Source organism: Oncorhynchus gorbuscha, linkage group LG04 (genome assembly GCF_021184085.1).
Source record: "Oncorhynchus gorbuscha isolate QuinsamMale2020 ecotype Even-year linkage group LG04, OgorEven_v1.0, whole genome shotgun sequence".
Classification (NCBI taxonomy): Eukaryota; Metazoa; Chordata; class Actinopteri; order Salmoniformes; family Salmonidae; genus Oncorhynchus; species Oncorhynchus gorbuscha.
Genome location: NC_060176.1, coordinates 18,950,008 through 19,094,186, shown reverse-complemented (window position 1 = coordinate 19,094,186; position 144,179 = coordinate 18,950,008). Strand labels below are relative to the sequence as shown.

Below are 144,179 nucleotides of genomic sequence, written 5' to 3'. Positions count from 1 at the left end.
GTATACAGATTTATATATTTCCATAGGACCTATTTATATTTCTGTATTTATTTTAGATTCTTAAGTGACGTCATCATCACCATGATAAAGATAAGCAATGTTCACCAAACTGTGTGTGTGTACAGATTCATATCATCATTGTGGTTTTTAAAAGAAACACATTGTTTGCATTGTATAATCTCTTTGACTTTGGTAATGTGCAGGAGTGGGACATGACGCTCTACGGTACATCACTCTCTATCAGATGGCTTTGTTCTGTTTTGTAACCGCAGTGACAGTCCCACAGCTCTCACACAGACACATCTCTGCGGAGGACAGTATTTTTGACCTCGTTGCTATTGATCAATGGATATCAATATATATTTGCTGTGTTTAAAATGGGAACCATGGGATATAGCAATAAGGGAGATGTACAGGTATGTTGTGACTGGCTGTGTTTACCAGGCACTGTGCTATCAGCACGACCAGCGCTGTCCAGTAACAATGTGGATGATGAGGGGGGAACAAAGCATAAATGGGGTTGTTGATAAGCACACATACTGGATAATATTACAAAAGGTATCGAATAAAATATACGGAACAACTGCTTTGAGTGTTTTCTCCATTCATTAATCTTATTCAGTGTTTGCTGTAGATTGTGCCACACACATGCCCTAACCAATACATTCACTAGTACATGTAGCCACACACATGCCCTAACCAATACATTCACTAGTACATGTAGCCACACACATGCCCTAACCAATACATTCACTAGTACATGTAGCCACACACATGCCCTAACCAATACATTCACTAGTACATGTAGCCACACACATGCCCTAACCAATACATTCACTAGTACATGTAGCCACACACATGCCCTAACCAATACATTCACTAGTACATGTAGCCACACACATGCCCTAACCAATACATTCACTAGTACATGTAGCCACACACATGCCCTAACCAATACATTCACTAGTACATGTAGCCACACACATGCCCTAACCAATACATTCACTAGTACATGTAGCCACACACATGCCCTAACCAATACATTCACTAGTACATGTAGCCACACACATGCCCTAACCAATACATTCACTAGTACATGTAGCCACACACATGCCCTAACCAATACATTCACTAGTACATGTAGCCACACACATGCCCTAACCAATACATTCACTAGTACATGTAGCCACACACATGCCCTAACCAATACATTCACTAGTACATGTAGCCACAGTTCAGTACACACTCCTGCCTTTCACAGGTTCTCATCACCACTCAGCACCTCTCTCTCACTTTTCCCCCTCTCTCTTTTACTTTCTCTCTCTCTCTCACACACATGCACACAGGCAGGCAGTGAGAAGAAGTGAGGCTCCTCAGAGTGCTATGCTGCATGGCAGACCGTAAAAGGGGGACTGTCTAACTCTGCCCCTGTGAGCACTCAGCCATCTGTTTCATTAGAATTCCCCCTTGAGGTAACCTTCCCTGGGAGGAGGGGAGAGGAGGGAGAGGGACTCATTGAAAGTGAAGGCCTTTTGTTTTAGATGGTCTCTTTTAATTATACAGAATTCTCCTCTCGTGATATACGCCTGCTGTGAGGAGTGTGCAGAGATTGGCATACTCATGCCTACTCACCCCATGTTCAGAAATGAGACAAAACTCTGCATAGCAAGCAAGCCAGCAAGTGAGTAGCACTTCTCCGATGTGAGACTCTCATATCCTCCGACTGTGGATATATGTGAGCCTCCACAGTGACTTCCATCGCACTGCCCGTCATCTGGATTTCTCCTGCCATGGTGGGATGGACAGCTAGTGCTAATGCCTTTTTGTGAAGCATCTGGGATAATCTGTTCTGGGCCTCCTTGGTTCAAACTCAACAGTAATTAATCCCACTCATTGCCCTGTGAGGCCGAGGCTGGGGTAGAGCGGCTGTGTGTGTGTGTGTGTGTGTGTGTGTGTGTGTGTGTGTGTGTGTGTGTGTGTGTGTGTGTGTGTGTGTGTGTGTGTGTGTGTGTGTGTGTGTGTGTGTGTGTGTGTGTGTGTGTGTGTGTGTGTGTGTGTGTGTGTGTGTGTGTGTGTGTGTGTGTGTGTGTGTGTGTGTGTGTGTGTGTGTGTGTGTGTGTGTGTGTGTGTGTGTCTGTTTCTCTCAAGTCTTCCCTCCTTTCCAGATGACCATTTAGACTCTCTCTCTCTCTCTCTCTATGCCGGAGCATTCTGTGGTTATGGAGGGGGCGGTAAGCAGGCCTTGACTTTTACATAAATTAAAATGTTTTCATAGTGGCATTTCAGGGGACATGGGGATTAGAGTGGATTTCAACAAACCAGAGGGATGAAATTTAAGTATGCTAAAAGTCTAAGAGCTATGCTACAGTTCTGCTCTGGATCAAAAGGAATAACCTATCATTATAGAAATTCACATGAGCACAACAAAGATTCATCATTATACGGTACCCCTTGTAAAAGGAGAAGACTGGCTTTGGGTCGACTACTCATTCCCTTTCTGCAGATCTTCTCACACTCGTCCTGAAGCATGCTGGCCTGCCCCGTTGTTTTTTGGCAGTCCCAGACATGGAACACTCAGTAACACACACAGAAACTACAGCACATCCGTATTAGTGTTTTTTTACCCCTATAAAATCCTACCGTCAAAGCCTTTTGACATCTGCCAGCATGTTCACAAATATTGTCAAAAGGCCAACTTAGCAAGGCTCCAGCCTTTGATGCGCACGGCTGACAGTTTTTCATTTTTTTGTGTCGATGTGTTTATTTTGTGGGGTAGCTCCTTGGGTTATTAGGGTTCAGGGAAGTGTATGCATGATAAACCTTGAGATTAAGATGGCCACAGGCCATCCAACCTGATCCCCAGTTTCACACAAAAATGGTAATTTGTCCCTATAAAACTTGTCAATGGTCATGGATGGATACATGCCTGCCCTATTTAGAATTAGGAGAAAGAGACAAGTGACATAACTGTACTGTGAGTTGGTCCACTTTAGGGAAAAGGTCTTTACTGTTATGACGTGTGCCGCTCTGGGAATTGTGTGACATTTCACATGAGCATTAGCTCAACATAGGAGCTGTGCCATAACTCATAAGCTTTATTGTAGGTTAGGGTGTATTTTACTGTTGTACAGGTCATGGGTCAGTATTAGAATCATTGGAGATAGTATCTCTTTGAATGTGCTTGTGCTCAATTCATCCGAGGTCCCAGCAGCTACTGTATAGCACTGTCTCATGGACCATTTCAGAAATGATGTTCTGTCTTGAGCTGCATTCCCCTGAGAGATGGCAACACGAGGACAAACTGCTCAAATCATTACCCTCGCGTCTGCTAACAGTCCTCACTGTCTGTTTATGAGAGCCTGCCTGCCTCACTCAGGCAGCACACAATACTACTGTAGCTATCTAGCTCACTAATGCTAACCCCACAGAATCAATTTTTTGTGGGGGTGGGGTTACATGTAAATTATCTATTTCAAATTATAAGTTTATAAAACATGTACCCATAGGCTGCCACTCAAAAGAAGAAAACACATTAAGAAATACATACAGAGATTAAGTAATAAGAAATTCAGTATAGCATGAGCTAATTCTGATATATTATGCTAAGCTCACATATTCATGCCTTTCAACCCATGTTCACTACTAAACCTTACACCCTACTAATCTACACAGTGACCTGTCTGTTAATGCTCGCCTTACATAGCCTGTCTGCCTTTTTTCTAGGAATGCTTCTATATAAAATCATACCTGGTACTGTAATGCTAAAACCCTGGTTCTGACTGCCTGTCTGTTTTTTATAACTCATATTGGCCACAGTTCATTTGTTTGAATATTTTCTTGGGCTCTGGATAATTTCCGTATAATTCAGTCAACTTCTAAAATTGGCGACTTTGGAGTAAAAAATGAAACAGACAAAATTGGTTTGAGAAATATTTTCTTATTTAGTTTCACTTCACTAACAATAATCCTTTGTGGCTGGTGATCCCAGCTCAGTGTCCTCCTCCTCCTCCTCCTCCTCCTCCTCCTCCTCCTCCTCCTCCTCCTCCTCCTCCTCCTCCTCCTCCTCCTCCCACCTTACTGAGCTAAGACCTGGACATGGTGAGGAAGGAGTTCCCATCTCAATAGCCTTTCTTCTCCCCCATGGCTCTGCTCTGGAAAGATTCCTCTCTTCTGACCCTCCTCTCTCACTCTGTGGCGGAAGGTAAATGCTACTCAACAGACGTCTCCACTGTCCCCTGCTCCCAGTTCCCTGCTTATCACACTAGCCCAAGCTCTTGAGCTTTTCTGTAACAGGGTCTTCCTTGAACTGAGCGGGAGAAAATAGACCTGGGTGGCTAGATGGCCATACCATAAATCACGTAGACTCAAATCATTTGAAGAAAGCGTAAATGGCCTTGTCTTGTACACCAATAGCACCTACTGTAGCAGAGCTTCTGGAACACCTGTAAAGGAGGCAGGCTTGTGTCCCTGAAATGGTGCCTTTACCCTTCTGCTATTTCCACTATTCAGGGGGAGAAAACGGCCTCTTTCTCTATCTCAACATCTGAGCCCCAGAAGAAGCAGTTTAGAGCATCTGAGGAGAGGATTACCAATCGCTTCTGATACACAGAGCCCACAATTTCCATCGGTCTCTCTTTCACCGCTTATCAGTGAGAAGTGGGGGCACTGAAAACAGCGCACATTCATCACCATCACCACAGACACACATTTAAGGGCATCAGACGTTCTAAGAGAAACCGAAAGTGACAGACATGCGCAAGTGTCATCACACAAGTGGGGTGAAGAGAGCTTTGAATAATCCCATTGTGTGTTCTTATACAGTCACCTCAAATTAGTGTCAGCCTTGATAAAAAAAAATGTATGTTCGGTTTTATAAGTTCATCTCTTCATAAGAAACTGTATTGTGGACTTCCATGGCTTCAATGCGCCGAATACCACAGGTGTCGAATACCTTACAGTGAAATGCTTATTTACAAGGTCTTTCCCTTGTAAAATGATGAGGAAAAAAACATGAACAAAAAAAAGCTATATACAAGGACTACCAATACCACATCAATGTGCAGGAATACGTGGTAATTGAGGTAGATATGTACACGTAGGCAGGGGTAACGGGACTAAGCATCGTCTAGATATTCACAAGAGTGAAAGTAGCAGCAGTGTACAGTATATGTGTATGTATACTGTACATGTGTGATCATTTGTGTGTGTATGTGGCACCAATATGTGTGTATGTGTGAGTGCCTGTGCCACTGGGGTATAAAAATCAGGTAACACACATGTAAATGTAACGGATGTGAAACGGCTAGCTTAGTTAGCGGTGTGCGCCAAATAGCGTTTCAATCGGTTACGTCACTTGCTCTGAGACCTTGAAGTAGTGTTTCCCCTCGCTCTGCAAGGGCCGCGGCTTTTGTGGAGCGATGGGTTACGATGCTTCGAGGGTGACTGTTGTCGTTGTGTGCAGAAGGTCCCTGGTTCGCACCCGGGTATGGGCGAGAGGACGGTTTAAAATTATACTGTTACATTGATGCTGTTGACCCGGATTACTGGTTGCTGCGGAAAAAGGAGGAAGGTCAAAAGGGGGGTGAGTGTAACGGATGTGAAACGGCTAGCTTAGTTAGCGGTGTGCGCTAAATAGCGTTTCAATCGGTTACGTCACTTGCTCTGAGACCTTGAAGTAGTGTTTCCCCTTGCTCTGCAAGGGCCGCGGCTTTTGTGGAGCGATGGGTAACGATGCTTCGAGGGTGACTGTTGTCGTTGTGTGCAGAAGGTCCCTGGTTCGCGCCCGGGTATGGGCGAGGAGAGGTTTAAAATTATACTGTTACATAAAATCCATTTGTCATCCATCCCCATGGGAAATGACACAGAATACACAAACGAAAAGAGACAATGCTTTTTGACCTTAGTATTTTATTAGGATCAAAACAACAACAACTATAGATATAATAAAACTGCTATTTTAGCAGTTTGTGTACAAAACAATATCTAAAAACTAAATATACCACTTACTACTATTTTATTTTTATTTTTTTCTCCCTTTTTCATGGTATCCAATTGTTGTAGTAGTTACTATCTTATCTCATCGCTACAACTCCCGTACGGGCTCAAGAGAGATGAAGGTTGAAAGTCATGCGTCCTCCGATACACAACCCAACCATCCGCACTGCTTCTTAACACAGCGCACATCCAACCCGGAAGCCAGCCGCACCAATGTGCCGGAGGAAACACTGTGTACCTGGCAACCTTGGTTAGCACGCACTGCATCCGTCCTGCCACAGGAGTCACTGGTGCGCGATGAGACAAGGACATCCCTAACGACCAAGCCCTCCCTAACCCGGACGACACTAGGCCAATTGTGCGTCGCCCCACAGACCTCCCAGTCGCGGCCGGTTACGACAGAGCCTGGGCGCGAACCCAGAGTCTCTGATGGCACAGCTGGCGCTGCAGTACAGCGCCCTTAACCACTGTGCCACCCGGGAGGCCCACTTACTACTATTAAGGCAATTAAAGGTCAAAGGTCAAAATCCATTTTTTCATGAAGTCACATGATATTTGATGGAAACCAGATCAAAGTATGATGACAAATGTATGATAAATGGCTGTTGCTTCTACGTTGATAAAGTTTGAACATAAAGTAACTGGTCCCCTCCCCCATGCCAAACACTTGGATTAATTATTAAGGGGACAAGGTGACATCACATTACCTCATTTTAATACAGCAATGGTAACATGATATTCTCTTACCTAATTTAAATAAGTACCGCCTTGTAACCAACATCGGAGAAGGTGTGTTTGAAGAGGGGTGTAGTTTATATAGCTCGATAGCTACTCTACTGGTGCCAACATTTTACTGTAGGCTTTCAGCAAATGTAATTAAAAGTTTACCCTTTTAATCTATGGAAAATATACTTATAGGTTTCCCCTTTCATCTGTGTCTGGTGTTCGCTAGTTACTGGCTAGCTAGGTCTTCAGCTAGCATGAACAACAGGGGTGGACAGGTCGTTCAAAACTCACAATGCAGTTGTCAACTCAACACATCCATCAGTGCTGCTGTGAACCACATCACAAGAGACATGCCAAACGGGAGATCTATAAAAAATATACTGTATATCATTGATGCCATTTCAACGTTGTTAGAGTTGCTTTGTATATCACCAAATTTGCTTGAGATTAGTTTACTGCAACACTGCATCCAAGTTGCTTGATATAGGCATTTCAAAGAGCTGTCATTCAAGGTGACCTCATGAATATAAGTTCCTGCCCACTCATCCTGTCTTTAATTAAAAAATGTTTCACCTTTTTCTCCTCAATTGGTAGTTACAGTCTTGTCTCATCGCTGCAACTTCGTACAGACTCAAGAGAGGCAAAGGTCAAGAGCCATTCGTCCTCCGAAACACAACCCTGCCAAGCCGTACTGCTTCTTGACACACTGCTCACTTAACCCAGAAGCACCAATGTGTCAGAGGAACAGGAGGCACTAGAGCACGATGGGACAAGGACATCCCGGCTGGACAAACCTTCCCCTAACCTTGACCAATTGTGCACTGTCTCATGGGTCTACCAGTTGCGGTCCGGCCGCGACACAGCCCAGGATCAAACCCATGTCTGTAGCGACACCTCAAGCACTCAAGACATGCCTTAGACCACTGCTCCACTTAGGAGGCCAGCCTGTTTTTAAAAACTTTTCAAGACCTATAAGTCTTTTTAAAACCACTGGAACAGAGGTAAACTTGCTTGGTAGAGGATGCATGTGTATCTTGTGAGGAAGATGGTTCTGTAGGCAAAGAAAAGTCCAAGTGCCACAGCTGGAGAATTACAGAACTTCAAGTCGCATCTTGGGGTCACCAAGTCTCTTAATCTGCTATTAGAGGCCACCTCCATGCCAATATGCTCTTTAGAGGGGTTGCTAGAAAAAAAAGCCTTTATTGAGAGTAACCAACAAATGTAAACACCTGGAACTTGCTAAATGGTATTGGCACTTGGATTGGAACCAGGTGCTATGGTGATATGAGACAAAAATAGAGTTCTTAGCGGTGGGTATGGTGTCAAAAGATGGATGCATGTGGATGCATGTGCAGAAATGAACCTCAAAACCTACTGTAAAATATGGCGGATATTTGATGTTATGGGGCTGTTTTGCTTCCACTGGCCCGAGGGCACTTGTTAAGGTCAACGGCATCATGAACTCCACTAAGTAATAGGACATTTTTAGCCAAAGACCTGGTTGCCTCTGTCAGAAGGCTGAAACTTGGCCATAAGTGAATCTTCCAGCAAGACAATGACCCCAAGCGCACATAAAAATGGTTAGTTAAATTGATCACAAAATCAATATTTTGCAAGGGCCATCTCAGCCTCCGGACCCCGTTGAAAACTGAAAAACTGTGATTTGAATTTGAAGAGGGCCGTCCATAAGCGCAGACCGAAGGACATGAAGGATCTGGAAAGATTCTGTATGGAGAAAAGATTCATCCCAGTGTGTTCTCCAATCTCATTAAACATTACAGAAAAAGGCTAAGTGCAGTTAACCTCGCAAGGGGATGGTGCACAAAGTATAGAAAGCAGGGAGGCCAAGAATTTTGATACCCTGTCTTTTTGAGAAAACAATATTACTTGTAAAACAAAATATATTTATCTGAGAAATTATATGACTATAAAAGAAGGTATAAAGACAAATTTGGAGCATACAATACAATAATAATAATATTGTTTGCTTGAATTTGTCTTTAGGCATTTTGTTAATACTAATACACCCTCCCCTCGCGAGGATACCTGCACTTAGCCTTTTTCTGTCATGTTTAATGAGATTGGAGAACACACTGGGATGGATCGAGCTCAGTATTTGTCTGCTTTATTTCATGCAGTCTTTTTTTGCTCATCTTTATCAAGGGTGCCAATCATTTTGGAGGTGACTGCATGTATGTGAACACCTTTCTGTGTGTGATCATCTGCCGCCTCACATGCTGTGACAGAGTGGGGGGGAATTGTATGATATGCAATGTTGTCTCTTTTTCTCTCGTGAGACTTGCTATAGAATATATGTGCAATAGAGAATATGTTATTATGAACACACTTATATAACATAATGGATCAGGTTCCATCTCCCATCAATATTTTTGAATATCAATCTCATGATAAATGCATGTGGATAATGTAGCAGTAAAAGGATTGTGTTCATCTTCATTTATAATTTAGTGTTATTTGCTCATCCATTGTTGGCCTTAATTAAGAAATATAGAAATCTAATTTCATTTGGGCCAAGCTAGGGAAGGATAGCAGGAGCTATCCGGGTAATCAAATAATTATCGTCAGTGTGCATCTAGAGGGGCTTAATTACATGTGCAGGGCTATCCGCTCATTGTGCAGAACAATTAAGGTTGTTTGAAGTGCCATCAATGACTCCCATAATTAGTTTGGCAGAAGTACCACACTCCACTGAGCAAAGCAGAGCAGAGCAGCAGTTTCTCTTGGAAAGGAGAAGGAGGGGAACCATTTTGTTGTCAGCCAGAGCCAGCGTCATGGATGTCACTGTAGTCTAATTTGAAGATGACAAAGGTTAAGACAACAGGATTCTAATACATTTACATTTACATTTAAGTCATTTAGCAGACGCTATCCCATAACTCTTTGCAACAATGGGACCAGCTATGCTAGTTAGCAACAGTGCTGGTCCCAGATTTATGATGATGTTGTCTTAACCTGTATATTTCTGACCTAGACTGTAATGCACCTCTTGACCCTGTTGCTCAAATTAATAACCCAGCCAGCCATCAGGATAGAGAAGAAAAACATGCTATTTATGTTGTGAAATCAAATTCCATAGAGAATTTGATGGATATGAAAAAAACAGAAAGCAAACCTAAAGGCCTCATTAACTTAATTCACATGGGTCAGAGACCAATTTATTCTGCTCCACTCATCCTATAAACAAACAAACATCATCCATCCATCCGAGAGGAGGTGAACCGACCGACCGTGACATTGATGTTGGAAATCTTTCCCCATTTTGATGTGCTCTGAAATGTGTAGCCATGATGTACTTCGTTAACCCAGAGTCCCACAACATGAACAGACACAGACGCCAGAGTGGACGTGATGCGGTGCATGTGAATATATGTAGCCTGAGGGAAAGTTTCTGTTCAACGTCATCTCATGTTATATGTCATGTTATATTATGTCAGACAGCCTAGAAGGGCTGAAATCAAATTAGTTTGAATTGTCTGAGATGTTGTTAGGAGTGACTGAAGCCCCAGAAACACTTACCGAGAGATGGGGGAGAGAAGAGAGGTGAAGGAGGTGAAGGACGGTGGTCACAGAAGAGACAAAAGATGTCTTTACTGACACGGCATACATTCTCCCCCAATAGTGACTGGCGATATTCATAGGAGTCCAAAATAGAATAGAAAATAGACAGGGAAGTTAAACAGGGGACCTTTCAATATGAGCAGGCTGTGGAGGAGAAAAGACAGAGGGATGATGAAAGATACAAAAGGGATAGGACAAGAAGAGAAAGAGAGAGGAGAGAAGGTTGAGCGAGAGGGGAAAGACCTTGAGCTACAGAGTAACAAGGCAACAGCCAACATGTCGTCCCCCACGAAGGATGCAGCGCCCCCTCTTGGGCCAATTGAGATGTTGCATTTGACGAACAAATTTCAGTTCATCACTGTAACTCCTGCATAAGACCAATCAATCCGTTTCATTTTGTATATGCCGGATCTCTACGGCAAGACGCATCATTCACCCAAGTTTTATTCCCCCATCATTCACCCAAGTCAAAATCGACTCAGTGCTGTCGAAGATATTGCGTTGTTCAAACGTATGAACAAATGTACAGAGACAGATACACAGTCCCATCCCCGATTTCATTATGGGGGACAATTAAGTGCAAGGTAATGACTATACAAGGTCTAAAGGATGGTATACTAGCTACTGATTGACATTCATTTTATTGACCTAGCCTGGGCCTCTGGCCTCTGTTGTAAAGGGCATTTTGAAATGGGCTAATATGCAATAACCAAACAGTAGTAACTACAGTGCCTTGCAAAAAGTATTAGGCCCGCCTGAGATTTGCGACCTTTTGCCACATTTCAGGCTTCAAACATAAAGATATAAAACTGTATTTTTTTGTGAAAAATCAACAACAAGTGGGACACAATCATAAAGTGGAACGACATTTATTGGATATTTCAAACTTTTTTAACAAATCAAAAACTGAAAAATTGGGCGTGCAAAATTATTCAGCCCCTTTACTTTCAGTGCAGCAAACTCTCTCCAGAAGTTCAGTGAGGATCTCTGAATGATCCAATGTTGACCTAAATGACTAATGATGATAAATACAATCCACCTGTGTGTAATCAAGTCTCCGTATAAATGCACCTGCACTGTGATAGTCTCAGAGGTCCGTTAAAAGCGCAGAGAGCATCATGAAGAACAAGGAACACACCAGGCAGGTCCGAGATACTGTTGGGAAGAAGTTTAAAGCCGGATTTGGATACAAAAAGATTTCCCATGCTTTAAACATCCCAAGGAGCACTGTGCAAGCGATAATATTGAAATGGAAGGAGTATCAGACCACTGCAAATCTACCAAGACCTGGCCGTCCCTCTAAACTTTCAGCACATACAAGGAGAAGACTGATCAGAGATGCAGCCAAGAGGCCCATGATCACTCTGGATGAACTGCAGAGATCTACAGCTGGGGTGGGAGATTCTGTCCATAGGACAACAATCAGCCGTATATTGCACAAATCTGGCCTTTATGGAAGAGTGGCAAGAAGAAAGCCATTTCTTAAAGATATCCATAAAAAGTGTTGTTTAAAGTTTGCCACAAGCCACCTGGGAGACACACCAAACATGTGGAAGAAGGTGCTCTGGTCAGATGAAATCAAAATTGAACTTTTTAGCAACAATGCAAAACGTTATGTTTGGCGTAAAAGCAACACAGCTCATCACCCTGAACACACCATCCCCACTGTCAAACATGGTGGTGGCAGCATCATGGTTTGGGCCTGATTTTCTTCAGCAGGGACAGGGAAGATGGTTAAAATTGATGGGAAGATGGATGGAGCCAAATACAGGACCATTCTGGAAGAAAACCTGCTGGAGTCTGCAAAAGACCTGAGACTGGGACGGAGATTTGTCTTCCAACAAGACAATGATCCAAAACATAAAGCAAAATCTACAATGGAATGGTTCAAAAATAAACATATCCAGGTGTTAGAATGGCCAAGTCAAAGTCCAGACCTGAATCCAATCGAGAATCTGTGGAAATAACTAAAAACTGCTGTTCACAAATGCTCACAAATGCTCCAACCTCACTGAGCTCGAGCTGTTTTGCAAGGAGGAATGGGAAAAAATGTCAGTCTCTCGATGTGCAAAACTGATAGAGACATACCCCAAGCGACTTACAGCTGTAATCGCAGCAAAAGGTGGCGCTACAAAGTATTAACTTAAGGGGGGCTGAATAATTTTGCACGCCCAATTTTTCAGTTTTTGATTTGTTAAAAAAGTTTGAAATATCCAATAAATGTCGTTCCCTTCATGATTGTGTCCCACTTGTTGTTGATTCTTCACAAAAAAATACAGTTTTATATCTTTATGTTTGAAGCCTGAAATGTGGCAAAAGGTCGCAAAGTTCAAGGGGGCAGAATACTTTCGCAAGGCACTGTATATAGGGCGTTATCAATAAAACGTCACAAGAAGGTGCAGACCGGGCCTCCCGAGTGATGCAGCTGTCTAATGCTCTGCATCACAGTGCTAGAGGCATCACTACAGATCCGGGTTCGATCCCGGGCCTATGTCGCAGCCGACCAATACCGAGAGAACCATGAGGCAGTGCACAATTGACCCAGCGTCGTTCGGGTTAGGGCAGAGTTTGGCCGGCTGGGATGTCCTTGTCCCATCGCGCTCTAGCGACTCCTTGTGTCGGCCGGGCGCATGCACGCTTGCTGTATGGTGTTTCCTCCGACACGTTGGTGCGGCTGGCTTCCGGGTTAAGCGAGCAGTGCGGCTTGGCAGGGTCGTGTTTCGGAGGACGCTTGGCTCTCGACCATCACCTCTCTCAAGTCCTTACCGGAGTTGCAGCGATGTGACAAGACTGTAACTTCCAATTGGGGAGAAAAAATGGAGAGAAAAAAGTGTGTTCGATTTACCATTGGCAACTACGTACCGTTTTCAAGGGAGTGTTAAATAAATGTTAGAACTATTTGTTTTTAATATCGTCACATCTTGAAGAGCATAGTCAGAAGAACACTTTTCCACATTTAGCTATATCATTAGAGTTATACAGCAAGTAACGGGAGGCTTTACATGATCAGATACGTGAGGTTAATCCTATCCATTTGGCATAAAGCTAGCTAGCTAAGTAAAGTAAAGTTGTCGGACTACTGTCATCACAACTATAGATGGCAAGCAAATCAAACAATATTTGGATATACAGCCATATAGTTTATCCCCTGAAAGTTAGCTTGGGTCCTGAGATCCTTAAAAGGTTCTACAGCTGCAACATCGAGAGCATCCTGACTGGTTGCATCACTGCCTGGTACGGCAATTGCTCTACCTCTGAGCGCAAGGCACTACAGAGGGTAGTGCGTATGGCCCAGTACATCACAGGGGCTAAGCTGCCTGCCATCCAGAACCTCTAAACCAGGCGATGTCAGAGGAAGGCCAAAATAATTGTCGAAGACCCAAGCCACCCCAGTCGTAGACTGTTTTCATGGCAAGCGGTACCGGAGTGCCAAGTTTAGGACAAAAAGGCTTCTCAACAGTTTTTACTCCCAAGCCATAAGACTCCTGAACAGGTAATCAAATGGCTACTATTTGCATTGTGTGCCCCCAACCCCTCTTTTTACGCTGCTGCTACTCTCTGTTTATCATATATGCATAGTCACTTTAACTATACATTAATGTACATATTACCTCAATTGGGCCGACCAACCAGTGCTCCCGCACATTGGCTAATATGCGTAGTCACAATCAGCCTGACTAACCGGTGTCTGTATGTAACCTCGTTACTTTTATAGCCTGTCTTTTTACTGTTGTTTTATTTCTTTACTGACCTATTTGTTCACCTAATACCTTTTTTGCACTATTTGTTGGAGCCTGTAAGTAAGCATTTCACTGTAAGGTGTTGTATTCGGCGCACATGATAAATAAACTTTGATTTGATTTGTTAACTAGCCATATTAACGTGATCTGTTATTAACCTGCTAGCCAATTTGACATGGTCCATCAATCAGTGTAGCCTATCATGTCTGTCAGCAGCAATCGTGATTAAGCACTCTTCAAAACAATGTTGAAAAGGGGATGATGTTAGATCATTTCGCTAAGTTGGCCTAAACAATATCAGCTAGCCATCAAGTACATTGACAAATACACTCTTCTGCTGCTTGACAACCAGAGCCCACAAAGGATGAGAAACCAATCATACTTGTCAGGTATAGTTCACTTTTATTTTATACCACTCAAATATCCAATTAATGGTGGACAATAATCAGAGATATCGTGAGGCTAGCTCTCAAAAACTAGAGGCCTCATTCCACCTCCCTACAGTTCTCAGCCATTAGCTTTGCCCATGACTGTCTCATGTAAACTAAAATCCAGAAGCTGTGTTTTAACATTTAGAATCGTCAATAATTATCGCATGCAATAGGGCTTTCAAAACATATGACCAATATCTTTCATCAGCAATAGAGAATCCTTAAAACCTCTAAAGGGTCGGACCCTTTTTTTCAATTTCGCCTAAAAAGACATACCCAAATATAACTGCCTGTAGCTCAGGACCTGAAGCAAGGATATGCATATTCTTGATACAATTTGAAAGAAAACACTTTGAAGTTTGGGGAAATGTTAAATTAATGTAGGAGAATATAACAGATTAGATCTGGTACCATCATCTTTAAAATGCAAGAGAAAGGCCATCATGTATTTTCCAGCCCAGGTGCAATTTAGATTTTGGCCAATAGATTGCAGCAGTGTAAGTGCAAAGTTTTAGACTGATCCAATGAACCATTGCATTTCTGTTCAGAATGCTGTATCAAAACTGCCCAAATGTGCATAATTGGTTTATTAATTCATATTCAAGTTCAGAACTGTGCACTTTCCTCAAACAATAGCATGGTATTATTTCACTGTAATAGCTACTGTAAATTGGACAGTACAGTTAGATTAACAAGAATTTAAGCTTTCTGCCCATATCAGATATGTCTATGTCCTGGGAAATGTTCTTGTTACTTACATCCTCATGGTAATCACATTAGTCTACGTTAGCTCAACCGTCCCGCGGGGGTGACACAGATCCTGTAGAGGTTAACCCTATCAAGTTGTGTATCAATTTAACCTTTTTTTAGGGGGGAAAACATTTTTTGCTGATATGAAAGATAAGGTGCTTCCAAAACAAGCAATGCATGTTAATGTTCAAACCGATCATCGGTGTCTGTGAGCGCATGGGCAGCTCCATTGCGACATTTCCATTTTGAAGTAGTTAATTTTCTTCTTCTAATACTTCTATGAGTTGGTAAACAAACTGAAAAGGTGCATACTGCCACCTGGAGTGTGTTGTTTGAACAGCTACAATGTCAAGGTTGGCGATTTACTGCCATCTGCAGTTATGAAATGTTTGCTAATTAATTGGATGATCCCTCTTGATGACCTGGATTCAATTATGTGACCTTTCCTTAACCCATAGGAAGTCTCACCCAGATGGTGAGAGGCCCTAATGATGTTGCCCATGCTAAAACTGGCATTTGGGCAAGAGTCCTCTGTCTATGGAGAGAGCCACCCCTGGTTTAAGTAGACTAGAACTGTGACCATTTTTTTCAATGGTAAATGGCCTTGATGGGATATCTTTATTCAGGCTGGCTTCACGTGCTCATGGCAAATAGGAAACTGGGAATTGCTAGCATGATAAGCTTGCTAACATTGTTAGTAATAAAGTTAGCTTGCTTGCTTAACATTAACACTATAGTCAAACTAGCTACATTATCCACATTGATAAGGCTGTAGTTGTCAATAACAAATGTGTTATCTTTTGGTTGAAAAGGTAAAAGGTCAGTGGTGATTGGTCACTCGCGCCACGATATTGCAGACGATTTGCATGAAGTACAGCTTTCCCTAACTCTAGTCCCACCCTGTTCAGCTCCCTCGCCCATGCTCGCATCGCTAATCAGTCCCCTGCCCACTCAGTCTCTGCTTCTTCCTCCCTGGTTGATTGACTGTATGATCCCCCTGAAATGAGCTGGCCAGACCCAGGGATGAACCATTAACATTACAGCATGTATTGCATTGAAATATGAAGATCCTCATTTGCATAAAATAGTTAGCTTCAACTATTCTTAGAACTAATATATTCCAAGCGTCCTTTGATGTTACTACTGCTGGTGTTTCTGGTGGGCTTCAGGGGTTGTCTTTGCTTGCATTACTCATTCAGTAGCATTTATGTTAAACCACACATCTCACAGTATGATGTCTTACTATACCAAGACCCCAGAACAATATGAACTGGGTGAGAGGGAGGAGTGGATAGAAATGGGGGGGGTGTTAAGGTGGGTGAGAGGGCAGGGAGAGTATCAGAACAAAATGAGAGAGAGAGAGAGAGAGACACTGAGAGAGAGAGAGAGAGAGAGAGAGAGAGAGAGAGAGAGAGAGAGAGAGAGAGAGAGAGAGAGAGAGAGAGAGAGAGAGAGAGAGAGAGAGAGAGAGAGAGAGAGAGAGAGAGAGAGAGAGAGAGAGAGAGAGAGAGAGAGAGAGAGAGAGAGAGAGAGAGAGAGAGAGAGAGAGAGAGAGAGAGAGAGAGAGAGAGAGAGAGAGAGAGACATCCAGTTCTGGTTGTTATTATCCTGCCCCAGCCGTTGGGATTAAAAGGGAAACTGTTAATCTCTAAATATTTCATGATTGTTATGAGTCAACCACACAGGGATTCAGATAATGAATGCACATCCTATTTGTTTCATTTTCTAGAAAGAGAAGGCAATGTTTCTGGGTCTGTTGAGGAATCTGGGTTCCATGTCTGTTTCCCCATTCATGTGGTTGTTTCTTTTTTTGATGTATATATTCAAGGGACCTCTTTTTTTGATTTACATATTCAAGGGACCTCTTTTTTTGATTTACATATCCAAGGTACCTCTTTTTTTGAAGTGTGATATGCTTCTGGTACTTTTGTGACTGGATTGAAAGAGTTTACACTGCATATTCGTACAGTATAAGAAACATACATGTCTTAATGCTTAAATCAACAAGTTGAGAAGACCTTTCCACTCATAGCCCCTGTCATCCCGTATACCGGTTGAAAATGGCAGATTTAGTCATTAATAAGTTGGAACACTTATAAATAAATTGGAACACAGTGACTGTACAGTAACATGCTACACATGATGTCAGAGTTCAGGTTCTCCATTTAACAGTGCTGTATGGGTTTAGACTGACAGCCATTATAAACTTAAGCAATACGCACAACAAGATGCCCATATCCCTCCAGCTAATTGGGCTACTTTTGCACATTTGTTCTTGTGTGAGTGGAACATGCTGTTAAATGAGAGGAATCGATAGGTTCTAAAAGATGAGACGTTGAGAATTACAATAAATACAGATTTGATGTCATACAAGCAAACCACACACCCATGAGTCCAAATGTGCACTTCACATTTCCAGATTTGAAAGCTCATGTAATTTACAGTATCAACATTTATGATCTCTATGTTTGATCCACAGTCACAATGCCTTATACCCTGGGTTGTCCTGAACAGAGTTTTTTAATTGATCCATTATTTTACCAGGTAAGTTGACTGAGAACACATTCTCATTTGCAGCAACAACCTGGGGGGAATAGTTACAGGGGAGAGGAAGGGGATTAATGAGCCAATTGTAAACTGGGGATTGTTAGGTTACCGTGACGGTTTGAGGGACAGATTGGGAATTTAGCCAGGACACAGGGGTTAACACCCCTACGATAAATGCCATGGGATCTTTAATGACCTCAGAGAGTCAGGACCCCCGTTTAATGTCCCATCTGAAAGACGGCACCCTATACAGGGCAGTGTCCCCAATCACTGCCCTGGGGCATTGGGACATTTTTTTTGACCCGAGGAAAGAGTGCCTCCTACTGGCCCTCTAACACCACTTCCAGCATCTGGTATCCCATCCAGGAACTGACCAGGACCAACCCTGCTTAGCTTCAGAAGCAAGCCAGCAGTGGTATGCAGAGTGGTATGCTGCTAGCAAGAATGAGTCTATGTTTGTGGTGAAGAAAGTTAACCACAGAACACACACGTGAATGCACTCAGGACTCCATTCTATGCTCACCAAAATGACAATCTGTCTGAAGTGCCCTTTGAAAGCTTTAGACTGTCAGATCGCATTTTATAACTTAGCTATTCATGTTGGCAATAGAATAAACGTTCAAATTATGCCCACCTAACCCAGATGGCGATTTTATAATGGAACCTTTTTGGATTGCGTTAACAACAACAGTAATTGTGTGATGGGCTGTGTTCCAAACAAAAACCACAAACATTTACATATGGCCCGATCCACATAGGCCAATTTCCACGACTGTAATGGGTTAAGATCCCAAACAAATGGAAAGCACCTACGGAAAGTACCTGAATGTGCGTATGTTCTTCAGCTTTTGTTCAGATCCCAAACACACATTTCTAGCCAAGATGTTATAATGACACATGGGGGATATGTTTTGGTGCATTTGTTCCATTGATGAGCTTCAGTCATGAATTCCACTGATTGACTTTTATTATTTCTGTTTGGCACATTTTGCATGATATCTCTCTGGCTTGGCCCACTTTGTTGAGGGACGGTAGCTTTGTAAGACGGCGTGACTAACTTACTATGTCCAATCAGAGTGTTAACGTCATCAAATTACCCAGGCCGCCACTGAGTGAGACGACGAACGATTTCAATAATTCCCACATAAAACACAGCTCACATTTCTGGGGAGATACACTGGAAGCAGACTCCAGTTTCTAATCCCTGCCGCAGCTCAGTTGGCAAAAGGAGAGAATAGGTTTTTCCTGTTTTTATCTTGGTCCACAGTTAGTGGGCTCAGGCATTCCATTACAGGCTCCTCTGTGTCCTCTCCCTCCCTCCATCCCTCCCCTTCTCTCTCTCTCTCTTTCTCTTCTATCGCTGGTGCTCTCAGCGATACCTCTTCCTCCACCAGCCTCGAAAGCCTAAACTGACTATGAGTGTGTGTGTGTGTGTGTGTGTGTGTGTGTGTGTGTGTGTGTGTGTGTGTGTGTGTGTGTGTGTGTGTGTGTGTGTGTGTGTGTGTGTGTGTGTGTGTGTGTGTGTGTGTGTGTGTGTGTGTGTGTGTGTGTGTGTGTGTGTGTGTGCGCGCGTGTGCCAAACCCTGAGGCAGATGCAGTCTCTTCCATGTCAATAGAACATGTACAGTAAACATCCTTCCATCACAACAATCAATCATTAGAACTGTGCAAGTAAATAACCCACAATGAGCTCTGAAAGGATGATTATAGAGCTCTATAAAGCATAGGCTTATTTTGAGTATGGATGTTCTGTGATGTGCCACAGGTGAGGTGCTGGGTCAGTGTTTCACTTTACAGGTGCATGAAGAGCAGGTAGAGAGGCAGGCAGCTCCCTCTTTGCTGTCAGGGGTGTATCGAGGCATGACACACACGCTGGGCCTCACTCTTCCTCCCATGGCACCCCTGCGCCACAGGACGGCTGATAAAAACATTACAGGCCATATCAGGCAATTAAACACTAAAACACAGCTAAGTGTGGGGACTATTTGATGGTTCTCACTCCCACAGAAGGGTTCAGATGAGTGGGCAGAGCAAGAGGGCTCCAGAAAGGCTGCAGGAAGAGTACTGACATGCCCAATACAACACCTCTATACACCACTCTGGACCTTCAAGAGGTTATGGACATTTCCCAAGCACTGGAGGACATTACTATCAACTGGTTGATAGAGATTGACATTAGTCTTGTTTCTTGGCACATTATCAGCTGGTTGGTAGATTACTGTTTGATATGTTCACATCAACTGGTTGATAGGTCGACATAATGGAAGCTCCCGAAGCTGAAGAGGACATTGCTATCAACTGGTTGATAGGAGTTGGTATTTGCTCTGTGTCTTCTTGGCTCTCCTCATGTCTGACACTCCCTCCCCAGTGGGAGCCTAGTGATGGACTCTGTATATACAGTTGAAGTCGGAGGTTTACATACACCTTAGCCAAATACATTTAAACTCAGTTTTTCACAATTCCTGACATTTAATCCTAGTAAACATTCTCTGTTTTAGGTCAGTTAGGATCACCACTTATTTTAAGAATGTGAAATATCAGAATAATAGTAGAGAGAATGATTTCTTTCAGCTTTTATTTCTTTCATCATTCTCAGTGGGTCAGAAGTTTACATACACTCAATTAATATTTGGTAGCATTGCCTTTAAATTGTTTTACTTGGGTCAAACGTTTGGGGTAGCCTTCCCACAATAAGCTTCCCACAATAAGTTGGTGAAATTTTGGCCCATTTTGGTGGTTTGTAGGCCTCCTTGCTCGCACAAGCTTTTTGAGTTCTGCCCCAAAAAATTATATGGAATTGAGGACAGGGCTTTGTGATGGCCACTCCAATACCTTGGCTTTGTTGTCCTTAAGCCATTTTTCCACAACTTTGGAAGTATGCTCGGGGTCAATGTCCATTTGGAAGACCCATTTGCGACCAAGCTTTAACTTCCTGACTGATGTCTTGAGATGTTGCTTCAATACATCCATATAATTTTGCTCACTCATGATGCCATCTATTTTGTGAAGTGCACCAGTCCCTCCTGCAGCAAAGCACCTGCAGAACATGCTGCTGCCACCCCGTGCTTCACGGTTGGGATGGTGTTCCTCGGCTTGCAAGCCTCCCCCTTTTTCCTCCAAACACAACATTATGGCCAAACAGTTCATTTTTTGTTTCATCAGACCAGAGGACATTTTTCCAAAAAGTACTATCTTTGTCCTCATGTGTAGTAGCACACCGTAGTCTGGCTTTTTTTGGGCGGTTTTGGAGCAGTGGCTTCTTCCTTGCGGAGCAGCCTTTCCGGCTGTGGTTATAGGACTCGTTTTACTGTGGATATACATACTTTTGTACCTGTTTCCTCCAGCATCTTCACAAGGTCCTTTGCTGTTGTTCTGGGATTGATTTGCACTTTTCGCACCAAAGTACGTTCATCTCTAGGAGACAGAACGCGTCTCCTTCCTGAGCGGTATGATGCCTGCATGGTCCCATGGTGTTTATACTTGCGTACTATTGTTTGTACAGGTTTACTTCAGGCATTTGGAAATTGCTCCCAAGTATGAACCAGACTTGTGGAGGTCTACACATTTTTTCTGGGGTCTTGGCTGATTTCTTTTGATTTTCCCATGATGTCAAGCAAAGAGGCACTGAGTTTGAAAGTAGGCCTTGAAATACATCTACTGGTAAACCTCCAATTGACTCAAATGATGCTAATCGGCCTATTAGAAGCTTCTAAAGCCATGACATAATTTTCTGCAATTTTCCAAGCTGTTTAAAGGCACAGTCAACTTAGTGTATGTAAACCTCTGACCCACTGGAATTGTGATATAGTGAGTTAGAAGTGAAATAATCTGTCTGTAAACAATTGTTGGAAAAATGACATGTGTCATGCACAAAGTACATGTCCTAACCGACTTGCCAAAACTATAGTTTGTTAACAAGACATTTGTGGAGTGGTTGAAAAACTAGTTTTAATTACTCCAACTTAAGTGTATGTAAACTTCCGACTTCAACTGCATCTCCTTACACAATATGTACTCAGTCAGTCTGCAGATACTAGTGTCTCCACTGTACACTGGGATAGTAGTGACAGCTGTTTGTATGGAAGGGCTCATATTGTGTACTGTGTGTGTTTCAGTGTGTGTCTACTTTCAGTGTCACTGTCACGGGTAACTTGGTGCGTGAGGGAAGAATCAGGCGCAGAGAGCATATAGTTCCACAGGAAGACGTGCACTTTTAATATCGCACAGAAAATAATGCCCAACAAAACAGGGCGCGGAAAATGTGGACCAACCCAACACAACAGGGTACCAGGTCCAGAGCACGAACACCAAAAACACATACACACGTAACATACGAGTAATCCCGCACGAAACAAGGGCGGGTAAACGGACTATAAAAAGGGAAGCCAATCAAGCACACAAATAGACAGGTGCAACTAATAAGACAAAACAAACAGATAACGAAAAATGGATCGGTGGCGGCTAGTAGGCCGGTGACGACGACCGCTGAGCACCGCCCGAACAGGCAGGGGAGACAACTTCGGTGCAAGTCGTGACAGTCACAGACAAGAGTTTCTGTAGGACAGGCTCCATTTAATGACACAGACAGATACGAGTTGCATCTGTGCTTAGTTAACATTTACTACAGGCTGGAACACAAGATAATAAACCACAGTATCACATTTCCACGTCTCTGAGGGAGATGAGAAAAGAGAAGCGCCTCTATCCTCAACTCAGGAAACCTCTAGCACCTATCACTACTGCGGAGTCCGGAATATTTATTCCTGTCTCCTGCTATGATGTGAGTTCTGTTATCAGCCTCTGCTGGTGGAAGGACATCCACATCCTACATCCGAAGAGTGACACCTGACATGACTCTTCCTGGCCTGCCGTGGATAATGTGCATTTGGGTGAAAACCATATAGGAGTGTTTGCACAGGCGAGTGGCCACAGGTAGTAGCATAAGAGGCTGGTGGGAGGAGCTATAGGAGGACGGGCTCATTGTAATGGCTCATTGTAATGGCTCATTGTAATGGCTCATTGTAATGGCTCATTGTAATGGCTCATTGTAATGGCTCATTGTAATGGCTGAAATGGAATGATGTCAAACACATCAAACCTATGGAAACCGCACGTTATCCACGGCAGGCCAGGAAATGTCATATCTATATATGTGGATGTCTTTCCACCAGCAGCAGCTGATAACAGCACTCACATCATCTATCCCCCACCCACCCACTCACCCAACCCTCTCTCTCTCTCTCTCTCTCAATTCAATTCAATGGACTTTATTGGCATGGGAAACATATGTTTACATTGCCAAAGCAAGTGAAATAGAGAAGAAACAAAAGTGAAATAATCAATCAAAAATTAACAGTAAACATTACAAACATTACAAAGTTTCAAAGGAATATACACATTTCAAATGTCATATTATGGCTATGTGCAGTGTTATAATGATGTGCAAATAGTTACAAAAGGGAAAATAAATCAACACAAATACGGGTTGTATTTACAATAGTGTTTGTTCTACATTGGTTGCCCTTTTCTTGTGGCAACAGGTCACAAACCTTGCTGCTGTGATTGCACACTGTGGTATTTTTGTCATGTTTTGTCTTAGATTGTCTTGTCATTTTGCTTTTCCCTCTTCGTTTTCCCCCTGCTGGTCTTTTTAGGTTCGTTCTCCTCTTTTTCTCTCTCCCTTCCTCTCTCTCTTCTCTCTATCGTTCCGTTCCTGCTCCCAGCTGTTCCTATTCCCCTAATCAATCATTTAGTCTTCCCACACCTGTTCCTTATCTTTTCCCCTGATTAGAGTCCCTATTTCTTCCCTTGTTTTCCGTTCCTGTCCTGTCGGATCCTTGTCTATTGTTCACCGTGCTGTGTCTGTGTTTCGCCCTGTCGTGTCGTGTTTCCCTCAGATGCTGCGTGGAGAGCAGGTGTCTGAGTCTGCTAGGTTCAAGTGCCTTCCCGAGGCAACCTGCAGTTCTTGATCGAGTCTCCAGTCTGTTCTCGTCATTACGAGTGGAATTATGTCTTATGTTTGTAGAATTACTTTACTGGATTAAAGACTCTGTTTTCGCCAAGTCGCTTTTGGGTCCTCATTCACCTGCATGACAGAAGGATCCGACCAAAGAATGGACCCAGCGACTACAGACGTTCGTAACACTGCCGTCGAGATCCAAGGAGCCATGCTCGGCAGACACGAGCAGGAATTGTCTGCTGCTCGCCATGCCGTGGAGAACCTGGCCGCTCAGGTTTCCGACCTCTCTGGACAGTTCCAGAGTCTTCGTCTCGTGCCACCTGTTACTTCCTGGCCTGCCGAGCCTCCGGAACCTAGGGTTAATAACCCACCTTGCTACTCCGGGCAGCCCACGGAGTGCCGCTCCTTTCTCACCCAGTGTGATATTGTGTTCTCTCTCCAACCCAACACATACTCTAGCGAGAGAGCTCGGGTTGCTTACGTCATTTCACTCCTTACTGGCCGGGCTCGAGAGTGGGGCACAGCTATCTGGGAGGCAAGGGCTGATTGTTCAAACAATTACCAGAACTTTAAAGAGGAGATGATTCGGGTTTTTGACCGTTCAGTTTTTGGTAGGGAGGCTTCTAGGGCCCTGGCTTCCCTATGCCAAGGTGATCGATCCATAGCGGATTACTCTATAGAGTTTCGCACTCTTGCTGCCTCTAGTGACTGGAACGAGCCGGCGCTGCTCGCTCGTTTTCTGGAGGGACTCCACGCAGTGGTCAAAGATGAGATTCTCTCTCGGGAGGTTCCTTCCAGTGTGGACTCTTTGATTGCTCTCGCCATCCGCATAGAACGACGGGTAGATCTTCGTCACCAAGCTCGTGGAAGAGAGCTCGCGTCAACGGTGTTTCCCTGCTCCGCATCGCAACCATCTCCCTCCTCTGGCTCAGAGACTGAGCCCATGCAGCTGGGAGGTATTCGCATCTCGACTAAGGAGAGGGAACGGAGGATCACCAACCGCCTGTGCCTCTATTGCGGATTTGATGGACATTTTGTCAATTCATGTCCAGTAAAAGGCCAGAGCTCATCAGTAAGCGGAGGGCTACTGGTGAGCGCTACTACTCAGGTCTCTTCATCTAGATCCTGTACTACTATGTCGGTCCATCTACGCTGGACCGGTTCGGGTGCTACATGCAGTGCCTTGATTGACTCGGGGGCTGAGGGTTGTTTCATGGACGAAGCATGGGCTCGGAAACATGACATTCCTTTCAGACAGTTAGACAAGCCTACGCCCATGTTTGCCTTAGATGGTAGTCATCTTCCCAGTATCAGATTTGAGACACTACCTTTAACTCTCACAGTATCTGGTAACCACAGTGAGACTATTTCTTTTTGATTTTTCGTTCACCTTTTACACCTGTTGTTTTGGGTCATCCCTGGCTAGTATGTCATAATCCTTCTATTAATTGGTCTAGTAATTCTATCCTATCCTGGAACGTTTCTTGTCATGTGAAGTGTTTAATGTCTGCCATCCCTCCCATTTCTTCTGTCCCCACTTCTCAGGAGGAACCTGGCGATTTGACAGGAGTGCCGGAGGAATATCATGATCTGCGCACGGTCTTCAGTCGGTCCCGAGCCAACTCCCTTCCTCCTCACCGGTCGTATGATTGTAGTATTGATCTCCTTCCGGGGACCACTCCTCCTCGGGGTAGACTATACTCTCTGTCGGCTCCCGAACGTAAGGCTCTCGAGGATTATTTATCTGTGTCTCTTGACGCCGGTACCATAGTGCCTTCTTCCTCTCCGGCCGGGGCGGGGTTCTTTTTGTTAAGAAAAGGACGGTACTCTGCGCCCCTGCGTGGATTATCGAGGGCTGAATGACATAACGGTTAAGAATCGTTATCCGCTTCCCCTTATGTCATCAGCCTTCGAGATTCTGCAGGGAGCCAGGTGCTTTACTAAGTTGGACCTTCGTAACGCTTACCATCTCGTGCGCATCAGAGAGGGGACGAGTGGAAAACGGCGTTTAACACTCCGTTAGGGCATTTTGAGTACCGGGTTCTGCCGTTTGGTCTCGCCAATGCGCCAGCTGTTTTTCAGGCATTAGTTAATGATGTTCTGAGAGACATGCTGAACATCTTTGTTTTTGTCTATCTTGACGATATCCTGATTTTTTCACCGTCACTCGAGATTCATGTTCAGCACGTTCGACGTGTTCTACAGCGCCTTTTAGAGAATTGTCTCTACGTGAAGGCTGAGAAGTGCTCTTTTCATGTCTCCTCCGTTACTTTTCTCGGTTCCGTTATTTCCGCTGAAGGCATTCAGATGGATACCGCTAAGGTCCAAGCTGTCAGTGATTGGCCCGTTCCAAGGTCACGTGTCGAGTTGCAGCGCTTTTTAGGTTTCGCTAATTTCTATCGGCGTTTCATTCGTAATTTCGGTCAAGTTGCTGCCCCTCTCACAGCTCTTACTTCTGTCAAGACGTGTTTTAAGTGGTCCGGTTCCGCCCAGGGAGCTTTTGATCTTCTAAAAGAACGTTTTACGTCCGCTCCTATCCTCGTTACTCCTGACGTCACTAGACAATTCATTGTCGAGGTTGGCGCTTCAGAGGTAGGCGTGGGAGCCATTCTATCCCAGCGCTTCCAGTCTGACGATAAGGTTCATCCTTGCGCTTATTTTTCTCATCGCCTGTCGCCATCTGAACGCAACTATGATGTGGGTAACCGCGAACTGCTCGCCATCCGCTTAGCCCTAGGCGAATGGCGACAGTGGTTGGAGGGGGCGACCGTTCCTTTTGTCGTTTGGACAGACCATAAGAACCTTGAGTACATCCGTTCTGCCAAACGACTTAATGCCCGTCAAGCTCGTTGGGCGTTGTTTTTCGCTCGTTTCGAGTTTGTGATTTCTTACCGTCCGGGTAGCAAAAACACCAAGCCTGATGCCTTATCCCGTCTGTTTAGTTCTTCTGTGGCTTCTACTGATCCCGAGGGGATTCTTCCTTATGGGCGTGTTGTCGGGTTGACAGTCTGGGGAATTGAAAGACAGGTTAAGCAAGCACTCACGCACACTGCGTCGCCGCGCGCTTGTCCTAGTAACCTCCTTTTCGTTCCTGTTTCCACTCGTCTGGCTGTTCTTCAGTGGGCTCACTCTGCCAAGTTAGCTGGTCATCCCGGTGTTCGAGGCACTCTTGCGTCTATTCGCCAGCGCTTTTGGTGGCCGACTCAGGAGCGTGACACGCGCCGTTTCGTGGCCGCTTGTTCGGACTGCGCGCAGACTAAGTCGGGTAACTCTCCTCCTGCCGGTCGTCTCAGACCGCTCCCCATTCCTTCTCGACCATGGTCTCACATCGCCCTAGACTTCATTACCGGTCTGCCTTTGTCTGCGGGGAAGACTGTGATTCTTACGGTTGTCGATAGGTTCTCTAAGGCGGCACATTTCATTCCCCTCGCTAAACTTCCTTCCGCTAAGGAGACGGCACAAATCATCATCGAGAATGTGTTCAGAATTCATGGCCTCCCGTTAGACGCCGTTTCAGACAGAGGCCCGCAATTCACGTCACAGTTTTGGAGGGAGTTCTGTCGTTTGATTGGTGCGTCCGTCAGTCTCTCTTCCGGGTTTCATCCCCAGTCTAACGGTCAAGCAGAGAGGGCCAATCAGACGATTGGTCGCATACTACGCAGCCTTTCTTTCAGAAACCCTGCGTCTTGGGCAGAACAGCTCCCCTGGGCAGAATACGCTCACAACTCGCTTCCTTCGTCTGCTACCGGGTTATCTCCGTTTCAGAGTAGTCTGGGTTACCAGCCTCCTCTGTTCTCTTCCCAGCTTGCCGAGTCCAGCGTTCCCTCCGCTCAGCGTTTGTCCAACGTTGTGAGCGCACCTGGAGGAGGGTGAGGTCTGCACTTTGCCGTTACAGGGCACAGACTGTGAGAGCCGCCAATAAACGCAGGATTAAGAGTCCAAGGTATTGTTGCGGCCAGAGAGTGTGGCTTTCCACTCGCAACCTTCCTCTTACGACAGCTTCTCGTAAGTTGACTCCGCGGTTCATTGGTCCGTTCCGTGTCTCCCAGGTCGTCAATCCTGTCGCTGTGCGACTGCTTCTTCCGCGACATCTTCGTCGCGTCCATCCTGTCTTCCATGTCTCCTGTATCAAGCCCTTTCTTCGCACCCCCGTTCGTCTTCCCTCCCCCCCTCCCGTCCTTGTCGAGAGCGCACCTATTTACAAGGTACGTAGGATCATGGACATGCGTTCTCGGGGACGGGGTCACCAATACTTAGTGGATTGGGAGGGTTACGGTCCTGAGGAGAGGAGTTGGGTTCCGTCTCGGGACGTGCTGGACCGTTCACTCATTGATGATTTCCTCCGTTGCCGCCAGGATTCCTCCTCGAGTGCGCCAGGAGGCGCTCGGTGAGTGGGGGGGTACTGTCATGTTTTGTCTTAGATTGTCGTGTCATTTTGCTTTTCCCTCTTCGTTTTCCCCCTGCTGGTCTTTTTAGGTTCGTTCTCCTCTTTTTCTCTCTCCCTTCCTCTCTCTCTTCTCTCTATCGTTCCGTTCCTGCTCCCAGCTGTTCCTATTCCCCTAATCAATCATTTAGTCTTCCCACACCTGTTCCTTATCTTTTCCCCTGATTAGAGTCCCTATTTCTTCCCTTGTTTTCCGTTCCTGTCCTGTCGGATCCTTGTCTATTGTTCACCGTGCTGTGTCTGTGTTTCGCCCTGTCGTGTCGTGTTTCCCTCAGATGCTGCGTGGAGAGCAGGTGTCTGAGTCTGCTAGGTTCAAGTGCCTTCCCGAGGCAACCTGCAGTTCTTGATCGAGTCTCCAGTCTGTTCTCGTCATTACGAGTGGAATTATGTCTTATGTTTGTAGAATTACTTTACTGGATTAAAGACTCTGTTTTCGCCAAGTCGCTTTTGGGTCCTCATTCACCTGCATGACAATTTTACCCAATAGATATGGGTGTTTATCAAAATGTTATTTGTGGGTCTGTGTAATCTGAAGGAAATTTATGTCTCTAATATGGTCATACATTTGGCAGGAGGTTGGGAAGTGCAGCTCAGTTTCCACCTAATTTTGTGGGCAGTGTGCACATAGCCTGTTTTCTCTTGAGAGCAAGGTCTGCCTACGGTGACCTTTCTCAATAGCAAGGCCATGCTCACTGAATCTGTACATAGTCAAAGCTTTCCTTAATTTAGGGTCAGTCACAGTGGTCAGGTTTACTGACCAACCCTTTGGGAAGGTATACTGTGTGTACTCTCTGTTCAGGAGCAAAACGCATTCCAGTTTGTTCTGTTTTTTTTGGTAAATTCTTTCCAATGTGTCAAGTAATTATCTTTTAGTTTTCTCATGAATTGTTTGGGTCTAATTGTGTTGCTATTGCTGTCCTGGGGCTCTGTGGGGTCTGTTTGTGTTTATGAACAGAGCTCCAGGATCAGCTTGCTTAGGGGACCCTTCTTGAGGTTAATTTCTCTTTAGGTGATGGCTTTGTTATGGAAGGTTTGGGAATCTCTTCCTCTTAGGTGGTGACAGAATTTAACGTATCTTTTCTGGGTTTGGATCATTAGCGGGTATCGGCCTCATTCTGCTCTGCATTATTTGGTGTTTTACGTTGTACGCTGAGGATATTTTAGCAGAATTCTGCAAGCCGAGTCTCAATTTGGTGTTTGTCCCATTTTGTGAGTTATTGGTTGATGAGTGGACCACAGACCTCACAACCATGAAGGGAAGTGGGTTCTATAACTGATTGGGGTGAGCATCCCTGTCTCACCCCACGGCCCTGTGGAATGTGTGTGTTTTTTCCTTTTTTTCTTTTCTCCCCAATTTCAATCTTGTCTCATCGCTGTAACTCCCTAACGGGCTCGGGAATGGAAGGTCAAGTCATGCGTCCTCCGAAACAGGACCCGATAAACAGCTCTTCTTAACACCTGCCCGTTTAACCCCGGAAGCCAGCCGCACCAATGTGTCTGAGGAAACACCATTCACCTGACGCCCGGCCCGCCACATGGACTCTCTAGAGCACGATGAGCCAAGTAAAGCCCTAACCCGGACGTCGCTGAGCCAATTGTGCGCCGCCCTATGGGACTCCCGATCACGGCCGGTTGTGATACGGCCCGGGATCGAACCTGGGTCTGTAGTGACACCTCAAGCACTGTGATGCAGTGCCTTAGACCGCTGTGCCACTCAGGAGGACAAAAGTTTTTTTTATTTTGCCAATTTTAACTGTATACTTGTTGTTTGTGTACATTAATTTTATAATGTTGTATATTTTTCCCCCAACACCGCTTAACATCCATTTATATAGCAGACCCTCATGCCAAATTGAGTCAAAAGCTATTTTGAAATCAACAAAGCATGAGAACACTTTGCCTTTGTTTTTGTTTGTTTGTTTTTATTTGTCAATTCTGGTGTGCAGGGTGAATACATTGTCTCTCTCTCTTTCTCTCTCTCTCTCTATAGCTGGCTGTACGTTCTCTTTCCCTGCTGACTGAAGGGCTGCTCAGTGAGCTGAGGTATAGTCTCATCCAATGGGAATGTGCTGCAGACACAGATATGATTCCGATAGGGTTGGCACAGTGCAGAAGCTCAAAGACTGCCATTACAGCCTTCTAGCTCGTCTCGTCTCTTCCTCATCTCTATCCTTCTGCTCTATCACACTTTTTATAGTGGAAAGGAAAAACTGCAGCCCCAAACGTCAGTACATCCTGTTCCATTGACAAAATGACTTATTGGTCCCCTGCACACTTTGCTCTCCCCCCACATTCATCAAGCTCTCCTCCACCTCAAACTCCCCTGCCCTCGGCACATCCTCTCCTCACCAGCCCGGCGCTCGCCTCCCTCTCCTCACCAGCCCGGCGCTCGCCTCACCCCTCCTCCCTCTGCAGTGACCTTGAGTTACAGATGGAGAGATGGTAGCTCCTTTAGTACAGCGATACTAGTCCCACCAAATTCACCTAGCTCTAGATATACAGTATATCTAGAGCTAGGTGTTTGCACACTTAAGTATTTGCACACTTATGGGCAGCTGTGTCTAAGAGGAAATAGAAACCCTTTAAATCAACAGTCTCTCCCTGCATGGACATTTTTATTTCCCATTAAGCTCAAGTCAGAGATGAAATGTTGTTTTGTAGGATGAAGTCTATAGCTGCACAGCTACTGCAGCTCCATAAGAAGGGCACTTCTACTGACAGCTGAAAGCTAAGATGAAGTGATGTGACGGAGTGCAAAGACGAAAGTGTCTTTTGTGATCAGCCACCTTCACACAACAACAACAACAACAACAACATGGCTCCATGGAAACCAACCACGGTGACATCTTTGATAGCCACCCAGCCCCCAACACTCCCCCAGCCTTGTCAGTGACAAAGCCAGGGACACAGTCAGACAGAGATGATGCATGAAATTTTAATCAAATAAGCACTCAGTGAGAAGTGATGGGAATGGAAGGCAATCGTCCTGGCCGTGGTGAATTAATGAAGCCCCCGCCTGGCTTCCTGCATGCCAACGTCCTGACTCGGCTCATCTCATCAGCAGTCTCTGTTCCTGGAGCCAACTCCATCTTTACTGTATGACGTCTCGTCTTCCAATCTCAAGCACAATCCCCACAGGGCCCCTGGTCCCACCCCACACCATGCCAACCCTCCTGTCCTTCAGCCCAGCTCTGTCAGATCTGTGAGCCTGCCTGATTCGTCTTCAGTTCAGAGGCACGCATGCCCTCTTCTTGACCTAGAGAGCCATGCTGGAAACAGAGAAAGATGTCTTGACGAGTCTCAGCAAAGAAAGTTTGACTTTTCATTCCCTCTTATGGCTGGCAGTGTCACAGCTTGCAGGGAGGAAGTTAGGTCCCAGTACCTGGCTTCTTCTCTGCACCAGCCCTGTCCAGAATGTCCATAGCAGACCACCTGAGACTCTAGGTTATTTCTTTTCTCTTGCCCTCCATCATCTGCCACTGCCACATTGCCACCAGGCCCTGTCCTCCCCTCCATACCTCCAACACCCAGATGGACCAGTCCTCTCAGGTACGGCCCTGACTGACACTCACTCCTCCTGCTACCCACCAGGCCCTGTCCTCCCCTCCATACCTCCAACACCCAGATGGACCAGTCCTCTCAGGTACGGCCCTGACTGACACTCACTCCTCCTGCTTCTCTCCCTCTCTCTCTTTCTCTCCCTACCCGCCAGGCAGTAACATCACTATGTCCACCTTTCCTGCTGCACACAACGTTTACACAAAGAAAGTGTAACATTTCACCCAAGGCGGAGATGGGCATTCCCATGGCAACCAGGTCCTGTGGTATAGGCAGGGAGATTAGGCCAAGCCTGACGCCATTTGCATACAAATTGCCCAGCTGGTACCTTGTCGTTATGACAACGGCACACAGCTCCCAGAATGCATTTGGAAGTGAGACACAAAGGCAAAGCAGCCGACCAGCAGAGTCAGAGTCATTGATAAATTTTTTATTTTTTTTCCACAATGAGAATTGTTTCCGACAATGTTCTCATTTGAATCCAATCTCTATGTATCTGATAAGAGCGTCTGCTAAATGACTTAAATGTAAATGTAAATGTAAATGTTTGAAATTTAATTAAGATAGAGGAAGAAAGTACACTGTGTAATAAATATGTGGAAAAAAATAAATAGATATATATTTATTTTTTGGCTTATTGGGACATATTATTATCATATAAAATGTGATAATAGTCATAAATACATCAGCCTGAAATACAATAATGGTACAAGTTGCACAACAATTAGAAAACAAAATAAATGTATTTTTTTCTCTAATCAGATGCTATGGCCATTTCCAGAAATGTAAACAATTGTATTTTCGGGTTGACACTTGTTTGATACCTGATGATGCTTTTATAATGTAACACACAACAATAATCCATTTGAAATTCTCAGAGCTTTGCAGGATCCCTGAACTACACTTATAACATGTTGCCATCTAGTGGTCCGTTCTGGTAATCCATCTGTTTATCCGTTCTGGTAATGAATCTGTCATAACTGTTTGATGTTTAGCCCAGGGGCAACTGAGCTCTCTCATTTCCATAGTCATCCTAGCTCAGTGTATTGACCAGCAGCTAAACAACTGTGCTTGGCTGTACTGTGTGTTCCTATGGGATCTTGTGAACACTGCACAGCCTACTTGTTCACCCCAGTGGTCCCTGTGGGGCTCCAGTTTAACCATTGGCCTGTGTGCTGCTGTCAAGCCCTTGCAGGCTAATCAATGCCTAATCACAGCCCCCTACCTCCTTCCTAATAGTCCCAGCTTCCCCGGGTTGACCTGCAGCGTTCTGGGACAGTGATCATGTCCCAGATTAAACCGTCCAGTTCCCCATGATGCTAATGTTGCTGGAGAATTCCATTGAACTGTCCTGTTACAGATTGTCAGAGACAACCGGTACAAACCACTTTGGCCTGGTTGTAAGAGACTTGTATCAGCAGCAGCATTACATGACTGTATGAACCTGTGGTGGTGCTCCGAGGTTTGTGTGTGTGTGTGTGCGTATGTGTGTGTGTGCGCTCGTGTGTGTGTGTGTGTGTGTGTGTGTGTGTGTGTGTGTGTGTGTGTGTGTGTGTGTGTGTGTGTGTGTGTGTGTGTGTGTGTGTGTGTGTGTGTGTGTGTGTGTGTGTGTGCTTACGCATATGTATGAGTGTGTGTGTGTGATACTCCTGCCTCTCGAGGGGCAGCAGAGTGGAGAGCTGGTATTCCCAGCCTCTCCAGCATATAAATGCAGCAGCAGCTCTCCAGGGTGAAGCTACCAGCTCTGTGGAGCTCCACTACATCTGACGATCCGGCACTCCACAAGGTCACAACCGCTCTCCTCAGCTCTGACCCGAGGCCCAGGCACAGCCCCTCTTACCTGCCAACTACCATCTGTTCAATATGGCGACCCGGTGGGGACTCTGCGGTGCGGGGAAGATCAGCCACGACTTTAGTGTGGCCATGAAAACCCTCCCTCCTGGAGACCACCAGGTACCCCACTCCACCCACCCACCCAAAACAAACACATTCTATTGTGATTCACATGCTGGATGTCTCTCTTCCTCCTGCCTCTCTCTCTCTCTCTCTCTCTCTCTCTCTCTCTCTCTCTCTCTCTCTCTCTCTCTCTCTCTCTCTCTCTCTCTCTCTCTCTCTCTCTCTCTCTCTCTTTCTCTCTCTCTCTCTCTCTCTATCTCTCTCTCTCTCTCTCTCTCTCTCTCTCTCTCTCTCTCTCTCTCTCTCTCTCTTGCTCTCTCACTCCCCCCTCCCACCTCCCGTCGGCACTGACAGCTTGCCTAGAAGTGATGAATGTCTGTGTGTTTTCCCCTCTCATTCCAGATAGTGGCGGTGGCTGCGAGGAGTCTGGAGCGTGCCCGGGAGTTTGCCAAGAAGCACAGCATCCCCAAGGCCTATGGGAGCTATGAAGAGCTGGCCAGCGACCCAGAGATTGGTGGGTTAACAGCCTCGGAGGGCCTGTCTGTGCAGCCACAGATAATGGCTTAATGACGTAACTGTTTGAAAATCAGCCTCCAGTCTGTGTACTGTGTGACTGTCCCTGCAGACATGGTGTACCTGGGCGTGCTGCCCACGGAGCACTGGCGCCTGGGCCTGCTGGTACTCCACGCAGGGAAGAACATGCTGTGTGAGAAGCCCTTCGCCATGAAATCCAAGGAGGTGGGGGACCTCATTGCTGCCTCCAAGAAGTCCAACGTCTTTCTCATGGAGGTGTGGGAAAGGCTCCATGAGAGTTGGGGTTTCCATAAACGTGGCTCAGTCTGTTAACATGATTTATTGCTTGAGTCTCACCATTTGTACTGTTGTCACATTGTTGTAGCAAATATCAGACCTGGGCTCAAATACTATTTAAAATATCTAAAGTAAGTATTCAGATATCTTTTATTTGAAAAGACAAGTAACTAAGTATTTGGAAATACACTTGCAAAGTATTTGAAAATACTCAAATACACTCCCGTACGTTTAACCCAGGTATTTGAATATAATATTTGAAAAGGTATTTGAAAATACTATCAAATACAATTTGGTAGACTATTTGGTGTTTACAAATAACCACTGACATATTCAAATAAAAGTACTTGTTTTGGGCTGTGTATTTGAAAATACTCAAATACAGAAAAAAAGTATTTTAAATACCAGATCCTCAAATACACATATATTTGAACAAAGGTCTGGCAAATATATGGCCGGATTTTGTTGATCAGTCTGTCCACTCTGTGAGGTGATGGGCTCTCTCTGTCCTCTCCCAGGCCATCTGGTCCCATTTCCCACTGCACAGGGAGGTTCGCAGGCTGCTGGCTGAGGACGCCAACGGCGACGTAAAGCTGGTGAAGGCCTCTTTTGGCTCCCCTCAGCTTCACATCCCCCGCTCGGTGGAGAAGAAGCTGGGAGGAGGCACTGCTGGACATTGGGGTCTACACCTTGCAGTTTGTGCTGATGGCGTTCAACGGGGAGAGGCCAGAGTCCATCCATGCCACTGGAGTTCTTCTCAACTCAGGTATTAATCTTGGCACCTACATGTAGTACCAAATATCCTGTGCGTGCTGGCCAGCTAACAATCTATCACAAGATACTACTCACTGGTCATGTAAACCAAGTACCGATCAAGTAAACCAGAGAGGGTGGGACGGGGACAATGAGTTTGGAATTGGGCACAACCAAAGGATCAGATTAACATTGGGGTCAGTATTAACTAGGCCTACGACAATAATTCATTACTTATTGAAGTGTAAAGGGCGAACTTTCCGTTTGACCTGTTGATGGTTGCCAGGAGTGGATGAGTCCATGGTGGTGGTGATGAAGTTTCCCAGGAACAGGCTGGCTTTCTGTTTCTTCTCCATCGCTGTTTCACTGCCTAACGACGCCACCATCAGCGGAACAACGGCACCATCAGGGTATGTTGCTACTGAATCAACCTTTAAACGTCCCAGTCTGTTTTATCTTCATTTAGGGGAAATGTAGTATGCTGATGAGAGCCGACAAATGCTAAACAATGTCTGATCTGCAGTATGTCCCTGATTGAGATTTCATTGAGACATATTATTTATACATGCATAAACTGATAAGTATACACATAAAACATAATGGCTGTTTCATGTCCTCTCAGGTTCTAGGTCCCATGCATTGTCCCACCACACTGGAGGTGAATGGGAAGACGACACAGTACCCCCTGCCGGAGCCCTCCTTACCTCTGAACTTCACAAACAGCACTGGGCTGCGCTACGAAGCTGAGGAAGTCAGGCAGTGCCTGCTCAAAGGTATGGTGGCTCGCAAGGTCTTACCGGAGAAAAACACAATTTCTCTGTTCTAAGATGAGTGTTTGTTTGAACAGATATAAAACAACAATTCAATTGCACTGCCGTTGGTTGATCCTAGAAAATAAACCGTAAAACAGTAAAATAAACAATAACATTGTTGTTATACATGCCGCTTCCAACCTGAACCTTTGCTTACAATACAGTCAGTCGATTTCTGCTTACAATAGTCAGTCAATTTCTCCTTCTCTTCCGCAGGACTGAAGGAGAGCCCCAGAATGCCCCTGTCTGAGTCGGCCCTGCTCACTGAGGTTATGAATCAGTGCAGGAAACAAGTGGGAGTGGTCTTCAACCAGGACCGCCAATAACCACCCCTCACTTGCCACTCGACCATGGTCCATCTGACCTGTGCCACAGGACCTGGACATGGACAGAGCTGTTTGAGGCAGGAGAGAGAGATCAAGCCCTGAGTGTATATGATCCCCTCACGACTCAGCCCTATACAGCTTGCACCTGATGTGAGACAAATTTGAACACGATGACGATAAAGACAAGGAAGCCTGAGTTGATTAGTAGGCTACTGTGAGCTGCTAAGACTGACAGGTTAAATTAAGAGTACCAAATTCTGTCACAGTGAAGTGTATGATTAATGGGTTCAATAAAGGACACTGATTGTCATGGTGAGGTTTATTTCATGAGGTGACAAGATCATCCAAAGAGGGTGATCATCAGTCAGAATACATTCGAAATTGGAGAAAAAACAAATTGTCATAGACACTTTGTCGGACCCCCATATTGAAAACTATTGTCTGAGTAAACAACGACCAATGACTTTGCTACCCAAGGTCATAGGTGGAAAAAAGGCCTGATGATTCAGCAAGTTTAGATATGGCACATTTGACAACATAGGCTACCTTGGCCAGCTTTTAGGTTTCAGTACACCAAGCAACACATGGGGAAATAATGTAATCTAAAAGTAATTAAAATGTTTTATATTAAAGATTTGAAGTGTTGTAGGCCTAATGCAAAATATGAACATCATTTATTCATTAGACACAATAAAAATCACCACCAAACCTCGGTCTTTTATGGGTGTAAAATGGCACGTTGATGCCATCTGTTGGTAAATGTACGTTACTGCAACACTGGTGTTATATAACGTGTATGCCTCATATACCCGGATGTATTTGTAATATTCCGAACACGGCTGGTTGGTTACTCGCGTCAATGACGCTGTCTCGTCATTTCATCAAAACAGAGTCTGTCTCCACCTGCCTGTGAATAGTTACATGTTTTCTACGCCAATATGGCAACCAGGTGGGGAATCTGTAGCGCCGGGAAAATCAGCCATGATTTCACAGTGGCACTGAAAACCCTCCCTCCCGGAGACCATCAGGTACTTGTACCCGTTTACAGTAGACAGTGACACCCACCACCACAGACTTTATTGTAGCCGTGTTCAAGCCTCAGTTGGCTATCGTCGGCGTGGAGTTTCAAATGGACGTGAATGATCTGAACTGTTGTATGCGTTGTTTGTTGGCAACCTTGTACTTTACGAAGTTTCCGATTCCTGTTGGAACGTTCAACAAATTATACCCATCCGTTTTATGATCAGAAAACAGAAGGTTGCGCTGCACCCATGTAGTTAAATTTAAGTAGATTGTAAACAGTTACAATGTGGCCCATTGTAATGAAAATTTTCGAGTTGCTGACATTACATTCTCGTTTACTGCCACACGGTACACTCTGCACAAATGAATGATTTACCGTAAAACTCGAACTAAATGAGCATGTGGGGAAATGTAATATCGAAATGTGAAAGTGGCTTATTTAAAAGTGCCACATGCCACAAACATGTTGCAAATGTAAAGTGATGAATGAATGAAAAAGCCCACCTTTTGGTCTTCCCTAGATTGTTGCTGTGGCAGCACGGAAACTACAGGATGCTGAGGCGTTTGCAAAGAAGCACAGCATCCCTCAAGCCTACGGCAGCTATGAGGAACTGGCCAGAGATCCAGAGATTGGTCAGTGTCTTGTCTCAAACATAATCTAGCCGTCACCTCAGGTGCTTAATGTCCCTCTCGGCGTGTGTAATATGCGTCAGAACAGTGTTTATTAGTGCCTTTCTATTATGCCATTTTTCGAAACGGCCTCATGTCCAGTAATACAATGTATTCCTCTTCTAATTCTTTAAAATGTATCCTTAATCCTGTCTCCTCATTGTCACTGTGTGTGGGTAGAGGTGGTATATGTGGGCACCATCCACCCATACCACCTGCCAGTTGGCATGCTCTTCATGAAGGCCCAGAAGAATGTGCTGTGTGAGAAGCCTATGGCCATGAACCTCAGAGAGGTACAAGAGCTGGTGGCCTCTGCTAAGATGAACAAAGTCTTTCTGATGGAGGTAAAACGGACAGTTACACCTGTGTCATTATGACCACGTCACATACCCAGCCAGTGTTTCAACAGCACTCAGGTGAAGGCAGCTCCGTGTGTGTTAAAAATAATACTTCATTCATCTTTGTTCATGTATTTGTGTTTAACCATAGTGCTCTCCCTCCTCCTCCCTTGATGCTCCAGGCAGTGTGGACCCGCTTCTTCCCAGCTTCTCTGGAGATCGAGCGCCTGCTGTCTCGGGGGGAGGTGGGTGAGGTGAAGATGGTAAAGGCAGACTTTGGGGTGCCCCTCATGCACGTGCCCAGAGCGGTGGAGAAGGAGCTGGGAGGAGGGGCGCTGCTGGACATCGGCATCTACTGCCTGCAGTTTATATGCATGGTGTACAAAGGAGAGAAGCCTGAGTGCATCCAAGCCACCGGTGTCTGTCTGGAAACAGGTAGTGAGACAGCGATGGGACACTTAGAAACGAATACTAGTTGTAGATATTGGGGGTACTAGTGATCTACCTATTGGGGATATATTACTAGTGATCTAGCTATTGGGGATAAATTACTAGTGCTTTACCTATTGGGGATATATTACTAGTGCTTTACCTATTGGGGATATATTACTAGTGATCTACCTATTGGGGATATATTACTAGTGCTTTACCTATTGGGGATAAATTACTAGTGCTTTACCTATTGGGGATAAATTACTAGTGCTTTACCTATTGGGGATATATTACTAGTGCTTTACCTATTGGGGATATATTACTAGTGTTTTACCTATTGGGGATATATTACTAGTGCTTTACCTATTGGGGATATATTACTAGTGCTTTACCTATTGGGGATATATTACTAGTGCTTTACCTATTGGGGATATATTACTAGTGCTTTACCTATTGGGGATATATTACTAGTGCTTTACCTATTGGGGATATATTATTACTAGTGCTTTACCTATTGGGGATATATTACTAGTGCTTTACCTATTGGGGATATATTACTAGTGCTTTACCTATTGGGGATATATTACTAGTGCTTTACCTATTGGGGATATATTACTAGTGCTTTACCTATTGGGGATATATTACTAGTGCTTTATATATTACCTTTACCTTGGGGATATATTACTAGTGCTTTACCTATTGGGGATATATTACTAGTGATCTACCTATTGGGGATATATTACTAGTGCTTTACCTATTGGGGATATATTACTAGTGCTTTACCTATTGGGGATATATTACTAGTGCTTTACCTATTGGGGATATATTACTAGTGCTTTACCTATTGGGGATATATTACTAGTGCTTTACCTATTGGGGATATATTACTAGTGCTTTACCTATTGGGGATATATTACTAGTGCTTTACCTATTGGGGATATATTACTAGTGCTTTACCTATTGGGGATATATTACTAGTGCTTTACCTATTGGGGATATATTACTAGTGCTTTACCTATTGGGGATATATTACTAGTGCTTTACCTATTGGGGATATATTACTAGTGATCTACCTATTGGGGATATATTACTAGTGCTTTACCTATTGGGGATATATTACTAGTGCTTTACCTATTGGGGATATATTACTAGTGATCTACCTATTGGGGATATATTACTAGTGCTTTACCTATTGGGGATATATTACTAGTGCTTTACCTATTGGGGATATATTACTAGTGCTTTACCTATTGGGGATATATTACTAGTGCTTTAGTTATTGGGGATATCCTATAGTCTTTAGTTATTGCTATTACTAGTCTTTATTATTGGGGATATATTACTAGTGCTTTACCTATTTTAGGGGATATCCTACTAGTGCTTTAGTTATTGGGGATATCCTACTAGGCTTTAGTTATTGGGGATATCCTACTAGTGCTTTAGTTATTGGGGATATCCTACTAGTCTTTAGTTATTGGGGATATATTACCAGTGCTTTAGTTATTGGGGATATCCTACTAGTCTTTAGTTATTGGGGATATCCTACTAGTCTTTAGTTATTGGGGATATCCTACTAGTCTTTAGTTATTGGGGATATCCTACTAGTCTTTAGTTATTGGGGATATCCTACTAGTCTTTAGTTATTGGGGATATCCTACTAGTCTTTAGTTATTGGGGATATCCTACTAGTCTTTAGTTATTGGGGATATATTACCAGTGCTTTAGTTATTGGGGATATCCTACTAGTCTTTAGTTATTGGGGATATCCTACTAGTCTTTAGTTATTGGGGATATCCTACTAGTCTTTAGTTATTGGGGATATCCTACTAGTCTTTACCTATTGGGGATATCCTACTAGTCTTTATATTACTAGTCTTTAGTATTGGGGATATCCTACTAGTCTTTAGTTATTGGGGATATCCTACTAGTCTTTAGTTATTGGGGATATCCTACTAGTGCTTTACCTATTGGGTATATATTACTAGTGATCTACCTATTGGGGATATATTACCAGTGCTTTACCTATTGGGGATATATTACTAGTGCTTTACCTATTGGGGATATATTACTAGTGCTTTACCTATTGGGGATATATTACTAGTGCTTTACCTATTGGGGATATATTACTAGTGATCTACCTATTGGGGATATATTACTAGTGCTTTACCTATTGGGGATATATTACTAGTGCTTTACCTATTGGGGATATATTACTAGTGCTTTACCTATTGGGGATATATTACTAGTGCTTTACCTATTGGGGATATATTACTAGTGCTTTACCTATTGGGGATATATTACTAGTGCTTTACCTATTGGGGATATATTACTAGTGATTTACCTATTGGGGATATATTACTAGTGCTTTAGCTATTGGGGATATCCTATTAGTCTTTAGTTATTGGGGATATCCTACTAGTGCTTTACCTATTGGGGATATATTACTAGTGCTTTACCTATTGGGGATATATTACTAGTGATCTACCTATTGGGGATATATTACTAGTGCTTTACCTATTGGGGATATATTACTAGTGCTTTACCTATTGGGGATATATTACTAGTATATTACTAGTGCTTTACCTATTGGGGATATATTACTAGTGCTTTACCTATTGGGGATATATTACTAGTGCTTTACCTATTGGGGATATATTACTAGTGCTTTACCTATTGGGGATATATTACTAGTGCTTTACCTATTGGGGATATATTACTAGTGCTTTACCTATTGGGGATATATTACTAGTGCTTTACCTATTGGGGATATATTACTAGTGCTTTACCTATTGGGGATATATTACTAGTGCTTTACCTATTGGGGATATATTACTAGTGCTTTACCTATTGGGGATATATTACTAGTGCTTTACCTATTGGGGATATATTACTAGTGCTTTACCTATTGGGGATATATTACTAGTGCTTTACCTATTGGGGATATATTACTAGTGCTTTACCTATTGGGGATATATTACTAGTGCTTTACCTATTGGGGATATATTACTAGTGCTTTACCTATTGGGGATATATTACTAGTGCTTTACCTATTGGGGATATATTACTAGTGCTTTACCTATTGGGGATATATTACTAGTGCTTTACCTATTGGGGATATATTACTAGTGCTTTACCTATTGGGGATATATTACTAGTGCTTTACCTATTGGGGATATATTACTAGTGCTTTACCTATTGGGGATATATTACTAGTGCTTTACCTATTGGGGATATATTACTAGTGCTTTACCTATTGGGGATATATTACTAGTGCTTTACCTTGGGGATATATTACTGTGCTTTACCTATTGGGATATATTACTAGTGCTTTACCTATTGGGGATATATTACTAGTGCTTTACCTATTGGGGATATATTACTAGTGCTTTACCTATTGGGGATATCCTACTAGTGCTTTACCTATTGGGGATATATTACTAGTGCTTTACCTTGGGGATATATTACTAGTGCTTTACCTATTGGGGATATATTACTAGTGCTTTACCTATTGGGGATATATTACTAGTGCTTTACCTATTGGGGATATATTACTAGTGCTTTACCTATTGGGGATATATTACTAGTGCTTTACCTATTGGGGATATATTACTAGTGCTTTACCTATTGGGGATATATTACTAGTGCTTTACCTATTGGGGATATATTACTAGTGCTTTACCTATTGGGGATATATTACTAGTGCTTTACCTATTGGGGATATATTACTAGTGCTTTACCTATTGGGGATATATTACTAGTGCTTTACCTATTGGGGATATATTACTAGTGCTTTACCTATTGGGGATATATTACTAGGATATATTACTAGTGCTTTACCTATTGGGGATATATTACTAGTGCTTTACCTATTGGGGATATATTACTAGTGCTTTACCTATTGGGGATATATTACTAGTGCTTTACCTATTGGGGATATATTACTAGTGCTTTACCTATTGGGGATATATTACTAGTGCTTTACCTATTGGGGATATATTACTAGTGCTTTACCTATTGGGGATATATTACTAGTGCTTTACCTATTGGGGATATATTACTAGTGCTTTACCTATTGGGGATATATTACTAGTGCTTTACCTATTGGGGATATATTACTAGTGCTTTACCTATTGGGGATATATTACTAGTGCTTTACCTATTGGGGATATATTACTAGTGCTTTACCTATTGGGGATATATTACTAGTGCTTTACCTATTGGGGATATATTACTAGTGCTTTACCTATTGGGGATATATTACTAGTGCTTTACCTATTGGGGATATATTACTAGTGATTTACCTATTGGGGATATATTACTAGTGATTTACCTATTGGGGATATATTACTAGTGCTTTACCTATTGGGGATATATTACTAGTGATCTACCTATTGGGGATATATTACTAGTGCTTTACCTATTGGGGATATATTACTAGTGCTTTACCTATTGGGGATATATTACTAGTGATTTACCTATTGGGGATATATTACTAGTGCTTTACCTATTGGGATATATTACTAGTGCTTTACCTATTGGGGATATATTACTAGTGCTTTACCTATTGGGGATATATTACTAGTGCTTTACCTATTGGGGATATATTACTAGTGCTTTACCTATTGGGGATATATTACTAGTGCTTTACCTATTGGGGATATATTACTAGTGCTTTACCTATTGGGGATATATTACTAGTGCTTTACCTATTGGGGATATATTACTAGTGCTTTACCTATTGGGGATATATTACTAGTGCTTTACCTATTGGGGATATATTACTAGTGCTTTACCTATTGGGGATATATTACTAGTGCTTTACCTATTGGGGATATATTACTAGTGCTTTACCTATTGGGGATATATTACTAGTGCTTTACCTATTGGGGATATATTACTAGTGCTTTACCTATTGGGGATATATTACTAGTGCTTTACCTATTGGGGATATATTACTAGTGCTTTACCTATTGGGGATATATTACTAGTGCTTTACCTATTGGGGATATATTACTAGTGCTTTACCTATTGGGGATATATTACTAGTGCTTTACCTATTGGGGATATATTACTAGTGCTTTACCTATTGGGGATATATTACTAGTGCTTTACCTATTGGGGATATATTACTAGTGCTTTACCTATTGGGGATATATTACTAGTGCTTTACCTATTGGGGATATATTACTAGTGCTTTACCTATTGGGGATATATTACTAGTGATCTACCTATTGGGGATATATTACTAGTGATCTACCTATTGGGATATATTACTAGTGATTTACCTATTGGGGATATATTACTAGTGCTTTACCTATTGGGGATATATTACTAGTGCTTTACCTATTGGGATATATTACTAGTGCTTTACCTATTGGGGATATATTACTAGTGCTTTACCTATTGGGGATATATTACTAGTGCTTTACCTATTGGGGATATATTACTAGTGCTTTACCTATTGGGGATATATTACTAGTGCTTTACCTATTGGGGATATATTACTAGTGGGGATATTTACCTATTGGGGATATATTACTAGTGCTTTACCTATTGGGGATATATTACTAGTGCTTTACCTATTGGGGATATATTACTAGTGCTTTACCTATTGGGGATATATTACTAGTGCTTTACCTATTGGGGATATATTACTAGTGCTTTACCTATTGGGGATATATTACTAGTGCTTTACCTATTGGGGATATATTACTAGTGCTTTACCTATTGGGGATATATTACTAGTGCTTTACCTATTGGGGATATATTACTAGTGCTTTACCTATTGGGGATATATTACTAGTGCTTTACCTATTGGGGATATATTACTAGTGCTTTACCTATTGGGGATATATTACTAGTGCTTTACCTATTGGGGATATATTACTAGTGCTTTACCTATTGGGGATATATTACTAGTGCTTTACCTATTGGGGATATATTACTAGTGCTTTACCTATTGGGGATATATTACTAGTGCTTTACCTATTGGGGATATATTACTAGTGCTTTACCTATTGGGGATATATTACTAGTGCTTTACCTATTGGGGATATATTACTAGTGCTTTACCTATTGGGGATATATTACTAGTGCTTTACCTATTGGGGATATATTACTAGTGCTTTACCTATTGGGGATATATTACTAGTGCTTTACCTATTGGGGATATATTACTAGTGCTTTACCTATTGGGGATATATTACTAGTGCTTTACCTATTGGGGATATATTACTAGTGCTTTACCTATTGGGGATATATTACTAGTGCTTTACCTATTGGGGATATATTACTAGTGCTTTACCTATTGGGGATATATTACTAGTGCTTTACCTATTGGGGATATATTACTAGTGCTTTACCTATTGGGGATATATTACTAGTGCTTTACCTATTGGGGATATATTACTAGTGCTTTACCTATTGGGGATATATTACTAGTGCTTTACCTATTGGGGATATATTACTAGTGCTTTACCTATTGGGGATATATTACTAGTGCTTTACCTATTGGGGATATATTACTAGTGCTTTACCTATTGGGGATATATTACTAGTGCTTTACCTTTGGGGATATATTACTAGTGATTTACCTATTGGGGATATATTACTAGTGCTTTACCTATTGGGGATATCCTACTAGTGCTTTACCTATTGGGGATATATTACTAGTGATCTACCTATTGGGGATATATTACTAGTGCTTTACCTATTGGGGATATCCTACTAGTGCTTTACCTATTGGGGATATATTACTAGTGCTTTACCTATTGGGGATATATTACTAGTGATCTACCTATTGGGGATATATTACTAGTGCTTTACCTATTGGGGATATATTACTAGTGATCTACATATTGGGGATATATTACTAGTGCTTTACCTATTGGGGATATATTACTAGTGCTTTACCTATTGGGGATATATTACTAGTGCTTTACCTATTGGGGATATATTACTAGTGCTTTACCTATTGGGGATATATTACTAGTGCTTTACCTATATATTACTAGTGCTTTTACCTATTGGGGATATTACTAGTGCTTTACCTATTGGGGATATATTACTAGTGCTTTACCTATTGGGGATATATTACTAGTGCTTTACCTATTGGGGATATATTACTAGTGCTTTACCTATTGGGGATATATTACTAGTGCTTTACCTATTGGGGATATATTACTAGTGCTTTACCTATTGGGGATATCCTACTAGTGCTTTACCTATTGGGGATATATTACTAGTGATCTACCTATTGGGGATATATTACTAGTGCTTTACCTATTGGGGATATCCTACTAGTGCTTTACCTATTGGGGATATATTACTAGTGCTTTACCTATTGGGGATATCCTACTAGTGCTTTACCTATTGGGGATATATTACTAGTGCTTTACCTATTGGGGATATATTACTAGTGCTTTACCTATTGGGGATATCCTACTAGTGCTTTACCTATTGGGGATATATTACTAGTGCTTTACCTATTGGGGATATATTACTAGTGCTTTACCTATTGGGGATATATTACTAGTGCTTTACCTATTGGGGATATATTACTAGTGATCTACATATTGGGGATATATTACTAGTGCTTTACCTATTGGGGATATATTACTAGTGCTTTACCTATTGGGGATATCCTACTAGTGCTTTACCTATTGGGGATATATTACTAGTGATCTACCTATTGGGGATATATTACTAGTGCTTTACCTATTGGGGATATCCTACTAGTGCTTTACCTATTGGGGATATATTACTAGTGCTTTACCTATTGGGGATATCCTACTAGTGCTTTACCTATTGGGGATATCCTACTAGTCTTTAGTTATTGGGGATATATTACTAGTGCTTTACCTATTGGGGATATATTACTAGTGCTTTACCTATTGGGGATATATTACTAGTGATCTACCTATTGGGGATATATTACTAGTGATCTACCTATTGGGGATATATTACTAGTGATCTACCTATTGGGGATATATTACTAGTGCTTTACCTATTGGGGATATATTACTAGTGCTTTACCTATTGGGGATATCCTACTAGTGCTTTACCTATTGGGGATATATTACTAGTGCTTTACCTATTGGGGATATCCTACTAGTGCTTTACCTATTGGGGATATATTACTAGTGCTTTACCTATTGGGGATATCCTACTAGTGCTTTACCTATTGGGGATATATTACTAGTGCTTTACCTATTGGGGATATATTACTAGTGATCTACCTATTGGGGATATATTACTAGTGCTTTACCTATTGGGGATATATTACTAGTGCCTTACCTATTGGGGATATATTACTAGTGCCTTACCTATTGGGGATATATTACTAGTGCTTTACCTATTGGGGATATATTACTAGTGCTTTACCTATTGGGGATATATTACTAGTGCTTTACCTATTGGGGATATCCTACTAGTGCTTTACCTATTGGGGATATATTACTAGTGCTTTACCTATTGGGGATATATTACTAGTGCTTTACCTATTGGGGATATATTACTAGTGCTTTACCTATTGGGGATATATTACTAGTGCTTTACCTATTGGGGATATATTACTAGTGCTTTACCTATTGGGGATATATTACTAGTGCTTTACCTATTGGGGATATATTACTAGTGCTTTACCTATTGGGGATATATTACTAGTGCTTTACCTATTGGGGATATATTACTAGTGCTTTACCTATTGGGGATATATTACTAGTGATCTACCTATTGGGGATATATTACTAGTGATCTACCTATTGGGGATATATTACTAGTGCTTTACCTATTGGGGATATATTACTAGTGCTTTACCTATTGGGGATATATTACTAGTGCTTTACCTATTGGGGATATATTACTAGTGCTTTACCTATTGGGGATATATTACTAGTGCTTTACCTATTGGGGATATATTACTAGTGCTTTACCTATTGGGGATATATTACTAGTGCTTTACCTATTGGGGATATATTACTAGTGCTTTACCTATTGGGGATATATTACTAGTGCTTTACCTATTGGGGATATATTACTAGTGATCTACCTATTGGGGATATATTACTAGTGCTTTACCTATTGGGGATATATTACTAGTGCTTTACCTATTGGGGATATATTACTAGTGCTTTACCTATTGGGGATATATTACTAGTGCTTTACCTATTGGGGATATATTACTAGTGCTTTACCTATTGGGGATATATTACTAGTGCTTTACCTATTGGGGATATATTACTAGTGCTTTACCTATTGGGGATATAGTCTTTAGTTATTGGGGATACTAGTGCTTTACCTATTGGGGATATATTACTAGTGCTTTACCTATTGGGGATATATTACTAGTGCTTTACCTATTGGGGATATATTACTAGTGCTTTACCTATTGGGGATATATTACTAGTGCTTTACCTATTGGGGATATATTACTAGTGCTTTACCTATTGGGGATATATTACTAGTGCTTTACCTATTGGGGATATATTACTAGTGCTTTACCTATTGGGGATATATTACTAGTGATCTACCTATTGGGGATATATTACTAGTGCTTTACCTATTGGGGATATATTACTAGTGCTTTACCTATTGGGGATATCCTACTAGTGCTTTACCTATTGGGGATATATTACTAGTGCTTTACCTATTGGGGATATATTACTAGTGCTTTACCTATTGGGGATATATTACTAGTGCTTTACCTATTGGGGATATATTACTAGTGATTTACCTATTGGGGATATATTACTAGTGATCTACCTATTGGGGATATATTACTAGTGCTTTACCTATTGGGGATATATTACTAGTGCTTTACCTATTGGGGATATATTACTAGTGCTTTACCTATTGGGGATATATTACTAGTGCTTTACCTATTGGGGATATATTACTAGTGCTTTACCTATTGGGGATATCCTACTAGTGCTTTACCTATTGGGGATATATTACTAGTGATTTACCTATTGGGGATATATTACTAGTGCTTTACCTATTGGGGATATATTACTAGTGCTTTACCTATTGGGGATATATTACTAGTGATCTACCTATTGGGGATATATTACTAGTGCTTTACCTATTGGGGATATATTACTAGTGCTTTACCTATTGGGGATATATTACTAGTGCTTTACCTATTGGGGATATATTACTAGTGCTTTACCTATTGGGGATATATTACTAGTGCTTTACCTATTGGGGATATATTACTAGTGCTTTACCTATTGGGGATATATTACTAGTGCTTTACCTATTGGGGATATATTACTAGTGCTTTACCTATTGGGGATATATTACTAGTGCTTTACCTATTGGGGATATATTACTAGTGCTTTAACTATTGGGGATATATTACTAGTGCTTTACCTATTGGGGATATCCTACTAGTGCTTTACCTATTGGGGATATATTACTAGTGCTTTACCTATTGGGGATATCCTACTAGTGCTTTACCTATTGGGGATATATTACTAGTGCTTTACCTATTGGGGATATATTACTAGTGATCTACCTATTGGGGATATATTACTAGTGATCTACCTATTGGGGATATATTACTAGTGATCTACCTATTGGGGATATATTACTAGTGCTTTACCTATTGGGGATATATTACTAGTGCTTTACCTATTGGGGATATCCTACTAGTGCTTTACCTATTGGGGATATATTACTAGTGCTTTACCTATTGGGGATATCCTACTAGTGCTTTACCTATTGGGGATATATTACTAGTGCTTTACCTATTGGGGATATCCTACTAGTGCTTTACCTATTGGGGATATATTACTAGTGCTTTACCTATTGGGGATATATTACTAGTGATCTACCTATTGGGGATATATTACTAGTGCTTTACCTATTGGGGATATCCTACTAGTGCTTTACCTATTGGGGATATATTACTAGTGCTTTACCTATTGGGGATATATTACTAGTGCTTTAGTTATTGGGGATATATTACTAGTGCTTTACCTATTGGGGATATCCTACTAGTGCTTTACCTATTGGGGATATCCTACTAGTGCTTTACCTATTGGGGATATATTACTAGTGCTTTACCTATTGGGGATATCCTACTAGTGCTTTACCTATTGGGGATATCCTACTAGTGCTTTACCTATTGGGGATATATTACTAGTGCTTTACCTATTGGGGATATATTACTAGTGATCTACCTATTGGGGATATATTACTAGTGCTTTACCTATTGGGGATATCCTACTAGTGCTTTACCTATTGGGGATATATTACTAGTGCTTTACCTATTGGGGATATATTACTAGTGCTTTACCTATTGGGGATATCCTACTAGTGCTTTACCTATTGGGGATATCCTACTAGTGCTTTACCTATTGGGGATATCCTACTAGTGCTTTACCTATTGGGGATATCCTACTAGTGCTTTACCTATTGGGGATATCCTACTAGTGCTTTACCTATTGGGGATATATTACTAGTGCTTTATATCCTACTAGTGCTTTACCTATTGGGGATATCCTACTAGTGCTTTACCTATTGGGGATATATTACTAGTGCTTTACCTATTGGGGATATATTACTAGTGCTTTACCTATTGGGGATATCCTACTAGTGCTTTACCTATTGGGGATATCCTACTAGTGCTTTACCTATTGGGGATATCCTACTAGTGCTTTACCTATTGGGGATATATTACTAGTGCTTTACCTATTGGGGATATATTACTAGTGCTTTACCTATTGGGGATATCCTACTAGTGCTTTACCTATTGGGGATATCCTACTAGTGCTTTACCTATTGGGGATATATTACTAGTGCTTTACCTATTGGGGATATATTACTAGTGCTTTACCTATTGGGGATATCCTACTAGTGCTTTACCTATTGGGGATATATTACTAGTGCTTTACCTATTGGGGATATATTACTAGTGCTTTACCTATTGGGGATATATTACTAGTGCTTTAACTATTGGGGATATATTACTAGTGCTTTACCTATTGGGGATATATTACTAGTGCTTTACCTATTGGGGATATCCTACTAGTGCTTTACCTATTGGGGATATATTACTAGTGCTTTACCTATATGGGATATATTACTAGTGATCTACCTATTGGGGATATATTACTAGTGCTTTACCTATTGGGGATATATTACTAGTGCTTTACCTATTGGGGATATATTACTAGTGATCTACCTATTGGGGATATATTACTAGTGCTTTACCTATTGGGGATATATTACTAGTGATTTACCTATTGGGGATATATTACTAGTGCTTTACCTATTGGGGATATCCTAGTACCACAGCTAGCAATTGTAGAGAACACTAAGGTCATATCTTTATATTCCTCCACTTTTAAGATTTTAGTCCTTGTGTCAACTCCCTGCTTCTGATATATATTCCTGTGATATCAGTGTTAGTCTTCTCCCTGTTGTTTTTAAACATTTAAAAAATGTACCTCTTATTTAACTAGGCAAGTCATTTAAAATGAAATTCTTATTTACAATGACGGCCTACACTCTGTTGTCTGTTCTGTTGCCCTCTTTGGGTTCACTCAGAAGTCATTCCATTGGCCACTGAGGCTTAAATGACAATGGTCTTCTTTATAACCGTTAAGCTTGAGGTTTACAATGGTTTGCTTGTAAAAGTTGTGCAACAGCTGTTTTCGTATTACCTACTGAATCTGTCAATTCTGTCATGTTTAACCTCGGGAGAGGGCCAGTCTTTCTAGTTTTTCTTAGATTAGGCTTCACTCTCACCTCTATCACTTTTACTGTCGGAAAACATTTTCGTCGTGCTATTCAGGTAGTCCAAAAGTGTAATGTTAATGACTCCCTGCAACGACAGTGCTACTAAGCAAGTGCATGTTCATTACAATGCAGAGCTGTAGACCCGTGTTCACTCCAGTTTGAATGGACGACATGGTCTGTGGAAATGACATGATGGAAGGACCACTGAAATGTTGGGAGGGAGGGAACGTGTATCAATATGTGTTGAGCATGTTAACAGGTGCATTTCTTTATCAGCCATATCATTGCGTTTGTGCTAGGTGTGGATGAAGGCATGGTGGTCACCCTGAAGTTCTCCAGGAACAGAATGGCAGTGTTCACCTGCTCTATTGCTGTGGAGCTTCCCAACGACGCTGTTATCATTGGCACCAAGGGAACCATCAGGGTTGGTTCTACAAGGGACACACTCCTCCAAAAACACTTTTGATACGTTGAATCAATGTCATATCATAGCTAATTCAAACCACCTACTAATCATAAAAAGTCTAATTATACAGTATGTATTCTAGTGGTGGTGTACACTGTGTGTTAATTCCCCTAGGTTCCTGAGCACATATGGTGTCCTACCTCCCTGGTGGTAAATGGGAAGGAGATTCAATACACTCTGCCTGAGCCCTACCTGCCCCTCAACTTCATCAACAGCACTGGGATGCGCTACGAGGCAGAGGAGGTGCGCCGGTGCCTGCTCAAAGGTACACTGATGAGACCATAGATATAACAGTGTGTGACATGGATTGCCTTTCAACTTGCTCCCCGCCTTCCCTAGATGTTGAAGCAGTTACAGACCCATGTCTTGTTTACTCAGTGTGAAATCACAACAAGATGGCAGCAAACCATCTGAAATGCCCTCAACATGTCTCTGACGTTCAGCTAGCTCAAGACTTCTGTTTCCTGAGACTACTCCACAGACAAAACAAACCACTGACAAATTCAACAATGGGCCTTTTCATGAAATAATAATACAAATATGTATTTGTGTGGAGAAACAATATTTGTGAGATGATTTGCATAGAGCCCCAACAGATCCAGAGATGACACAGTCTCTATTGCCCTCCACACTGCCCTTTCCCACCTGGACAAAATAAACACTTATGTGAGAATGCTGTTCAATGACTACAGTTCAGAGTTCAACACCATATTTTATTTATTTTTTATTTCACCTTTATTTAACCAGGTAGGCAAGTTGAGAACAATTTCTCATTTACAATTGCGACCTGGCCAAGATAAAGCAAAGCAGTTCGACAGATACAACGACACAGAGTTACACATGGAGTAAAACAAACATACAGTCAATAATACAGTATAAACAAGTCTATATACAATGTGAGCAAATGAGGTGAGAAGGGAGGTAAAGGCAAAAAAGGCCATGGTGGCAAAGTAAATACAATATAGCAAGTAAAACACTGGAATGGTAGTTTTGCAATGGAAGAATGTGCAAAGTAGAAATAAAAATAATGGGGTGCAAAGGAGCAAAATAAATAAAATACAGTTGGGAAAAGAGGTAGTTGTTTGGGCTAAATTATAGCTGGGCTATGTACAGGTGCAGTAATCTGTGAGCTGCTCTGACAGTTGGTGCTTAAAGCTAGTGAGGGAGATAAGTGTTTCCAGTTTGAGATTTTTGTAGTTCGTTCCAGTCATTGGCAACAGAGAACTGGAAGGAGGCGGCCAAAGAAAGAATTGGTTTTGGGGGTGACTAGAGAGATATACCTGCTGGAACGTGTGCTACAGGTGGGAGATGCTATGGTGACCAGCGAGCTGAGATAAGGGGGACTTTACCTAGCAGGGTCTTGTAGATGACATGGAGCCAGTGGGTTTGGCGACGAGTATGAAGCGAGGGCCAGCCAACGAGAGCGTACAGGTCGCAATGGTGGGCAGTATGTGGGGCTTTGGTGACAAAACGGATTGCACTGTGATAGACTGCATCCAATTTGTTGAGTAGGCTATTGGAGGCTATTTTGTAAATGACAACCAAAGTCGAGGATTGGTAGGATGGTCAGTTTTACAAGGGTATGTTTGGCAGCATGAGTGAAGGAAGCTTTGTTGCAAAATAGGAAGCCAATTCTAGATTTAACTCTGGATTGGAGATGTTTGATATGGGTCTGGAAGGAGAGTTGTCTAACCAGACACCTAAGTATTTGTAGTTGTCCACGTATTCTAAGTCAGAGCCGTCCAGAGTAGTGATGTTGGACAGGCGGGTAGGTGCAGGTAGCGATCGGTTGAAGAGCATGCATTTAGTTTTACTTGTATTTAAGAGCAATTGGAGGCCACGGAAGGAGAGTTGTATGGCATTGAAGCTTGCCTGGAGGGTTGTTAAGTGTCCAAATGGCCAGAAGTATACAGAATGGTGTAGTCTACGTAGAGGTGGATCAGAGACTCACCAGCAGCAAGAGCGACATCATTGATGTATACAGAGAAGAGAGTGCCATCACTAATCTAAGGAGCTAGGGACTATTCACCCCCCTCTGCAACTGGATCCAGGACTTCCTGACGTGCTGCCCCCAGGTGGTAAGGGTAGGCATCCTGGATTCCCTGTTCACCCACGACAGCGTGGCCGCACACAACTCCAACACCATCAAGTTTGCCATCATTCAGTAGATTTTAATTTAGCAAATATTTTACTTCAACTGTACATTGTTGGGAATGGGCCTGAGAAAGTCTACACCGGTTGTAGTCAGTGCATGTGACCAATAACATTTTATTTGATGTGTTCCTCAGAAAACAGTTGTACCTTCAGTGCAGATGTCTTCTGATGTAAGCTCTGCCTAATGGCAACATGTCAGACAATGCAATCTCTAGTGATTCTCTTGTGTCCTGTAGGCCTGAAGGAGAGCCCCAGGATGTCCCAGGCAGACTCTCTGCTCCTGGCTGAGGTGATGGGTGAGGCACGCAGGCAGGTGGGAGTGGTTTACAGCCAGGACTGCCAGTGACCAACAGACCTTTGTTTAATAAAATGATCCACTAAATGGTCTTTGTCATCAAAACACTTAATTGACTTTCCCTAATATCATAGATTCTATGAATCCTTTAAAACCACATTAAGAAAATGAACTGAGGCACATTTGGAGTGTAAATTCTATGCAGTGGCAGTTGGTGAGTAGCTCCAAGCCAGTCTGAGATGGCACGTACACAAATCTTGTGAACCCAGTTAAGAGTACTGTTATACAAACATGACAAGAACAAGACAGGTGCTCATCTCTTTTAATGATTGAAATCCAGTAGTAAAGGACAACTCATTACACCAGTTAACATTGTGTTACACCCTACCCTCACAATCAAAGAAGCAGTTGGACATTTAGACACACTAGGTCACCGACAGACAGGAGCAAGAGGAAAGAAGAGGTGCCCTTTGAAAAACCCTCAAAGTACTGAATTCATACATCATTCATTTGAGAGAACCATGTAGCAGCTTACATACATACAGTGGTTCTTAAGTGCCAACTTAGTTATGACAAATGTAAGGGCTTTCTAAGAATAATTCAACACAAAAAAAGTAACCTGTCAAACTATTGGTTAGACAAAATATATAGTATTGGATGCCCAGAATCTAAATTCACCTTTCACAAAAGTCAAGTATAATACAGAATGTAACATGGTCTACAGTAGATTGGGAGTGCAGAGAAAGTATACAGAACACAATGCAAATACAGACAGCACAACAAGGGGCTGTTTGGGGGAAGAGTTTAACGGTGACAGGGCCTTAAAGAAGAGCTGTTTGTCGGGTTGCCACCATTTTGTTCGAGTTATAGGAATTGGAGTGTGTGTGTGTTTTTATTTTTACAAGTTACAGTATAGCGAACAGAACACACCTACGTGACGAACCCTGGGGTGGACTGTAGTGGGGAGATTTCCTATTGGTAGAGTCACCACCACTGGCCTGTTCTTGGGGAGGAAGAAAAGGCCAGGTGTTTGTTGTGGGCTGTATAAGTCTGTCTGAGCCCTGGTGTTGGGACAGGGAGCAGTGAGCAGAGGGACAAGGAGGGCAAGACAGTGGAGGGGTGAGAAGGGCAAAGGAGGGTAGTCATAATTCAAGGAACCACGACCACACGCATGGTGTTGGTATAGCCAGAGCCTGGGCGCCAACCGGTCAGGACGATCACCACATCTCCCTCCTTGATGAACCCTCGCTCCTTGCCTGGAAAACAAAGAACAAAGTTGTCAACACACCATGATTTTTGACTTCGATACCAGGTTTAGTATTGCGATACAATGGCAACAAAAAAAAAGAAATTCTATAAAGATAATCCAAACTCAAAGAACAGCACTTAATCCAGACAGAAACTGGTCTACTACACTGATCTGGCAAATCTCTGGGCATCTCAAGTTCAAGATTACATTTGGAATGTTTAAAATAAAAAGTCTATTTATTTGAGACAGTCATGTATGAATCAATTATACAATCAATTTGACTTGTGAAAACAATCCAACTCCATAAAACATGACAGTAGTCATTTATTTGAATAGTAGGTCTTGATAAACTAAATCAAGACGTAGCCCAGGCCTGCTCACTGGATGCTTTGAGTTGAGCTTCTTATGGCTGATGACAGTTGTCACCTGGGGCGACAATCTGCTTCCCTTCAGGACTTATTTTATTGTACTGAGCAACATTTGCATAGAAGTAGTAATCTTTTTAAAAGGTGCAAACTGTTTAAGACAGTCATTCATAAGGCACCTGCAGTCAATTCGGCGAGGGAGAGACGATTAACTCAGTGAATGTTTTGTGACGATCAGATTTGATTTAAAAAATAATGTATGCATATGATCAAACAAAAGTTCTAGCGTAGTGAATTGATTTTAACTTAAGCTGTAAGCTAGCAAGGAAAGTTAGTATTGGAGTGCATCTTCCCTTTCAGGATAATTCGATACGTGGTAGTTTGAAACTATTCTGTGTGATTCGGTTTGATTAGAGGAATGAGTCGATGCGGTGTGATACGACACTAGCATTTGTTGTACACACATTCCTTTTCCATTCCAAATTCAAATCAGATCCTAATGGAGCTCATGACCTGAACCTGTCAGAGTTGACTCAAATGCATGCAGTGAAAAACTAAGTCTGAAACCAAGAAAACAGAATTTGGAAGAAGTTATAGCCCCCCCCCCCCATTGAGCGTTTTAATAACCATTATAAACTAGGTGGTTCGAGCCCTGAATGCTGATTGGCTGACAGCCGTATACCAAATGTATGACAGAACAAAGGGTGCTCTAATTACATTGGAAACCAGTTTATTAATAGAAATAAGGCACCTCAGGGGTTTGTGATAAATGGTCAATATACCACGGCTAAGGGCTGTTCTTATGCACGACGCACCGTGGAGTGCCTGGACACAGCCCGTAGCCATAGTATTGGCCATTACCACATCTCCCCGGGCCTTATTGTTTAACTATTTTACCAGGTATATTGACAGAAGTGCAATATTTTCTCTTGTACACTAATGACATGGAAGAGTTGCAGGGGAGAGAAGTGTGCCTATTTGAAACCTAGGATTGTAGACCCCTGGTTTAGACCGTCTGGAGTGAGCTTTTATTCTGGTGAACACAAAAATACCATAAATATCCAGGAGATAATCTTACAGCTCATGAAATTATCTTTGTAATGGCTGTGGACTCTCACCCATTTCCATGGCAAAGTTGACCCTGAGGTCGACGTCCTCGGCCCAGACATCGTGGGCAGGCTTGTTGTAGAGGACGGGGAAGATCCCGCGATACAGGTGGGCCTGGCGGGCGGTCTGGCCGTTACGGGTCACAGCAATGATGGGGGCGCGGGGCCTGTACCTGGAGATCAGGTGGGCTGACCTGCACACAGATAACACAGCTCAGCCAATGACACACCCAAGGCCTGCTGCCATTCCAATTTCAGATACTGGCAATAAGTCTTGAACAAAGCCTACAGAAATCTATAAAGGGGGTAGATTTCTGAAAACTTTTAATTCAAATTTATTTCTGAAATATTAGGAAACTAATGATTTGATTAGTAGAGGACCTACTCTATAGTAAAATAAATGTTTGCGTAAACCTAGTGTGCATTGATGTCAAGCCACAGTTAACATTTCATCCTGTTGGTTCTGTTGGGGTTACAAAGACAGTCACTCTAGATTGTTTGACCAAAGTCCGCACATTGAGAGTTAAAAATATTAGGAAAATGTCAAGGTTGAGCAGTCAAAAGGGTTGGTTGATGTGAGGGTGAACACAATTGAATGACTCCTGCAGTGTTTTGTCAATACAGCCACAGAAATCTGTGGTGTTCCCAATAATGTTGAGGACTCTTAAGATGAATAACACATTTTCTTCTTGTATTTATTATCTACAGATCTGTCTCTACAGAGTGGCCTCGTCTGTGCAACCCATAATACTCCCCACCCACCCTTCTACAGCTCACATTACTGTCTCCACCCACACAGAGGGGTGACGTCTATCTGGGACCATGCAACCGTTCCCCTCCAATCTAAAGTAGGGGAATAGGATGTTAAGGGTCCCTCTTACCTGCCGCTGCCTGTCCCTCTTACCTGCCGCTGCCTGTCCCTCTTACCTGCCGCTGCCTGTCCCTCTTACCTGCCGCTGCCTGTCCCTCTTACCTGCCGCTGCCTGTCCCTCTTACCTGCCGCTGCCTGTCCCTCTTACCTGCCGCTGCCTGTCCCTCTTACCTGCCGCTGCCTGTCCCTCTTACCTGCCGCTGCCTGTCCCTCTTACCTGCCGCTGCCTGTCCCTCTTACCTGCCGCTGCCTGTCCCTCTTACCTGCCGCTGCCTGTCCCTCTTACCTGCCGCTGCCTGTCCCTCTTACCTGCCAGTCTTTGTGAGTACGACGAGGGCACTAGCACAGCACTTGAATGAGGACTCCACTGCGCCACAGGCCACGGCCTCAGAGGGGTCCCGGGTCAGGTGGGTGGTGCGCCGCAGCTCCTCAAACAGCTGTCTGTGAAAGGTGGCTGCCTCAGCCTCCCGAGCAATCTGAGTATGAGGGTGGGCCCGAGGCACGGGGGTTACACTCAGTCACACCAAGAGGCATGCCTCGCACCTAAGAGGCATGGCAAATGCTTATCCAGTCCTGGTCCAGTTCATTTAAGGAGTTAGGTGGATGTAACAGCTGTCAAGCAGAGGCACTACCAGATATGTCTTATAATGGATTCAACTTTTAGTGGTCCAGTTTGTTGTGACCGTAAAGACCTGTAAACGTGTGCCATGCCCTTTCATTCAGTCCCTGTCTCTCCCTACTCTGGCTTCTCACAAACCTCCTGAGTCCCTCCCAAACAGCTGTGCTACAGCCACCTGCCTACCTTCCAGAGTTAGTGAGCACAATGAACGCAGAGGACAAGATCTTAAAGGAGGCCTCCACAGCGCCGATGGCGATAGCCTCGGCCGGGTCGGTAGAGTGTGGTGCGGCGCGCCGCAGGTCCTCGAACACCTGCCGATGAAACATGGCTGCCTCTGCCTCGCGAGCGATCTGGCACAGGCGAGGGCAAGATGTAGCAGACGGACAGGAAGAACACCAGACAGATGGATATAAGGAAAGAGTGATAGGAGATGAGATAGAGGGTGGAGGGAGAGGGTAGGAAGTTTAGGTGAAAGGAATAGGATGAGGAGATGGAGAGGTAGGCAGAGAGAAAGGGTAGAAATGTAGGTTTAGTCAGAGTGCAGTTTAGTGAGACAAGAACAAAACATACATGTTAAAACACAGCCAATGGGCCACCGCAGCCAGTGCATTTAGCTATGGCGTCTAACACATCACAGCATTACAACACTAAACGGCTTTTATGATCCTATGCTAAAACTATAGTTAGTATCGGAATATAATTCTACATACCACCCAAACTGACTTTGCTCATTCAAACTAGTTAGCTGTGAAGAGGTTTTATGACATGGGCAGGTAACTATAGCCAACTGGTGTTATAACATGCACGCCTTGCAGTCACATGAAGAGATAGTCAAACAGAAAATGAGAGGAATAAGAAACATCTTTCAAAGTCTAATAAAAAAACTAAACAGAGGGAAAACATTCAAAGACCATAAAAGAGAAGCTGTTAAAAGGCAGAGTTAGTCTGAGCGTAACATCGGCCCTTGCGTAGGACAGTGCCTTCAGTTGACAAACAATGCATTCTTAAGAGGTGAAACCATGTTAAAGCGTGAAGGACTTGGTGCTGCAGGGAACCCATAAGCAGCTGCTCAAGGACTGCTGAGTCACTCCTGCCTGCATCCAGAGAGGAGTGCAGCAGCTGAACTAGAGTCAGCTGTTAAAGGCCTGAGTAGAAGGAAATGAGGGCAGCGTCAGCCACATTCTCCACCCATGTCCTACACTCTGTACTATTAAAACCAGGTGAGCGACCATTCTATGGATCATTATGAGTCAATATAATACCGGATGAATCCAGACTGCTTTTGCTGACCCTGACAAACATCACATGACATAAAACAAACAAATAAAAAAGTGGAAATGAGTGTTTGACTTTCCATCTGCAACATGACCTCCAGTAGCCCTGACCCTGCTGTTGATAGGTCTACACAGTGTAGGTCAGGACTAGTGGTAGTCGAGGGCTGATGAGATCCAGACTGAAGGACAGTACTGGAGGCTAACTGTAGGGGGCACTGTCTCACCATGTGCTGTGTGCGGACAGCCTCCAGGGGGTAGTCTCCCTTGGCGGTCTCTCCACTCAGCATGATGCAGTCAGCTCCATCCAGCACGGCGTTGGCCACGTCACTGCCCTCAGCACGGGTGGGCCTGGGCTTCTTGATCATGCTCTCCAACATCTGTGGAAAGGACAGGGATTCACAATGTCAGGCTACCAACAGTGTAATAACACGACACAAACCTTTCACATCACAACAAACTGTAGCATCCCTGTGGAAATATAAATATAAACGGGAGACGTTTCTATAAAAAAAAAAAAGCTGTCAACACAAGTAAACTGACCTGTGTGGCGCAGGTGATTGGCTTGCCGGCTCTGTTGCAGCGGCCAATCATCATCTTCTGGGCCAGGAACACCTTCTCTGTGGGGATCTCAATTCCCAGGTCACCACGGGCAACCATGATGCCATCACTGGCTTCCATGATTTCATCAAACCTGCAAAGGGGACAGGAAACCAGATTCAGATGTAGTAGTCGGATTTAACATTCCCATCGAGTTGGTGAATGTGAATTTAGTGCTGAACATAAAGATTTTGGGCACTGGCCAGTCAAGCACAATTTCTAAATCCAAGGGTCCAAAATCAGCTTGTATTTCTGTGCATTTAATGCCATCACACAGACCTGCGCACTCCCTCGTGGTTCTCCAGCTTGCTGATGATCTTGATGTTCTTGCCCTTCTCTCCCAGCACCTTCCTGACGGCGTGCACGTCGGCTGCTTTACGGATGAAAGAGGCAAACACCATGTCCACTCCTTGCTCCACGCCGAAGGTCAGGTCAGAGATGTCCTTCTCAGAGACAGCAGGCAGGTCCACAGCAGCACCAGGCAGGTTCACACCCTTCTTACTGCCCAGGGTCCCTCCATTTTCAATCTCACACATCAGGTAGTCACCACCTGGGGGACACACATTGGAGAGGAGACACTTAACTGTTATCTCCAGGCAATAAAGAATAGGAAAGGATCATCTGCCCATTCTTTACTCACCCAAAGGTTCAGTAAGTGAGGAGATGCTAGGGCTCATAGATCCTCAAAGGAATATTCTCTAGTCTATTCATCTCTTAAGTGGGAGCCAGACATGGACTCACCGATTTCCTTGACCTGGAGGGACACGAGTCCATCATCGATGTAGATCTTGCTGCCCTGCTCCACCACCCTGGTGATGTTCTTGTAGTCCAGCCACAGATTGTCTTCATCACAGTTCTCCTGGTAGGCATCATCCAGGGTCAACTTGATCATGTTGCCCTTCTTCAGCTCCACCTCAGATGTGCCACTCTGACACACACATAAAGGACCATGGATGAGTCTCAATAGGAACCATGACTATGGGGGTTCAACCACTCAATGGCTCATTGAAGACATTGAAATTGGTCAAGAAAACTCAAGCTTGTAGTAGATATCTTTACCACAAGCCATTCAATATGTCATACAGATATAGGATCTTAATTTGATCACCCAGTTGCAGGAGAACTTTTGCAGGAAATGTAAAACTTGTTGTATATTTGAGGTTTAAAAGGCTTATGAAATTTCAGGCTTGATTTTGCCTTAAGGGATCAACCCCTATATAAAATGCAAAGTAACTATAATCCACATTTCCCATTGCTGCAGAATTATTCCTGCTGTAGCAAACTGGCTCAAATTAAGATCCCATATCTGTACTCAATATTTAGTACAACAAAATGAGTGTAGAAAACATTTGATAGGGCCTCCAATCAGTTGATGTGTGCTGGATACATGGTAGTTAAGGGTTGGTTGGTTCTACTCACTCCTTTGATAAGTCCAGTCCTGATCTCAGGTCCCTTCGTGTCCAGAGCGATGGCCACGGGGCGGTAGTGGATGCTGCCTGGCTTAAAGCTCTCACAGGCCTCACGCACATTCTTAATAGTCTCACAGTGGTACTGTACAACAGATATAAATAAGAACAAAAATAAAACATTCTATAAGGAGGAAATCATTTATGAACAGGCTTGTATATTTAACACTAAAGCAACAATGTGTCAGCCAGATAGACATTTTATTTCAGTGACAATGTGAGAGATGGCACAGGCATGGGAAAACGCATGTCAGAGGGTAGAAACCTAGTATAGGTGTATTGAGTCACGCAACTGAACATAATCAGCTGACAACATATCAGGGCAATAAGAAGATAATGCATAATCTTATAACCAGTGGTGTAAATTACTTAAGAATACTACTTAAGTCATTTTTGGCAACTTTTACTTTACTACATTCCAAACAAAAAAATGTACTTTTTACTCCATACATTTTCCCTGACACCCAAAAGAACATTACATTTTGACAGTAAAATTATCCTATTCACACAAAGAGAACATCCCTGGTCATTCCTACCACATCTGATCTGGCAGACTCGCTAAACAAATGCTTTGTATGTAAATTATTTCTGAGTGTTAGTGTGTCCCTGGCTATCCGTCAAATAAATAGTGCTGCCTGGTTTGCTTAATAAGGAATTAGAAATATATACACTTACTTTTGATAAGTAAGTACATGTCAGCAATTCCATTTACTTTTGATACTTATTTTTAAAACAAAACTTACTTTAGTAGTATTTTACTGGGTGACTTACTTGAGTCATTTTCTAACAAGGTATCTTTACTTTTACTCAAGTATGGCAATTTAGTACTTTTTCCCCACCACTGCTTTTAACTACTAGAAACAGGGTCATACACGTGAGAGAAATATGACGCAATCCAGGATGTGGTCTAGAGTCTTGACAACCGTTACCAGTAGCGCAAACATGCATCTAGCTACCCTCTGTATAGGTACCACTGAGAACGTTCAAATGGTTTTCAATTAAGGCTAAGATGTTCTGAAGCGCAATAGAAAACATTCTCCCCGGATTTCTAGGAAGAGGTCACTTAAACTGGTCATATTTTCAGCTACAACATGCAGTAGAGTAATTCATTTATGAAAACAGTGAGAGTCAAGAAGGCAAATGCATTTTGCAGAGGTTGACATTAACTGTTGCCCGATTGCCCTGGGCAGGTAAACTGAACAGTAGAGCAGGGGGAAAATGTGTGGCTACCCGAAAATTGATTCTACTGTTCCATTTGTTAATGTTCATTAGTGAATCGCAACAGAAAAATAAACCAAGGCCAAGCCATTATACAGTTATTTCCCCTACAATGCCGACCGCTCCCTCTAGATCACACACACACGCTCCCATTAGGCCTGCAAAAATACTGCCTGTAAAACAAACCCATCTGATGTGATACACAACTGTAGACAAGCTACATTCCTTTCCCCTGCATGTCTCACCCAATTCTGACCGCGCCCTCTAGATCACACACACACTCCCTTTATGCCTGCAGAAATACTGCCTATAAAACATATCTGATGGGATACACAAACTACATGCCAAATCATGAACGCTTTATCACAAATAAATGGTCTGGTGGATTGAAGTTGGCCTGTGTTCCAACCACGTGCTGCATTTTTGTGAATAATTGGTGTGTATTTTCCAGTGCCATTTTGCAAACTGCTAGTGTGCCATTAAGCAATTGGTTACAACCCCCATGTAAAAAGTCAGTGGCTGGTGATAGTTTTTCTTCACCAGCTGGATCACCAAAAAGTTCATTCCATGCCCCCACGTTGGAGTGAAAGAATTCAATTCATGGCATGTGCAAAGCCAAATAAAATTGTTGGGCAAGTAACCATAATCTTCAGGCATGTGAAAACTGCTCCCAACTTGCTAGATGAGCAAGTGCCCATGAAAGCTTAATGTCAACCCCTGATTTATGGCTAGTCCCCATTTCAGATTAGACGACACACTCCGTACAATACCCTTTATCAGTTGTAAACTTGTGGTTAAATCAAATCAAATTTTATTTGTCACCTACACATGGTTAGCAGATGTTAGTGCGAGTGTAGCGAAATGCTTGTGCTTCTAGTTCCGACAATGCAGTGATAACCAACAAGTAATCTAACTAACAATTCCAAAACTACTGTCTTATACACAGTGTAAGGGGATAAGGAATATGTACATAAGGATATATGAATGAGTGATGGTACAGAGCAGCATACAGTAGATGGTATCGAGTACAGTATATACATATGAGATGAGTGTGTAGACAAAGTAAAAAGTGGCATAGTTAAAGTGGCTAGTGATCCATGTATTACATAAGGATGCAGTCGATGATGTAGAGTAAAGTATATGCATATGAGATGAATAATGTAGGGTAAGTAACATTATATAAGGTAGCATTGTTTAAAGTGGCTAGTGATATATTTACATCATTTCCATCAATTCCCATTATTAAAATGGCTGGAGTTGGGTCAGTGTCAATGACAGTGTGTTGGCAGCAGCCACACAGGTGGCTGTTTAACAGTCTGATGGCCTTGAGATAGAAGCTGTTTTCAGTCTCTCGGTCCCAGCTTTGATGCACCTGTACTGACCTCGCCTTCTGGATGATAGCGGGGTGAACAGGCAGTGGTTCGGGTGGTTGATGTCCTTGATGATCTTTATGGCCTTCCTGTAACATCGGGTGGTGTAGGTGTCCTGGAGGGCAGGTAGTTTGCCCCCGGTGATGCGTTGTGCAGTCCTCACTACCCTCTGGAGAGCCTTACGGTTGAGGGCGGAGCAGTTGCCGTACCAAGCGGTGATACAGCCCGCCAGGATGCTCTCGATTGTGCATCTGTAGAAGTTTGTGAGTTCTTTTGGTGACAAGCCGAATTTCTTCAGCCTCCTGAGGTTGAAGAGGCGCTGCTGCGCCTTCTTCACGACGCTGTCAGTGTGAGTGGACCAATTCGGTTTGTCTGTGATGTGTATGCCGAGGAACTTAAAACTAGCTACCCTCTCCACTACTGTTCCGTCGATGTGGATAGGGGGGTGTTCCCTCTGCTGTTTCCTGAAGTCCACAATCATCTCCTTAGTTTTGTTGACGTGTCAGGAAAATAACCTCACTCAACCACACTCCGAGGGCCCTCACCTCCTCCCTGTAGGCCGTCTCGTCGTTGTTGGTAATCAAGCCTACCACTTGTGTCGTCCGCAAACTTGATGGAGTTGGAGGCGTGCGTGGCCACGCAGTCGTGGGTGAACAGGGAGTACAGGAGAGGGCTCAGAACGCACCCTTGTGGGGCCCCCGTGTTGAGGATCAGCGGGGAGGAGATGTTGTTGCCTACCCTCACCACCTGGGGGCGGCCCGTCAGGAAGTCCAGTACCCAGTTGCACAGGGCGGGGTCGAGACCCAGGGTCTCGAGCTTGATGACGAGTTTGGAGGGTACCATGATGTTAATTGCTGAGCTGTAGTCGATGAACAGCATTCTCACATAGGTATTCCTCTTGTCGAGATGGGTTAGGGCAGTGTGCAGTGTGGTTGAGATTGCATCGTCTCTGGACCTATTTGGGCGGTAAGCAAATTGGAGTGGGTCTAGGGTGTCAGGTAGGGTGGAGGTGATATGGTCCTTGACTAGTCTCTCAAAGTACTTCATGATGACGGAAGTGAGTGCTACGGGGCGGTAGTCGTTTAGCTCAGTTACCTTAGCTTTCTTGGGAACAGGAACAATGGTGGCCCTCTTGAAGCATGTGGGAACAGCAGACTGGTATAGGGATTGATTGAATATGTCCGTAAACACACCGGCCAGCTGGTCTGCGCATGCTCTGAGGGCGCGGCTGGGGATGCCGTCTGGGCCTGCAGCCTTGCGAGGGTTAACACGTTTAAATGTCTTACTCACCTCGGCTGCAGTGAAGGAGAGACCGCATGTTTTCGTTGCAGGCCGTGTCAGTGGCATTGTATTATCCTCAAAGCGGGCAAAAAAGTTATTTAGTCTGCCTGGGAGCAAGACATCCTGGTCAGTGACTGGGCTGGGTTTCTTTTGTAGTCCGTGATTGACTGTAGACCCTGCCACATGCCTCTTGTGTCTGAGCCATTGAATTGAGATTCCACTTTGTCTCTGTACTGACGCTTAGCTTGTTTAATAGCCTTGGAGGGAATAGCTGCATTGTTTATATTCGGACATGTTACCAGACACCTTGCCCTGATTAAAAGCAGTGGTTCGCGTTTTCAGTTTCACGCGAATGCTGCCATCAATCCACGGTTTCTGGTTTGGGAATGTTTTTATCGTTGCTATGGGAACGACATCTTCGACGCACGTTCTAATGAACTCGCACACCGAATCAGCGTATTCGTCAATATTTCCATCTGATGCAATACGAAACATGTCCCAGTCCACGTGATGGAAGCAGTCTTGGAGTGTAGAGTCAGCTTGGTCTGACCAGCATTGGACAGACCTCAGCGTGGGAGCCTCTTGTTTTAGCTTCTGCCTGTAGGCAGGGATCAGCAAAATGGAGTCGTGGTCAGCTTTCCCGAAAGGGGGGCGGGGCAGGGCCTTATATGCGTCACGGAAGTTAAGAGTAACAATGATCAAAGGTTTTACCACCCCTGGTTGCGCAATCGATATGCTGATAAAATTTAGGGAGTCTTGTTTTCAGATTAGCTTTGTTAAAATCCCCAGCTACAATGAATGCAGCCTCCGGATAAATGGTTTCCAGTTTGCAAAGAGTTAAATAAAGTTCGTTCAGAGCCATCGATGTGTCTGCTTGGGGGGGGGGGGATATAATACGGCTGTGATTATAATCGAAGAGAATTCTCTTGGAAGATAATGCGGTCTACATTTGATTGTGAGGAATTCTAAAATCAGGTGAACAGAAGGATTTGAGTTCCTGTATGTTTCCTTCATCACACCATGTCCCGTTAGTCATGAGGCATACGCCCCCGCCACTCTTCTTACCAGAGAGATGCATGTTTCTGTCGGCGCGATGCGTGGAGAAACCCGTTGGCTTACTGGGAAGACTCTATCCAGGGCGGTGCAGCCATGTTTCCGTGAAGCAGAGAACGTTGCAGTCTCTGATGTCCCTCTGGAATGCCACCCCTGCTCGGATTTCATCAACCTTGTTGTCGAGAGACTGGACATTGGCAAGAAGAATGCTGGGAAGTGGTGCGCGATGTGCCCTTTTTCGGAGTCTGACCAGAACACCGCCACGTTTCCCTCTTTTTTGGAGTCGTTTCCTTGGGTCGCTGCATGCGATCCATTCCGTTGTCCTGTTTGTAAGGCAGAACACAGGATCCGCGTCGCGGAAAACATATTCTTGGTCGTACTGATGGTGAGTTGACACTGATCTTATATTCAGTAGTTAACACACAACCTTATTCACAGACAGCATGACCTGGATATGTACAAATAGTTAAATACACTACAACAACCTGCCTGTCCACATGTACATCACAACTATACTAATGGCCTTGAGTGGCAGTGCTAGCACTACCCTTGGAGACAGCTGCCCCAATTGGCTCATGCTGCTTCTCCCCATCTGGGTAAAGTAACCTGAGCTTTACCTAAGCACTTAATTGGCAGGTAGTCACATAGGGCTTCATTTCCATTCTCTCCTTCCCAGTTATTCTGCTGTTACTGTATCACCACAAACAGCCATGGCATCAAATTGAGCCAAGTGCACAGTGCCAAACTACACCAAGATAACTACATTCACAGCATATGCCTTAGAGCAGCTAGTCAGACAAAGCCAGGTCATCTGAGAACTGGGTATAGTTTCAGCCAGTGGATGTGTAGGTACCACTGAGAACGTTCAAATGGTTTTCAATTAAGGCTAAGATGTTCTGAAGCGCAATAGAAAACATTCTCCCCGGATTTCTAGGAAGAGGTCACTTAAACTGGTCATATTTTCAGCTACAACATGCATCATGAAGATATCAATAAAGATGTGGAAGTGCACTTCCTAACATTTTGATAAGCCTCCATGATTCAGTAGAAGGCCAGTTGACAGACAGGACGACAAGGTGAGTGGCTCAGGCCCCCTGTCTGAGAGTAGCAGGTTAAGACAGAGGAAGAGTGACCTCTACTGAACAGGGAATTGAAGCAGGTGACTGACGGAGTGGAAGGGACTCCACCCGTTGCTCCAGGCCTGCACCCTGGGCAGGGTGATAAAACTACAAGATGAAGGCACAGATTAAGTATTTATAGTGGCACAAGCAACCTCAGGTAAGGTTTCCACTGCGGTCTGCCTGCTCCATTGCACAGTTTAGGGCCTACCTTTGATCCGGAGCAGACAACTCCACACCGACTCTACCCTTGAACTGCACACCCTGGTTGGCACAGAGTACATCTCATATTCAAACGACATCTTTTGAAGGTAGCTGATACTTTGCAAAGAAGCATGCCTGACAGAATGACGAGTGGCACTATGACAACATTGGAGCAGGGGAGGCGGTCAAAATGGCGGCTAGAACAGACGCTTTAGTGAGTTGCGCACCAAACTTCAGAACGATTGTGGAGAGAAATAAAACGTTGCCAGACATTCCGATTATTGTTTTTACTTGCTCAAGATAAGAGCTTTCTAGTGAGTGGAATGATAAGTGGATCATTTATTTTGGCATGTCCATGCGAAGCCGTGACAAAAAGAGAAAGGAAGAAGCGAGCTGTTCTATTGCTAAACAAGAGGAACATTCTTAAAGACAACTGCCATAACTACATTTGCCCTATGGATGATTTCACGCATTTGAAGGCTGTTGAAGATGACGAGTTTCTCTCTATCGGTTACTCCGTGCAAACCTCCACTCTCCTTACTCATCAACTCCAGGTCTGATGCCATTGAGAAAATGGTATTCGCAACCATGGTAATCAAAGGCTGGAAAAAGATTGGAGTTTGCATGTGAAAATGAGTAGCTAAAGTTGAAAAGAGTGTGGGAAAAGGTGGAACAGAATAACAATGTGTACCATAGACATCTCACTAATCTGGAGCAATACACAAGATGAATCCTGAGACTCTACGGCATGCCCGTGGTGGAGAATGAGGATGTGTGAGGCAAGGCTATCCACATCTGCCAAAAAGTAATGCCTGCAGAGAAGACCGTCGATGTTGTGCCTTGCCAAGAAGAAAAAGCAAAACGATTCAAGACTAAGGGGTATCATCCTCTTCACTGCCAGATTCTACAGTGATGCTGTCTTGGAAGCGGTTCGAAAGAACATGTTCCTCCAGAGCCACGGTCTGAGTGTCGCCAAGCATCTCAACCCGGAGGACATAGAAACGAAGAACAAGTTGTGGCCAACGATCAAGAAAGCATGAAATGCTGCCTACTACGGAGAACGAGGTTTCACCAACAGTTTGGAAATCCATATTCCTCCCTAGAACTTCACCAGCAGGAACAAATTGATGGTGTCACCCATGGTATTCTCATTGTCATTGCACAGACTACCTAACAAGCCTCAGGTGACAGTTTCTCAGCACGACTGAGCTATTAATGTAGCTATTAATACTTCAAGTGAGAACGGTCTTAAGAATGTACACACTACCAGTCAAAAGTTGACACCTAATCATTAAAGGGTTCTTTATTTTTACTCATTTTCTACATTATAGAATAATAATGAGGACATCAAAACTATGAAATAACACATAAGGAATCATGAAGTAACCAAAAGAAAAGTGCTGAACAAAAAATATATATTTGATATTTTTCAAAGTAGCCACCCTTTGCCTTGATGGCAGCTTTGCACTCATAGAGCAGCATATGTTAGTATAGAGATATCTTTACAGTAAAATAAGCAGAGAAACCAGATGCTTTTCTAATTTCTGTGGAGAACTCGTACCCATTACATTAGGAAAGAAACTTATAATGAACGTACGAGTATGGTGGGCTGAATTTACTGGACTTAATTTAAATAATACTTAAGATCAATTGGATAAATCAATTCCTAAGAACTTTATTCCTCATCATGTCTTCTCTACTTCTGGTGACTTTCACTTCATGTTGGTTTGTAATTATAATATTGACAGAGTTCCAGTTCTCGTCAATTTCTCCACACATTATATATGGAATAAATCGGGACATAGTATAAAATAACTTAAATTGTTTTTTCGAATATTGGTTTCTGAAATAATATCCTATCGGTGAGCCAACTTGTAAATGCAGAGGGTAATTCTTATCAATTTAAGATCCCTGTAACACATGATTTTGCAATTCTTTTAGATGTCATTGCCTCAGGTGTTGCGTTATTATTCAGGAACGTGTCAAGACCTGACTCTCAGAACATACCTACTTATTAACCCCGTCATCAATAACAAAGATTTCTCTTCTTACTAACTAAATTAAGGAAGTTCCTTTCTAAATTCTTCATAATTATTATCCTGCCAACCACCATACAAAGAAGTTTAAGAAAAACACTAATTCACATTGTACCTTTTGTAATGACCACCCAGAAACGGTGTTGCATTTTTTTGGCATTGTATTCATGGAATCAGTAGCTTTATAATTGAACATGTTTATGAGGATTTTACACTCTTATGGAGAGATGTACTGCTTGGATTCTTTAACTACAATATAAATAAGTTGAAACAATTATGTAATTAACTTCATAATTTTTGGGGCCAAATTTCATATTCAAAATCTCAATTAATAAACACCACATTTCTTGCCCAATTGTCCTTTGTATGTGTATATGACACACACTTGTTCCCCCATGTACTTTTGTATTGATGTTTAGTTAAAAAAAAAAATAAAAATGTAAAAGTCCTTGACCTAATCATCAAAACAGCCTGTGTGGGTTTGTGCTATTCAGTAGAACTGGGAATTGCCAGGGACATCGCGACACGATATCACAATACTTTGGTGTCAATATGATATGTATCGCGATTCGATACTGTGATTTTAGGTCTGGATCTGGATCCAGTCTGCGTAGAAGTGTGTGATCATCCTCCACTGCAAAAGTCTAGGTGTCTAGCTAGACATGCTAGGGAACCCACCTCGTGAGATCCATGGGAGAAGTTCATGCGAGCGATGTTCATCCCAGACTTGATCATCTCCTTCAGCATGTCCACAGAGCGGGAGGCTGGCCCTGTTACGACAGAGGTGGGTTGAAACATCAGCACACACACACGTGTGATGTCATGCAGTATGTATTTCACAGCATCATACTATAGTAGAGGGCCTTTAAAATACAGATGTAAAAATATTATAGGCCTACAGACATTTGAACACTAACATCCATTGTGTTAGGCGATATTCCGTGATACCTACGGTTGTGCAGCACGTGCCAGGTGATCTAGTTACAGTATGGAATTCACAACTAAATGTTTGCCATCTCAATACCGTATAACAATTAAGTTAATTGTCTACAAATGTCCTAACTGCTCTCAAGTTGTGCATTTGGTTTACCAATTTAGTAGCTAGTTAGCCATCTAGCTAAAGCTGAAGATGGGATGTCAGTCCTCCAAATAGTTTAGGTCAGAGCCATTGACAATACATTAGTTAGCATTTTCTATGGGATTTTACATGTACCTGTTAGCATTGCTAACCTTCGGATTACAGAGGCTCAGTGGAGTTTGAAAATAGCAACCCTTGTGTTCAGTGCCGGTATTACCGAATGTCCCAGGATGGCACAAGGTCGGTATGAAGGTATGACAATCTTGATACCGCCCAAGCCTAGTGTGTGAGAGTGTGGCCACTGACCAATAGTGCAGATGATGCCAGTGTTGCGGGCTGTGGTGGGCTCAGAGTCTATGTCCAGCAGGCACATGTGCTCCAGGAAGGTGTCGGCCATGGCAGCGCCGAGCTGCTGCGTCTGGACGAAGGCAGAGCCCATGTCTTGAGACTTTGAACCGGGCATGATGGCAGAATTTGAAGTCCTGGAGGAGGAAAGAGAGAGATGAGGTGATATGAAGGGCGTACTAAGACAGTAAGGTGCTAATGGTTCACTCAATTCAGTGTCTCCAATCTCAGGCATTATCAGGTCATGGACTGGACTGCCACATTTAAAACACACATGACCACACTGGTTCATGAAACCAACTTTAGAGCCACCAGTCTAGGAATTAGCACACAACAGCTTATTGAGGCACAGTGTGTGGCTTTGAATCAATTGACATCTGTGCAAATAACCGTTTGTTTGTGGAATGAGGAACCTATTCAAAAGAAGACCACATCTGAAAAAACAGGAAGTGTCATTGAAGCCCTTGCCTGCTGGTTCTCATGCTGCACAATAGACAAAGACATGGGCCTAGATACGATTGATCTATAACATAGCCTGGGCTACAGAAAGATGTCGAGGTTATTCCTAGCCAGTAACATTCTTTCATTGAGCACATTGAGCTGTTTGCACATTGTGTTCTCCCCCTCCTCCGAGTTTGCACATTGTGTTCTCCCCCTCCTCCGAGTCACCCATGGCAACCGCAGCCCCGACTGGCAATGGTTTCATTATTTCCTCCTAGCCCGGGATAGATCACTTTCAACATGGCTCAATACAGAGCTGTTGAAAATAAGCAGATATTTCGATGAGGACTGCATCAAACCCAATATGAAGTAACCGAGCACCGTAAAGTTATTTTGCTCAAGACTCTTCCCTTTTCTAGTGTGCTTCTTGACAGTATTACACAACAGGCTCTTTGTACAGGTACTATGTCAGGCCAAATTCTCAGTGGCTTTGGGCAGGCAATTTAAAAAAATAAAAAGTCAATATAGTAGCTCCGTGCAAGGTGGAGCATCTCTTTGAGAGTGTAGAGTCCCGAGTCAACTCTGCTTCAGGGGCTGTTGCCATGGTTACATAACCAAGGAATGTGGCAATAGATGTCATACCTGCCGTCTGTGGTATGTAGGCTGAGGGGGATCACTGGAGGGCTGCCCTAGACAAGTCAGGGTTACCAACCTGGACTAGTCTAAACACTAACCAGTGGAGAGTTTAATTTAACCCAGTCTAAATTATACAGTGACAATCACATGAACAGAGAACACTCACTGATTGCTTCAAGGTGGAGCTTCTAGGAAATACTACGCTTTCTAATAGGTTACATCTGTTAGTCTACCTTGTTATAGTGAACAGTTTCACTAGTCTGGCAGACCTCTAAGACACTACTTAAAAACAGATGAGAATCTGCAGAATGCATAGGGACAAAGAGAGCATGTCATCCTCCTCAGTAGCCCCATTTACTGCAAAGCACAATCGTATCACATACCTCCCCTCAAAATTACCAGGCTAGTTTGAATTAGCCAAGGCTAAATTTGTTTGGCTAATGTTAACCAATGTTGTATTCTGCATCCCAAAACCATGAGAAAACAAATGATCCGTCATGGAGATAAAAGCTCTGAAGGAAAAATACTGGAGTTCTGGTACAGGTACAGCCTGCAAAAGTGATATTGTCAAAAATAATATCCCGATATGCAACCCCCCCCACACACACACACTATTATTTAGGGCAGGCTACCCTCTAGAACCAGGCCTACACTCAGCTCATCTCTTTAAGTGTTAATGAAATCGGGACAGGGCCCTGCCAAACAGCAGCATAAAAACCCAATGGGCAGCAGCTCAGTGACATCGGAGCCTCAAAGGCAGCAGCCCTGTGTTGTACGTGAGCACGGTCACATCATGCTCACTCCAGACTCCCAACTGTATACACAGCATGAGACAGCAGGGGCAGCCCCCAGACAGAGTAGAGCAGTGTAGACTGCAGAGAGAAAACAGAAATCATACAATGCCTTGTCTCAAATGAGGCCTAGATCCTTATCCCTGGAACACACTGTTTACAGCAAACTGGCGGTGAGACATGGGATGGGCTCTGACATCCATTGTCAACACAAAGGCGGGTAAGGTAGCCAACAACTGACAATCTCAAAGAGGTTGACAATGACATCTCAAGATCAACATTTGCAAATGAAATATGCACATTGAAATCAGGGCCATTGGCTACATAAAATGCACATAGTGTAAATTGTATAATGCAATTGCTGTTCATATGATCATTATGGCTTTACTCCTTCCTTCAAATGAACAGGGACATGTTTGGAATTATCCTACAGCCTGAGGGAGTTCTGACTAGAGGTCGACCGATTAATCAGAATTACCGATTAATTAGGGCCGATTAAGTTCTCATAACAATCGGAAATCAAATTTTGGGCACCGATTTCAGATTTTTTAAATAATTATTTTTATACCTTTATTTAACTAGGCAAGTCAGTTAAGAACACATTCTTATTTTCAATGACTGCCTAGGAATGGTGGGTTAACTGCCTTCTTTAGGGGCAGAAGGACAGATTTTCACCTTGTCAGCTCAGGGGATCCAAACTTGCAACCGTACAGTTGACTAGTCCAACGCTCTAACCATTGCACTCCACGAGGAGCCTGCCTGTTACGCGAATGGAGTAGAAGCCAAGGTAAGTTGCTAGCTAAATACTTATCTTATAAAAAAACAATCATAATCACTAGTCATAACTACTAATCCAGGTTAGCAGGCAATATTAACCAGGTGAAATTGTCATTTCTCTTGCGTTCATTGCACACAGAGTCAGGGTATATGCAACAGTTTGGGCTGCCTGGCACATTGCGAAACAATGCCAGAATTTTACATAATTATGACATAACATTGAAAGTTGTGCAATGTAACAAGAATATTTAGACTTAGGGATGCCACCAGTTAGATAAAATACCAAACGGTTCTGTATTTCACTGAAATAAACGTTTTGTTTTCGAAATGATAGTTTCCGGATTCCACCATATTAATGACCAAAGGCTCGTTCGTATTTCTGTGTTATGTTATAAGTCTGATTTGATAGAGCAATCTGACTGATCAGCAGCAGGCCCGTAATCATTCATTCAAACAGCACTTTCGTGTGTTTTGCCAGCAGCTCTTCCAAGCACAGCACTGTTTATGACTTCAAGCCTATCAGCCTAATGGCTGGTGTAACCAATGTGAAATGGCTAGCTAGTTAGCTGGGTGTGCGCTAATACCATTTCAAACATCACTCACTTTTAGATTTGGAGTAGTTTGCAGCAGGTTTTGTGGAGCGCTGCTTCGAGTGTAGCTGTTGTCGATGTGTTCCTGGTTCGAGCCCAGGTAGGGGCGAGGAGAGGGACGGAAGCTATGCTGTTACACTGGCAATACTAGTGCCTATAAGAACATACAATAGTCAAAGATGTATGAAATACAAATGGTATAGAGAGAAATAGTCCTATAAATACTATATTAACTACAACTTAAAACCTCTTACCTTGGAATATTAAAGTCTCATATGAAAGCTGGTGGTTCCTTTTAACATGTTCTCATGTTCTGAGCAAGGAACTTAAATCTTAGCTTTTTTACATGGCACATATTACTTTCTTCTCCAACACTTTGTTTTTGCATTATTTAAATCAAATTGAACATGTTTCATTATTTATTTGAGGCTAAATTGATTTATATTAAGTGTTCAGTATTGTCATTATTACAAATAAAATAAAAATAGGCCGATTAATTGGTATCTGCTTTTTTGGTCCTCCAATAATCAGTATCGGTGTTGAAAAATCATAATCGGTCGACCTCTAGTTCTGACATGACCCAGCCTGCTATGCTTTCGCAAGAAACCCTTCCTACCCTGTGACTAACACATAACACACAGCTGGGCTGACGATGGCTCGCCAAAAGATGCTCTACAGTCCAAGGCCATGCCAGGCCAGTCTGATTCATCCTTTATCACTGAGACATCATACATAAGCCTGGGACAAAGATTTAAAGAATGTTAGGGCTGACCTTGGGCCAGTGACACCAATAATAAAACTAAGTGACCCAGATGCATATCTAACTTTAGAGCTGCCCTGTTGCTATCAATCCTCCCCAATCCCTTCCAACACCACCACCTCACTAGAACAGAATATGCTTTCTCGCTCTCCATGCACTTCTTCTGCCTACGTACTGCCCCCTCCCCTCACTTTCACACATGCATGCACACACTGTGCGATGTCTCCACTGCGCATTGGCAGTATAGCCAGAGGTTGCCTTACAGGAGTGACATCACATGACATCCGAGGAGCAGCCATGACGACCCTGACGTAGCCAATAATTCTACACTGGTGACCTCAGAAAACTAGCTCTCCCCCCTGCGCTACATTGATTCAGTCTCATCATCCAGCTATGTGGCATTACATACCAGTAAACCTTTCTGTTCCTCCTGGGGACGTACAAGAACGTAGCTGCTACCGACCTCCTGAAGATCCCCAGTCGGTGTGACCCCCGGTCCCCACAGAGCGCAACAGGAACAGCAGCAGCGCTAACCGGACAAGCAGGAACTCCCGGTAGTGTGACTCGCTTGCCTACACACGGCTCAGGAATAAATCCCCTTCTCTTCAGCGAGGATAACGTGCTGCAGTACACACAGGTCAGGCTGCGTGCCCTGATACTGCGGCTATACATGAGACCTTCAAACCTGCCGTTTACCAGAGCCATGTTATGCTGGCAGCACTAGGTCATATTACCCCTAGGGCTCTAAAAATGGTGGATGTGTATTCTAATAACAGACGGTAAGCCTGTGTAGAAGACAACGCTAGCCTGGGATTAGTGCATTTCATGCTGCCATTGGGTGGCAGTAGTCATACATCACTGGGTGGGTGACACATTTGCATTCTGTGCTGCATTGCATTACACAGCAGATAGTATCCATGTTCTGCTGCGCTGCAGCCTAGCGTTACTCAGCACCTGTAGCCACTATGCTAGTCTCACATTGCCAGACATAGCCAAGAGCAGGAGGCAAGTCTACCACTATGTATGGCAGACTGCATGAAAGTGACACTAGCTGCAGCAGGAGTACTGCAGTAAAACAAATTCAGTCAGTGTAGGCCTACACCCCTCAACACTGTAGCAGGTTAAGGACAGTTCAAAGAGGAGCCATGGCTAGATTTCTTCTTAGTCAACTCTCAATTGCAGTTGAGTAGGAGACCAGGAATATGCTGTGCAGAATAGTGAGTCATAGGTGGGGGTTTCAACCTGGGCATTCAGAGTTCTTATTTCACCTCATTGAGAACAAACTTCAGAGGAAGAGGTGCCTAGTCATTCTCCCTGTGCACCGTTAGGGGCTACAGCATGATATTTGAAACTGGAAAATTACAGCAGGAAATGACTAAAAGTGACACAATACTGGGAGTATTTTAGACATTTACTGTGGGGCCCGCAGCGTACGTGCTTTCAGCACAGTACTCCAGGTATGCAGATTGCCAGATAGGGCACTGACATAGGCATTATAAGCTAGGCCTCACACCCCTAAAAGAAGCACTATGTTGGGACATACCATAGCCACTCCTGTCCCCACTGATAACACACGATTCCTAACCTACTGAGAAGTGCTTCTATGCCCTAGCATTCCAAAATAGAAGTCAGCTCCCTCAAGAGTCCTGGCTGATGCGGTGTAAAGTATAGAGCCAGGGTGGCTTGTATTTCCTCCTACACTCACACAGGGCTCTGGGCCAAAAGAATCTGTTACATAATGGCTAAGCATCTCAGGAACAGTCCTAACCAGACGTAGGAAGAGCACTAAACTTAATTTGAAGCCTAAATTAGTTCTGAGACCGACTAACCACACACATTTCTGATATGAAATTTGCAAATTGTTCAAGTCTAGACAGGTTTCATTATTTTTTTAAAAACTGAAGGCCTACATGACCATTTGATTTGGGAGGTGGGAGAAATGGAAGAACTGACCAAGGAGGTCAGGGTTTGATGCAGGCTAGCTGATAGAAAGAGCTACAGTATTGATGTATGACTAGTCAATAAACAGGCACTGCAGAAGAGGGGTTCTAGAAGGTTGCACCGACTCCACCCCCCTCCCAGTGTCAACAAAGCCAATCCATTCAGACATAGTTAGGGCCATATAAAAGTGTTTTTTTGCTGTCTGCTTTCACGGATTTTATAGGGCCCTAGAGTTTGACAGGTCAGCGAGGCCACTTACTTCCAACAAAAGGACAACAGACCACTGAATGTCAGTGTGAATAACAGCTTTGTTCAGGGGGCCGGGAGGATCGCACATATCTGAACATTGTTATTAAAAAGCAATCGATTCAGTAAATTGGTAACATGAGAATGGTCAGTCATTAGTTTGCAGTACAATGCATCCACTGATGCGCCACAGGGCACGTCTCCATTTCTGCGTCACATTTTCACGAATTTAAGATAACGCGAAAAGAAACTAGCCAATGGAATTCCAAGTTAATCGGGCAACCACACCCACCAGGCGAGACTAGTGAAATACGAGCGCGTTAGTTTCTCTCCGCTTTAAAACATGTTTTAGACTGATACCATGTTAGTTCATGAGAAATAACTCCACTCATAAAAATAGTTGTTAACCTGTATGAATAGTTAGCTGGAGAAAACTGCGTCACACTGAGTTAGTCACTGACAAACGACACCATTCTTTGTATGACTACAACACCACATGGTTTGTAACTTTAAACGGTTTAAGATGGTTCAAAGTGTGAACTACTGTTACCTCTTACTAGGTAGCTAGACAATTATCTTTTGGAATCCATCCCTTGCCTGGACTATGCCACAAAAAAAAACAGCTGGCAACACAGAATATGATAACGTCAATTGAATACAATTGTAATTTGATGAAAGCAGTACAGTAAAACAAACGTACATCATGTTATTAGCTAGCTACAACTCTTGTGATGATTACTCACCTTCTATCGACGAACAACTGCTAGACTGACGTATTTCTCTTACACCCAGAAGCTCAAGGTGATCTCCTGAACTAAAGCGGAACTATTTTTGTTCGATGCATCACGTATCCATCCGCGAAATATAAATCGCTATTACAAGTATATAATGAATTAAATCGAAAGATATGGTTTCAATAATTCATACATATTTAGAATGTATTTATGTATGATTTCTGATGTATTCTTTGGAGAAAAAAACACCCGGTTAACTAGGGCTTGGAACTATAAACCATGGGGAAGTTTACATAAAGGAACATAATGAAAGTGCGGTGATGCGATACCGCTGATGTCCAATCAGGAACGAGAAGCATCTCTGAAGCATGGGGCCGGCATGTGACTCAGGGATGCGGTAGAATTTCTTGAACATCTCATCGGAATGGGTACCATAGGGTGTTATATTCAAACACCTGCATTTCAGTTACACTATGCTCAATCTCACTGTATAGTCAATAGTTGCATAAATGTATACCCATCATGGTGGTTGGAGATGTGAAAATCCCAGGAAAGACACACCTAAAATTGCACGGACATCCTCGAAGCCGCAGTGTCTCATGGGATGCCCATGACTGAAAGGTTATATTATTGCGTAAGTAACAAATGTGTCAGAAAATGATCGTGTCTCACGCACTCAAACAAATCAGTACTTCAACCCTTTCCGATCTCCACTCATCTCACCCAAACACATAGTATCTGATGATGATGACGATATTTTACATAATTGTAGTTACCATCACGATACTACTGATCATGCAAGGCAGTTCCACAACATGCCACTTTAACAGTTCACTTTTTAATTTAGAGAATTCAGAGGGGTCTGTCATCAGCACAAGTATAACCACAGTTAGGAGACAGTATCTTTGGTATACTGTGACAGTTGAGGATGAGATCATTTATAATCAACAGCTCCCTCTAGTGTTCATTATCAAGAAAAGATTAGCTGAGGTTTAGCTTGCTGTGGCTAAACTACAATTGAATATTCCTTCCACCAGCACAAACTTTTGATAGTTTCCCTCTAACCCTTTCTCTTACTTTTATATCATGCAATACATTTTGGGTAAAGGAGTTATATAAACAAAAACCCCTTCACTCAATTTGACTTGTTGTATTCCTACTCAATTTAAGCTCTCATCTCAGATGGGAGTGAGACTACAAGTCCTGCCTAAACCTCATCAAGCCAAGTTAGAGGAAAATTCCTACCTGTTGTCACTGGCGAAGTGTTCTAACTATGTAGGGATTGTCTACATGTCATCATGTTCACCATTCAGTTATGGAATGTAACCCCTCCCTCTCTGTCCTCTCCTACGGTAGTCCTCACCTGATCTCAATGGTAACATTGCTGCAGCTGCTGCCACTGTTGGCTTCTCCCTGGCCCCGGCCAGACTCTGGCTGTGTCCTGCACTCTGCTCTGCTTCCTCAGACCAATGGACACCTGCCCAGGTGAGGGACATTCCCTCCAACCCAATCACCTGGCCACACTGGCCAAGCCCCCACCAGTCACAGGGCATTATCATCTCACACACCACAGCCATGAGATACAGTAAGATAACCCTCACCCTGGTGAAATCCTCAGTCAAATCCTATAGATATATAGATATTAGATAAGCGGCTGTGATGATATATTCATATTTTGATATGTGAGATTATATGTTTTCTGACTAAGATGATAGTTTATTTTCATATCATGTCAAAATGTTCATCAGGTTTTTATAATATTTCATTGAGTGATTCCATTTTTGAAAAAGACCTAGAAAAGCACTATTCACTGCAGAACTATCTATTCTATGTCTATGGCAAGTATCCCCTGTACACATGCAGCTAGAGCCATCCTTTGAGATGGTGTGTACATTTGTCCTGTATAATTATGTCTATTGAAAGGGTCATGCACTGTGCAATAGAACTGAGTTGATTAAATGATTATGTCATACTCCCCCACCATAGGCTCTTGAAGTATAGTGCATTCGGAAAGTATTTAGACCCCTTCCCTTTTTCCATATTTTGTTACTTTACAGCCTTGGATTAAATACAACTTTACCTCATCAACCAACACACAATACCCCATGATGACAAAGCGAAGAAACAGGTTTTTAGAAATGTTTACAAATGTATTGAAAAAAAGTGTTAAACAAATCAAAATATATTTTACATTTGAGATTCTTCAAATAACCACCCTTTGCCTTGATGACAGCTTTGCACACTCTTGGCATTCCTTCAACCAGCTTCAACTGGAATGCTTTTCAAACAGTCATGAAGGAGCTCCCACATATGCTGAGCACTTGTTGGCTGCTTTTCCTTCACTCTGCGGTCTGATTCATCCCAAGCCATCTCAATTTGGTTGAGGTCGGGGGATTGTGGAGGCCAGGTCATCTGATACAGCACTCCATCACTCTCCTTCTTGGTAAAATAGCCCTTACACAGCCTGGAGGTATGTTGGGTCATTGTCCTGTTGAAAAACAAATGATAGTCCCACTAAGCCGAAACAAGATGGGATGGCGTATCGCTGCAGAATGCTGTGGTAGGCATTCTGGTTAAGTGTGCATAAAATTGTAAATAAATCACAAAGAGAGTCACCAGCATAGCACCCCCACATCATAACACATTCTCCTCCATGATTTAAGGTGTGAAATACACATGTGGAGATCATCCGTTCACCCACACTGCATCTCACAAAGACACAACCAAAAATCTCCAATTTGGACGTCAGACCAAAGGACAGATTTCCACCGGTCTAATGTCCATTGCTCACGTTTCTTGGCACAAGCAAGTCTCTTCTTATTATTGGTGTCCTTTAGTAGTGTTTTCTTTGCAGAAATTCGACCATGAAGGCCTGATTCACAGTCTCCTCTGAACAGTTGATGCTGAGAGGCTGGTAACTCTAATGAACTTATCTTCTGTATCAGAGGTAACTCTGGGTCTTCCATTGCTGTGGCGGTCCTCATGAGAGCCAGTTTCCTCATAGCGCTTGAAGATTTTTGCGTCTGCACTTGAATGAAACTTTCTAAGTTCTTGAAATTTTCCACATTGACTGACCTTCATGTCTTAAAGTAATGATGGATAGTCGTTTTTCCTTGCTTATTTGAGCTGTTCTTGCCATAATATGGAGTAGGTCTTTTAACAAATAGGGCTATCTTCTGTATACCCCCCTACCTTGTCACAACACAACTGATTGGCTCAAACACATTAAGACGGAAAGAAATTCCACAAATGAACTTTTAAGAAGGCACACCTGTTCATTGAAATGCATTCCAGGTGACTACCTCATGAAGCTGGTTGAGAGAATGCCAAGTGTGCAAAGTTGTCATCAAGCCAAAGGGTGGCTATTTGAATAATTTAACATTTAAAATATATTTTGATTTGTTTAACACTTTTTTGTTACTACGTGATTCCATATGTGTTATTTCATAGTTTTGATGTCTTCACTATTATTCTGCAATGTAGAAAATAGTAAAGAAAGAAAAACTCTTGAAGGAGTAGGTGTTCTAAAACCATTGAACAGTAGTGTATGTTGAATACTTAAATTTGCAAAAATGTCTAAAATCCTGTTTTTGCGTTGTCATTATGGGGTATTGTGTGTCGATTGGTGAGATTAAAAAATAAAATACAACAATTTTAGAACAAGGCTGTAACGTAACAAAATGTGGAAAAAGTCAAGGGGTCTGAATAGTTTCTGAATGCACTGTATGTCCTATCTTTGTCTTCAGGCAGAAAATCTTTACAAGGGTCACTGCACTTTGGAATTCCTGCCATAACACATCAGCAAAGAGACAGCACTCCTTACTAAGAGTGGACACAGAGCAGAGCCAAACAGACAGTTCGTCCAGAGCCTAATCTGTCCATTATATTGGTCAGTACTTACCACGATGCAGGGAGCTAACCAGGATAAACACTGATTAAGACTGTTGCACAGAGGCTAATTGCCATTGGCTCAGACGCTGACTCGGCCACTGTACAATATCCTAAACAATATGCTGCTTATATAATTAATATACACACTGCAATACATTAAATACTGTACCAATGCTTCTACATTTCATTAGTTAATTAGAATGTAATATGTTTAATGTTTTGTGGTTTCGTCCTGAGTTTTCACTGTATATATTTTCTTCATTTAATCTTTTAGAAAAGGAGATTTGTGAGCGTAACAGACAGAATGGTCCTAAAATAGTATCAGACAACAGACATGCACTTCTTTCTCAAAAAGTGATTGCTCTGGTAGACACAGGCACAGATTTAGAAACAGACTCAGAAACGCACGCACGCACGCACGCACACACACACACACACACACACACACAGTCATCACAGCACTAACAGGACTGCCATTTTCCTACATTTTTCTCTCCCCCTTCTCCCCTTAGCAGAAACACAGTCAGCTGCAAGTCACATGACCAGCTGCTAGCTCCAACTGAGCATGCTCAGGTCCCTCAGTGTTGTCAGGCAAAAACTAAGACGGCAGTATGAGTCGAGATCTGCAATAGATAAACACAGACATAAAACAGCCACCGGGAAGCAGAGAGGCTGATACCGACAGGGAGAGAGAGGGAGGCAGCCATTTTGGCATTTACAATTCTCACTGCTGTTTTTAAGTCATTTTATTTTATTTTTTCATTCAAGGGGGACATAGCAGGGATATAAAAGCAGGTGTTCCCTTTAAGAGGGAAAGGATCAGGACCAAGGACAGCATCCTCCATCTCCATCCTCCATCTCCAGCTCCTGTATAGGTAAGCGTGTCGGAAGGAAGAGAGGTGGGGGATGGGTAAAAGCTGCATGCCTCTGCGTGTGTTTAATTCTCATTGAAGGAATGAGGGGAGGGGGTCAGTTTGCATCTCTTTCGGTATGTGAGACAACAGACAGACAGAGGCGAGGGGTGGGGATGGGGGGGGTTCGGGGACATAGCAATGCAGGTGGGGGAATACGGGAGGGGGAAGGGGGGGGGTTACAAAAGAGGATTGCTGAACATCCAGGAAATGTGGAAAACCATTAATAGCAAAATAACGCATGATAAATACACTATAGTTGAAATGGAATGTGGTCTCGCTAGAGGCAGCTTCTGGTGAAACAAAATGGCTCAGTTTTGGGGAGAGATGAGGTCGCTTAACTGAGTAAGCACAGAAGAAGAAAGGAGAGAGACAGAGAGAGGGAGAGGAAAAGAGAGACAGTGTTTCTTCATTTTTATGGACTCATACGTATCTGGTAGAGGAGGCATCGTTGGATTTGTTGTTGACGCTAACAGCCACAGGCTGTGTATGTGTTGTGAGTGTGTGTTTATTAGCGTGAGTGTGTGTTTATCAACTATGAGCATCGTACAGCTGACAGGAGTCCATTACCATTATGCAGTTTAACTGATATAATATTACTTTTGTGTTGGATGTGTCACTCTAGATCTTTTGCCTTCTATGTTGTGATTTTGTCCAATGTTGAAAAGGTATTGCCCTCAGTGCATGTTGTGTTTAGCTTAGGGGACACAATGTCTGATGTGTTTACGTCTGAATGTAAAGATATGGCAGCTGGTATATGTGGAGGGAAGTACGGTATAATCTGGAACGCTGTTATGCTTTTGTTATGAGCTGTTAGGGATATATCATAGATTGAGTTGATAAAAGTACACACCTGGTGCCATCTAGCACAGTGATCTCATCCTCTGAGGTCATTGTGAGGTCTGAGAGCTTAATGGCTGATGATAATACCTCTATTGAAATATCACCATTTTAGGATGTTGAGAAAATGTTTTTTTTAAATGCCCTGAGAGAAATATATCCCTCCCTGGCTTTAACTCCTAAATATTTTGCACAATTTCAATGATTATTCCAAACAAAGACTTTTCCTAAACGTGACAGTGCAGGTAATACAATGAAGTGATTTTTACCCTTTCCTTATCTTTTGTGCACAGATTGAAAAGGTTAGATGAAGATTCTGTTGAATATTCAGATGACCTAAACATAAAATTGTGCACAAAGCACAAACACATAAAGCCTCTCTCTCCCACACGCTCTCCATCTTCACTGTGGGTAATGGGAGGGTGACAGACGGCAGAAGTGGCTGTTGCTAGGATACACGGCACGGTGGAGTGCAGATGATTGAAAGAAAAAGGGAAAAGGAGACCACCATTAGGAAGTGGCAATGCGGAAAACATCATTGCATCACGGTTTAGTAGACTGTGTTTATTTAAGGTAGATGCTTTGTGAAATTGCTGAAATAAGAGACATACTGTAAGCTTATTGTTCGTGTTCCTCCTGTCTCTCATGCCAAATGGTTAGGTACCACGGTTTGAGAGGAAGTCCGAGTGACCAGGCCAGACTTCAACCTCAGTCCCTCCACCTACATGGAGCTCAGCTGTTATGGATGGGAGAAGCCTAACCCTGTCTGAGAAACCCCTATGAACAATAGACCCAATGGTGAGACAACTCTTATAACACCATATCCAATGGTAGTATCATAGACGTAGTACTGTAGTCTCTGTTTATCATCAGACTGCAGTTATCATAATATATATAGTCAGAATGTCTGATGTGTGTAGATCTCTAATAGATATATAAGGCGTGATGCCTTTCTGTCGATAGCTACTAAGCCAAACAATAACATAATAGTGAATCGTCATACATGTTTTACAAATAATGTATTGAATATCTTTGGCTTATTTCAAGTCTAGTTGTACTTTGTTTACTCCGTCCATCCCTTTGACGTGACATAAAAAGCTTTATTTTGAAGTCTTTGAAGAACTGGCAGTTAAATGGACAGACAGAGAGAAAGGATGGGAGATGGAGCGATAATAACCAGAATGGCGTTTCACATCTGTCTGTATGCCTGCAGGACATCAAAGGCCAGTCCTGGACTGATGAGGAATCAGATGGGGAGAATGAGTCGGAGCAGTTCCTCTATGGGATCCAGGTACCCAGGCTGTCATGACATCCTCCCAGGCCTCCTATCCCTCCCAGAGGGCAAACCGGACAAAACTGGTTGAAATGATGTCTTAATGACTTAATTTCAACCAGTTTTGCCCACTAGGCTCTTTGGTCCAATACAAACAGAATCAACACATGGGGTCAACAGAACTCCCCTAGGGGTCTTCAGTAACTGCAATCCTATTACCTCAAATCCTATGTGACATACACAATGTCTTAATCTTTCAATCAGCTTTTTACAAAAAGTTATCTCTAAAGGATTGAGTTGAAAGTACTGTAAATTCAGTCTGGTTTTAAAAGCCTATTCTCCAGTGGATTCAGACCATCTACCGAGAGATGAGAGCCTGTTTGTAGGCGCTAATATATGTGTGTGAGAACGAGACAGATAGAGACACGCCGATACAGTCCTGTGAGGCAGCAGAACAGGAGACTGCCCCTGTACCTTTTCTAATACTACAGTCATTGTATACATGAGTATCAGTGCTAGCTCATATTACTGTACATGGATGCTACAGCAGCATCTCTGGGGATAATTCAGTGGTCTGACCTGTGCCCCTCCCGGCCTGTAGGGGAGCTGTGCTGCCGACCTGTACCGACACCCTCAACTGGATGCAGACATCGAGGCAGTGAAGGACATCTATACCGACAGTGCTGTCTCTGTCAGGTACTACAGTACACACACAGTCGCCACAGCCAAGTCTGGAAACCAAGACCACTGACTGTTATTATCATGATCAGTAAATACGTTGCTCCAGAGAACATCAGACCCACTGAGATGTCAAGTTTCTTGGTGCGCAAAAGCTTTTCAGTTTATGTGATTATTACATCTGAATATTTGCTATTCTTCTTCTTTCAGAGAGTATGGAACCATTGATGATGTGGACATTGACCTTCAGATTAATATCAGTTTCTTGGATGTGAGTTTTCATTTTTATTATCTTTGGGCATACCAGTATTACAATTCAGCATAGTAGAAAGTGTATGTGTATATCATATGTGTGTGTGTTTGTTCCAGGAGGAGGTGGCAACTGCCTGGAAGGTCATCCGAACAGAGCCCATCATTCTGAGACTACGGTTCTCTCTCTCCCAGTACCTAGATGGACCGGGTGAGAAGAGCCCCAGTGGCTGTGCGTGTGTGTGTGTGTGTGTGTGTGTGTGCATGCGTTCGCCTGCCTGTGCACAGTTGAAGTCGGAAGTTTACATACACTTAGGTTGTAGTCATTAAAACTCGTTTTTCAACCACTCCACAAATGTCTTGTTAACAAACTATAGCATTGGCAAGTCGGTTAGGACATCTACTTTGTGCATGACACAAGACATTTTTTCCAACAATTGTTTACAGACAGATTAGTTCACTTATAATTCACTGTATCACAATTCCAGTGGGTCAGAAGTTTACATACACTAAGTTGACTGTGCCTTTCAACAGCTTGGAAAATTCCAGAAAATGTTGTCATGGCTTTAGAAGCTTCTGATAGGCTAATTGACATAATGTGAGTCAATTGGAGGTGTACCTGTGTATGTATTTCAAGGCCTACCTTCAAACTCAGTGCCTCTTTGCTTGACATCATGGGAAAATCAAACAAAATGAGCCAAGACCTCAGAAAACATATTGTAATTACATTTACATTACATTTAAGTCATTTAGCAGACGCTCTTATCCAGAGCGACTTACAAATTGGTGCATTCACCTTATGACATCCAGTGGAACAGTCACTTTACAATAGTGTATCTAAATCTTAAAAGGGGGGGGTGAGAGGGATTACATATCCTATCCTAGGTATTCCTTGGATAGGATAAGTGATCCCTCTCACCCCCCCCCTCCTTGGGAGCAATTTCCAAATGCCTGAAGGTACCACATTCATCTGTACAAACAATAGTACGCAAGTATAAACACCATGGGACCACGCAGTCGTCATAACACTCAAGAAGGAGACGCATTCTGTCTCCTAGAGATGAACGTACTTTGGTGCGAAAAGTGCAAATCAATCCCAGAACAACAGCAAAGGACCTTGTGAAGATGCTGGAGGAAACAGGTACAAAAGTATCTATATCCACAGTAAAACGAATCCTATATCGACATAACCTGAAAGGCCGCTCAGCAAGGAAGAGGCCGCTGCTCCAAAACTGCCATATAAAAAGCCAGACTACAGTTTGCAGCTGCACGTGGGGACAAAGATCGTACTTTTTGGAGAAATGTCCTCTGGTCTGATGAAACAAAAATAGAACTGTTTGACCATAATGACCATCGTTATGTTTGGAGGAGAAAGGGGAGGCTTGCAAGCCGAAGAACACCATCCCAACTGTGAAGCACGGGGTGGCAGCATCCTGTAGTGGGGGTGCTTTTCTGCAGGAGGATGTGGTGGCTTTTTTCTGCTCTACCAAATGAGGAGAGTTACAAACTTCACTCACCAGTCAGAGTTATAATTACACCTACATCTTTAATAATAAGAGCTTTGCAAAAGCATTTTTGACTTTCAATGATGCGCTATCTCTAATGAACCATTTGAAAAGTACCAACAGAAAAGTACAAAGATCTTTTATAGCCAAGATACACCCCTCTCGACTTACATGACGAACCACAGATCTTAGGAACAGTTCACAAAGGTTAAGATTTTTATGAAAGATATCTATAGAACATAGCAGACAGTTACTGCTGTGTCAACAGCTCTCATTGTATAGACCAGTGTCTGGCCCCCTGACTCCAAACAGAAGCCGTCTTTCCCTGGTGCGGCATAGAACAGAACCATTCGCTCATGTTCTCTGGAATGCTCTTTAGGTTTTATCACCCAAAGACATCGTAAATCTCTTTTGTAAATGTTATCTCATAGAGGCCCATCCTCAGTAGAACACACACACAATAGTTAACAAAACCAGTATAAAATAACCATTATAAAGCCATTCAAGCATTATAACATAATCTTGCAATTTTCCATGACAAGGGACTGGTGCACTTTACAATATAGATGGCATCATGAGGGAGAAAAATGATGTGGCTATATTGAAGCAACATCTCGACATCAGTCAGGAAGTTATTGCTTGGTCACAAATGGGTCTTCCAAATGGACAATGACCCCAAGCATACTTCCAAAGTTGTGGCAAAATGGCTTAAGGACAAGAAAATCAAGGTATTGGAGTGGCCATCACAAAGCCCTGACCTCAATCCAATAGAAGATTTGTGAGCAGAACTGAAAAAGCTTGTGCGAGCAAGGAGGCCTACAAACCCGACTCAGTTACACCAGCTCTGTCAGGAGGAATGGGTTAAAATTCCCCCAACTTATTGTGGGAAGCTTGTGGAAGGCTACCTGATGCGTTTGACCCAAGTTAAACAATTTAAAGGCAATGCTACAAAATACTAATTGAGTGTATGTCAACTGCTGACCCACTGGGAATGTGATGAAAGAAATAAAAGCTGAAATAAGTCATTCAGATATTTCACATTCTTAAAATAAAGTGGTGATCCTAACTGACCTAAAACAGGGAATTTTTACTAGGATTAATTGTCAGGAATTGTGAAAAACTGAGTTTAAATGTATTTGGCTAAGGCGTATGTAAACTTCCGACTTCAACTGTATGTGTGCCTGTGTGTGTTTAATCAGAGCTGAGCTCGTCACTCCTATGGGTTGTGAAATAATGAGTCATCTATTCTCAGAACCGTCAGTGGAGGTGTTCCAGCCCTCCAATAAAGAGGGCTTCAGCCTGGGCCTGCAGCTCAAGAAGTGAGTCCTACTCGAGTCATATGCCACTCAGCACGATTCCTCACATTCTGGTTCAGAGAGGCTATCCACGGGTCCTACACTAATTTCACAAGATTTCCACCATTTTCAATGACACCTATACAACTTACACTTAATATGCAAAAGTATGTGGACACCCCTTCAGCCACACCCATTGCTGACAGGTGTATAAAATCAAGCACGCAGCCATGCAATCTCCATAGACAAACATTGGCAGTAGAATGGCCTTACTGAGGTGCTCTGGGACATTCAATGTGGCACTGTCATAGGATGCCACCTTTTCAACAAGTCAGTTCGTCAAATTTTTGCCTTGCGAGTGCTGCCCCGGTCAACTGTAAGTGCTGTTATTGTGCAGTGGAAACGTCTGTGAGCAACAACCGCTCAGCCGCGAACTGGTAGGCCACACGAGCTCACAGAACAGGACCTCCAACGGTCGAGTGCACAAGCCTAAGATCATCATGCCCAATGCCAAGCGTCAGCTGGAGTGGTGTAAAACTCGCCGCCATTGGACTCTGGAGCAGTAGAAACGCCTTCTCTGGAGTAATGAATCACGCTTCACCATCAGGCAGTCCGACGGACTTGGCGGAGGCCTGGAGAACACTACCTGCCAGAATGCACATTGCCAACTGTAAAGTTTGGTAGAGGAGGAATAATGGTCTGTGGTTGTTTTTCATGGTTCGGACTAGGCCCCATAGTTCCAGTGCAGGGAAATCTTAACATCCAATGACATTCTAGACGATTCTGTGCTTCCAACTTTGTGGCAACAGTTTGGGGAAGGCCCTTTCCTGTTTCAGCATGGCAATGCCCAAGGGCACAAAGCGAGGTCAATACCGAAATGGTCTAGATCTGTGTGGAAGAACTTGAACTCCATATTAATGCACATGATTTTGGAATGAGATGTTCGACGAGTAGGTGTCCACCTACTTTTGGTCATTTAATGTATATTATGGACTTAAATGTACAGTAGAGTCAATGACATCTGACTAATTGCTAATTGATTGTGACTGGTTGTGCTGTCTGCCCTGTAGGATCCTGAGTACGTTCACGTCCCAGCAGTGGAAGCACCTCAGTAATGAGTTCCTGAAGGCCCAGCAGGAGAAGAGACACAGCTGGTTCAAGGCCGGGGGAACCATCAAGAAGTTCCGCGCAGGACTCAGCATCTTCTCTCCCATCCCCAAGTATGGCTTCTATTACAGCTTCTAGTACTATCCCGGATACTATTATAGCTTCTAGTACTATCCCAGATACTATTATAGCTTCTAGTATTATCCCGGATACTATTATAGCTTCTAGTACTATCCCGGATACTATTATAGCTTCTAGTACTATCCCAGATACTATTATAGCTTCTAGTACTATCCCGGATACTACTATTATAGCTTCTAGTACTATCCCAGATACTATTATAGCTTCTAGTACTATCCCGGATACTATTATAGCTTATAGTACTATCCCGGATACTATTATAGCTTATAGTACTATCCCGGATACTATTATAGTACTATCCCGCTATTATACTATCCCGGATATATTATAGCTTCTAGTACTATCCCAGATACTATTATAGCTTCTAGTACTATCCCGGATACTATTATAGCTTCTAGTACTATCCCAGATACTATTATAGCTTCTAGTACTATCCCGGATACTATTATAGCTTCTAGTACTATCCCGGATACTATTATAGGACTATATACTATTATAGCTTCTAGTACTATCCCGGATACTATTATAGCTTCTAGTACTATCCCGGATACTATTATAGCTTCTAGTACTATCTTCTAATACTATCCCGATACTATTATAGCTTCTAGTACTTCCCAGATAGTACTTCTATACTATCCGGATACTATTATAGCTTCTAGTACTATCCCTATCCCAGTACTATTATAGCTTCTAGTACTATCCCGGATACTATTATAGCTTCTAGTACTATCCCGGATACTATTATAGCTATCTAGTACTATCCCGGATACTATTATAGCTTCTAGTACTATCCTAGTACTATCCCGGATACTATTATAGCTTCTAGCTTCTACTATACTATCCCGGATACTATTATAGCTTCTAGTACTATCCCGGATACTATTATAGCTTCTAGTACTATCCTGGATACTATTATAGCTTCTAGTACTATCCCGGATACTATTATAGCTTCTAGTACTATCCCGGATACTATCCCAGATACTATTATAGCTATTATCCCAGAGCTTCTAGTACTATCCCAGATACTATTATAGCTTCTAGTACTATCCCAGATACTATTATAGCTTCTAGTACTATCCCAGATACTATTATAGCTTCTAGTACTATCCCAGATACTATTATAGCTTCTAGTACTATCCCAGATACTATTATAGCTTCTAGTACTATCCCGGATACTATTATAGCTTCTAGTACTATCCCGGCTACGTCAGATTTCATCATCACTGTCATCTCAGTAGTCACTGGGTACATTTTTACATCCATTCAACACTACAATTATTGTGAAAACTCTTGATTGATATACTATTTAGATTAAAACGTTTACATGGTTTGCAAGAAGAACGATTTCGCTTACAATCTGCTACACATGGACAGAGCATAATCCGGCTTCCTGATGGAAAAATGTAGAAAATTGCCAATCAAAATAAACATTGTATCACAGCGACCACGTTATTTTTGGGAAGCCTATTTGAGTTTGGATGTATAACATTTGCATGTGTAAACTATTTTAAAGACATTTTCCCGAACTCACTTCGCTCGAGGGAGGCTCTGATTGATGGTGATAGCACACGCAGATCAATAACAACACAGGAACTCTAATAAAGGTGTTTACATGTCCTAGATTGCTAGATAATGGAGGTGTTTTAACCAGGTTATGCTTTTACTTTGCTTGATCTTACGCAGATTAAGATAATCAGAGTAAGGTGTTTACATGACTAGTGCCAAACTCAGAGTATTGCCATAATCAGCTTAATATCGAATTATTTGCATGTAAACATACTCACTACTTGGTTGCTCTAAACTTTTGTGTTCATATAATTTTCTTGCGTAGGAGTCTGAATGTCTGTCTGTATGTGTATGTGCTGTACACTTCCAGGTCTATCCATTAATGATCTCTGGTTTGTGTGTCTGTGTGTTCCCAGGTCCCCCAGCTACCCTCTGATCCAGGACACGGTTCTGAAGGGGAAGCTGAGTGTTCCAGAGCTGAGGGTGACCCGGCTCATGAATCGCTCCATCTCCTGCACCATGAAGAACCCCAAGGGGGAGCTGTTCAGCTACCCCCCCAACAGCCAGGTCGGAGGTCACCTCGCCTCACCACCACCATCACACATCCCTCTCCTGACCACCCCTATACACATCAGCACAGACAACACAATATTTATTTATTTTGATTTGTTAAGTTTATTTGGACAACAAAAACATCCCAGAAGTGAGAAGAGATGCATTGCACCAGATTTAGCTAACAGCTAACTTACATCTGCAGCCCCTTGGCAGGTGAACACATAAACATGACAACGTTATATGCAAAAGGTCAACATACATACATCAGACATGTTCAAAACAGCAGTCAAGACATGCAGACACGTTTCAAAACAGAGGGCAAGACAATACACATGAACGTCATTCCACATATTGCTGTTGGACCTGATGATATTTGAGCTGTGAAACACATAAACACGTGTCTAAATATTGCTCAGAGCCCAGTTATTGCACCTAATGAAATTTCACGTGTGTGTGTGTTTTGATGTGTATTCTATTGCATCCAAAAAAATCACTGTGACCTTACAGCTAGCTAGAACAGTCAAACACAATACATCATCCATTTCAGAAAGTGCATGAATTCAGAGCATTTACTCGTAAACAAGCAACTATTTCCCCATTCTATTATCCATACTATCTAATTGTTTTCTCGCTTTGAACTACCTGAGAACTTTGACTGTTCCCCTCCCCCAACCAACACACCTACAGTACCGTACCTACCTTCCTTCCTGAGCCTCTCCCTACCCATACCCAACATGGCTGGCGCCGTGTCCCATAATGCTTTGTCTTCACTGTACCCATCAGACTGTGGCTGTCCCGGCGGCCAGGGCCCCAGCGCAGATTACCACGAGGCAGCTGATTGAATTGTTTTTCTCATCCCAGGCGGGCGGACACTGCAAGAACATCCCTACCTTGGAGTATGGCTTCTTAGTACAGGTAGATAAGACCTCAAGGGCAAAGCTAGGGCCCTAAACAGGCTTTTAGTTCACTCTGAACGTCCTTCCAAAACAACTCCAAAGCACAAACACTGATCACGGGTCAAATTATCAAGGGTCAAATGACCCTTCCAAGAGTTAGAGGACATAGTGTGTGCTTAAAGAAGGTCTCCACCTCTGTTTAATTGATACATGAAAGTTGAAATGAGGAAATGTTTTACCTATCAAATGATTTAGATTCATGTGCGTGTGTATAATGGGTTTGTTTCAACCCCGGGTAAAGTGACAGACTAAAGATTACATTTACATTTACATTTAAGTCATTTAGCAGACGCTCTTATCCAGAGCGACTTACAAATTGGTGCATTCACCTTATGACATCCAGTGGAACAGCCACTTTACAATAGTGCATCTAAATCTTTTAAGGGGGGGTGAGAAGGATTACTTTATCCTATCCTAGGTATTCTTTAAAGAGGTGGGGTTTCAGGTGTCTCCGGAAGGTGGTGATTGACTCCGCTGTCCTGGCGTCGTGAGGGAGATTGTTCCACCATTGGGGGGCCAGAGCAGCGAACAGTTTTGACTGGGCTGAGCGGGAACTGTACTTCCTCAGTGGTAGGGAGGCGAGCAGGCCAGAGGTGGATGAACGCAGTGCCCTTGTTTGGGTGTAGGGCCTGATCAGAGCCTGGAGGTACTGAGGTGCCGTTCCCCTCACAGCTCCGTAGGCAAGCACCATGGTCTTGTAGCGGATGCGAGCTTCAACTGGAAGCCAGTGGAGAGAGCGGAGGAGCGGGGTGACGTGAGAGAACTTGGGAAGGTTGAACACCAGACGGGCTGCGGCGTTCTGGATGAGTTGTAGGGGTTTAATGGCACAGGCAGGGAGCCCAGCCAACAGCGAGTTGCAGTAATCCAGACGGGATTGATAATAAAGCGTTGATAAGAGGCCCAGTCAGCTGATGATGTCATGATAGAAGAGTGATATATGGGGCTGGAGGAGAGGAGGGAGTGATTAGCAGGAATACCATGTTTTGTCTACCGACAGATAATGAAATACTCGGAGCAGAGGATCCCCACTCTCAATGAGTACTGTGTGGTCTGTGACGAGCAGCACGTCTTTCAGAACGGATCCATGTTGAAGGTAGACCACATTAAAAAAGACATACAGTGTGAAGTGAACGTTAAAATGTAAACGTTTCAATTCAGCTATGAGCAAGTTTCTCTGTTTCACTCAGATTGATGTTTGTTCATGTGTGTGTGTGTGCCACTTGCCCTGTGTGTGTGTGTGTGTGTGTGTGTGTGGGTGTGCATGTGCTTGTGTGTGGGTGTGCAGCCGGCTGTGTGCACTAGAGAGCTGTGTGTGTTCTCCTTCTACACTCTGGGGGTGATGTCAGGAGCAGCAGAGGAGGTGGCCACTGGAGCAGAGGTGACTGCCTGACTAACAACACACACACTTTCTCTATCCCCCTGTCTGTCCCTGTCTATGTGGTGACAACTGATGGGCTTTCATGTTGATCCCTAGGTGGTGGATCTGCTGGTGGCTATGTGTCGGGCTGCTCTGGAGTCTCCTCGTAAAAGCATCATCTTCGAACCCTACCCGTCTGTGGTCGACCCCAACGACCCCAAGACTCTGGCCTTCAACCCAAAGGTTACTACTGTTGCTGTGGTTACACACCACTTTACAGGATGTCTGGTTATCCTAATATGTGATAACATTCTGAAACATTACTTTGGGCTCATTGAATGGGTTGTAGGTATTAATCCAATGTTTTTCTCTCTCCCTGTCCTTCTGACGCCTGTCTCTGTGGCTCCATCTTGCTCCCTGGTCACAGAAGAAGAACTATGAGAGATTGCAAAAAGCACTGGACAGTGTCATGTCCATCCGCGAGATGACCCAGGTACTGAGGCTGGGGGAGGCTGGGATGAAGGAAGGGCAGTCCTGCGCTGGACTTGGGCAGTGAAAAGAGACTATATGTGTGTTGTTGCATTGAGTCGTCTCCTTGTCATATTTAGATCTGGTAGTCTAGTGACGAAAGGATAGTGGGGTGTGAAATAATGAAAGCGGTCTTTTCCAGGGCTCATATCTGGAGATTAAGAAACAGATGGACAAACTGGACCCCCTGGCTCACCCTCTACTGCAGTGGTAGGTAGAAGGTCTCTGCTTACACCTCCTGCAATCTAAACCTCCAACCCTGTTCTGTCTTTCTCACTAACCTGTTTTTCTTCTCCCTTCTCTCCTCGTCCTCTCTCTCCCTCTCTCTCTCTCTCGTCCTCTCTCTCCCTCTCTCTCTCTCTCTCGTCTCTCTCCCTCTCTCTCTCTCTCTCTCCTCTCTCTCCCTCTCTCTCTCTCTCTCTCTCTCTCTCTCTCTCTCGTCCTCTCTCTCCCTCTCTCTCTCTCTCTCTCTCTCTCGTCCTCTCTCTCCCTCTCTCTCTCTCTCCTCTCTCTCCCTCTCTCTCTCTCTCGTCCTCTCTCTCCCTCTCTCTCTCTCTCTCTCTCTCTCTCTCTCTCTCCTCTCTCTCCCTCTCTCTCTCTCTCTCTCCTCTCTCTCTCTCTCTCTCTCTCTCGTCCTCTCTCTCCCTCTCTAGGATCATATCCAGTAACCGATCCCATATCGTCAAGCTGCCTCTGAGCAGGGTATGAATAACACAGATCTCTGGTGTCTGCTCTTCCTCGTAACTGTTGCCGTGTGTTCTCCACTACATGATTCTCTATTCTCTCTCTCCTTCCCTCCGTCTCTCTCTCTCTCTGTCCTATAGCAACTGAAGTTCATGCACACATCCCACCAGTTCCTATTACTCAGCAGCCCGCCTGCCAAGGAAGCACGCTTTCGCACGGCCAAGAAGCTCTACGGCAGCACCTTTGCCTTCCAGTGAGTCCCCTCTCTTTCCCCTAAGGGTGCCGCTCCCCTGTAGTGGCCCCATATACAGTATATGGCAGCACCAACCTCCCCTTAACCATAGACTCCCACATACAGAATAGGTACTATGTTTTATTAAGTTTGAGATTACTTGATTCGTCAATTGTGCACAAAGTCCAACCAAAATGAATTCCATCCCCTCCCAAAGACACATCCAGGTTGGAGCAGGGGGCTGCCACACTGGGCGCTAGTGGAGCAGTTGTTGTGGGGGGTTAAGTGCCATGCACAAGGGCAGAATGTCAGGCAACGGCAATTGGGATTAGAGACCAGCATCCTCCGGTTGCCAGCTCACTTCCAGACCGATTTTCTTTTCCCTGTCAGATCCGGGATTGAAACTTCTAGGCTACCTGCCGCCCAGTCTTATAGACACAGAGACAACACATAATAGAGTCCCACATATCTGGTAGTTACAGCATCCACCAGCTGACAGCCCAGTGAACAGACACCACACCCTGTTTTCCCAGCAGTACTGGGTCCCTGATGCAGCAATATCAGTGTGAGCAACAGACAGCCATGCCCCTGCTGTACAAAAGGCACGAAGCAGAAACATGCATGGGACCATCTCAAAGCAATCAGAACTGTCTCCGTCCCTCAGGGAGCTAGCTGAATTCAATTCAACGACCACTCCTCTTGAACATTGTCTCTGCTAAGAATAACAGCATGGCTACCCTGTTTCACCCCTGGGGGTTTATTTGAGGACAATAAGAGATGAGAGGCGGTACAGTTTGATGTATTCCCACTGAGACGTCTATTCACGTAACATCCTGCTGTTGAAATGAGAAGGAGGGGTGATGTAATATCAGGAGATTTCTGAGCTGTTCTTGTGCTGTAGGTCCTCAGCCATCCTGCTGTTTTTAGCAAACAAACATGACAAGTTTAGAAAATGTGAGAAAATAGAATTACTATCCCATACAATCAGCCAAAAACACAGTGGAAACAGACTTATTGCATTGCCAATAAGATGTAGATATCTCACGGGCATGAATGCTTTACTCGAGGTACAGTATAACAATCTGTCCATAAATGGTGGGCATGCAAACGTGGAAATAATGATGTTTTGAACGCTCTCTGCACAGCATTGTTGGAGCCTTTGGAAAGCACTGGCCCTGTATGAGGAAGAAGTGTTCAGTATTCACAGCTCTCCTTATCTCTCTCTCTCCCTGCACCTGCTCTAGTGGTTCCCATATAGAGAACTGGCACTCCGTTCTGAGAAATGGACTAGTCAATGCCTCTTATACCAAACTGCAGGTATGTAGATCCAGCAGTTGGCTGAACTAAGACGCATCCTCCCTTGGACAGAGCCTGTCTGTCCTCCTCACACACAGTGCAGGTTGGCTGTCCAGCTGATCCATTTTGACAGTAACGGATGCCAGGTTTCTCTCTCAATGTATTGGACGCTTTAAAATGCCAGGCCCACCAGTAATTTCCCCCTGGCATATGTCGAGCACTTCCTGTTTTCTGCTCTGACAGCAGTGGACACCACGCCTCTTCCTGTCCTGATAGAGAGGCGGAGGGGCTGTGTTGTCTGCTGAGGGGCTGGGGGTTACCAGTCGGCCTGGCTGAAGGCGTGGCTGCCTGGGTTGACCACTAAGAGCACTGAGTAGACTAGGTCAGAGGTTACGACTGCTGCCCCGCCCCATGTCTGTTTCGCTATGAGGATCCACAGAGTGGGTGAGTAGGTGAGTGGGTGAGGGACCCAAGGAAGGTCAGTAACGGTCATCACCTATACTGTCTCTCTTATTCACCTCTATGCTGATCCTAATGATGTTTAATATGTATATGGCTGAACCTCCTGGTAGTCCAAGACAATGTACAAGACATTAAACCACATGCATGACAATCTACTTCTATGTCTATAGACTCTTAGGTTCATAATGTATACACCTTTGAAACACTCCATCTCGCTCCTTCCTGTTGTTGTATTATGCCGTATGACCGGGAGAAGTCAGCAGGGTGTTTGTTGTCAGTGAGTGGTTTATTATGAGTATATTACAGTATTTGAACCTTTGCCGTTAGAGCTTTGAAGACTCGTCTTTCATCTCCTTGTTCTGCGTCCCTCGCTCTCTCCCTCCTCTTCACCTTGAGCGTGTGTTTGTTCACTCTGTCACACCTTCAGCTCGCACAGCAAATCTCATTGTGTCTCTGTCTCTCTCTCTCTCACGCTGTCCTTCAGATACACATGTCATCTCTGTCTCTCTCTCTCTCACGCTGTCCTTCAGATACACATGTCATCTCTGTCTCTCTCTCTCTCTCTCTCACGCTGTCCTTCAGATACATGTCATCTCTGTCTCTCTCTCTCTCTCTCTCTCTCTCACGCTGTCCTTCAGATACATGTCATCTCTGTATCTCTCTCTCTCTCTCACGCTGTCCTTCAGATACATGTCATCTCTGTATCTCTCTCTCTCTCTCACGCTGTCCTTCAGATACATGTCATCTCTGTCTCTCTGTCTCTCACGCTGTCCTTCAGATACATGTCATCTCTGTCTCTCTCTCTCTCACGCTGTCCTTCAGATACATGTCATCTCTGTCTCTCTGTCTCTCTCTCTCTCACGCTGTCCTTCAGATACATGTCATCTCTGTCTCTCTGTCTCTCTCTCTCACGCTGTCCTTCAGATACATGTCATCTCTGTCTCTCTGTCTCTCTCTCTCACGCTGTCCTTCAGATACATGTCATCTCTGTCTCTCTCTCTCTCACGCTGTCCTTCAGATACATGTCATCTCTGTCTCTCTCTCTCTCTCTCTCTCTCGCTGTCCTTCAGATACATGTCATCTCTGTCTCTCTGTCTCTTTCTCTCACGCTGTCCTTCAGATACATGTCATCTCTGTCTCTCTGTCTCTCTCTCTCACACTGTCCTTCAGATACATGTCATCTCTGTCTCTCGCTCTCTCACGCTGTCCTTCAGATACATGTCATCTCTGTCTCTCTCTCTCTCACGCTGTCCTTCAGATACATGTCATCTCTGTCTCTCTGTCTCTCTCTCTCTCACACTGTCCTTCAGATACATGTCATCTCTGTCTCTCTCTCTCTCACGCTGTCCTTCAGATACATGTCATCTCTGTCTCTCTGTCTCTCTCTCACGCTGTCCTTCAGATACATGTCATCTCTGTCTCTCTGTCTCTCTCTCACGCTGTCCTTCAGATACATGTCATCTCTGTCTCTCTCTTTCTCACGCTGTCCTTCAGATACATGTCATCTCTGTCTCTCTCTCTCTCACGCTGTCCTTCAGATACATGTCATCTCTGTCTCTCTCTCTCACGCTGTCCTTCAGATACATGTCATCTCTGTCTCTCTCTCTCACGCTGTCCTTCAGATACATGTCATCTCTGTCTCTCTCTCTCTCACGCTGTCCTTCAGATACATGTCATCTCTGTCTCTCTCTCTCTCTCACGCTGTCCTTCAGATACATGTCATCTCTGTCTCTCTCTCTCTCTCACGCTGTCCTTCAGATACATGTCATCTCTGTCTCTCTCTCTCTCACGCTGTCCTTCAGATACATGTCATCTCTGTCTCTCTCTCTCACGCTGTCCGTCAGATACATGTCATCTCTGTCTCTCTATCTCTCTCACGCTGTCCTTCAGATACATGTCATCTCTGTCTCTCTCTCTCTCTCTCTCTCACGCTGTCCTTCAGATACATGTCATCTCTGTCTCTCTCTCTCTCACGCTGTCCTTCAGATACATGTCATCTCTGTCTCTCTCTCTCACGCTGTCCTTCAGATACATGTCATCTCTGTCTCTCTCTCTCACGCTGTCCTTCAGATACATGTCATCTCTGTCTCTCTCTCTCTCACGCTGTCCTTCAGATACATGTCATCTCTGTCTCTCTCTCTCACGCTGTCCTTCAGATACATGTCATCTCTGTCTCTCTGTCTCTCTCTCTCTCACGCTGTCCTTCAGATACATGTCATCTCTGTCTCTCTGTCTCTCTCTCTCTCACGCTGTCCTTCAGATACATGTAATCTCTGTCTCTCTGTCTCTCTCTCTCACGCTGTCCTTCAGATACATGTAATCTCTGTCTCACTGTCTCTCTCTCTCACGCTGTCCTTCAGATACACATGTCATCTCTGTCTCTCTCTCTCACGCTGTCCTTCAGATACATGTCATCTCTGTCTCTCTCTCTCTCATGCTGTCCTTCAGATACATGTCATCTCTCTCTCTCTCTCTCTCTCTCTCTCTCTCTCTCTCTCTCTCTCTCTCTCTCTCTCTCTCTCCCTCACGCTGTCCTTCAGATACATGTCATCTTTGTCTCTCTCTCTCTCACGCTGTCCTTCAGATACATGTCATCTCTGTCTCTCTCTCTCTCTCACGCTGTCCTTCAGATACATGTCATCTCTGTCTCTCTCTCTCACGCTGTCCTTCAGATACATGTCATCTCTCTCTCTCTCTCTCTCACGCTGTCCTTCAGATACATGTCATCTCTGTCTCTCTCTCTCTCTCTCACGCTGTCCTTCAGATACATGTCATCTCTGTCTCTCTCCCTCTCACGCTGTCCTTCAGATACATGTCATCTCTGTCTCTCTCTCTCTCTCTCACGCTGTCCTTCAGATACATGTCATCTCTGTCTCTCTCTCTTTCTCTCTCTCTCATGCTGTCCTTCAGATACATGTAATCTCTGTCTCTCACTCACGCTGTCATTCAGATACATGTCATCTCTGTCTCTCTCTCTCACGCTGTCCTTCAGATACATGTAATCTCTGTCTCACTGTCTCTCTCTCTCACGCTGTCCTTCAGATACACATGTCATCTCTGTCTCTCTCTCTCACGCTGTCCTTCAGATACATGTCATCTCTGTCTCTCTCTCTCTCTCATGCTGTCCTTCAGATACATGTCATCTCTCTCTCTCTCTCTCTCTCTCTCTCTCTCTCTCTCTCTCTCTCTCTCTCTCTCTCTCTCTCTCTCTCTCTCTCTCTCTCTCTCTCTCGCTGTCCTTCAGATACATGTCATCTCTGTCTCTCTCTCTCACGTTGTCCTTCAGATACATGTCATGTCTCATGTCATGTCATGTCTCCTAAACTCAGAAGAGATTCTTCTTCCTCCACTCTCACAAAGTATTTCCGTGGGTGTCACCTCTCCACTGGAGCTGAAACTCCCTCTGCTCTGCCATGGATGTCCATCAAACATTCCCCGTCTTCATCATCCGTCTTCATCCTCGTCCTCCCCTTGTTCTGTCGCCATCTGTTCTGATGTAGTTCCACGTCCTTATGGATGATTTACATGAATATTCAACACAAGACTTCTACATGGACGTTTGTTACCTCACCTCAACATCTTATGAGGTCTTAGTGGGGAGTGGAACAGGAGACTATGGGGTCCTACAATAGTCAATATATTGTACTTTAGGCAGGTTTCTTTTTCTATTGCACTGCACCTCGTGGTTCAACATAGAGCCCACTGTGTTCTACCTTCTTACTTCTCTCTGCACTGCTACCTCTCTGTGTGTGTGTCTCTTGTGTGCGTGTGTGTGTGTGTATGTGTATGAGCGTGTGTGTCTCTTAGTGTATGTTCCTCTGGCAGTGTGTCTCTGAGTGTGTGTGTGTGCGTGTGTGTCTCTTGAGTGTGTGCTCTGCTGGTGGGCTCTCAGTGATTCTTCCCCCTGCTCTTTTCAACACAAGCTGCATGGTGCAGCCTATGGAAAGGGTATCTATCTCAGCCCCATCTCCAGCATTTCCTTTGGATACTCAGGTAGGAATGACCCTCTGTCCTGCAGGCAATGGCCTGCTCTCGCTCTCTCTCTCTTTGTCTTTGTCTCTCTGTCTCGCTCTGATTTGCTTTGCTCTGTTTTTCTGTCTGTCTATCTCTCTCTCTCTCTGTCTCTCTCTGTCTCTCTGTCTCGCTCTGCTTTTCTGTCTGTCTCTCTCTGTCTCTGTCTTTCTCTCTTTCTCGCTCTGTTTCGCTCTGTTTTTCTGTCTGTCTGTCTCTCTCTCTCTCTCTCTCTCTCTCTCTCTCTCTCTCTCTCTCTCTCTCTCTCTGTCTCTCTCTGTCTCTCTGTCTCGCTCTGCTTTTCTGTCTGTCTCTCTCTGTCTCTATGTCTCTCTGTCTCGATCTGCTATGCTCTGTTTTTCTGTCTGTCTGTCTGTCTGTCTGTCTGTCTGTCTGTCTGTCTGTCTGTCTCTCTCTCTCTCTGTCTCTGTCTTTCTCTCTGTCTCGCTGTTTTTCTGTCTGTCTGTCTGTCTCTCTCTCTCTCTCTCTCTCTGTCTCTCTCTGTCTCTCTCTCTCTCTCTCTCTCTCTCTCTCTCTCTCTCTCTCTCTCTCTGTCTCTCTCTGTCTCTCTCTCTCTCTCTCTCTCTCTCTCTCTCTCTCTCTCTCTCTCTCTCTCTGTCTCTCTCTGTCTTTCTCTCTGTCTCGCTGTCTCGCTGTTTTTCTGTCTGTCTGTCTCTCTCTCTCTCTCTCTGTCTCTCTCTCTCTCTGTCTCTATGTCTCTCTGCCTCGATCTGCTATGCTCTGTTTTTCTGTCTGTCTGTCTGTCTCTCTCTCTTTCTGTCTTTCTCTCTGTCTCGCTGTTTTTCTGTCTCTCTCTCTCTCTCTCTCTCTCTCTGTCTCTCTCTCTGTCTTTCTCTCTGTCTCGCTCTGCTCTTCTGTCTGTCTCTCTCTCTCTCTGTCTCTCTCTCTCTCTGTCTTTCTCTCTGTCTCGCTGTTTTCCTGTCTGTCTGTCTCTATCTCTGTCTCGCTCTGCTTTTCTGTCTGTCTCTCTCTGTCTTTGTCTCTCTGTCTCGATCTGCTATGCTCTGTTTTTCTGTCTGTCTGTCTCTCTCTCTCTGTCTTTCTCTCTGTCTCACTGTTTTTATGTCTGTCTCTCTCTCTCTCTCTGTCTCTCTCTCTGTCTCTCTCTCTGTCTCTGTCTTTCTCTCTGTCTCGCTCTGTTTTTCTGTCTGTCTCTCTCTCTCTGTCTCTCTCTCTCTCTGTCTTTCTCTCTGTCTCGCTGTTTTTCTGTCTGTCTGTCTCTCTCTCTCTCTCTCTCTGTCTCTCTCTCTGTCTCGCTCTGTTTTTCTGTCTGTCTGTCTCTCTCTCTCTCTCTCTGTCTCTCTCTCTGTCTCGCTCTGTTTTTCTGTCTGTCTGTCTCTCTCTCTCTGTCTCGCTCTGTTTTTCTGTCTGTCTGTCTCTCTCTCTCTCTGTCTCGCTCTTCTGTCTGTCTGTATCTCTGTCTCTGTCTCGCTCTGCTCTTCTGTCTGTCTGTATCTCTGTCTCTATCTTTCTCTCTGTCTCGCTCTGTTTCGCTCTGTTTTTCTGTCTCTCTCTCTGTCTCTGTCTTTCTCTCTGTTTCGCTCTGTTTTTCTGTCTGTCTCTCTCTCTCTGTCTCGCTCTGCTCTTCTGTCTCTCTCTATCTCTGTCTCTGTCTTTCTCTCTGTCTCGCTCTGTTTCGCTCTGTTTTTCTGTCTGTCTCTCTCTCTCCCTCTCTGTCTCTGTCTCGCTCTGCTCTTCTCTCTCTCTCCCTCTCTGTCTCTGTCTCGCTCTGCTCTTCTGTCTGTCTCTATCTCTGTCTCTGTCTCGCTCTGCTTTTCTGTCTGTCTCTCTCTGTCTCTCTGTCTCTCTCTGTCTTTGTCTCTCTGTCTCGATCTGCTATGCTCTGTTTTTCTGTCTGTCTCTCTGTCTTTGTCTCTCTGTCTCGATCTGCTATGCTCTGTTTTTCTGCCTGTCTGTCTGTCTGTCTCTCTCTCTCTGTCTTTCTCTCTGTCTCACTGTTTTTCTGTCTGTCTCTCTCTCTCTCTCTGTCTCGATCTGCTATGCTCTGTTTTTCTGTCTGTCTCTCTCTCTCTGTCTTTCTCTCTGTCTCACTGTTTTTGTCTGTCTCTCTCTCTCTCTCTCTCTCTCTGTCTCTCTCTCTGTCTCTGTCTTTCTCTCTGTCTCGCTCTGTTTTTCTGTCTGTCTGTCTCTCTCTCTCTCTCTGTCTCACTCTGTTTTTCTGTCTGTTTCTCTCTCTCTCTCTGTCTCTGTCTTTCTCTCTGTCTCACTCTGTTTAGCTCTGTTTCTCTCTCTCTCTCTCTGTCTCTGTCTTTCTCTCTGTTTCGCTCTGTTTTTCTGTCTGTCTCTCTCTCTCTGTCTCTGTCTCGCTCTGCTCTTCTGTCTCTCTCTATCTCTGTCTCTGTCTTTCTCTCTGTCTCGCTCTGTTTCGCTCTGTTTTTCTGTCTGTCTCTCTCTCTCCCTCTCTGTCTTGCTCTGCTCTTCTGTCTCTCTCTATCTCTGTCTCTGTCTTTCTCTCTGTCTCGCTCTGTTTCGCTCTGTTTTTCTGTCTGTCTCTCTCTCTCTCCCTCTCTGTCTCGCTCTGCTCTTCTGTCTCTCTCTATCTCTGTCTCTGTCTTTCTCTCTGTCTCGCTCTGTCTCACTCTGTTTTTCTGTCTGTTTCTCTCTCTCTCTCTGTCTCTGTCTTTCTCTCTGTCTCGCTCTGTCTCGCTCTGCTCTTCTGTCTCTCTCTCTCTCTGTCTCTGTCTTTCTCTCTGTTTCGCTCTGTTTTTCTGTCTGTCTCTCTCTCTCTGTCTCGCTCTGCTCTTCTGTCTCTCTCTATCTCTGTCTCTGTTTTTCTCTCTCTCTCTGTCTCTGTCTTTCTCTCTCTTTCAGCTCTTGTTTTCTCTGTCTGTCTCTCTCTCTGTCTCTGTCTCCTGTCTCTGCTCTTCTGTCTTTCTCTATCTCTGTCTCTGTCTTTCTCTCTGTCTCGCTCTGTTTCGCTCTGTTTTTCTGTCTCTCTCTCTCTCCCTCTCTGTCTCTGTCTCGCTCTGCTCTTCTGTCTCTATCTCCGTCTCTGTCTTTCTCTCTGTCTTTCTCACTGTTTCGCTCTGTTTTTCTGTCTGTCTCTCTCTCTCCCTCTGTCTCTCTCTGTCTCTCTGTCTCTCTCTCTCTAACCAAGCAGCCATCCTTAAGTGAGTTGGTTGTGTCCTCACTCCTCTGTTTGTTCAGCAACAGAACTCAAAAGTGTGTTCAGCCGTTGACCTGCTCAGCATATGGTAGTATCTCAGCTCCATCTTGACCAGCTCCCATCCATTGTGGTGTTCAGGGTGGGTCACCGCATGCCCACCAAAGATGAGCTGGTGCCCTGCACTTCCACAGGTGCAGTGTCTGATGGTGAGAGACTCCACTGTGGGACTTACAACTTTGCCCTGTTGAGACTGGTCTGACATCATGCTCTGTGCTGACTGCCTCCACAGACATCATGCTCTGTGTTGACTGCCTCCACTGACATCATGCTCTGTGTTGACTGCCTCCACTGACATCATGCTTTGTGTTGACTGCCTCCACTGACATCATGCTCTGTGTTGACTGCCTCCACTGACATCATGCTCTGTGTTGACTGCCTCCACTGACATCATGCTCTGTGTTGACTCCTCCACTGACATCATGCTCTGTGTTGACTGCCTCCACAGACATCATGCTCTGACCCTCCACTGCATCATCCTGTGTTGACACTGACATCATGCTCTGTGTTGACTTCCAGCAACAGAACTCAAAACTCTGTGTGCCTCCACAGACATCATGCTCTGTGTTGACAGACATCATGCTGACCTGCTCCAGACATCATGGTAGTCCATCATCATGCTCTGTGTTGACTGCTCCACTGACATCATGCTTTGTGTTTGTTCCTCCACTGACATCATGCTCTGTGTTGACTGCCTCCACTGACATCATGCTCTGTGATGGGTCCACTGACATCATGCTCTGTGTTGACTGCCCACCAAAGATCAGCTGTGTGCAGCATCATGTCTGTGTTGACTGCCACTGACATCATGCTCTGTGTTGACTGCCTCCACTGACATCATGCTCTGTGGTGACTGCCTCCACTGACATCATACTCCGTGGACTTCCAACCATTTGCTCTGTGAGACTGCCTCCACTGACATCATGCTCTGTGTTGACTGCCTCCACTGACATCATGCTCTGTGTTGACTGCCTCCACTGACATCATGCTCTGTGTTGACTGCCTCCACTGACATCATGCTCTGTGTTGACTGCCTCCACAGACATCATGCTCTGTGTTGACTGCCTCCACTGACATCATGCTCTGTGTTGACTGCCTCCACTGACATCATGCTCTGTGTTGACTGCCTCCACAGACATCATGCTCTGTGTTGACTGCCTCCACTGACATCATGCTCTGTGTTGACTGCCTCCACTGACATCATGCTCTGTGTTGACTGCCTCCACTGACATCATGCTCTGTGTTGACTGCCTCCACTGACATCATGCTCTGTGTTGACTGCCTCCACTGACATCATGCTCTGTGTTGACTGCCTCCACTGACATCATGCTCTGTGTTGACTGCCTCCACAGACATCATGCTCTGTGTTGACTGCCTCCACTGACATCATGCTCTGTGTTGACTGCCTCCACTGACATCATGCTCTGTGTTGACTGCCTCCACTGACATCATGCTCTGTGTTGACTGCCTCCACTGACATCATGCTCTGTGTTGACTGCCTCCACTGACATCATGCTCTGTGTTGACTGCCTCCACAGACATCATGCTCTGTGTTGACTGCCTCCACAGACATCATGCTCTGTGTTGACTGCCTCCACTGACATCATGCTCTGTGTTGACTGCCTCCACTGACATCATGCTCTGTGTTGACTGCCTCCACTGACATCATGCTCTGTGTTGACTGCCTCCACTGACATCATGCTCTGTGTTGACTGCCTCCACAGACATCATGCTCTGTGTTGACTGCCTCCACAGACATCATGCTCTGTGTTGACTGCCTCCACTGACATCATGCTCTGTGTTGACTGCCTCCACAGACATCATGCTCTGTGTTGACTGCCTCCACTGACATCATGCTCTGTGTTGACTGCCTCCACTGACATCATGCTCTGTGTTGACTGCCTCCACAGAGCCGTCCTATCCTGTCAAGGTTTCTCCAGAGCCGGAATCTCAACTGCATTGCCCTTTGTGAAGGTAAATACTGTACCACATGAAATATATAGACGAGCTGGGTCAATTGTTCTTGGTCGTAGGGTGGTGTGTTTTGTTAACTCCATCTGCCTGTCTCAGTGATCACGTCCAAGGACCTGCAGAAGCACGGCAACATCTGGGTGTGTCCTGTGTCCGACCACGTCTGCACGCGCTTCTTCTTCGTGTGAGTCACCTCGTCCTGGCTCTTATCGTTCCCCGAGAAATCAGAGTGACACGTTGGTTCCGTCTGTTGTCTGTAAAGTTGTTATTGCGTTTCCGTAAGACGTTCCACAACCATGTAACAAAATGAGGAACGATAAAAACGTGACGCACAGCAAGACAGCGAACTAACTGTCACCTCTGTGTTGCAGGTACGAGGACGGCCAGGTGGGAGATGCCAACATCAACACCCAGGAGCCCAAGGTGCAGAAGGAGATAATGCGTGTGATCGGCACCCAGATCTACTCCAGCTAATGGAGGCTCCCCGGTGGCCCTTGGAGGAACAGGTCTGTACTGCAGATAGGCCGACAGACAGAACTATAGACATAAATACAGACAGACATTTGGGAAACACAAACTCAGACCAGATGAGGGAGGTTGAGGATCTTTACGCCTCATATCTACAGTCTTTGTCCCTTTTTCCCCCTCACTTTTTATTCCTCTGCTTTCCGTTCTCCCTGTGTCTGGCTAGCATGTGTAACAGTTCCTACTCTGTGCTCTGGTGAGCCACACCCGTGGGCTAGATAGAGCTGGAAAACACAGGGATGAATGAAGGAAACCTTAGCCAGACTGGTTTGCCACACACACTCTGAGCTGAAGCGCAAGAGCACACACGCACGCACACACACACGCACACACACACACACACTTCCCTTTCAGCCCCTGGTCTCTCATTTCCTCCTGAGCCACTGTCAAGTCTCATCCAGGCTCTTTTATCAGCTGCAAATGTGAGAATCCTTTGGACTGTGTATCTATATTCATCAGTTCTCATTGTGGATATCTAGATGAAGAAGAAGAACGAGTCATGTTTAGTTTATTTACACCCCCCTGTGGGTGTTGAGTCATGGATCTACATGCATGTAGAAATGTGTTATTTTATTGTGTTGTTGTAGGCATTTTCTCAGTGATCCGTTTATTTTCTATTCTTTGACTAATGGCATAAATTGACGGGCCTTGATGCAATTATCTCCCGGGTCAAAGCAGTGTTCTACCGTGCCTCGTCATGTAGTGGGTCAGTTTTGTCTTCAGATAGCACAGACAGAGGGACCTGAAGCCCTCTGGTTGAGTAAAATAATTGTATGTTACACAGGAGAATCCATCACTAGTTAATATTGTTACCAGTCTGTCAGGAGAGACTAGTCACAGACAGACACAGCCACAGCCTTCTCCCTCTGTAGACTAAAGGCTTTCTTTCTTCTCCCGATGTTTCATTTAGGGAAATTAGTCCGGAGAGTCAAAATGATGACAGAGAGAATACTGGTGCCCTCTAGACTGCTGAATCTGAGAGAGCATGATGCAAAACCCATAGCACTGTCGCACTGACTTGTGACTTGCTCCATAAAGTACAGTCCATCCCACTCTGAGAGACTAGGGCAGTGACCCCAGGTGTATCCATGCCCTACAGCCCGCTATCCCTCCCTACTCTGAGAGCTATAATACATGAAGATATTATATGGCTATGGCCCTACCCACAGGACACTGGATGTTGTTCAAGTGCTTTACTTACATATTTATGGTTTACCTTGGGGAACGGCAACCCTGTGTACAATTTACTCTGTTTATCAATTAGTTGTATGTATGTGTGGGTTATTCGTATTTTCTGTACTATAGTACATTACACAGGACATTGCACTCATTCAACATTTGCTTAGCCCAGATAAAAAATGTATGTTCTCTCTCTCTCTCTCTCTCTCTCTCTCTCTCTCTCTCTCTCTCTCTCTCTCTCTCTCTCTCTCTCTCTCTCTCTCTCTCTCTCTCTCTCTCTCTCTCTCTCTCTCTCTCTCTCTCTCTCTCTCTCTCTCTCAGCCTGTCTCAAGGTCTACCTGTCTAGTGTGTAGAAAGACAGGGAAGCACCGAAAGATTTATATTTGGAGTAAAAGTGAACAAAATAACTAAATGTCCCTTATGGTAAATTGTCTTCACTCGGACATACATGCATAGTGGCGTTGGTGTTGAACAACCACAAGAGTGCATTGTAAATGTGAATATGGACCAGAGAAGGAGAAATGTACTGTTGTGAGAGAAATGGCTCTATCTGCACAAGTCAAGTATTGTTTGTCGAGATGAAAAGACTGGGGGAAACACCTTACCCAGCCTTCACTATCCAGTGCTCCTTCTGGCTGCGGTATGTAGGGCCCGTTGACAGCTGATACCTATTGTCCCCCCATTAAGAGTGACTGTATTCAGATCCCGATCTGTTCTTGTCCCTCTCTGTCAGTGGTGTGTTCCTGATGGTGACGACGATGGAAAGATATGATGAAAGGAATGAATAAAGATTTTGCACAATTTTAATAATTGCCTCCTTTTCTTTTCGTAGTGTTTAGAGAGTCGTTGATTGCGTGGTGGAGCGGAAAGGGTGTTGTTACCGTAACGACGTCACATGAAAATATGCACTGGTGCCTCGTAGACTGCAGGGGGCGTCCTCGCTCCGTGTGACTACCCAGACGTGATTACTGTCTACCATGCCAACTGTTGTAGCAGTGTGTCTCACTACCGTGACGGTCAATGGCGGTTTTATTAAACATCTAACTTCATCAATTAAACATAACATTTATAAGCTAAAGCCATTCTGGTGTACAGGTGCATCGTGGTGATGCCAATAATTGTGGGGTTTATGAGGTTGTTGGGTTTGGTCAGGCGAATGCATTAACAGGAGACCTGTTTGATGTGTGTGGTGTTGGTAGGTAGGTGCTCCATATGGTGTCAGCAGGGAGCACGTTTCCCTCGTAGAGAGGGGTTGTTAAGACCTGTTCTCCAGCCAAATTCCCACTCTGACTCTCTAAATCTGACTGTAGAAAACTCTCCTCTGAAACGGACTGAGCCCAGCTCTAATATGATGGGTGTTTTGGCACCAAAATGGCTGCAGTGTTTCACAAGTGGTGAATGTGGAGAGAGAGAGCATTGAAGTACTACAGTGAAGTACTTACAGACCCTTGAAAGGCACTTAATGTGTATATTTGCGGGCACAGTAATTGAGCCCCTCCCTTTCATATTGACCCATTTGACAGGCGCTGTGTTCGGAGCCTTGTGTTTGAGTGAAATGTCTTTATTTCTGTGACTGGCAGATGATGTGTATGGTTCCCATGCTGCTGTGATCTTACACATGCTGCGTCACGTTGGACACAGGCCCTGGGTTTGGCTCGTCCCCTCAGCAGTACGGCCAGTTGGCTGTTCGCTCAGAGCCCAGAGTGTGGACTGTGCTAGCCTGCTGTAATACAACAACCGTCCACTGTGGGGAGCTCTGGTGTCGCTCACCTCAGAACCCTCTCTCTTCCTCTATCTCTCTGCCTCGCTCTCCCTACCTGCCAGAGACACACATACTCACACAGACATACACAAACACATACACACATGTGCACACACACACATCATATCACACAGATGCTGGTTGTTTAGTTTAGTGGGATAAAAAGGCAGTGACGTGAGCCGTGAGGGCAGGCAGAGGGATAGAAGAGGTGTCTGGCCTTCTCGTCGGCACGGTCAGCTCTCTGCCTCTCCCATACCTGTGTAATCAGGGTGACCGTTTGATTCCCGGACAAAAGGAGCAATTAAGGGGAGTTGTTTAATCACCCACATTTTATTGAGCTCGGGGGCTCTTTGTTTGCAGCTCCAGCCCGTGTCTGGAGTGGCGGCAGACAGAGGAGGTTGCCGGTTTAACAGGGCGCTAAGGGTTTCCTCCCAGACAGACTCTATATGTCTACGCTGCCTGCACTCCTGGTGCAAGGGGGACAATGGACAGACACACACACACACACACACACACATACACATACGCAGATTCAGATTGGTTAATAGTCACATGTACAGGGTTGCAGGTGTGATTGCAGGGTACAGTGCAATCACATACACACACAAGCTCTGGGATAGATCAGCAGCTCTAACACAATAAAGACCAGCCCAAAGACACTGCATAATTGGGGCGGCAGGTAGCCTAGTGGTTAGAGCGTTGGACTTGTAACCGAAAGGTTGCAAGATTGAATCCCCAAGCGGACAAAGTAAAAATCTGTCATTCTGCCCCTGAACAAGGCAGTTAACCCACTGTTCCTAGGCCGTCATTGAAAATAAGAATTTGTTCTTAACTGACTTGCCTAGTTAAATAAAAAATGACACAAGGAGCAACCAGTACAGTAGAGACCGTAACAAAGTTCAGATTGAATTGGTGGCCTTTACTTCGTAATATGCTGCACGTGTGGATTTGAATGATTGTCTATTCCCTGAGGGGGAGTGTGAGGTGAGAAGGGGACATGTTGCTTTAAAATGTCACAAACTGGGAGTGAACAGCACCACTGTGCATATCGACCCAGAGAGAGAAGGGTGAGGGGGTGGGAAGAGCACACCAGCTCTGCTCATAAAGCCAACAGCTGCGTGGGTAATGTTTTGTGACACAGAGCTTTTCCGAGCCCTTCTGTTTCCCCCAGTGCCAGGAGACGCCATATTCCGTTGTCACAAATGTCTCTGCCATTCACCCCCTAAGTCTTAATTATCACTTTGAGTTTTTGGCCACGTTTTGCACATGATGGCATATGGATTAATCTACATGCTGTATAATTCCACTCCGCGATTTACAAGTGCCGTTTATTACAATCGGCAGCGCCGCCTCTTTAACACTGGCAGCCCTCTCCAGAAAGACACCAGGAACAAAAGACCAGGGCAATCTGGCAGCCACAGGGCTTGGACTACTGCTTCTGCCATGGCCCATCTCCTCCCCTCCTTCTCTCTATTTCTATCCTCTGTTTGACTATCCTCCTCTCTCTCTCCCCCCTCCCCCACATCGTCACTAATTTATCTGTTTTTATTTGCTCTCTCATTTATTAATACAATTTTTCGTAGTTCAGAGAAATCATTGAAATTGCCCCCTATCTTGCTTGAAGCAGAGAGGAGAGGAAAGAAGCTGATGTTTATTTTCCCTCCTCCTCCTCCTTCATGTATTTAATTTTGGATTAATTCTCAGGTCTTCTGAGACAATCCTAATTCTTTATTATTTCCACTTCACAGACTTAATGACATCCACACATCACATCCCCTGTCTGCTATCATCACACCCGGCAAACAGACAGACGCTAGCTGGCTTTCCCCTGATTGAACTACCCTCCATGTTAGCTGCTCCAACTCAGTTAGCCTCCAGGCTTCTGCCTGAGTGTGGAGAGAGACAGGACACCCAATGGAAGTCTGGTGTCGATCAATGTGCCACCTCCGACCCCTCATACTGCAGGCTTGTAGAACCTCGAGAGAAATGAGAAAGCCATACGTTCCATTCACAAAAAGCATTGATTCATTTGTATTTTTCCTGATATTCTTCATATAGTATTGCACTGTACATCACTTTGTCCTTGTCAATTCCTGTGGTATGAGAGCCTGCTCAATGACAGATGGACTCAAGGCGGGTGATCTTGCCTCTCTCTCTCTCTCTCTCTCTCTCTCTCTCTCTCTCTCTCTCTCTCTCTCCGTCCCTCCCACATGTCTTTCTCAGCATTGAGCCTCTCTCTGTATGTCTGTCTTTGCTGTTTACTTACGATCCTCTCCGTATCTCTCTCCCTCTTTCTGTCTGTCATGCTTATGTTCTCTCTCCTCTCTCTGTGTGTCTGTCATGTTGACTTGCTCTGTGAGTCTCTCTGTCTTTCTCTGTTGACTGCAGCGCACTGAAGGCTGCCCCTCTGAACTAGTTTCCAAATAAAGCTGTGCATATTGTGGGTCCCAGCCTCCACCTCGTTTCTCCTTTGCCCTCCACAATCTCCCTTCCCGAAATCCCCATCAACAGGCAGGAATTTCCCCTGAGCTCCCGCTCCTGTTCCTGACACTCCGGGGAGACAATGGAAGATGTGTTGTCTGGTCCCTCCCCATAGCACTCCCAAATTCAATTACCCTCCTGTAATCTGACAGCTCCTTCATGACTTGTACTGAGAGAGGAAGTGTTTGTGGTGTGTGTGTGTGTGTGTGTGTGTGTGTGTGTGTGTGTGTGTGTGTGTGTGTGTGTGTGTGTGTGTGTGTGTGTGTGTGTGTGTGTGTGTGTGTGTGTGTGTGTGTGTGTGTGTGTGTGTGTGTGTGTGTGTGTGTGTGTGTGTGTGTGTGTGTGTGTGAGAGAGAGAGAAATAGAGAACACACTGTTTATCTTTGTTGATTGAATTTGCAATGTTTTGCCTAAAGAGCTTCAGTCGACATTATCTGCAAGCAAACCACTGTTACTCCCCAATTGCCATTCATCTCCCAAGGACCTCAGGTTGTTGACAACATCATTCCAGCTAACAATTCTAGGGAGAGAACTTTTTTGTAATGTTACCCGTAATGTTCCTCTAATGTCTGAGTGTCCAGTTTTCTGTTAGTTAGGGGAACATTCTATCTATGTTAGCAAAAACCTTTGGATATTTTTGTTGTTGCATGTTTTGGCGTTGGAGTTGTCAAACAGAGCATATCCAGAATGTGGTTACCATGTTCTCCGAATATACCATATTCATGTTCTAGACACGTTTCATGGGACGTTGCAAGAACATTCATATGTCCAGTTTTCTGAGGGTTAGGAGAATAAATTCCATCAACCTCCCACCAGACATGCACAGAACATGGTTGCCATGTTCTCAGAACAGATCTTAACGGTAGAGAGAGAAGGGATTGGCTTGGGAGAGAGAAAGAAGGTTGAAGCTTAAAAAAGGCACAGCGCCTCAAAGTACTTTGCTTTTAAATGTCTGCTCAGCTCACACACTCGATACATGTACTGTACATACTAACTTTGTATTTATACCATGACTCTTCCATTTCATGGAATGTCCACCGCTCTCATCTGCTATAATGTTTTATCTGCTTCTTGAATTATAGACGGAACAGACAGGTTGAACTTTGATTCTACAGTATTGTGAAATCCAACTTATTACATGGAATGTGCACAAGCTTCACGATGAGGAAATATAGCATATGGTTCTTGAACACTTAAGGCCAGGCACCACAGGCAAACATTTTTATTTTGCTTACAAACTTTCATCAAATGTACAAATACATCGGTAATAATGTATATAAATACTTCATTTGTATAATTGTATCCCAACTCCGTCAACTACACCTACCGTAAATGTCGTTCTTGATATCATGTCTCATGTAGACCACTATTTTATTCAACCGCAATTTTTAAAAAGCTCCATGTTGAATCATATATCATTCAAAAGCTTGTTTTCTGGTGCGTATCGTTATCTAGTCCATACATGTCTATATTCTTTGTAGACGTAGTGCTTCGTTTTGAAAGATTCGTAATTTCCTGACATCCGATTGGTTACTGGTATTTAAAGGCCCTTTCCGGCAACCTGATTGGTTAAAATGCCTTACGTGCCACGCTGCACTTCCTCGTTTGAAAATATCTCCCGCGATATTTGACCTTTTAGAGAGTTTATTTCTGTGATCAAAGCCATTCCCAGTGGTCTAACTACACTTATGAAAAGTCATCTTAATTTTGGGAATGATCACAAAGTTTATCCAGAACTCAGATTGGAAGGTGTGGGCTTACTTGAGAAATCTTGTTGTAATAAATATATAAGACAAATTCTTCATTCACAAAACCAACTTACACCGAGAGGAAAGCTTTTCTGGAACATGCTGATTCCTGACATTGTCTGGAAAAAATGCATGGTTAATGCCTTACAAATACTGCATACCAAACAAATTTAAGGAAGTGCACTTCAACATTTTGCATAAGATATATCCATGTAATTCTATAATTTCCACATTTGTAGCTATTGATGATATCTGTGTTTTCTGTGAAAAAGAAGGTGAGAATCTGTCTCACTTGTTCTTTGAATGTAAATTTGTGTCCGAATTTTGGGAAAACCTTGCAAAGTACTTATTTACCATTATGAACACTGCCTATAATTTTAACATAAAATATATAATATGTTACTATTGCAATGATAACAAAACCACTGAAATTATTGTTATTTTTTAAAATTCTTGTTGCCAAATACTTCATACACAAACAAAAATTTCTGATTTAATTTAATTATCTTATTAAAACACTAACCCTAGTGAATAACAAAAAGAATAACATCTTCATGAATCATTATAATAAGATATTTTCAGAGTGAATATAATTGCACTTAAATTGTTTCTTTTTTGTATTGTATTTGTATTTATATTTTTTTGTATGTTTGAGTGTTGTTAATACCTGTGTTTGGTTTGCTAGACATGTTTGATGTAGCAATGTAAGTTGATTTTTGTATTATGAATCAAATACATTTATTTAAAATATATATATATATAAAAAATAAGAATAATTTTAAAACATTTTTTAAAAAAATCTCCCGCGAAGAATCAACGTAAAAAGAGACACAATTAGAACATTTCGAAGAATATACCTACAGTATGTGAATAAAAACGGGCGATCTCAGTTAGCCAGTGCGAGAAAAGCAGTAAATGAAATAAAAAATCTGTCTGATCCGCCGATCGTGGCAGTATAGGTAGAGGAGGTAGCCCGCAGCAGCGCGTTGAGACCCAAATTATGTGAGATGAAGATGACAACAACGTTAGCAGAGATCAACCAGACAGCAGACAGCCAACAATGGCTTTTTATTCCACATGTCTCAAATAAACCAACATGTACATGATTTGATTTGCCCTAAATGTCTAAACACTGGACTTAAAATCACCATAGACTTCACCAACCAGTGATTCTGCAAATATGTCATGATAGAATGTGCAGACTGTGAAGGGGATCGTGATGCATTTAGGAGAGTTTACACTTCCTCCAGGCTGCAGGAGTGCTCCAGGGAAGATGTGGCATTTGATATAAATGTGAGGATGGTTCTTCTAGCCCACGAACTTGGACATGGTTATGCAGCTCTAAAGAAAATAAGCAAAGTCCTAGGGATTCCTTCCTTGCGTCTCAGCTCATATCAGAGACATGCCAGGTAAATAAAAAGGGATTGTAGCATTATTGTCAGGTGACTTGCTGTGTGTAAATCATATTTAGTTCCTTGCTCCAGCAAATGTATTCAAAGTGAATAAAACAGAGTGATAGGAAAACATAACTATACATTGAGACTGTAACATAGGCTTACAGTGTCATAGGGCTGTAGCCTACATGCTGATATGCTAATATTTAGTCCTGCAGTGATGTCTGTAATGTCGACAGACATAATAAGTACTTTGTCCCCCCACTTTAGTTGCAGAGATTCAGAAAGATCTACAGTCAATGTTCTGCACATTTCAACAGTCATACAAAATCTTTGTCCTGTATGTGACAAATTGAGCAAAGTGATATGAGAATTTGCCCAAAACTGCATATTTGCCAAAGACCAGTATTCAAAGCATATGCTCTATTGCTTGAAACAAATGTATTAAACATGCTATTGTATTTGTAAAATGTATATTTTATGTTTATTCGTCAGTTTAGAAGTGATATGTGAATAAGAGTTGAATTAATGTGACATAAATGGTCATATTTATGGAAAGTACATTTTAATTGCATTAGCCTATCATTTATCAGCCATTTTCTCAAAATGACATGTTCCCGGGGCGCCAATTCATTTTTCTCAGTCTTCAAAGGACATACATACCCATTATTCCACACACAGGTTCTTTTACAGAGGCCTTTTCTTTTATATCTCGTGTTGTTTTGATTTTAAGTGTAATTTTATGTGCAAATGGATGCAAAATATGCATCCGTCATACATGTGAATAGTGTTTTTTAAATGATTCCATGAAATGACAATATTTTGATAAACTGATCTGTAGAAGTCTGACCATTGTGTGTTTTATCACAATAAAACAACAACAAAAAACATTCTGCCTTGAAGCAATGTGTTGAACAACACAGGGTTGCCTCATTCGCATATTTTCATTTAAAAATAAATACAACTTGTAATACAATAATATATTGTATTTATGTATACTTTCAAATGGTAAAGTTTCAGTCTGATGAGAGTAAAGAAAAAAATCCCTATTAGCCTGTGGTGCCTGTGGTGCCTATTAGCCTGTGGTGCCATCAGCAGATGTTGTTTTCCTGCAAGAGTTTCATTTCAAAAAAGGCTAAATTGAATATTTAAAGAGGAGCTAGGTTGGTGAGGCCTATGCTGCCACCTACTGTAGTAACAGCAGAGGTGTAAGCATCCTGATAAATAAGAATATTCCCTTTTCCCTTATATCCCAGCACCCGGACCACGAAGGCGGTTTCTTGATGTTGAATTGGACCTTACATGGTGAGAAATACACATTGATTTCATTGTATATCCCACCAGGTAGAATGTATGCACACATCACTGTAAGTCGCTTTGGATAAAAGCGTCTGCTAAATGGCATATATTATTATATTATTATTATTATTATATTATTATTATTATATTAGGTGCAAATATGGTGTTTTTAGATAGAATTCCAGCTGTATTAGATCAAATCCAGACAGGAACTATTATTTTAGCAGGCGACCTAAATCATACATTCAATAACATTGACAGACGCAGTAATAAAAAATAAGAATTCGAGGAGCCTCCAAAGAGGCTTAAAAATGTAATCTCTACAAATAATCTACAGGACACCTGGAGATTACTATTCCCAACTACAAAATATTACTCTTTTTTTTCTCTCAAAGTAAGAAAAGATATTAAAAAATGTTCTACAATTTTATTTTAAAAAATGTACTCAACAATTTACTGGACTACCATAAAGACCTGATTGGTAGAGTGCTGCAGAGATGTTTGTTCTTCTGGAAGGTTCTCCCATCTCCACAGAGGAACTCTGGAACTCTGTAAAAGTGATCATTGGGTTCATGGTCACCCCTCTGACCAAGGCCCTTCTCCCCCAATTACTCAGTTTGGCTGGGAGGCCAGCCCTAGAAAGAATCTTCGTGATTGCAAACTTCTTCTTTTTAAGAATGATGGAGGCCACTGTGTTCTTGGGAACCTTCAATGCTGCAGAAATGTTTTGGTACCCTTCCCCAGATCGGTGCCTCGACATAATCCTGTCTCGGAGTTCTGCGAACAATTCCTTTGACCTCATGGCTTGGTTTTTGCTCTGACATGCACTGCCAACTGTGGGATCTTATATGGACAGGTGTGTGCCTTTCCAAATCATGTCGAATCAATTGAATTTACCACATGTAGATTCCAATAATGTTGTAGAAACATCTCAAGGATGATCAATGGAAACAAGATGCATTTTAATTTGGAGAGTTTCATTTGCTGTTTCAATTTGGAGTCTCTTAGCAAAGCAAATAGCTATGAGACTTTGCGGATTCAATCTACACATAATACCCCATAATGACAAAGCAAAAACAGGTTTCCATAAATATATATATATATATTTTTTTAAGGTGCAAACATTTATGGAAACCTGTTTTTGCTTTGTCATCATGGGGTATTATGTGTAAATTGAATCCATTTTAGAATAAGGCAGTAATGTAACAACATTTAGAAAAATTAAAGGGATCTGAATACTTTCCGAATGCACTGTACATTTGCTAAAGCAAACACATACAAAAACAATACATTAGCAGATTAAATTGTTTTATAAAGGGGCACAAAACAAGGATGTCCTCTCTCCCCCTCTTGTTTGCACTGGCAATTGAACCACTTACAGAAAGGATTAGACAGGACCCAAACGTAACAGGTATCAATATCGGTAAACATAAATATTAACTAAACTTATTTACAGACAATCTCCTGATATAGACGATCTCCTGATACAGACGATCTCCTGATATACCTGACCAATATTGAAAACTCAATATTTTAAGAATACTGTAAAATGTCAGGATATATAATTTACGTGGGAAAAAATTGAATAATGATAATAACAGCAATCCTTTAAGTGGATGACTAAAATATAGAAATACTTAGGATGCTTGACAACAAACAACAAATATATTAAGACAACTTTATCCCATTACTCAACCATTTGAAAGCACTCCAAATGAACATTTTTTCCCATAAATCTAACATGTAGAATAAACTTATTCAGAATGGCATGGCTCCCAAAGATTTTATACTTAAACTCGGTCATCCCAATTACCCCATCGAATACATATGTATTTTTTAAGTATACTTGTTCATAGCAGACGTTATACAGTATGGGCAAATAAAACTCATAAAATAAAAAGGAACATTTGACATCTTCTCAAATCTGAGATTGGTTTAAACCTTCCAGACTCGGGATTGTATCAACCTGCCACCCAAGGCTTTTACTTGCCACATATAGTTAAATGCACTAAAGAAGAACAATGTGTACATATTGAATATGAGCTCATCTCCAGAATCTTTTGACTTGTCTATTTTTCAAAGGATAAAGCTAAGAACATGAACAACTTCATAGTTATGAACACTATAACGATATGGAAGAAAATGAAACTTTTTACAAGAACCAATATCACTCCCTAAAACTCAACCCTATGGAACAATCCTTGTATAGTTTTTCCGAATTCACCAATAAATTGGTGCACATGGAAAACTAAAGGCATAGAAAAAACCTTGCATTTCCACGACAGCATTAAAAAGCCATTTTGGATTGAACATTGTAGATATTTTAATTTAGTTTTGAAATATTTTGTACATCAGAGAAATCTTGAGGGAACCCTGTTTGAGTCAGAAAAGGATATGATCAGTAGCCTATACAAAACCGTGCAGAGAGCCTATCCAACTGACAATCTCTTAGGAAAAATATAAATGATTGGAACCAAAACGTAAAAATAACTGATATTGGCACAAGATGGAGGGAATGTTGGAACATAACTAACAAAATTACAGTTAACGAAAAATGCATGCTTAATCCAGTATAAAGTAAATATAGAACTTGATACAAAGATATAAAATTCACAAATTCTGCAGTATAACGGCAGAGTCATGTTTGAAGTGTACAACTAACAATGACTCAATAATCCACATTCTGGGAATGTTATGAAGTCCAAAACGTATCGGCGACGGTAGAAAGTTGGCTGTTAGAAGTATTACAATGTAAATGTACTTTTAACCCGTCTGTCTGCATATATCACGACATGCCGTATGAGGGTGCAGTGACATCCGATGGGTTGGAATCATCTCGAAAAAAACATACACTTAAAAACTGGAAATCAACCAATCCTCTGTCGTTAACAACAATGGAAAGTTCAAATTCTTTATTATCTAAATGTTGAAAGTTTATGGGCGATGGAAAGAAACAAGGTGGTGCAGTTTGAGGCCACGTGGTGAAGAGTGATGACGACGCTGGAGATGTGGGTGTGAGCATGTGGGTCAAAGACAATATCTTAATGTTCTAGACTTGGTTCATGAGAACATTCATGTGTCCAGTTTTGTCAGGGTTAGGAGAATACTCCATCATCTGCCCACCAAACATACACAGGAAATGGTTGCCATGTTCTCAGAACACAAGCTAAACGTTGCAGGAACGTTTCTGTGTATCAGTTCTCAGGACGTCGCCTGATGGTCCCAAAGAAAAGTTCTTCCAAACCAAAAAATGGCATTACACAACTCGCCTTGTTACTGTCGCCGAGCCAATCAAGGCCCTGGTTGGTGAACCACTGATACATTCATAGCTCTTTGTCTGTTGGCAAGGTTAGGGAAACTCACACACAGTGCTTTTAACATACAGTGTTTTCAACGTACATATTTGACATACATGATTACATTGTGCATGTTCATTTATGCAGTAATTATTATTCAACATGTCCTCACCTGGGATTTGAACTCACAACCTCTTGGTTCACGGTGCTCCGCTACGCCACCATGTCTGTGTCATGTATCGGTTAATCTGACTATTCTCATAATTGATTTGATTTACTTATAATTTAAGAGCTTTCAGTATAGTTGTCTAATGTTGGTGGAGAGTGTTTACCTGTTTTAATGCTACTCTTGAATCACTGTGATCAATAAAATACTTTTTCTTGAGTGTACTTTTAACAAAACTGAGATTTACTTAAATGTCACGCCCTGGTCGAAGTATTTTGTATTTATCTTCATGTATTGGGTCAGGCCAGGGTGTGGCATGGGGTTTTTGTATTGTGGTGTGTTTGTCTTGGGGTTTTGGTGGTGGTATTGGGATTGTAGCTTAGTGGGTTATCTAGCAAAGTCTATGGCTGTCTGGAGTGGTTCTCAATCAGAGGCAGGTGTTTATCGTTGTCTCTGATTGGGAACCATATTTAGGCAGCCATATTCTTTGAGTTTGTCGTGGGTGATTGTCCTTAGTGTCCTTGTTCCTGTCTGTGTTAGTTTTCACTAGTATAGGCTGTTTCGGTTTTCATTACGTTTATTGTTTTGTGGTGTTTGTGTTTATTTGTGTTTATTTTGTTTGATTAAACATGGATCGCAATCTACACGCTGCATTTTGGTCCGACTCTCCTTCACCACACCTAGAAAACCGTTACAGAATCACCCACCCTAAACGGACGAAGCAGCGTGTCAACAGGCAAGAGCAGCCCAAATAAGCAATAAGGATTTCTGGACATGGGAGGAAATCCTCGACGGGAGAGGACCCTGGGCTAAACCAGGGGAGTGTAGCCGCCCAAAGGTGCAGCAGGAGAAGAGGCAACAGGAGCAGTAAAAAAGGAGAACGAACTGGACGGTAAAGGACCCTGGGCTCAGCATGGAGAATATCGCCGCCCCAATGAAGAACTAGAGGCGATTAAAGCGGAGAGGCGCTGGTATGAGAAGGCAGCACGGCGACGCGGATGGAAGCCCGAAAAGCAGCCCAAAAAAATTATTGGGGGGAGGCTTAAAGGGAGTATGCGTATGCCAGGTAGGAGACCTGCGCAAACTCCCTGTGCTTACCGGTGGGCTAGAGAGACCGGGCAGACACCGTGTTATGCTATGGGGCGGCGGGAGCGGAGAGGCGCCGGTATGAGGAGGCAGCACGGCGACTCGGAAGGAAGCCTGAGAGTCAGCCCCAAAAATGTATTGGGGGGGGGGGGGCTCAGGGAGAGTGTGGCAGAGTCAGGAGTCAGACCTAAGCCAACTCTCCCTGTTTATCGTGAGGAGCCAAGGAGGAGACCAGAACCAGAGCCGGTGTTGGAGGTGAGCGAAGCAGAGACTGTGAAGGAGTTAATGGGGAAATTGGAGGAGAGAGAAATGAGGGAGTTGCTGTGTTGGTGCTTTTTGCATGGCATTCGCCCGACGGAACGTGTCGGGGATTTGATGGCACCTGGGTCAGAGCTCCATACTCGTCCTGAGGTGCGTGTTAGTCGGCTGGTGAAGTTGGTGCCAGCCTCACGCATCAGGCCTCGTGTGCACATCCCTAGCCTTGCACGTCCTGTGCCAGCACTGCTCTCAAGATCTCCAGTACGCCTTCACGGTCTAGCCCATCCTGTGCCACCTCCACACACCAGCCCTCCGGTAGCAGCTCCCCGCACCAGGCTTCCTGTGCGTGTCCTCGGTCCAGTACCACCAGTACCAGCACCACACATCAGGCCTACAGTGCGCCTCGCCTCTCCAGCGCTTTCGGAGCCTTTCTCTTCTCCTGCGCTGCCGGAGTCTCCCGCCTGTTCAGCGCAGCCAGAGCCTTCCTCCTCTACAGCGCTGCTGGAGTCTCCCGCCTGTTCAGCGCTGCCAGAGCTTTCCTCCTCTACAGCGCTGCTGGAGTCTCCTGCCTGTTCAGCGCAGCCAGAGCTGCCAGTCTGCATGGAGCAGCCAGAGCTGCCAGTCTACATGGAGCAGCGAGAGCAGCCAGTCTATATGGAGCAGCCAGAGCTGTCAGTCTGCATGGAGCACAGTCTACATGGAACAGTCTGTCATATGGAGCAGCCAGAGCTGTCAGTCTGCATGGAGCAGCCAGAGCTGCCAGTCTGCAAGGAGCTGCCAGTCTGCAAGGAGCTGCCAGTCTGCAAGGTGCTGCCAGCCTGCATGGAGCAGCCAGAGCTGCCAGTCTACATGGAGCAGCCAGAGCTGTCAGTCTGCATGGAGCAGCCAGAGCTGCCAGTCTACATGGAACAGTCAGAGCTGTCAGTCTGCATGGAACAGTCAGAGCTGTCAGTCTGCATGAAGCAGCCAGAGCTGTCAGTCTGCATGAAGCAGCCAGAGCTGCCAGTCTGCAAGGAGCTGCCAGTCTGCAAGGAGCTGCCAGTCTGCAAGGTGCTGCCAGCCTGCATGGAGCAGCCAGAGCTACCAGCCTGCATGGAGCAGTCAGAGCTGTCAGTCTGCATGGAGCAGTCAGAGCTGTCAGTCTGCATGAAGCAGCCAGAGCTGTCAGTCTGCATGAAGCAGCCAGAGCTGCCAGTCTGCAAGGAGCTGCCAGTCTGCAAGGAGCTGCCAGTCTCCAAGGAGCTGCCAGTCTGCAAGGAGCTGTCAGTCTGTAAGGAGCTGTCAGTCTGCAAGAAGCTGCCAGTCTGCACGGAGCCGCCAGAGCTGCTAGTCTGTAAGAAGCCGCCAGAGCTGTCAGCCTACAGGGAGCAGCCAGAGCCGCCAGTCAGCGTGGAGCAGTCAGAGCCGCCAGTCAGCATGGAGCAGCCAAATCTTTCAGTCTGCCAGGATCCGCCAGTCAACCAGACTCTTCCAGATCTGCCAGTCAGCCGGGATCTGCCAGAACTGCCAGTCAGCCAGGATCTGCCAGTCAGCCAGGATCTGCTGAAACCACCAGCCAGCCAGGATCTGGTAGATCTATGTACCTGCCTGAGCTTCCTCTCACGCCTGAGCTTCCTCTCACTCCTGAGCTTCCTCTCACTCCTGAGCTTCCTCTCACTCCTGAGCTTTCTATCACTCCTGAGCTTTCTCTCACTGTTTGTCTTGGGGTTTTGGTGACAAACACACCACAATACAAAAACCCCATGCCACACCCTGGCCTGACCCAATACATGAAGATAAATACAAAATACTTCAACCAGGGCGTGACATTAAAAGTGCATTCACCCTTTTGCTTACACCTATCAAATTGTTTCATCTACTTAAGTGCCTTCGGTGGATTGTGCGCTGCCCTATCGGACTCCCGTTCAAGGCCTGTTGTGACACAGTTCGGGATCGCCCCCGGGTCTGTAGTGATGCCTCTAGCGCTGCGATGCAGTGACTTAGACCCCTGGCCACTCGGGAGGCCCCATTATCTTGTATTCTGAGAACATGGCAACCATATTCTGTGTGTGTTTGGTGGGACTTTGATGGAATATTCTCCTAAACCTCAGAAAACTGGACACATGAATGTTCTCGTAACATTCCCATGTATCGTGTCTAGGACATTCATATCTTAAGTTCTAAGAACATGGTAACCACATTCTGAGTACATTTTAATTGACATTAATGGAAAGGTCTCTTGGAAACATTCCTTGCACATCAAAGGAACATTCCTAGAAAACATTAGACGATGACCTAGTAAGACTCTGAAAGGAATGTTCTCTAAAGTTGTGGGAACGGTTGTTGTTAACCTAGGAGGTTACAGGTGTCAAACCTATCTCAGAAACCTTTCTCTCAAACAGCCTGGGAAAAAAATCCCAGAAATATCGTATGATAGACTGAGTAGCCCTGTACTTTCTCACAGACACTATCCCTTCTCTACTTTTCCTCTCTCGATTTCCCCCCCCTCCTCTGGAGCATGGCAGGCACGCTCTGTGCTGACCTGAGAAGGAGTGACATTCAGAGGCCGGTCCCCTGCCTACAGCACTGACATTTCTGCCAGACTTTGATGGCGCCTTTGAACAGAGATGTGTGGAGGGAAGAGCTGCCTGTCTCCCCTTCCAGCTCTGTTCTCACTGCTCAGAGTGAGATGTATAGCTACCATGCTCCTCTACCAACTACCCCCCTCCCTCTACACAGACACACACACTCACAAGTGCACACACACACACACACACACACACACACACACACACACACACACACACACACACACACACACACACACACACACACACACACACACACACACACACACCCTTACCCCCCTGCTGAGGAGCCTTCAAAGATGCCCATGTTGCCTCTCCCCCTTGAAGCTACCCCGCGTGGAAGGGAGGCATACCCTGGCCCCACTCCCAACTTCAACCCCCCAACAACCCCCAAAACCCTTTCCCCTATCCCCACCCCGTGGAGCGTTCAAAGAGACCCATGTTGCTTATTCCTCCTTCCATAGCTCCTCTTCTCCATGCCTCTATGTTCCCTCATCCCTTAGACACAATACTGCTCTCCCTCTCTTTGTTTCTGAGCTGTGACTTTGGAGAGACAGAATGCTGAAGTGAGCAGAATAAGAACAGAAATGGTATGACAGCATCGCTTTTCAAAGTGTGATGCAAGGAAAGAGCTGCATGTAATTCCATGCTTCAGTATTCACTTGCTTGGCAGGTCTGTTCTCTCTTCTGACACTAGGGGGAGTTGGGCTTTTTCATGTAAGAGAGAGAGAGAGAGAGAGAGAGAGAGAGAGAGAGAGAGAGAGAGAGAGAGAGAGAGAGAGAGAGACCATCTCATAGAGGTTGACGATAAGAATTGAGGCAATCACTTTCTGTCTTTTCTCTCTCTTTCTCTGTTCCTCAGTTCCCTTCCCTCGGTTTTGTATTCTCAGTAGTGAGACACACTGGAGGTTGCAGACTGAGTTTAAAACGAGAGGGGAGACAGAGAATGACAGACCTCAGACCCTTTCCACCTGCAGCCCTCTGGCTATGTGGCATGAGTCTACCTAGCCCCTGCTGTACACCCCCCTCTCCCCCTGCCAGCCCCTGGGTCCCCTCCATCCAGTCAGCCAGCCTGCCTGTGCTTCAGTGTCCTGGGCTGGACTAGGCTATTGATTGGTAGCAGGGCTGCAGCTCACCTGCTAATTGAAAGCCGATTGGGGCCCTCGGGCAGAGCTGTAAAACAGTCCCAGTGTGACGGTAAAAGCCCCGGCTGACAGCCCGCTGTAAATCCAGGCCTGCCTACTCAGGTAATAGTCATGGTGTATATCCATCTGGGTTAGAACTGAGGGAGAGACACACACATCCACCTACTTAAAGAAATAGTGTTGTATAAGCCCATACGAGCTGGGCACCAATTGGTGTATGACACTGAAGTATTCCATGGTGACAGAGGGAAGCAAAGCCTAAATATTGAACACATCCCTCCCTCCTCTTGACAGTGCTCATCCAACTCTTCTCTCTCACAAGACACACCTGTGTCTCCCCTCCAGAGAGAGACCGGTTCCAGCTCATGGTCACATTCTCTCTCTCTTGCTCTCTCTTGCTCTCTCTTGCTCTCTCTCTCTCTCATTCTTTCTTGTTTTCTTTCCAGTCTCTCTCCCTCACCTCCTTTCTCTTTATGTGTGTGTATGTGTGCTTAGTGATTGAGTATGGAGGGAACTGGGACAGAGAAGTGTCTGTCCTGCTGCAGGCATTGAGCACAGAAAGCGAGGTTAATTGGATTGTAATTAGACCGGAGGTGATTAATTGATAGCATCTGTAAATTTGGATGTTTCCATTGTAAATGTGACAAATGAGAGGGTGCAGACAGAAGGAGAAGGGCAGAGGGAGCAAGACTTTTTTTTACCGTTTGGTAGGAGAGATACCGTAGATATTGCACTGAGCTGGGTCCCCTTTACTGAGCTGGGTCCCCTTTGCCCATTGTCACTTCAAATTGTGCCTCCAGATCTCATGGCAAAATAGTCTAGTCTTCATTTGTATTCTAATTTCACAGTGCTTGAGGACTGAGATATGGAATTCAGAAGGGTATGTTGCCAAACCCCTACTCCCATCATGCACTGTGCCCTACATGCTGTAAGAGTCGCCCACTCTGATCACTTAACCCCTCCTCCCATCATGCATTGTTTTCCACTTTCTTCCTCACTGTGGCGTGACATTTACGGTTTTCTTTGTCCATGTTCCCTTGTGTGTGAGTGTGTGTGTGTGCTCCTATGTTTGAGCCTCGAAAAACCTTTTGGGGTTCAAAACGTTTGCCACTATGGGGGCACCTTTTCAATTCAAGGTTCTTTGAGGAATCCCCCTGAAAAGGTTATTTCAAAGAAACCCCCGTTGTAAAGGTTCAAATAGTAACCTTTCTGTTGTGGGAGGGGTTAAATGTTGAACCGTTTTAATAATATATTATAGTTGAGGCACCTTATCAGAAAATTGGAGGTGTGACTTATTGGAGGTGTGGCTATCAGATAGTTCTTTTGGACCACACGTGAGAGTAAATGTCATGCCTGATCATGTGTTTTGTTGTATTGTCATTAAAGGTGGAAGTGTATACTGTTTCTCCAGGAACCTTTGCTACCTTGAAACATTAAAGGTTCCTTCAAGAACCCCTCAACTAACCAAAGGTGCAAGTATTAACCATCGAAAGCTATGGTTGCTTGAGGAATTCCAGGGTTCCTTGAGGATCTTCAGGGTTCTTCGAGTCACCCCTAATTCTAAGAGTGAATGCTGTTGTTTTTTTGTCTCATGTTGTTAGTCATAGGATGCAGGAAGAAGAGACACTGGCATGTACGAGACTGTATGAGGAAATACGATGTGCTGGATGACTCAGCTAGGAGTGATTCCTGATGTGATGCTGCCTGCTGCAGAGCCTCAAACCCCCCTATCTCACAGTGTTGAGGCACTGACATGCTGGAGAAGAGCACACTCTCAGGAGTCATCAAATCATGGCAGCAATAAAACAGATGATTGTTCCACCTCTTGTGTAGGTGTCATAACTATGAACATTGTTGTGAAGCCAACATACACACAGTTCACAGTTTTGTGTGTGATTGTTCCATTGCTCAACAGAAACAAAATAGTTAATTACCTGGGGGTACATTTCTGCAGAGGACCACACGAGGCTGTGAATTAAACTAATCAAATAAGCCTCCAGTCAGGCCCTATCAGACAGCTCCAGACTGCAGAAAATGAGCCCACGTCGCAAAATCTACATTTCATTTTCCCCGGGGACAGCCTGGGTCCCTCCTCTCGCGCACATTTCCCCCCAATACGCAGCTGTTTCCTGGAGCAGGCAGGGAGACAGGGAGAAAGCGGTACGCTCAGCTCACTGGTTCCTTCCTGGCCACGCTGAAAGCGCTTGAGCCTCCCCTCGCCAGGGCCTCGGCTGCATCGCCATGGTTATAAGAAATAAAAACTGTGTGGGGAAATGTTTGCTGTGGTGGCTGGAGCTTCACTCAGAACCCTGGAATGAGTGCTGGAATGAGTGCCAGGCATGTTTGCGCAGCTTCCCAGTCTCTCCAAAGCATTCAAGAGAAGAGTAAGGAGGGATTTGTGTGTGTGTGTGTGTGTGTGTGTGTGTGTGTGTGTGTGTGTGTGTGTGTGTGTGTGTGTGTGTGTGTGTGTGTGTGTGTGTGTGTGTGTGTGTGTGTGTGTGTGTGTGTGTGTGTGCACAAGTTGTGTGAGTGTGTACCGAGGGAGTAAGATCCATCTGTCAGTCTCAGATAAAGATGCCAGAAACAATGAAGGAGAGATTGTGCTCCAAGAGAGGCTGGGACAGAGGAGATGTGCCAAACAGATGAGCTTCCTCTCTCTTTCCCCACTCCCATACTGTCCCAATCCCTGTCTCCACCCCCCTGTCTCCACCCCCCTGTCTCCAGCCAGATGTTTCACTCATTGGTCACCCTCTCTCTCTCCCTGGACCACACTGAACTCAAGTCCTCCTGTCTCCATAGACATTCCAACGCACTGCAAACCTGAGCCCACATCCTTACTGAGAGGCTGAAAGAAAGGTAGCAGCTCACAGTCCTAAACCACTCTACCTATGTACTGTAGAAGAGCCATGTGGGAGTGGTGTGAGTCAGTCAAACATGTGGCCCTGTCCCTAAGGGCAACAGGACATAGCCCTGAATGATGAGGTCATATGGTGGGGCTATGCTCTGAGGGCAGCAAGATAAGGCGCGTTGATGGTTCTGGGAAGATAGAGGAGATGAGGAAGGATCACTGGGGTTACAGGTATATTAGAGTATTAAAACTAATGATTGATTCTGTTGATTGTATTGCTTATACATGGTGAGAAACTTTCTGCAGCTCTTTTGAATCTTCTGCAGTACTTGTCCCTAGGATCAGAAGGCTGAATCTAGTGCTAGAACTAGAATAACAGATAGGGTCACATTCAACTGCATTGAACATGTAGAACATGAGAGAAATGGGCTTTCCTGCCAATGAGGTAACGATTCTGTGCTTCTACGCTCAAATGATTTTGTGTAAACACTGATGACAAAAGGAAAGCTAACAGATGAACGGGATTAAGCTCCTCAAAACGCCATTTTAAAAGTTTTTTTGTTATAGAAATAAGTATTATTGCATGGTAATTCAATTCTGCCGTGGATGACCAATTCCTCATTAGCTGGTGTAATTTCCCTCTGAGCAAAGTCTTTAGCCCACATACAAACAGACAAATGCACATAATCTCAGGCACGTGCGCTCACACACACACACACACACAAGCCAGTGAAATGCATAGTGTCAGACGTCCCAGAGCACACAGACAGTGTGACAGTGTGTGGCTGACTCTGAAGCCCCAATACTCATCAATCATGTCTAATTCCCTCCCTCATTTGTCCAGATGATATTTGTTTTGTTATTGCCTCTGCTATTGTTGTTGTTGTACTCTGATACATTCCCCGACTGCTCACATTTCCATTACAAGTCGTCAATTAATACAGAGAAATGTAATTATTGTGACAATGCGTCTAATGTGGGCTGTGGAGACGAGAAATGGATCGTGACAGGGTGTGTTTCAAGCTGCCACCCCCCTCCCCACTCACCCTTCTCACATCCCTCCACCCTTTCACAGCCCAGCCCTGTCTCTGCCGCCCTGTCTGCCTCAATGGGTCCCTCCGCCCACAGGTGAGCGGATGGAGAGAGGGACAGACAGGCAGGACGGGAAGTGATGAGACAAAGAAGTGCACTTTGTCTAATGTGATTACATGACATTCTTCATATTTCACACAGGCCCCTGGGCCACAATCTGCCCTGGCCTTCTCCCTCTCCCTCTCCCTAGATTTGGCCTCTCATTTTCCATTTGGCCTCTCATTTACCTCTCAGCGGCTTTCTGTTGTTGTTATGTCTTCTTCTGTTGTTGGTTTGTGATTCACTCTCCACCTGGGCATCTTCTTTATATCCTATCTGTTTATTTGCCTGTTCTATTTCTGTCCCTGGTTCTCATCCTCTGTGTCCACATCTTTCCTCCCTCTCATCACGTCATATGTTAATGTATCTCTGCCTGTCCTCTCTTGTTTCCTGCCTTATCCTTCCAATATCCTGTCCCAGTTACAACACTCCATCTCTCTCTCTCTCTCTCTCTCTCTCTCTCTCTCTCTCTCTCTCTCTCTCTCTCTCTCTCTCTCTCTCTCTCTCTCTCTCTCTCTCTCTCCTGTGGAGGTCAGGTGTGGTGTAGAGTGAGAGCCAGCCTGTGTTTAATTACATTAATAAACAGCCCTGTGAGGTGGCGTGCCCTCTCTTCTCTCCCTCTCACTCTGTCCTTTCTCTCCTCTCCCTCCTCTTTCTCCTCACCCTCTCTCTCTCCTCTCCCTCTCTCAGGTTCCCTCAGCGTCGTTCCACAGGCCTCAGTCGGTTTTGTAGAGAGAGGCCCCCTGCAGGCCAAAGCCCAATAGCTGCCAGGTTGCATTTCATGGCTGATTGCGAGGCATGTGTTTATCCCCCTCTCCTCCATCCATTCCAACCCCCGTCTCCAGTGGTTCCCGACACGCTCGCCTCGCTGGAGGTCATGTCAGAGATTTTCTCCCTCCCCTCTCTGATGCAGGTCGAGGTCTGGGTGAAATGGGCCTCTTAACGCGCTGCAGCTGCATCTCTCTCAAACACCAGGTAATGAGGGACGTGCCCTTCCTGATAGGCTCCTCTGAGTTGTAAAACACCTCATCATCTCCCCTCCTCCCCCTCCTCTCCCACCACTGATGGTCATGTGCAAATACTCACCACCTATTTTTGCATCTCACAAATTCAATTTGGAGGGGAATTTAAATATTTATTTGAAGAGGAGATGTAGGTGTTTGCCAAGGCTCTGCCTGCTCCCTAGTATTTGTAGAGACTCTCTCTGTCTGTCTGCGTCATAAAGCTGAAATCAGCCTCGAACAGAATACCCCCTGGGTCAACAGACAATGGTCCTGCACACAAACAGTAATAGCAAACCAGGCTGGCATATGACAAGCAGCAGTAACTTATTGCCATGCTTCCCCATGAAGAGACTTCCCGAGGTTGACAACAGGTCTGTACGATTTAATATGCATGTGATTCATGGAAATACCAGACTCTTCAACAGGGTGTCAGAAAACCGTATACACCCCCCTTCCATAGTCAACAGGCCAGCTGCTGTGGTATCATCTCCTCCAAGACCATTAGGTTCATGTGGCTGCATATAAAATCTGCATTTCTCTTTAATGGAGGTGCTGAACCTGGGGTAAGGTAGCATACAGTACTGTCGCCTAAGCTTGTTGGGTGACAAATTGTATATAATTTATTGCAATACTCCAATTTGTACATGTTTTGAGTGACTTTTTAGAGATCAATGGCAAAACAAAGATTAGAGAATTTAAACTGGAATAAAAGCTTAAAGTGTTTGTAACAAGTACCGAGCTATATGGCATGGGCACGCAATTATCTAAAGACGTCTACATTTTTAATGTCACGACTAGTCAAGGTGGGTGGAATCAGGCGCAGAGAGCAAATAGTGAATAGAGGTTTATTCTCCGGTGAACAACAATAAACACGGACAACCCAAAATACAAACAGGGTGAAAAATATCCAAAACAGGAAATAACAGACAAACCTGGAGAAATAAAACACAAAAACACCGACAGCCGAAAACAAAATGACAAAAACAAAACAATCCCGCACAAAACAAGGGCGGGACAACCTACATTATATACAGATACTAATTAACTAACACACAGGTGAAAACAATCAGACAAAACCAACAGATAACCGAAAAGGGATCGGTAGTGGCTAATAGGACGGTGACGAGGACCGCCGAGCACAGCCCGGATGGGCAGGAGAGCCAACCTCGGCGGAAGTCGTGACATTTAAATGATCTTTTTTCCAAAGCCCGATGGTTCTGTTCTTACTCACACCTCAAATTTATACATCCAATCACATCTTAGTTCTTTACAAAATACAAGATCAGGAAAAAATGCAAACAATGCTTTCAAACAAGATGTATTCATGTTTATTTGAGAATGGCATAAATGTGAATAGATCAAATGGAGTTTTCATGGCTTCCTTTTCCCTTCATTCTGTGGGTCTATTCTTCACAGGGAATGTCTCCGGTTTTCAATCGTTCTGTGGCTTTTCATTTATTCATCCCCCCACAATTAGTATTCCTCTCCCAACGAAGGCTTTGGTTTATTACGAATAGCAGTGACACAACTGGCTCACAAATGTTCCCTCTCTTTGTCAAAGTGTTAAGTACCCTTCACACACACATGCTAATTAATAACATTGTCCCCGAACAATGAAACGTCTTTCAGAATAGTGTGGACCCCAGAATGTGTAGCCTTGAGAGATGTGTCCTCTTCAAAACAACAGGTTGACTAAATATATATTTTCTCCTATTCTTTCTCTCTTAGCCACCATCTCAGTCTCTGTCCCTCTCTCTCTCAATTAAATTCAATTCAAGGGCTTTATTGGCATGGGAAACATATGTTAACATTGCCAAAGCAAGTAATAATAATAATAATATATGTTTAGATAATAAACAAAAGTGATAATAAACAAAGTGAAATAAACAATACAAATGAACAGTAAACATTACACTCACCAACTATTCAAAAGAATAAAGACATTTCAAATGTCATATTATGTCTATATACAGTGTTGTAACGATGTACAAAAGGGAAAATAAATAAACAAAATATGGGTTGTATTTACAGTGGTGTTTGTTCTTCACTGGTTGCCCTTTTGTTGTGGTCACAAATATTGCTTCTGTGATGGCACACTGTGGTATTTCACCCAGTAGATATGTGAGTTTATCAAAATTGGGTTTGTTTTCGAAATCTTGTGGATCTTTGTAATCTGAGTGAAATATGTATCTCTAATATGGTTATGCATTTGGCAGGAGGTTAGGAAGTGCAGCTCAGTTTCCACCTAATTTTGTGGGCAGTGTGCACATAACCTGTCTTCTCTTCTCTCAAAGCTTTCCTTCATTTTGGGTCAGTCACAGTGGTCAGGTATTCTGCCACTGTATACGCTCTGTATAGGGCAAAACAGCATTCCAGTTTGCTCTGTTTTTTTGTTAATTCTTTCCAATGTGTCAAATAATATATTTTTGTTTTCTCATGATTTGGTTGGGTCTAATTGTGTTGCTGTCCTGTTTGTGAACAGAACCCCCAGATCAGCTTGCTTAGGGGGCTCTTCTCCAGGTTCATCTTTCTGTAGGTGATGGCTTTATTATGGAAGTTTTGGGAATCATTTCCTTTTAGGTGGTTGTAGAATTTAACGTCTCTTTTCTGGATTTGGATAATTAGCGGATATCGGCCTAATTCTGCTCTGCATGCATTATTTGGTGTTTTACATTGTACACTGAGGATATATTTGCAGAATTCTGCATGCAGAGTCTCAATTTGGTGTTTGTCCCATTTTGTGAATTCTTGGTTGGTGAGCGGAACCCAGTCCTCATAACCATAAATGGCGATGGGTTCTATAACTGATTCAATTATTTTTTGCCAGATCCTAATTGGTATGTCAAATTGTTTGAATACCCTTCTTGCCTTGTCTCGCAGCTCGTTCACATCTTTGTGGAAGTTACCTGTGGCACTGATGTTTAGGCAGACGTATGTATAGTTTTTTTGTGTGCTCTAGGGCAAAGGTGTCTAGATGGAATTTGTATTTGTGGTCCTGGCGACTGGACCTTTTTTGGAACACCATTTATTTTGTCTTACTGAGACTTACTGTCAGGACCCAGGTCTGACAGAATATGTGCAGAAGATCTAGGTGCTGCTCTAGGCCCTCCTTGGTTGGTGACAAAAGCACCAGATCATCAGTAGACAGTAGACATTTGACTTCAGATTCTAGTAGGTTGAGGCTGGGTGCTGCAGACTGTTCTAGTGCCCTAGCCAATTTGTTGATATATATGTTGAAGAGGGTGGTGCTTAAGATGATTCCCTGTCTCACCCCACAGCCCTGTGGAAAGAAATTTGTTTTTTTTTGCCAATTTTAACCGCACACTTTTTGTTTTTGTACATGGATTTTATAATGTTGTATGTTTTTCCCCCAATACCACTTTCCATCAATTTGTATAGCAGACCCTTATGCCAAATTGAGTCAAAGGCTTTTTTTGAAATCAACAAAGCATGAGAAGACTTTGCCTTTGTTTTGATTTGTTTGTTTGTCATCTAGGGTGTGCAGGGTGAACACGTGGTCTGTCAAACGGTAATTTGGTAAAAAGCCAATTTAACATTTGTTCTGTACATTGTTTTCCCTGAGGAAATGTACGAATTTGCTGTTAATGATAATGCAGAGGATTTTCCCAAGGTTGCTGTTGACGCATATCCCACGTTAGTTATTGGGGTCAAATTTGTCTCCACTTTTGTGGATTGGGGTGATCAGGCCTTGGTTCCAAATATTGGGGAAGATGCTCTCTCTGTCTCTCTCTTTCTCATTATCTTTCTCTCTCTCCATCTCCCCTTCTCTCAGAGGGGCAGTTTGAGTCTGGGTACAGGGAGAGGGAGAGTGAGAAGGAGAGGGACCAAAGTTAATTAGACTGTGGGCCAGGGAGGGGGGCACTTGGTAATGGAAAGGAGGTGTGTGGAAACAGATGGCCCAGAATGTATTAACTTGCAGGAGAGCTTCAAGGAACCCCCTGGACCAGACATTAGTCCTGCCTCTGTCTGGGACCCGGTGGAGGGAGGCTAGCAGAGTAGACTGGAAAATAATTCAGCTACAATATGTCACCTCCATGAATAGACACGAATATGTGTAAATACACAGGAAATACATATGGGTATGTTAGCACATGATTTTCCAGAAATGCCTAATAAATGTGTATTTATAGCCAGAAGTGACCTTACAGCTATTAAAACCCCTGATGGTAGTTGGAGGTTGACCAGAGGAGTTTGGCCAGAGGTCAGCATGACTGGCTGGCAGGGGTAACAGGGCCTGAGAATGTGACAGTTAAAACCTCTTGTAGCTGGCCATACTACTCTCAATATTCCAGCAAGCATTAGCATAAGATAACCATACAGCATACTGACCTCTGTATCACCCCAAACACACAGTACCAATTCTTTGCAGATTTATTCATGTGCAACCTTGGACTCACTGTCTGTCTACTCTGTAGGAGGAAAATGTATTAACTGTGAGAAAAGCAAATTTCTATATGACATAAACTAGGCCTGCATACAGTAATGGCACATTCTCCTGTTTATTCTGTGTGGTATGAAATGAGAGGAACTGCACAATGCTGTACTGAACCCATGAGGTACACAGGCATCCTAACAGGTAGACTTATCTATGTAAATCATACAGTGGTCTGACTGAGCTGCAGTGCGCGCGCACACACACACACACACACACACACACACACACACACACACACACACACACACACACACACACACACACACACACACACACACACACATACACACACACACATACACACGGACAGATTGAGTCACCCATTATACCACTGCCCAATGGTCAACTGGATGATGCTGTGAAGCCCCCAGAGAAAAGTATCCTACATACTGACTGAGGAGACATTCATAATTCAGTCATATTGTGATGTGGCTACATTTAGTCTTTGGCCCCCGCTGTTTATCTTTCATTCTCTGATGTCTTTGCCAGAGGATATATACCTGCCTCTCCCCCAAGGAGATTGTTATCCCACGTTTACAACCCACTGGTGCTTCGCCTTGACATTGACAAGACTGGAACTATCTTACGGACTTTAGGAACGCTGTGGTATGTGAATAATCAACCTTTCCCAAACTTAAAATGAAAATGTCGAAAAATGTACTGAAATGAAATAACATTCACACTTTATTTGTATAGTCATACTATCAACAAACTATCTGTTACGGTTAGGGTTAGGTTTAGAATAAGGGTAAGGTTAGGGTAACGGTTAAGTTTAGGGTTGGAGGTTTAGGGTTAGTAGATAGTTAGTTGAAATGTTAGTGAGTCTGTAGAGCGTCTACAGGTGGACTATCCAAATAAACTTTCCATAATATTGTGGCTCCGCCGCAGAATATGCATTTACATGCTTTTGAAATAGTACCGTTTCGCTCATGGTTCTACATCTGCATTCAAAGTAAAGCCTGCTCCTATGCCTGCCAAGCAAGATCCACCAAAGGTTTTCATAGGTCTGTAAGCTACTCTTTAGCACAACCAGAACTCACTACACGGCACTACAATACACCGCTCGAGAGACATCTCTGCTGAAATCAAACAGCTCATACAAGAGAAGCGCTAAAAGCTAATGAAAAATAGATTTGGTGAAAAAGGTTTATTTTTCTTCCCTCTCTCTCCAAACGCGAGGAGATGATGGAAGCCGAACAACATGTGCGCCAGCAGCTAGCGAGAACAGCTTGTGAACTAGTTGAGTGGGCTCTGTGAAGCCGGGCTGCTATACGTGTGACTCATCTCATCGGTGTGAGCTTCAAACACCACACTGAACCACTGATCCTGCTGGGCCTCCACCAAAGTAAAAATAGACTGCCATGACAACTGTACGCTCGGCGCTGTAAAGAAGTCCATTAACATTATGTGATGCTGCTGTTGAGAGTTCTGGTGCGCCTCACCTCCAGCTGTCACCATAATACTGACTCATTCTCCACATACCCTTCATCAAACAGAATATGTTGCCTACTTCTACATATTGGGCATTGAGAGAAAAACATGGTGATGATTCTTTGTTCTCTGTGAATGGGCTTGCCAGGAAGTGATCCTGCTGGCTGCTTGTACGTCAGTACTGTTACCTGTGATGTCTCAGTGGATCCCTCCTGCCATTGGGTGTGAATGGACTCTGAGTCCTCCATTCTACTCTCTACTCACCTCACAGTACTGTGTAGATGCCCATGTTGTCCTCATCTGACTCACAGCGGTGTGTGTGTGCGTGAGTGCGTGCATGCGTGAGTGCGTGAGTGTGTGTGACTGCATGTGCATGTGTGTGTGTGAGAGAGGGAGGGGTTTTCTCCACCAAACTGTGACGTTGCAATAACACAACAGCAGTGTATTCATATAGCTGAGCCTGTTCACCATTTAAAAGGAGTCGCTTTGTTACATCCAACATAATGCAACAACAAAAAATGCATATTCAGATGTTGTTAAATGGAGAAATGTAACCATACAGAGAGAGCAAAATGCCTGAGTGCACAACATACTCCTGGGAACCAGGCAGGCAGAGAGGATTGTGGGATTCATTAGCTGCCAGGAAGCAGATGACTCATGGCCGTCTCCATGACCTGTTGTTTGTTTGTCTCTCGTTTATTCATTCCCTCTGTTTACTGCGACTCTTTAATGTGCAATGCAAGATGCCTGTTTGGCATTCAGTGGAACGGCCAGGCACTAACACTAGAGAGGACACCCACCATAAAGGATATAAGTCCCTCATCAATGAGATGTAATCCAGCCTTTATAAATGAAAATGAACCAAGCCTAAATAAATCCCTCTATACGCAGCCCAGGCTTGGACCAACAAGTGGTATACTGCCACTTCCATTGTGCACAGGCAAATGAATGAATTTTGAGGGAAGTCAAGTTTTGAAAGCAAATGATTGCTTCAGAGAGAGTGGTTTTCTCTCCTGTGGCGTGTGGGGAAACAGTGCACTGACAGCACAACCCCTCCCCGCGGCAGCCAGCAGCAGATAGAGCCTGTGTGTTGGAGAAAGCTCCAGGATTACCATACCACTCCTAAATTCACATAAATACTATCACACCTCATAGAGGCAATAACATGAATATCAATGGCTCTTTTCTCTCTTCAATTTGACTCATTCTTACAAGATGGACAGTGAAATGTGTTGATTCCATGACTGCATTACACCTCGTCTACTCCCGGTGATCTGTTTAATTGGTTAATAATGAACACACACTGAGGTCATTTCCTTTAAAACCATTTTTCACTCCCAGGGTTGTCCGTCTCTGATTTGGGAAATTCAAGGCACTGAATCTATTTGGAGGTATTTCAAATAGCTTGCCTGTGACTTTTCCAGTGAGTCACCTTGAATACGTTGTGAATAATGTTTGTCATAAAAAAAGAGATAAAGTGACATGGGGTATTCAGGTGTGACAAATCCTGGAGGACACATAATATTCTTCTTGTGTGCATTCTTTCTTTGTGAAAAGTTCACCTGCCTCCACAAGCACAGCTTGGAACTCATCTGACTGCACTCCATCTGTGAGAGGCCCAAGCACGTCGGTTCCCTCCGTTTCAGTACAGGTGGTGAGGCTTGGCAGCGACAAGCCTGAGAACCCTGTCAACCTTTCTGAGACGCCTCCCCCGCACTCAAACAAAAAGATGTGTACGCAGTAGCAGCAGTGGCATAATAGGAGATAGCATGCAGCCAGGCAGCAGTACCTGCATGTCTGTTCCCCTGCCAAGCCGTTTGGAAGTCTTCACAGCTGTGCAGGCAAGGTTCCCCACTGAGAGACGACAAAAAGAAGGAAACAAAACACACAAAACCAAAGGGCGACACTGACGCTACATTAGCTCTGCCTTTATGGCAATGAATGCCTCTGATGGTATTGACAAGGGGGCCTGTTGTGCTTTAATACCCCATTCAGCATGTAAACTCTGCAGGATCTTTTTAAAAACGATCTACAAGGATGTGATTAAATAGAAAATAAATTATTAAAGCTAACCAAAGCAATGCAATGCCAGATGTTACTAGAGCCTTTTAAATAACCCTCCTCTCCCCAAACAACAACCACACTCCTGCATACATAGGAGAGGAACCTCCTCATACAAAGACAAATATGAAAACATCTGCAAGATCTATTTTGATTTCATTCAACATAGAGGATATGCTTGGGATATGTATTAAATATTGAATTGACCAGCGCCAGCTGTGCCACCAGAGACTCTGGGTTCGCGCCCAGGCTCTGTCGTAACCGACTGCGACCGGGAGGTCCGTGGGGCGATGCACAATTGGCCTAGCGTCGTCCGGGTTAGGGAGGGTTTGGCCGGTAGGAAAATCCTTGTCTGATCGCGCACCAGCAACTCCTGTGGCGGCCCGGGCGCAGTGCGCGCTAACCAAGGTTGCCAGGTGCACGGTGTTTTCTCCGTCACATTGGTGCGGCTGGCTTCCGGGTTGGATGGCGCTGTGTTAAGAAGCAGTGCGGCTTGGTTGGGTTGTGTATCAGAGGACGCTTGACTTTCAACCTTCGTCTCTCCCGAGCCCGTACGGGAGTTGTAGCGATGAGACAAGATAGTAGCTACTACAACGATTGGACACCACTAAATTGGGGAGAAAAAGGGGTCAAATTAAAATAAAAACAATAATAATAATATTGAATTGACATACCATACATATATATACTTTTTAATCATATGCATAGATGTTACAATCATGCAACAATCAATATTTGCCACACCTATATAACTATGCATAAGATGTTATGAGAATATCTGAATGTTAACCACTAGTTAGGCATATAATCTAGATATAGTTGAAGTCAGACGTTTATATACACCTTACCCAAATACATTTAAACTAAGTTTTTCACAATTCCTGACATTTAATCCTATTAAAAAATCCCTGTATCAGGTCAGTTAGGATCACTATTTTAATAATGTGAAATGTCCGAATAATAGTAGATAATTATTTATTTCAGCTTTTATTTCTTTCATCACATTTCCAGTGGGTCAGAAGTTTACATACACTCAATTAGTATTTGGTAGCATTGCCTTTAAATTGTTTAACTTGGGTCAAACGTTTTGGGTAGCCTTCCACAAGCTTCCCACAATACGTTGGGTGAATTTTGGCCCATTCCTCCTGATAGAGCTACTGAGTCAGGTTTGTAGGCCTCCTTGCTAGCACACGCTTTTTCAGTTCTGCCCACAAATGTTCTATAGTGTTGAGGTCAGGGCTTTGTGATGGCCATTCCAATACCTTGATTTTGTCCTTAAGCCATTTTGCCACAACTTTGGAAGTATGCTTGGGGTCATTGTCCATCTGGAAGACCCATTTACGACCAAGCTTTAACTTCCTGACAGATGTCTTGAGATGTTTCTTCAATATATCCATATAATTTTGCTCCCTTATGATGCCATCTATTTTGTGAAGTGCACCAGTCCCTCCTGCAACAAAGCACCCCACAACATGATGCTGCCACCCCCATGCTTCACGGTTGGGATGGTGTTCTTCGGCTTGCAAGCCTCCCCCTTTTTCCTCCAAACATAACAATGTTCATTATGGCCAAACAGTTATTTTTGTTTCATCAGACCAGAGGACATTTCTCCAAAAAGTATGACCTATGTCCACATGTACAGTTGAAAACTGTAGTCTGGCTTTTTTATGGTGGTTTTGAAGTAATAGTTTCTTCCTTGTTGAGCGGCCTTTCAGGTTATGTCGATATAGGACTCGTTTTACTTTGGATATAGATACTTTTGTTTCCTCCAGCATCTTCACAAGGGTCTTTGCTGTTGTTCTGGAATTGACTTGCACTTTTCGCACCAAATTATGTTCATCTCTAGGAGACTTCCTGAGCGGTATGATGGCTGCGTGGTCCCATGGTGTTTATACTTGCGTACTCTTGTTTGTACAGATGAACGTGGTACCTTCAGGCATTTGGAAATTGCTCCCAAGGATGAACCAGACTTGTGGAGGTCTACAATATTTTTTCTGAGGTCTTGGCTGATTTATTTTGATTCTCCCATGATGTCAAGCAAAGAGGCACTGCTTTTGAAGGTCGGCCTTGAAATACATCCACAGGTACACCTCCAATTGACTCAAATTAGAAGCTTCTAAAGCCATGACATCATTTTCTGGAATTTTCCAAGCTGTTTAAAGGCACAGTCAACTTAGTGTATGTAAACTTCTGACCCACTGGAATTGTGATACAGTGAATTATAAGTGTAATAATCTGTCTGTAAACAATTGTTGGAAAAATTACTTGTGTCATGCATAAAGTAGATGTCTTAACCGACTTGCCAAAACTATGGCTTGTTAACAAGAAATCTGTGGAGTGGTTGAAAAACGAGTTTTAATAACTCCAACCTAAGTGTATGTAAACTTCTGACTTCAACTGTAGTCATATCCTTCTCTAGAATATTTGCCACCACTGACTGATGAACAATTCATCTCTGCATAACCTGTTGCCTGGCTCTCAAAATAGCCTTACAGTACTGGAGTCATTCAGCATCCCATCAATAATCTCATCCCTGCCGTAATAGTGCACATCATCACCACTTAGGATCTCTGACCTAATTATGACCAAACTGTTGAGCCTTTCATAAACCATGATTACAAAAGCAAAACTTAATTAGTTGTACTTTAATATGACAACATATACATCAGTTATGTGGATTTTGATATGTATAGACAAAGTCCCGTTGATAATGAAGCGGGTGAAATTAACCCGTAGATCAGTCCAAAAACTGTTGAAACTAAACCGTAGCGCCAATTCAGCACCATGGACAGCAACATGTTAGGAATGTAGATACTGGGTTTTCTTTGAGCGCGCGACATCAAAACACAGCAGACAATAGCCTACACATCTAAATGTGTCTTTCCTATTAGCCAGAACAAGGCTACCTGTGAGAATGATTATCTACAGAATTCAATTTCATCGTAGCCTACAGCGGCAAGTTCCTGTTTTTGTTCCTCTTAAAAGTCTCGAGCTTTCCCTTTACACAAATGTTTGGATTCTCACTACACCCTGTCCGCTCTCGGTCGTTCTGCCCTCCAATTGGCTAAACCGGGCTTGTTATGCAAATTAGCTAGGGGTCTAGTCAGAAGCCTACGAGCTGACGTCACTAGGCAGAGTGGCAGCTGACACAGGGAGAAAGAAACAGATTGAGAACGGGTTAGAGAAATGAAAATACATCAAACATAAATGAAGCGAAATCAAAGCAATAGGATAGATTGAGAGAAAGGAGAAAGAAGAAGAGAGAAACTGTGTAAAAGGGGAGAGGGACAGGGAGAGAGAAAGAAGATACAAATAAAGTAGGGGGAGTTTGCAGTTGACTTGAGAGAGAGGGAAAGGGAGAAAGGGAGAGAGAGAGAGAGAGCGAGAGAGAGACCAGCCGCCGGCCCATTTAGGAAAGATGGCTACAGTCACTGCAAACGGAGTGCAGCAAGAGAATGGATTCAGCACCACGAACAGCGCCGGCAGGATGAACGGACTCATGATCGGTCAGAACACCATTCCAATGAAGGACCACGACGCCATCAAACTGTTTATCGGACAGATTCCCAGAAACCTGGAGGAGAAAGATCTGAAGCCCCTTTTTGAGGAATTCGGAAAGATATACGAACTCACTGTGCTGAAAGACAGGTTTACTGGAATGCATAAAGGTCGGTTCTGGTATCATTTATTTGCTTCTGTATGCACGCAGCAACACCCTTTTCAAAAACAGTATATCTTTTTTAAAGCATTCGAGGCTCTAATGAGAGCATAAAAAGTGTAATTATTGTAGATGTTTGTGGCATGTGGGAGTTTCCTGCAAATCAGTACGTTGTTACTATACACACACACACAAACACACACACACACACACACGTGTGCGAATGAGTGCGCGCGGTTAATTGTCAGAGTGTCAACCCCACATCCGCTAGGATACTACTGCTTTGTAGCCTATGTCTGTGTATGTTTACATTGACGCTCATGTGCTGGGCTCCTAGTTAAGGGGTGGGACAAGGAATGTCTGTTTGTTTCACGGTGCCTGATAGTTAGATCGTCATAGACAGATAGGCTAAAAGATGCTCCGGGAGGAGGAGGACGGAAATCACCACTGGGAATGAGATGTTAGTTATTAGGGCTGTGTGACGATGCTGATGTGGCATTTTGAGAAGGCTAATGTATACGTTTTAGACGTAATTAAGCGACCAAAATAACTGTTTAGATCACTGCCATGTATTGTAGTGTAGGCTAGTTCAGGGGGCGGGGCCCAGGAAGTAAAAAGCAACCAATGTGGCATAGCAGAGGCATGGGAACAGCATGGGGTCTCTCTCTCGTGCTCTTTCACCGACCGGGTCATCCTCATTGTCCACAATGATCAGGAGCGATACTCTTATGTCATTATTTCATAGCGTAGAATACAGACTAAATGTGATTGATTATCCAGATGGTGTCCTTCTATTTCACTTCTGAAATAATATTACAAGGCCGTACATTTAGCCGCTTATTGTTTGACAATATTGCCTACCGGTAGCCTATAACAACATAATATCCCAATGTCCTGTGAAGTATAGTCTATGTCTTAGAATCGAGGTGGTTGTCTATTTAAATGCTAGTGTTATAGACCTAACGAAAGCAAATACTAAAAAGTAACTTAAAGGATACGTAATAGTATTATATAATTATTATTATTAGTGGTAGTATTAGTATTGATTCATTATTTTATTTTAAATAATATGTGTGTTATTACTAAAAGCAGGCCTTATATAGCCTAGTTATATAATGTGTATAATTTTGTTATGTGGGGTGACATTTAAATATGTGTGCAAAGCGATAATAAAAGTCTCTTCTAATGATTTGACTCATCTCTTCTCCAGAAGAGCGCTCTTCCACTAATCACTGCGATACAGGTACAGCGCTGGGTTCGTCGTGGGACCAGTGCCAGCTAAATCATATAGTGCAGTATATAATTAAAGCTACTAGTTTACATTAATAGGTCACATTGTTAAAGAGCCTACAAGCCGCCAAGAGACAGAGAGGGAATCGTGACACAGAAATGCAGAAATTAGCGGCCGCCCAGCAGTGT

General features: G+C 43.7%; 5 protein-coding genes and 1 pseudogene across 28 annotated transcripts in view; 5 read left to right on the top strand and 1 right to left on the bottom strand.

The window, feature by feature from the left end:
- The window catches only part of LOC124033799 (potassium/sodium hyperpolarization-activated cyclic nucleotide-gated channel 4-like), a 116,645-nt gene extending 116,073 nt beyond the window's left edge, over positions 1-572 (top strand). The window contains exon 8 of the mRNA XM_046346124.1: positions 1-572. This exon is cut by the window's left edge and continues 7,607 nt beyond it. The gene's annotated coding sequence lies outside the window, so the exon portion shown is untranslated.
- Positions 573-33,591: 33,019 nt separating this feature from the next.
- Positions 33,592-36,357, top strand: LOC124033128 (annotated as a pseudogene).
- Positions 36,358-37,162: 805 nt separating this feature from the next.
- On the top strand, positions 37,163-54,553 carry LOC124033798 (trans-1,2-dihydrobenzene-1,2-diol dehydrogenase-like). The gene is made up of 7 exons (XM_046346123.1): positions 37,163-37,353; positions 37,870-37,981; positions 38,198-38,361; positions 38,538-38,790; positions 51,831-51,955; positions 52,112-52,262; positions 54,388-54,553. Exons 1-7 carry the CDS (start codon positions 37,264-37,266, stop codon positions 54,495-54,497), a joined length of 1,005 nt encoding a protein of 334 aa, XP_046202079.1. The 5' UTR covers positions 37,163-37,263; the 3' UTR covers positions 54,498-54,553.
- Positions 54,554-54,754: 201 nt separating this feature from the next.
- LOC124033797 (pyruvate kinase PKM-like) lies at positions 54,755-78,777 on the bottom strand. 3 transcript variants are annotated; one of them, XM_046346122.1, is made up of 11 exons: positions 78,622-78,777; positions 71,658-71,833; positions 70,952-71,043; positions 61,947-62,078; positions 61,269-61,455; positions 60,807-61,077; positions 60,471-60,621; positions 60,155-60,307; positions 58,840-59,006; positions 57,179-57,360; positions 54,755-55,702 (listed from the first exon to the last, which is right to left on the bottom strand). In XM_046346122.1, exons 2-11 carry the CDS (start codon positions 71,812-71,814, stop codon positions 55,596-55,598), a joined length of 1,599 nt encoding a protein of 532 aa, XP_046202078.1. In that variant the 5' UTR covers positions 71,815-71,833; positions 78,622-78,777; the 3' UTR covers positions 54,755-55,595. The 3 variants fall into 3 exon arrangements, with proteins under 3 accessions (XP_046202078.1, XP_046202076.1, XP_046202077.1); XM_046346120.1 differs by lacking the exon at positions 78,622-78,777 and adding an exon at positions 76,101-76,411; XM_046346121.1 differs by lacking the exons at positions 58,840-59,006; positions 78,622-78,777 and adding exons at positions 58,347-58,513; positions 76,101-76,411.
- A 4,323-nt stretch (positions 78,778-83,100) lies between these two features.
- On the top strand, positions 83,101-109,776 carry LOC124033796 (protein mono-ADP-ribosyltransferase PARP6-like). 3 transcript variants are annotated; one of them, XM_046346119.1, is made up of 23 exons: positions 83,101-83,378; positions 84,915-85,052; positions 85,468-85,545; positions 86,129-86,223; positions 86,416-86,476; positions 86,575-86,665; positions 89,212-89,278; positions 90,325-90,474; positions 92,425-92,575; positions 93,425-93,478; positions 94,517-94,612; positions 94,805-94,897; positions 94,994-95,119; positions 95,304-95,369; positions 95,547-95,614; positions 96,058-96,106; positions 96,229-96,341; positions 97,565-97,637; positions 102,002-102,087; positions 105,376-105,440; positions 107,194-107,268; positions 107,365-107,449; positions 107,637-109,776. In XM_046346119.1, exons 2-23 carry the CDS (start codon positions 85,050-85,052, stop codon positions 107,737-107,739), a joined length of 1,848 nt encoding a protein of 615 aa, XP_046202075.1. In that variant the 5' UTR covers positions 83,101-83,378; positions 84,915-85,049; the 3' UTR covers positions 107,740-109,776. The 3 variants fall into 3 exon arrangements, 2 of the variants coding, with proteins under 2 accessions (XP_046202075.1, XP_046202074.1); XR_006838455.1 differs by lacking the exon at positions 105,376-105,440 and having other exon boundaries at positions 93,347-93,478; positions 102,002-102,071; positions 107,205-107,268; positions 107,637-107,694; XM_046346118.1 differs by lacking the exons at positions 102,002-102,087; positions 105,376-105,440; positions 107,194-107,268; positions 107,365-107,449; positions 107,637-109,776 and having other exon boundaries at positions 93,347-93,478; positions 97,565-98,640.
- Positions 109,777-142,244: 32,468 nt separating this feature from the next.
- LOC124033793 (CUGBP Elav-like family member 3-B) overlaps positions 142,245-144,179 on the top strand; it is a 153,616-nt gene continuing 151,681 nt past the window's right edge. For all 20 annotated transcript variants that reach the window (XM_046346115.1, XM_046346114.1, XM_046346113.1 and 17 more), the window contains exon 1: positions 142,245-142,770. In XM_046346115.1, the coding sequence (XP_046202071.1) occupies positions 142,521-142,770 (250 nt within the window). In that variant the 5' untranslated portion in view covers positions 142,245-142,520. The remainder of the gene's footprint in view (positions 142,771-144,179) is intronic.

What these genes read in the sequence shown, in the direction of transcription:
- LOC124033796 (XM_046346119.1), top strand. An exon ending in CCATCCGCGAGATGACCCAG is followed by an intron (nt 95,370 to 95,546) that starts GTACTGAGGCTG and finishes GGTCTTTTCCAG; the next exon opens with GGCTCATATCTGGAGATTAA. An exon ending in TCAGGTAGGAATGACCCTCT is followed by an intron (nt 102,088 to 105,375) that starts GTCCTGCAGGCA and finishes TGTGGTGTTCAG; the next exon opens with GGTGGGTCACCGCATGCCCA.
- LOC124033797 (XM_046346120.1), bottom strand. Translation starts at nt 76,396, where the DNA reads ATGGCTCTGGTAAACGGCAGGTTTGAAGGTCTCATGTATAGCCGCAGT. An exon ending in TCTCCCATGGATCTCACGAG is followed by an intron (nt 62,079 to 70,951) that starts GTGGGTTCCCTA and finishes TCTGTTGTACAG; the next exon opens with TACCACTGTGAGACTATTAA. An exon ending in CAATCACCTGCGCCACACAG is followed by an intron (nt 60,308 to 60,470) that starts GTCAGTTTACTT and finishes TCCTTTCCACAG; the next exon opens with ATGTTGGAGAGCATGATCAA.
- LOC124033798 (XM_046346123.1), top strand. Translation starts at nt 37,264, where the DNA reads ATGGCAACCAGGTGGGGAATCTGTAGCGCCGGGAAAATCAGCCATGAT. An exon ending in GGCCAGAGATCCAGAGATTG is followed by an intron (nt 37,982 to 38,197) that starts GTCAGTGTCTTG and finishes GTGTGTGGGTAG; the next exon opens with AGGTGGTATATGTGGGCACC. An exon ending in GCGCCGGTGCCTGCTCAAAG is followed by an intron (nt 52,263 to 54,387) that starts GTACACTGATGA and finishes TGTGTCCTGTAG; the next exon opens with GCCTGAAGGAGAGCCCCAGG.